Here is a 120,310-nt window from a genome sequence, read left to right as displayed (position 1 = left end):
CTCTGACCAGGATAGTGTCAGCATTCAGTATGTTAAAAACACATGCCTATGTCATTGTTAAATTGTTTGCTTATGTACCATACAAAAGTCTACAGAATTAATTAACAATGCTCTGACAGTATTGAGACATTTACAATAGGTATATAAAAATAAATATTTAACTTTGAGGGAAAAATTTTAAAATATTCCCATGTGAATGGCACAATGTGACTTTTAAGCAGTATAAAGTAAACTGAAAGTGACATTGTTTTGGTTATTTTCAACTGGAGATTTTATTATCCACTATTTCTTTTTAAAGCAGCACACATTAATGTTTCCATTAACAATGGATGAAAATGGATCAAATGGCTATGTGTAATGTTAATGATGGATTAGAACCTCACTTTTCAACTCGTATTTTAATACAGGAACTAACACTAACTAAAATAGAGTAGTTGTAAGTAACTTTTTGGAGGTAATTAACTTGAGTATTTCCATTTTCTGCTACTTTATACTTCTACTAATATTTTACTTCACTATGTTTATTTGATAACTTTGGTTACTGTTCACTTTACAAATTCAAATTAATAATACAAAATATAATCAACTAGTAAACTATATCATGTTTAAGATAAGGGGGGAAATTCAATAGCAGTATAAAGTAGGTAATGTTAGCCCCGCCTTTACCAACTGCATAATTTTAGTGATATTCATGCATCAATAATCACAATTCAGTGATATGGTATACATTATTTCGAAATGGGCCAGTCTGCATTTTGACTACTTTTACTTTTGGTACTTTAAGTACATGCGATGCTGACACTTCTGTGCTTTTACTTAAGTAGAATATGGAATGCTATGCTTTTTCTTCCATCACTTCTAAAAACATTTTAAAGCTGCATCAATTTCAAGTTAAAATTTTTTGGCTACTTATTGTTCACTATGGCAAACAGAAAATCCTAGGTTTCGAAGTTTGGTTGGAGGACTTAAATAACATAAACAATTATTATAAGGTCTTAATTCAGAAAGATTTGGATTGGAAGTTTTTGAGTCATTTTATAGCTGCAGTAATTGAGCTGAACAAGCTGTAAAAGCTGGACAATTTGCATTCATCCAGAGTCATGTTTGTCTACCTGCCTATTTTCACTTCTCACTTTCTTTGGTCTCCACCAACTCCAGAGAACGGCAGACAAAATATCTGGCTCTTCTATGTTGCAGGTAGTGAACTGTGGGTTTATCAGAACTTTTTCACTGAAAACAGCTGCCTGCTGCTGCTGGAAACCAGACTTAAACCAGAGTGACATTAAACCAAAATGTAAAGAACTAAAATACAATATGCTAACAAGCTCAAAAGCGTGGAAGTGTGGAAGATGGCACGAGCTATCAAACCACATTATCCACATTTGATAGGTGAAATAGTTCTAATAGTTATTTGAACCTAAATGTTAAAGCCTTACTGCAGGCTCAGTTACATCTTTATGTTCAGGACACCAGAAGCAGGGCCTATGTAAAAGACCATCCATAAACAAATATCACCGCTCTCTGTCAGAAAGGGTGATATTGATGGCACTGGTTGGAGTTGGCACTGCTGGCATGGGAGAAAGGGGGGTGGTGGGGGGCACTGTCCCGTCGGGAGGCGATCGATGCTCACATCCTGTGAACCCTGCATGTAACACGGGAGAGCACTACCAACACACAGGCAGCCACAGCACACAGACACAGAGAGACAAAGACAGAGGAGAGCAGAGGGATGTGGACTGGGGTTTGGGACCAGCACAAGAAGATCACCAAACACCTCCATGGGGTAGCTATACAGACACAGTCAATTCCTAGGATGCATTTATAAACATGAAGTACATCAAGACGCAAAGAGGGAAGCCATACCAGTGATATGTAAGTGCTGCTGAAATTGTTGATACATTGAGTCATTTGGTGTAACATCATGCTTCCAAAAGTGTGCAACACATCGTTCCAGGAATGACTAATGGAAAATAGTTTTCTCAGATGGCCTAAATATAAACTGTAAATGTCATACTTATATATTATATATTTTGTATTGTAAAAAGAAAGTAATGGTTACGACTGAATTTTTGACCTCCAACAGAAAACCATACTCAATTGGTGTATTTCATTGGATCTTTATAAAAGGGAAAATACACCTTAAAATAGAATTTGCTTGTTATTTCTATGGTATCCCGCAGGTCAAATTTATTTTGTGTTTGAATGCCTCTGTATCATAGGTTGTCTGGTGAATGACAATGAGGTGGTCAGGGTAATATTTGGAAAGAGGATCACTCTAATGACTCCAATGACATGATTTTATTACCAATGTTTCAATCCCATGTTGAAAGATTCATGTCTCTGAACCCCAAACTGTTGTGATTATGTCATACAGAGATGACTTCTGAAGCTGCACCATGGACTGACTAATGTAAGAATTGCTAGAGCTCTATGAGAGCAGCTTTTGTGATTTAGTGTTGTACAGTAGAAGTCATACATTCAATGTAACTCATTTGATTGAATATATAAAACAAAAGTCCAAAAACTTAACCAGTGTTTCACTTTCTGTCTTCAATCTTCATTTCATTGGGCAATATTTGTTTTTTAATTGCATTTTATTTCAAAACACTGTACATCTAAATTCTGTTTTAGGGTGGGATTCCCCATTTATAGGCAATTCATATGTAATTGTACTTACAGTTTTTTGTAAATAAGTGGCATCCCAAAACCAAACCACAGTATGGCTTCTCTCTTCTTCACTTTGGTATGTTCTGGCAGTTGCTTGGGAGAGGGATAGGTTTTTACAGTTATCTCCTTCAGTAAGTCAGTATGACTACACCTGACAACACATGCTGACGTCACACCCGAGTTGACAGTGTTCCAGTTAACAAGTCAGAAAACCTCGCTCAGCCATTGCTTACAACTAGCCAGGTTAGCTATTGATACCCTGGCTGATAAAAAAAAAACGCATTGTGCGGTATTTACTCATACTAAACACTGTAGCAACAGATGTTGGACAACACTTTGTGCACGAACATTTCTATGAGTCATAGCATCCTGCTGCCAAAAATACACAAGAGCATCAAATGTGGATTAATCCATAGTCCCCAGCAAATGCACCATTTCCTCATTTCAGTTATATTTGCTAAATTATAGAGGATAGCTGTCTAAAGACATCTCCATTTAACATTTAAAGATTTACGTCTTCAGTAGCAGCCAATGGGCTTGAGTTTGAGAGCCACAGACATGGTAGGGAGGTCAGAAAGTATTGAGAGATGGACTAACACATTGTTGGTTTGGGTCATTTCATAAAAATATACTATAACACCAGCTTTATTTCTAAAGGGATAACTGGATTTTATTTGCATAAAGTTGGCCACCGATTCTATCAGTTATGATAACACCAGTTACTGAGATCCTGAGATTTTGGAACACCCGCAGCATTGCCAAAAATAGGTGAAACAAACACAAAGTGTGACATACAGAGAGGTTGTAAACAAACCTCCATGTAACCTGCATGTAGTAAAATTACTACTCAAACTATCTGTTGTAAACATCCACAACAGCTTTCAACCAAACTTTCTGGCACTTATGCGTAGTCCTGTGAAATTAGGTATTAAGTTAAATTTAAGTGACACTACTGCTGCACCCACTTTTGGTTTTACCTCCAAAGGACGCGGTAGCCAATCTGAACTAAATCTAAATCTAAACTGTCACCTTGTTTGCAACCTGTGTGATCATCTGACTGCTTGGGTTTCTTGGCTCATTGGATGTTTTTTTTAGTATTATTGCTGTGTCATCTCAGAAATCACTTTAGTGAGTACAGTTATAAGCCATTGAGCTAATGGCCAAGGCTCTTACAATAAAGTTGGATAAAGTAAGAAATAAAGTTGTAATAAACTGTAGCTGTCCTTTACAGTGTCATAGCGAAAAAACCTACCTAATATGTAGTCCAGCTTCATGAGAATAATGTGTTGTGTTTGCATGCTGTGTCTGCACAGTTTGAGGACATGAGGCACTGAAGTGGTGAGAAGCTGAACATGGGTGACTGGAACCTACTTGGCAGCATCCTAGAAGAGGTCCATATTCATTCCACTATCGTGGGCAAGATCTGGCTTACCATACTCTTCATCTTCCGCATGCTGATCCTGGGTGCGGCTGCTGAGGATGTATGGGACGACGAACAGTCCGAGTTTGTCTGCAACACTGACCAGCCTGGCTGCAAGGCGGTTTGTTACGATCGTGCCTTCCCCATCTCACTCATTCGCTTCTGGGTCCTGCAGGTCATCTTTGTCTCTGCCCCCTCACTGGTCTACATGGGCCATGCCCTCTACTGCATCAGAACACTGGAGAAGGAGCGCCACCGCAGACGGGCCCAGCTGAAGGAGGAGCTGGATGAAGCTGAGTTGGCCTTGGACGAACATAAGCGCATGGAGAGAGAGCTGAGGAGGCTGGACGAGCAGAGGAAGGTGAAGAAAGCTCCTCTCAGAGGCTCTCTGTTGAGAACCTACATCATCCATATCCTTACACGCTCTGTGGTGGAGGTCTGCTTCATCCTGGGCCAGTATATACTCTATGGTGTCCAACTGGAGCCACTATATAAGTGTGAGAGACTGCCTTGCCCCAACAGTGTAGACTGTTACATCTCAAGGCCCACAGAGAAGACCATCTTCATGGTCTTCATGATCGCTATTGCTGGTGTGTCACTTTTCCTCAACATTTTGGAAATATCCCACCTGGGCATCAGGAAGATCAAACAGACACTGTATGGAGAGAGGTACACGGAAGACGACAGTTTGATTTACAAGTCCAAGAAGAAGGCGTCCATACCACACCTCTGTGTAATGAGCAATGTATCGCCTCACAATGGGCCTTTGAGTCAGACCTTTAAAGTGATTCCAGAGGCGGACATGAAGCCTCCTCATTACAACACTGGCCTCAAAGCCAACCAGGACGTGCCAAGACACTACAGCTTGGCTGATCTGGGACATAGTCAGACCAGCTATATCTGCCCCCAACCTAGGATGCCACCAAGGTCTGGCCAGAACTGTGCAATCCAAGCCCCCCAAACCCATGAAGGTCTAGAGGTCCACACAGCCACGATGGACCACAATCCAACCTGGGTTTCTGCTGCGTCCAATGTGGAGGGAAGTACAACAAGCCATCATGAGGATCACCATGATGGAGAACACCCTCGCCCAAGCCATTTGGAAGCTCTACTGTCCACTAGCACCTTAAGGCCCAGCACTATCAGAGACCTGGATGAGGATGAGCGAAGGGAGTCAATGGGAAGTGAGGTCCTGATCCCTAATCCCAGAAAGACCAGCTTTATGACCAGGCTACCGTCTGAGAGCTTGTCCTCCATCAGTGGCTCCACAAGCCCGTCCTTACATACCTCAGAGGAGTCGGATGAACTGGGATCCCTGCAAGGAGACATGCCCATGATGCCGCCTGCAGGAGGCCGAAGAATGTCAATGGCAAGTAAAGAGCAGAGATTGTCTGATATGTCCACATCACATTTCACACCAGTCCAGAACATAGAAAGCAAAGTTATTAAGGACATGAGTATACCTGACAATCTGGATGCAGCTTATCCCCCACCTGGGTTTCATCTGCCATTTTGTCTAGAGCATAATAGTCTTTATCTAACTAAAATCATTGGTATCATTCGTAGTGTTATGGAGTATTTCCACTACTGAATTTGGTAAGTGACAGCAGAAGAGATGAAGTGGTGACTGAAGAGAGAAAGAGAGAGAGATGCCTCATTTCTGTTGATCTGGATTAAGCCCAGTAGTGACAAATTGGCAGCCTCTATCCATTCAATGTTCTCAGTGGAAGTGCTAAGAAGAAATCAAACAGTTCTGAAGTTATTTCAGATAATGGCCATCAGTTCAGACTGGGTCAAACAAATGAGAGGCCATTTGAAAAGCTAAACAACAACAACAAAAGAGAGGCAATATGCAAATGCTCCGTACTTGTATAGCGCCTTTCTAGTCTTTTTGACCACTCAAAGCGCTTTTACACTACATCTGCATTCACCAGTCACACACATTCATACACTGAGCCTAAGTGCTCAAACAGAAACTAACATTCACACTCACTCATACACTGGCGGAATAGCCGCCAGGGGCAAATCGGAGACACTTCGACATGCAACCAGGGGGAGCCAGGGATTGAACCGCCGACCTTCCGATTAACGGCCAACCCGCTCTACCTCCTGAGCCACAGCCACAGCCGCCCCTGGTGCTGGTATTACAGCAGTGCACACAATTGACAACTTGAATTTTACAAAGTAGTGTTTCTCATATGGAATCAGATAGATAAATAAAAAATGTTTGAACACATATAACTATAGTATGCAATCTAAACTAAATACATCTAAATATAAAATATATTTTATATTTAAGGCTGGGGTAAATCAAATACTCTGACACACACAAAAAATAGATGTGGTTTCTGTGGCTGTCGCAGGACTAAGAACAGCCAGTCATTTCATTCGGTCCCAGTGAAATGACTGGCTGGCCTGCCAGTCTACCAAACCTACCTGCGTGCACACTGCCCGTGCACTCACTGCACATGAACATGTGTTTGGGAGAGTGGCTTTGGAGGGGAACCTGATGGGAGGGGTGGGATTTGTTCGGTTGGATACTTTAAAAAATGTAGCTGTGCTGGGTTTTTCCAAGGTTAGCTTTATGTTTTCAAATGTAGGTTGTCCGTGGTTGTCAACAGGTAGTTGCATTATTCGTTATTCATGTCATTAAGTCAGCTGTTTGTTGCTGTTGTTCGGCTGGTTCATCATTCTATTTTGCTCTTCCCTGATATAAAATATTCCTTTAGACTGTCCAGCTACAGTCGAAGTCAAAGCTGTCTTTTTCTCTTTCTCAGAGCATGTTTCTGGATATCTCCTCTATCATGAAGAAGTGAAGTGACAAGGCTAACATCATGTCCATAGGAGCTGTGTTCCACAGCCCAGATGGGTCACAAACAGGGGAGAAATTGTATCAATGATCCAGCCATCAACATTGATCCACTGCTACAGTCACATGGGGCCAAAACCAGTCAAACATTCAGCCATGATGAAGCAGCAGACTCAGAGCTGAAGCCCAGTATGTTTTGGATTTGAAGCACCTTAGAACGCCTACAAATGGGTACTAACAGGAAAGGATTGAATCTTTTTGAAAATGTGGACATCTTTCCATGCGTTGGCTCAGTTTTTAAGATTGTGCAGAAACAACACAATGAATTATGGAGCACACTCCACCTTTCTGCTTCTGTAACATAGACTTTATAATCTTAAAATACTTTTTCTAAGTCAAAGACTTGAGTATACTCTGTGTGTATGTGTGTATAGTAATTTATATACAGTAATTTCATGGGAAATTATGATACTTTATATTATATTCAGATTAAATGCTTCTTAACAAAACAGCAATAATTTTGTCAACAGATATTTAATCAAAATCCACACACCAACACCACGCCGTAGAATTCTCATGCTCTTTATTTGTCAACAAAATTTGCCTAGACAAAATGTTGTTTTTTTCTTTAAAACGTTTTTCATATCAAATAAACAAAACATGACATGTTGTACAATATTTACAAAAAATATAAACAAAACACAGGTCATTTGAACATTCAAAGATAAAAAAGGAAATCAAAAATTCTGATTCTGCATTTAACAGTCATGTTGCAGATCAAAAAAAGGACATGTAAAAAATAGCTCACCAAAATTACAAATACAATGAAGATTCCACTGTAAAAAGTTAGAAACAACGCCACAAACTGTCTACATGTCTATCATACAGTCCTTACCCATAAGAAGAGGTATGCTGAATCATCCAGGTAGATAAGTGCTTAGAGTCTGTCAACTTAGATTTAAAAAACCTAAACAAATCACAATCTGAGATTCAAGTGGCCCCAATTAACGCATCCTGTAAACACATGGGATTAAATAAGTACTTCCTTTAGTCTCCCACCAGTAATTGCATCTTGAGGCAGCTGATTCCAAAATACTAACTTCCCTAAGGAAGAACTCTTCCCTGATAACCACTGCTCAAGGTTTAAACAATAACTATTGTGCCTAGATTAGCATTGTTTTCAGAGGTGTTGGAAATCTATTTTGAAAAATGCAATGTTACAGCTATTCAATTGACTGTTCAGAGTAGCTGTTCAGTCCCAAGTTTGTTGTCATGAGTAATCTGATGTTATGTTAATATGACAGCATACTGTGTAAATCTGTGGTTTTCAATCAGGTACAAGAGGCTCTTGGTGCTCGATGCTACTGCACATTGCTAAGAACAACTGTTAGAAACACAATATTACAATAACCATACACATCATTTTCAAAATGCAATTAAAGGACAGTTTTTTGCAGTTACTACATCACTGCTGCTAAACATTTTCAAATTGTATTTTATGAATGTCATCCAGCTATTGCTTTTTATTTCATTCAGTACAGTTTGATAATTAACTTGCAGACACTTGAATGCTTGTGCAAGCTAATCTGTCACAAGGGACATCATCAGGTTTTTTTTCGTGGCATGGTGATGTAAAATTCTGCAATGCATTGCTATACAACAAAAATGTAACTCTGACATCAAAAGCATGTGATGGATTACTTAACTCTAAGTTTCAAGTCTCCATGAGTTACTGAAATCAAGTGAAACAACAACAACTGATCATAATTCTGAAATCTAGAATGTGCTTTAAAGAACGGTTGGCAGAAAAAAAAATGTATATGGAACTTGCAGTCAGTGGGCTAATACAAAAAAGATACCATTGCTATGTTATTCTATTATCACCATTTTAAAATTTCAAAATTGTATTGGTGTTACAGATGAGGCAGAACCAGTCAACTAATACTGCTAGACACTGATACATTTGCTGTCGTATGTATACGGAAGAGGATCAGGGTCGCCGAGTTCAGAGTTTAATATCAGAATGTCACAATTTCAATTAATTAATAACTCATGTTTTTTTAAATGTTAATAAGTGACTGTTCTTCAAAAATCTACATATTTTGCTCTAATCATGTTTCTTACTTATAAGAAATCAAATATTGTGCAGTGTCCATCTTATACCTGGACTCCTCAGAGTTGGACTTAAAATATTAGATATTTCACATGTCTGAAGTTCAGCTTTCAATGAAACAACATCTTGGGTGCAGCTTATCCCCCACCTGTCTTTGTTTAGCACAAGGATTCTCTTGGTAAACTGAAAAAGTCAAAATGAACCACAGAGTCATTTCATGGCATCTGTTTTATGTTCGGCAAAAAGCACATAAGGTGCAAAAAAAGGATAATTAAATACTACAAAATGATATGATGCCTCATTTTGATGTTAACTCAATATTAAATAAATAAAAAATATGTTATGTAACAAATAATTAAGTGGATAAATAGACACAAAATATATAATGTAGCCATGAAATTGTAAAATAATCCCAAAATATTTAAAAAAGCTGATTAGTGTTAAATGTTATTTATTTTCACGATAACAATTTATTATAAGTCATTTTTTTATTCCAGCTGTATGTTTTTATTTCAAGTAGTGTTTTCAAACTGTGTAAGTATTTCACACTTTCATGGTTATATTACATATTTTGTCTGTATTTATTCATACGTTTTTTCATTTAATACTGAATACTTTAGGTCTCCATATTATTTTTTTGGGGGGGGGGTTCTTGAATGGACTTTTAGTCACAAAAGGGACCTTTATGAATAATGAAAAAAAGTCTTAATAAAGTTATAGTGTTTGTCTTTCTCTTTCGAGGCTTCATCTCAGACAAAAACAGCAGGGTCAGAAGGGGGCAACATCCACATTTTATGACACTTTTGCAAAGCAGTTTGTCAAAGCTGCAGTGTAGTTTCCACTGAATAAAACCCTTTGTTCCCTTATTGGATAGTTTGGCCTCTGTAACCTCTAAGGCAAGAAAATGTAGCTGCATTTGTCAGATACTTATTTTTCTCACAAAATAATCAACCCTTTTAACTTATGTAAATAAAAAAGAGCTTTATCAGCTTTTCTTTTAAATTAATTCTCAGGTCAATTATATCTTCACAAAACAAAAAGAAAAGGTCGTTCACAACATTGTAAACATACACCCCTTTATGTTAAAATTTTACAACTTACATGTGTGACTTGTGAATGAGGACTTATTTTTCAGAAAAATTGTCAACAATAAAAAAATACAACCATTAACAAATCAATTCTAAGAAAGAGTAGCTACCTACATTTTACATCTATGCAATTTCCTCAACACCCGACCCCAACCACCACCACCAAGTCCAAATAAATAAATTAACAAGTTCACATTAAGGAATTAAAGTATATGAATACCAGCTGAGCAGTGTCCTTCAGTGTACTCTGAGCATATAGTACATTCGAATGAGATTACGATTGGCTAACAGTGTCCTGTGGTGATGTCATGGGCTGCTTTCCCTTCTGAGCAGGTTTGTTTTTATTTTTTAACTTTAGTTCATTCTAGTCTGTCAAAGCTAGTATGGTCAAGCTGTCATTGTTTTAATTTTATAACTCAAATAGCCCGCTTCTTTTCAAAGCTAGTAGTTTTACATTCACAAACTCAGCCATTTATTTGAAGTGCAACGAAATGTTTGCAATTGCAGTTTCAAATTCTAGTCTGATGTTCCTGTGCTAAAAGTGACTTCACCCTGACCCGGGACAAAAGACGCCCAAACACATCCGGTATTCAGATGCCATCGACATGCTCCACCATGAAGCTGACAGCGCAGCAGCAGAGTGCTGGGCAGCAACAAAGCAGATGGCAGCAGCACTCACCCTGCCACGTGCCTCACCATTGACTTTTCAACAGCAGATGAATTTGGCATCTCCCTAAATCAATAACGTGCCAGTGTGTTTGTTTGGAGCTTTGAACTTCATACCATGCACCATCAGGGATACTCATTTGTAAGTAGAAATTGATCATTTTGCTCAGTATTTGAACAAATTCACATATGATATGTGAATTTGAAAATGTAGGTGCCTAACACCAACATACTGTACCAAATCATTTTAGAAGGTATGTACAATACTAGAACAGTGCAGCAAAATACATGATTACTATAAGTATAAACACAATTCTTACTACTTATAAGACAATAAATAAATGGGTCCAAAAGAGCACTTTGTTTAAGCTGTTGTTTAAATGACCATACCAGTGTGTTCTGGCCCATTTAACATGGACCATGCATACGTCACATTACTACCATCCATTTTCCAAAGAAAACTGATAAGAAAAGTTATAGATTATTTTCTACCTTTCAGGTAGCTTCTGGTTCCCTTTATTTGACTCTATAGTAATATATACTATATAAATCAACTGGGAGAATTGCTTGAAATGATAAATCCATCACACTGAACATTACTGTTTGTATTTTTGATAATATTTTTTGATAGACTTTTCAAGTCAACCTTCTATAATAATTTAATTTAATAATATTAATTCATTTAAGTGCACAGTAAATCCCCACTCATTTATTTGCATTTTTAGAAAGAACTAGGAATTGATATAATAGTAACATAGTTGGATTTTCAGAGGAATTCAAATGTAATCATGTAAATCAATGTGTTGAAAACTTAAGTCTTTATAGTCAAGCGACTATAATTTTCACACTGAGCAGAAATTAATGAAATGAACTGAGACATGAGAAAATGGTCAGTAGAAATATGGTATAAACATTGGTATGGTCCTTTAATCTATTTGGACACCCAGTGATCGGCATGGGACATGTTTTACTGTAAATGCCAACGTCACAATGCGTTTGCTCATATTCAGTGCCAAATGTCACTTCCTGGAGGTGCTGGGCAGTGCTTCAACTTTGTAATGTAGTCTTGTCTCTTAGCGCAGATATGAAAAAAGGGAGAAGAGAAACATGTAGAAATGTCCATCTGAGTACAATAAAAAGTAAAAGTGAAGTTTGACTAAAGCAAATTTGCATAAGGAGTTCATTTGACCATTTCACCTAATGTAAAATTATACAAATACACACCTTTGGTAACATTTTACTTTAAAGTCCTGTGTCACTCAGCCATTACTGAATCATTAAAAATGTTAAGCCACATGACAAAATCTAAGCTGTTTCAAGTTGTACCATATATTGAATAACTTAAAGGACATCTGTCTGTTTGTTAACACGGAGCTGGAGTCAGGACATGGTTAGCCTCGCTTGGCATAAAGAGTGGAATAAGCCTGACTCTCACACCAAAAGTAAAAAAAAAAACTACCAACATCGCTAAAGCTGTACATTAACAGAAATGCAAAAACTACAATTTGTGATTTTAGTTAGAGTTACAGCAGTGCAGTGACAGCCTTCTGAAGTCTTGTGCCATGTTCACATCATACGGTTCGGACTATAATTATAAGCTGCAGACCAAAGCCTCTTAGCTGTAATTTATTGTCAGAGATATTGGGAAATTCTGTCGGCTACAACGTTTCCCTCTTGGTGAAAAGCACTACAGTAGTGTCAACTTCACACAGTAGTCGAAGTGGCTGCAAAACCACCATAGCTGGAATTTACATCTACTGTAAATAAAATTCAATATTAACACTAATACAATCAACATATCTAACTTAAACAGTTCGGATCTGGTTTGACTTGGTAACAAACCACTACAAGCATAAAACACTACAAAAGTAGCTCATTTAAGCTAGTTAAAATGTGTGACACTTTGTCCTTAGCTGAGGAACGTACTTAAAGGTGAATCACAAATTGTTACATTTCTACTCACGTATGGGTAAAACAAACAAGATACATAGTGTATGCTGAAAATTAAAACATGACTTAGAGGTCAAATATGAATTATGTACAACAAATCGTATGTACCAAAGTAATTATCAAGATTTGACAGGACTTTAAAGTAAAGCGCATGTACATGTTAACAGGGACATTTCTGAACATTCTGAGGAATTCCTGAGTATAACCTCCCATGATGCACGAGAGAGGGCTGGAAGCTGACAGGAAGAAAAGGTCAGGATTTGGCAGAAAGAAGAAGCGAGAAAGAGAGAGAAAGCTGCCAGTGCTTTTTGTTGTATTGCTGATAAGACAACGCTTGTGTCATCATTACAAAAAAGAAATATAAATACTTCGAATATCAAGGTTTAGACATGTATGAGTGTGTCATAGACCAAACCACCAGACTCTAAGTACAGTCCTGTCTCTTCTGTTCCTCAGTTGTGCATTTCTCAGTCATTTCCTGGCAGAAATCCACTGTTACAGTGGGGCTACATACTTTCTCAGTGGATCTAAGCACCAGTGGACGATCTGGATTCTTCTTCGCCAGACCTGACACCTCCAGGCCAGGCTGCCTGTCCTCCAGCCCCCCCTGACTGGGACCCACATCAGACAGACATGCAACGTCGCTTTGTTGTGACACAGGCGACCTTGGCTGGAACGAGCCCTCCTCAGAAGAAGGCGATGGTGGGTTGGATGTGAGGTCAATGCTGGCAGAGATCGGAGGCTGGTTGCCCTGCACCTCCATACACACTTGCTGGGACAGGAAGGAGAGGTTCTGCCACAGCTCAGACATACAAACCTTCAGCTGGTTGCGCTCAGTCAGCAGCTTCTCCTTCTCACACACCTGAATTCATAAGACACACAACATCAGGTCAGCATAACAAACAAATACTACACTTTATCAGGCATGCCAAGACGAACACATCAGGCCCAAGGCAATCTTTGTTAACCCAGAACCCTGTTTTAACAATCTATCTTAGTTTGTGTTCAGATCAACATCAGCACTGCATTAACAAAGCCATGTTGAATGTTGTTGAATGTATGTAAGCGTGCATTCCTGGTAGATTACTTGTATAATGTATTTCTGCTGTTTACCACACAATCGTTGCAACAACAGATAAAATAATTGTCTGTGACTATTTTGCAAACTGGTCTTCCTGGATTGCGTTTCATGTCACCTTAAACTACACGCACCCACACAAACACAGCCCCGTGTGTGTTTTGATGCAGAGTTGTTTTCAGTTTGAAAGCCTGCTTAATATTTAGGGAGTAAGTGACCTCTAGTGGCTGTGTAAATCATGACTAATGTCTGTGACAAGCAAAGGCAGAACTAGTGTGATGTTGATTTAAAGTCTCAAAACTACATAGGGAGGAGGTCAGGCTGATTGGATAGGTCCACAAAGCATGTGACTTTGACACAGGAGACTGCTGTTTCCTCTTACCTGACAACAGTCCTGCTGGTTTCTTTTAACCATGATCACAACCCTTAATCTTAAGTTAGTAGTAGTTCTTCTTTTAGCCGTAGTGATAAATCAATACATAATTAAATAAATAATAAAACAGACAAATAAGTATATTAAAACTCTTGATAAAGTAAAATCTGTCTGGCACAACGTGGTAACCAACTCCTCATGCTGTATACCAGGCTGTGGGGCAGGACCCCCGCCCCCCGCCCCCCAAAGGAAAACATCAAATGATCTATAATGCTGTAGTTATTTTCATCCAAACTGTAACCTTTACTTGCCTAAACCCAAACAAACCTTAACCATAACGATGGCAGATAACAACAGAATAGTTTTTTTTTGTGGTCCCTGCTGATTAGGCCATCAGACTCAAACACTAATATGGGTTGTTTTTAAAGACAATGTTTGTTGTTCTGTTTGGAGGACTTGCTGGGGATACGTCCCCTTTAAAGAATGGTTCCAGTTGATGAAAAAGTAGGTCTTATTTTCAAACTTTTCACTTCTATTGAGTATGAGAACATTGTACTCTCCAAGCAAATTGCTGTGATCAGAGAACATGACATTGTGACAAAGCCCAATGAGGTAAGAAACTTAAGCCAATGACTACAACAGTTTAGCTCTCTTTGTCTTATCCTAACCGACAGAAGTGATCATCAAAATTAAAATATGAAAATAAGACCAAAGATATAATAACCTGGAGTGATCCTTTAACCCTTCCTCTCTAGACAAAAGCTGCACCCCAGACAATCAAGTTGCACTTCCTGATGGTTGTCAACAGCTGACAAAGATGTAAGTGGGAAACCCCAGAAAACCTGATTTGTGACGTTCCACTTCAACACAATGATAGGGAAAGGTTAAATAAAATGTAATATTGTTAACGTATTGATTATGGTTAGAAGCAATCAGTTGATGCTAAACAATGGGATTGAGGACCTAACGTTCCACAAGTACTCTACAACACACTGAAAGCATAAGACCTGTTACATTATTTTGAAATTGTCTGTTTCTGTCATGTACCTTTGAGACTTGAGAAAATTGTGTGTGTGTGTGTGTGTGTGCTAATCAATGCTGTGCATTTGTTGTATGATCGTACCAGTTTGCGGATCTCACTTTCCAGGTTCTGGATGCAATCCAGCTTCCTCTTGCGACAGCGCTGGGCGGCGATACGGTTTTTGCTGCGACGGCGGATGTCGTGGATGAACTCAAGCTGCTCTGAGGTCAGCTTGTGCATCTTGATAAGGATCTGGAAGTCATTGCGTGGCAGGTTGGTGATGTGGTCCACAGGGAAGGGCAGCTTTACCTAAAAGACCACAGGGTTTTATTTCATTGCATAGGATTGCATCTGTTAATTAAAATAAATCACTTTCAATTAAATTCAATTCAATTTTATTTATATAATGCCAAATCAGAAGTGACTAGTTTTTCTGCATCATTTTTAGACAGGATGATCCTGATTTTTGCAATATTAGGTAGGTGAAAAAAGGCGGTCCTTGAAATTTGCTTTTTGTGAGAGTTAAAGGACATGTCCTGATCAAAAATAACTCCAAGATTCCTCACAGTCATCCAGGTTTTAACATCCTGAAGGCATTTGAAGTTTAGCTAACTGATGAGTTTCATCTGGTTTGATCGATAGATATACTGTAGGTCTATAGTTGGCTAAAACATCAGGATCAAATTTGGGCTTTTTCAGAAGAGGTTTAATTACAGCTACTTTAAAGTACTGTGGTACATAGCCTGTTGATAAAGATAGATTGATTATATCTAGCATAGAAGTGCTTACTAAGGGTAAAACATCTTTAACTGCTTCTAAGGTTCCTGAGTTTAGAGATAAGTTGATGCCAGTTGAGGGCAGGTCTTGGTGAATTTTGTCTCTAATAGCTAGAATTTTATCATTAAAGAAGCTCATGAAATCGTAACTACTGAGAGCTATGGGAATACTTGGCTCAATAGAGCTGTGACTCTCTGTCAGCCTGGCTACAGTGCTGAAAAGAAACCTGGGGTTGTTCCTATTTTCCTCTAATAATGACGAGTAGTACGCTGCTCTCACATTACAGAGGGCCTTCCTATAAGTTTTAAGACTATCTTGCCAAATTAAACGAGAATTTTCCACTTTGGTAGAACGCCAATTCCTCTCAAGTTTCCGCGATATTTGCTTTAATTTGCGAGTTTCAGTATTATACCATGGAGCTAACCGTCTTTGTTTTAGTATTTTCTTTTTTAGAGGGGCTACAGAGTCGAGTGTCATTCGCAGCGAGACTGCAGCACTATCAACAAGATGATCGATTTGGGAGGGACTGAAATTAGCATAGGAGTCCTCCGTTACTTTGTGACTTGATAATGAATTTAGAGCTGATGGAATCACATCCTTAAATTTAGCTACAGCACTATCAGACAGACATCTTGTATAGAAGCTTTTGCCCAATGGCGTGTAGTTCAGCAATACAAACTCAAAAGTTATCAAACAGTGGTCGGACAAAGAGGGATTCTGTGGAAACACCACTTAATGTTCAATTTCAATACCATACACCAAAACAAGGTCGAGGGTGTGGTTAAAACAGTGAGTCGGTTCATGAACACTCTGAGAGAAGCCAATGGAATCTAAGAGAGAGATAAACGCAGTACTGAAGCTGTCATTCTCAACGTCCACATGAATATTAAAATCCCCTACAACAATAACTTTGTCCGTTTTAAGGACTAAAGTTGACAAAATCAGAGTACAGACCAGGTGCTCGGTACACTATAATGAAGAGAATTGGTTGCAGTGATTTCCAACTTGGGTGTGAAAGACCAAGAACAAGGCTTTCAAATGAGTTATAGTTTAGTTTAGGTTTAGAGCTGATTAGTAGGCTAGAGTCGAAGATAGCTGCAACTCCACCTCCTCGGCCTGTGCCTCGAGGAATGTGAGTATTAATATGACTGGGAGGGGTGGATTCATTTAGGCTAACATATTCTCCACTTTGATCATTTCACCAACGTTCCATACTTTGGTCATGTAATGACAACTGAACAACCCCATTTACTGACAAAGACAATGACAATGAAAAAGATGAACCTTTAATTAGAATTATTTTGTCAAACTACTGTTTCGTGGTTAAAATGTATAGTTCATGCTTGTTTTGGTCACTAAAATCTATCTAATCCTCTGAATGTTCAGCTTCCAAAGTCCAGATGAGAGAAACTCTGAGTAAGTCAAAAGCCTAAATCCACAGACATAAAGAAGTCTATTGAATACTAGACACCGCTGTGTTTGCAGCAGAGGTGCAGGTGTGTGTGTGTGAGCAAGGGGAAAAGAGAACTAAAGGGAAATGTAGCTAGATAACTTAGCGAATAAACAGTAGAATAAGGTGGATAATAAAGTAATATTAAAATGGTGCACTTCCTGCATTGAAGTGCATTTTTCTGCACAAATTTATGGTGGTAGTGTCTTTATTTATATAAAGTGAAACCCAAAGCGGAAGGTGACAATTGAAAATATAAAACTATAATGGAATATAATTCAGTAAGGTTGCATTATATGCTGTATTGCTTTTAAAGAGGTGGTATTCTGCTTTTTGGCTTTCCCCCTCTCCTTTATTGAGTTATATATCTTTTTTGTGCATGTAATAGGTTTGCAAAGTGAAGAAGCCCAAAGTCCAGCCCGTTTGTAGTCCAACTGCTTCCCTTTCATCCATGTGATGTCAATGAAAGCTAAATGCGCCTCAGATAACACTCACCAAGCAGTTGCTAAGCTGGTCGGCAACATGTACAGCTGAACCGGAACCCTGTTTACCAGCTTCTCACTGACCCGCCCTTCTCTGCTTCTGATTGGCTAGTAGTCCTTCACTATGAACTGCGCATGTGCAACTCCCAACAAAGATAATTTAGAGACAAGATGTATCACTCCATAGCTAAAACGAAGCCTTCAACACAGGGTGAAAAGAGGAGCTGCAGCAATGTGCAGTATGACAAAAATATGGTGTTTTTTGAAAAATAAAACATGTAAAGCTGTTCTGGGACAACCCCTAAATAGGATTTTGAACCTGAAAATTTTTTTCTCATTTAATAAAATCTCTGCGGTGTAAACACATGATTTAGGGGGGCAAGTAACCTCTAACTGTGCATGTGGCACCTTTTCACGTCAATAATACATTTATTTATTTTAATACGGTTATAAACACCTGGATTTAATAGTTCCTGTGTTTCAGAAGGTTGCTGCTCATGTTCAAAACTGACACACAGTTATCAGTGGCTGCCGCAGGACTGTTAGAAGCATGGCCAATTATTTCCTGACTGAATAAAATTATTGGATGGTCTACCTGCCTACCTGCACACACTCTGCCGTGCACTCATTGCACATGACCGGAGATTTCCACAAGGCTAGGCAGACGTATTGCTAAAGCTAGCGAGCTAGTCACACAAGAATGGGAGAGAAAGTGCAGTCAAAGGGCCTTTCTCATTTCCCAAATTTCTGCCTCCTCGATCCTGTGTCCTTCAAGATGGAGCGCTGAGATCGATTTTCCGGTCACAGGCTGAAGATCGAGGAGTCGATTAACAATCTAATCATGTAATGTATAGCAATACAACAAAGCAAGAGTCATTTTGCTGACAGTACATCTTTACTTTTATGTAAGTAGGATTTTGAATGCAGGACTGTTATTTGTAATGGAGATACTTGTAATTGCTTTCTTTCTTAATTAAAGGATCTAAATACTTTGTACACAACTCAGTAATATGAGCAGCTTTCACATTAATTCCAAGAGGGCCTTGTGGTGTATTGTCCACTAGGTGTCAGTATTCAGCTGCTCATTGATCCCAGCAGCTCTGACACAAAGAGAACACAGAATCAGTCTTTGTTTAACAGTTTGCTGCTACTATTGGTCCTAATTGTCTTACTATTTTTTTCTTTACTTATATAAATCCAATTAATGTAATTTATTGTTTGTTTATTTACTTATGTATTGTTTGCATTTATGTGCATTTAAAATAATTTTGTTATCTCTCATACGTGTCATTTGTTTACGCCTTCTTTTCTTTTTTTTTGTTTACGCCTTCTTTTTTTTCTTTCATTCACTAGGTATTCCATGTTACACTGCAAGAGAATACATCACTCTACGACAGCAGCCCATTCCTTCATACCAGCAATGTTCAGGACAGTGCTGCCAGTTTACAACAATGACATCATTCACTGCTCTGATAACAGAGGAAAAGAGAGGCAATGTGTGTGTGTGTGGTGGTTTTTAGGTGCAGCCCATCCTTTACTCTATAGACATCTATATATAGCTCCATGACTCTCAGCAGTCACATAATAAGGTTGGAATGACAAAGTGAGCCTTGGATGGTCATAAATCCCCTCAGCAAGCTCTCTCTCTGGTGTTCTGGTTTCCATTTTTATCGTTGTATGTATCCTTTGAGACACTCATTGCTCTGGTGTTTAAAAAATAACATGTTCACATCAACATTTGTAATTTCATAAAACCAAAAGAATAAATGTGCTTAATTAATAATTAACTGTTAAACTGTTAAATATCCAGTTCAGTCTGATTCTACAGTGCATCCAAACCTACAGAAGAGAATTAGGGCCACATGATGTAACTGCATTTCAGTTCTGACATCAATATATGAGTACATGGACCATAATCACAGAGTGCGTTTACTTGTCTGGTTCGTATCCCAGTTATCTGAATCTATATCTTGTTTCAGATAAACTCGACATGATGCCTTGAGTCCTCCAATAGAAACCAGGATACTGTGGCATTATCTTGGTTTCTGGACATTCTTTTTTGATGATGACAAACCTGGATACTGTTGTGATTATATATACAAAGGTATGAATAACCAGGACCCTGTTTCAAAAAGCAGGCTTAACAAACTCTGAGCTTTTCGCTGAGCTCTTAGTTGACTGAGCCTGCGATGGGAAACTCAGAGTTTTCGGTTCCAGAACAGCTGATCAGAACAAGTTCAGTCAACTCTGAGTATGTTGAACCTGATGGAAGCGTGGGGATGAAAAAGCCATCATCAATGGAGCATTGATACTACGATTCACCATGGCAACTGGTAAATAAAGGCTGGATCGAACAGATAAGACAGTTTACTCATTGTATGCGGCATGTGAGCTTATTATTTTTCTCATAGTTTTTTGTTTTACTATGTGAGATGTATATTTTGAGTTAGAACTATATTAAAATAGAGTAATTTATTTTAAGTAATTTAAAAGTTAATTAATCATAATGGATAAATGTGTTTTGCATTGCACATGACTTAGTTAAGTTTACTGTATTGATGTAGAGCAGGCTGTTATATTGCTGCTTGTTCTTGTAACTGAGTATCGTTGCATTAAGGGAGGTATTAGATATTATCCAGCAAAGAAACATTGTGGACATCTATAGAATAAAGTCTGTGTATTTAACCAACTCACATCTGACGTCAAGTGGATGATTCCAGAAATGCATCGGTTGGGACACGTGTATGCCAGGACGATTAGTTTGCATTTTGCAGTAACACTCATGGACCTGTGATTGTAAAGCCACAGTCTGAGCCAGTGATAATTTTTCTGCGTTGGTAAATGGGTCTTGGCTCAAACTGACTTTTAGATATCTATTTTGCATTTAAAAAAGTGGTCATTTCGTAGGCCTGATATAGCCTATTATATAATGGAATGCTGTGAAAACACATTAAGTCTATAAGCAGCTAATATTAAGAAACTCACTTTTAAAATAGGCTACATTTATTAGTTTTAGCTGCATAATAATCATCCTCACTCAGAAATACTCATATCATCTCCAGCATGATTAATAAGTAAAAAATGTTCCAATCAGTGCGACTAATCACACCATGACAGATGTTCATTGATTAGTTACAGCTTCATACAGATTAGTTTGATTTTAACAGTGATTACTTCAGTCTTTTTCTTCTCCAAATGGTACGCGACCCTTACGTGCTATGATATTGACAATATGAATGAGGAAATCTGAGGAAACCGCTTTAGGCTCCGCAGGAGGAGAGGAGGTTAGGTTCACAGCATAAGTTACAGATCTAGGGTTTAAGGTAGTTTATCTGATCTCAGTCTCTGAAACAGAAAACCCAGAGTTTCCCTCATCTCAGGCTCAACATACCCAGAGTTTTCACAAATACCGCTTTCTGAAACGGGGCCCAGGTTTTTCACGTTCCACGTAAATGTGGTTAGCCTAGCTTAGCAAAAAGACACTAGCCTGTCTCTGTCCAAAGTTCAAAACTACTCCTACCAACACCTCTAAAGGTCATTAATGAACATTTTGTATTTTCTTTCTGCTTAGCTGCTTCCAGTCTTTATGCTAAACTAGACTAACCACATCCTGACGATCAATCTGAACATGTAACTCATATTTCCTAAAATGTTAAACTATGTCCAGCACAAATTATTATATGTATTAATAAATACAAATAAAACATGAATTTTCACATTATTAACAGTACTGTATTGTGTTGTACAAGTGAACTAGGTGCCTGTTAATGAAGAAGGATTATTTAGCAGGATAACTGTGGGTCTAACCCTGAAACATTGAAAAACCACCTCCTCATCAATCAACTGGAAGGACAAATTGGGCCACCTTTTCTACAGAATCCTAGTATGGAAGAAACACTACAGCCACATTATACTGACAAAAGAAAACAGCACAGAGTGGGATCCTTACAAACTCAGACTTTGCATTAAGTGTCAATCTGTTTTGCCAGGGTTAATAGAGGTTTAGTAAGATCAGTTAGCCTGCCAGTGTTGTTAAATAATCAGTACAAGGCTTGATTAAGAAAATGTTTAAGACCTGCATCCCTAAAATACTAATCTTGTAAGTACTTTCTAGTACTTAAATAATATTTGAATAACGAGAAAAACAAAACAAAATGGAAGAATGCAAAGTGGGGGGGTGGGGGGGGTCTGGGTGAGCTGGTCTAATTGAAGAGGGAAGATCTCGGGTCAGGAGTAGCAGATGGTGGAGGGAACATGGACAGGACACCTTCCACCTGCCTACAGGGCACCCTAGGGTGAGTTAGTGTCTGCTCTATGGGTGAGACAACTGGGTCAGGACAAAGAAGTGGGACAGACCACACACACACGCCACGCACAGACACACATATTACATTTAATTCAAATATAAATAAAACTAAACACTATTAAAATTAAATTCCACTCTACAAAACTACACATTTCCCCCAGTGTGCTCAGGTGAGTTACATTTCCAAAGGTAAAATGTTTTCTGCTTTTGTTCAAGTGTTTAGATGATAGTGGCACCACTGCTGCTTTTAAATACATCTAGCTAAAACCAAAGCAGTATAATACAACAGTATACCCACCTTCATAACGTTATAATTTTCAGTGTTCAGTGAAGGTAGGATTTACTGAAGGACTGCTATGTTACACTGCATTACCTTTAGCTGATGTACCTAATAAACTGCAAACTGAGTGTATTTAGAATGTTTACAAAATGCAGAGATTTAAGCCTTTATCTGACACTGACGTGTATGTACCAGCTTTGCAAGTCCTGCATTCTGCTTCATACGGATCTTGGCCGAGATGAAAACACAGGTATTTTTTATGTGATCCGTCTGTTTGTGTTGCTGGCATTTTTTACTCAGTTCAGGCGCCATGTGCCACTGTTGACAAGCAAGCTGTTGCTGTGATGCTGAGGGTAATGATTGAGATGCAGTTTGACCAATGTTTGCATGAAGAGTGTGTACATGACTGAGCAATGGTGGTGTGCGAGAAGGTGGGACCTAAAGCAATGCAAAAACACACATAATAAATGGCGACTGTAGAAAGCAAAAGCCAAGTCCTAGATATTTTGGCAATTCAAAAATCCCAGCCGGACGCATGTTTTAGGTCCCAAAAAGAGGACATGGAGAATGTATGGTCACCCTAATTCAACACATTAAAATTACAAGAAAGAAAGTCAGGGAAAGTCATCAGAATTGATCATCTGGAGAATACAAATGTAGGTCTAAAATTTCATGGAGATAAATCTATTAATTATTGAAATATTTCAGTCTGTACCAAAGGGGTGGACCAATCGAGTGCCACGCTGCTGTGACTCACATTCGCCAGACACTAAAATAATTTTTTGTTTAGTTGCCTGATGTATGCTCATATTAGAAACAAATATGTTTAAATTTAATTTAATAAAATGAATGCCTCTTCTATGGCACTAGTACAATTTCTGAATAGCATTAGCCTAAAATTAGTGTCTTTTCCAGTATGTCTTTTCAGAATAACTGCAACACATCATCACTGTTTCATCCACAGGCCAAAGGACACAACCACTCCAATCTAAAAAAAACTAATCTCCTCTATGTGTGTGTTTGTGTGTGTGTGTGTGTGTGAGTGAGAGAGAAAGAAAGAGTGCTCCAGTATGAAAGTCATTCCACATCTCATCAGATATTGCGTGTTCTTAGGCATTACCATGGCAACCATACAGCTCTTTTAACACCATGTATGTGTTGGAGGTGTTTGCGTCATTTCTCCTGAGAGAAAAACTGTCTAAGAATAGTCACAGATAGTCTCAGCTATAAATCACACAAAGAATGTGCTTGAAAAAGTCCTAAATAGATGCTACTAACACACAAATATCTACTTTTAAGTTTAGGTTAATAAGAGAACAGCTATTGCATAGAGTAGGCTGATACTTTGTTAACACAATATACTGGTGAATTGAAACAATGCCGTTTATAAGCAGAGCAGAGAAAGAAATGTGAATGTGAGAATGGAAAAATTCATTCTAAACCAACAGGCATAGTAAATGTGTAATTAATTACACATAATCACTAATAAGATCTTATATGTTAAAATCATGAATGTTTTTTTAATCCTATACTGTTGCTCAGTTTTCACTGTGTTTATTGACAGGCTCATTTCAACGTCAGTACATGTCTTAGCTAGGCATGCCATATATGAAATATCCCTTAGTTATGCTGCTACAGAGGGTATGCGCATGACGTCACAGAACGCAGTTACGCTCACTGAGTGGCAGAAAGACAAGCTCAGTGTTAGTTTGAATCAGCTAAAACACAAACAGCACATCTAAAATGGGAAAGAGCTGGACCGCTGGTTCTCTGGTAAGCAGTAAGGATCACTGTTGAGTCTGACTGCCTTTAATTTGAGCAAATAATCACTTGTTTTACTCCCGGTTTGCTAAACGCAGCCATGGTAACAGATGTTTTGCCACTCAGTCCATCGTGTTCCGGAAGGGCAAGTGAATTCAACACCTACCCTCTATTCATAGTTTTCAAGTGACGTCACATTTCATGAAAAACGACAACACTTTGTGTTTGCAGTTTGTTTTCATATCTTTCTTTTTCTTAAGTTGAGAGGTGATCCAAATAAATCTAACTACTTTTGCGGCGTCTCTACGGGGGAGTCGCTTGGTCTGTTGTTTTGCACTCCAGGTACCGCAAATGTCACGTGACTGAAACCTATGAGGCCTAGACTGCCGGGAGATTCCCATGATGCACTGAGCTCCTCTCTCCTCTACTTTCTCTCCCTCTGTATGCAACCTCATCCCATTATTGCATGTTACTAACAACTTCTCCCCTTTCTGGTAGTCTTGTGCTTTCTCGTCCCTCTCCTCTCTCCTCCTATCACTTCCTGCAGGTGTTTCTGGCTCTGGAGCTGCGGAGTCTGGATCTGTGGTTGCGGGTCACCTGCTGCTACCATGTTCCTGCTTGACAACCACTTCTACAATTATTGTCATTATTCCAACTATTATTATCACTAATATTGCTCTGATGATTATTATAATTATTTGTGTTGATATTTTTATTATTATCATTACCAGTGCTACCCCCAACCCAACTGAAAATATTGTTATGCTAAGAATAAATTGGGCTGCTTGGAAATGTCATCAAATTGTACCACATAGTGTGGTACTTTACACATATAGTTATTTGTAAGTGCAGAATTTTTGCTAAGTCAAATTTACATGTATGTATACAGGCTTTTAACACACCACAAATATGTCTATATGAATAGAAAGAGGAGAACCATGTTGATGGCACATTTTGAGCCTTACTCTCAAACAAGATGAAGAGTCTACAGTAACCCCAGCTACTCTGTGGCTGTAGAGAGCTCCTAATGACAATGCTAACATGCTGATGTTTAGCAGTGTTTATCATGTTCACCATCTTAGTTTAGCATTTAAGCATGTGTTTTGCTAGCAGGGTTCCCATCATGGCTTTGGGCACACAGCTTATAATGTTGCCATGAAGACAGTAAGTTAACTGTGGGTTACACTGAACCCTGTTTTTTGCCCATAATGTTTACATTTTGACAAATCTGCATCGTGAAAATTCATACTAAATACCTACTAGTAGTTTCTGTTTTTAATTTTATGTTAGCTTAATTTAGATAAATGCTGATTAGTTTGCTATGGCAACCAGCAGCACTTGTAGAAGCAGCAGCCAGTAGCTCCTTCAAACACTGCTACACTTTTATTTGATACTTGTTTTTTCCAGCTTTATTGCTGAAACATGTGTTACCTAGGACAGAAATACAGTCATTGGAAAAGGAAGACAGGGTTTTTGGATTAAAGAGCAGCATAATTTTAGGCGATCCACCAGCCAGATCAACTGGATCAGGCACCATGCTGGGTGCAGTGATCGCTCAGAGGAGAGTTACGACAGCCTTGATAGAAGCCATGTTTTTTGCACATATAGGTGCTTTTTTGCGCTCTTCCAACAACTGAATCAATCTTGGGAAAAGAAGGGAAATTCACTTGTCCCATTGTGACTTCTGATCAGTGGAGGCTGTTACAAAAATACATAATCTCACTTTATCACAGCTCTGAAACCAATGTCAGGGTCCAGACTAGGTTAGTCTTAGTAACTGAATTTACCATCATACTAACACAGAGAAGAATCCTGGACAAGACAGTGTAATGACTTACCATACTAACCTCAGGGCCAGAGACTCTGGAGATGCCACTTTCACTGTCTCCCTCTGAGAAAGAGCCTGATTCGTCGCTGGAGTTGCCACCACTGGCACCAAATGCCCTTTCACTTTTGATCTTGGTGCAACCCTGAGAGAAGACTACGTCTCCACTGTGGGGATTCCTCTGCTCCACAACCCCAGCCAGGCAGTGAGACAGTCCAGAGGTGGAACCTGAGTGCGGGGATGAGGATAAGTCAAACTGGGGAAAGCTGGAAGGTGAGCTACCACTGCCTGTGTCCTCTGGGTAAGAGAATGAGGAACGGGAGCTAGAAGTCTGGGTTGGGGGCTCAGAAGGAGGAGGGGAGTGTGCTGATGCCTTGATGGGAACAGGGCAGCTGGTGGTGAGGTATGACTGACCAGAAAAAGGAGCTTCTCCCTGCATCAGGGTTGAAACTTTATCTGTGACCTTCTCATCCACGTAAGAATGGGCAAACATTTGTTGCTCGCCAGCTGCTGAAGAGAAAATGACACTGCGTCTGTCTAACTCCCCCTCATGTTTAGAGGAGGAGGCTTTGGACACTGGTCTTTCCATGTTCTTGCCAATGCCAGTCAGGGCTGCTGGTATTACATCTGCAATGCCGGTCTTGGGGTTCACTTGACCCAGAGGTTCCCTCTTATAACTCTGCCTGTCTTTGATCAGTTCCCTGTAGTGGTTGAGGGACAGTCTGTTGGTGAGTAGCTGCTGGATGGTGGTGCTGGGCACGCTACTGAGATCTAGGCCACCTCTCTGAAGGTAGGAGCGCAGGCAGGAAGAGGGTGAACCTTGGCTCGGAGAGTGCTCAGTTGCTACTGGAACCCCTTCTAACTCTAGCTCCATCTCCAGTACTTCCTCAGTACACAATTCTGGGTTGCAACCACTTCTTTCATCTTCTTCCTCAAAAATAAATGGTTCCTGTTTGATCCTGGAGGGTATAAGAAGAGTTTGTGGAGCAGTACTACTGTCTGCAAGCTGTGAGCTCATTGGACTGACTGTATGGTTGGCCAAAATGACATCATCACTGCCATGATGGTTTTCTCCATTGTGCTTGTTGTCAAAGATCTGGTACTGATGTTTCCTGTATCTAGGACATTGAGAAAGGTCAGCGTTAAGTGATACAGTGCTTTGCTGCCTGGTCTCTGCTGAATCATCCGAGGATATTTCCTCAGAAAAGACTGTATCCTCGGCTGTGATGTCATCATCATATTCCTTGCCATTACTGGCATTTTGGCTGTCATTCTGTAGCTGAGCTTGAAGAAATCTAAAGCAAGAGTCTTCCAAATTGTGAACACCCAGGAAGTCAGCACACAGGATGACCTCATGGATGTTTTCCTGACTTAAAACCAGCTTGGCTGTGTAGGCAAACTGGAGCAGTGGAGCAAAACCCTTAGCTGTCACCTGTAGATGAGAGTGGAGAAGAAATTTCAATAAGTCTGAGATGAAAGAATGGTTTAACTATAAGTGCCTTGAAGAGGCCACTTAAAAGAAAGTAAATATTACATGAAAAAGATTCCTATTTTGTCGAGTAGTACCTCAACAGGAATTGCCTTTAGCCTATACAACAATTCACATGTTAAGTTTAGTATAATGTACATTTCCACAACACTTGTTCTACCAGCTCGTGTGATACTCACCACTCTGCTGCTCTGGTGTCTCTTTTTTAAAAGAAATAATGTTTTCATACTCCATTTAATCCCATTAGTTTTCATCTTTGCTTTGGTGTACTGATGGAATTAGTGCTGAGAAAATTGACAATGAATTTATCGACACCAAAACATGGAGGAAGTTTTGAGTTTGCATTAACTCAATAACAGGGGAAAACTGGAAATGGAGGGCAGGAGGGCAATGAAGTGGGTCAACAGCAGGAAAGCGGCTGGTCTAGATGGCATCTCTGGATGGGTTCTCATGTCCTATGCTGACATCCTGGCTCCAGTGTTCACAACCATCTTTAACCTCTCTCTGGCCCGGTCCGTGGTCCCCACATGCTTCAAACAGCCCATTATCATCTGTGTGCCAAAGATAACTTGCCCTGCCTGCCTGAATGAATACCTTGCAGTAGCCCTTACCTCAGTAGCCATGAAGCGCTGTGAGAGGTTAGTATAGACTACATCTGCTCCTCTCTAACAAACAGAAACTTAGACCCCCTGCAATTTGCTTACCGCCCAAAAGCAATCTACAGATAATGCAATCTCCCATGTACTGCACACCACACTCTCCCATCTTGGCAACAGGGAAGTGGACTATGTCAGATTGCTGATCTAAAGTGTAATTTATACTTCTACGTCGAATCGACAGTGTAGCCTCTGCGTAGCCCCGTAGCCTATGCCATAGCCTGACGTGCACCTCCTGAAAAATTTAACTACACGTCGAGGCGACGTGGACTGTAAGAACTGTGATTGGTCAGCTGGGTAGCCTGTGTCTCTGAGCCGACAGGAAGTGCCCTGTGCTTTGAAGTAAATTTCACTAGCGGCCAAACCAGTGAGCAAAATGACTCGTATCACTATCAGAATTTGATCCATTCGGTCGATAACATTTGAAAAGTCTATACCAGCCGCACATATACAGTTTTACACCCATTCACGTTAGCGGAGGGCTAAACTGGAAGTTAGGCTGCTCGGCCGACAAAAGTCAACACAGTCGACGCTGTAGCGCTACTGCCGACTAGTGTTTGGCGGTGTAATTCCAGAACTAGGGAGATACAAACGCACAAGTATTGTGTAGTTACGCCGTAGGCTACGCACATAGTCCCGACACGGGAGTATAAATTATGCTTTAGACTTTAGCTCTATTGCCCCACCCAGGCTGGCCAGTAAACTGACAAACCTGGGTCTGAATAACCCTGTGTGCAACTGGATTCTGGATTTTCTTACCACTAGACATCACATGGTCAGGGTGGGCGGAAACACCTCGAACCCCCTCACCCTCAGCACTGGGGTCCCCCAAGGTTATCTGCTGAGCCCTCTGTTGTACTCCTTATTCACAAAGGACTGCGTGGCCGTACACATCTCCAACATGTATGTATGTAAGTATGAATCAAATATGTTGGGTAGCAAATCTAATACCAAGGGTTTTGTCTGTTATGCTTATTCTACCTTCTGCCAAATCTTGGGCTGTGAGGTGTTGGGGGTAAAAAAGAAAGGGGAAGAAGATCTAGGTCATGCCTCTAAGGAAGGGGATTGGTCAGATATATGTTTGAATGGTCAATATTTCTCCTTCAACATTAGACATAAAAAATTGCCCTTGTTACAGCAAATAAATGTATGGCGCTACATTGGAGGGATGTAGTAGACTGACTTGTTACTATTTGTATTAGGCCCTGTGTAAAGTTACAGGGACAATACAGGTGGGGAGGGATGACAGATGTTTATTATGTGAACTGTTAACACAATTGCTGTAGAAAATCAATAGATATAGTCAAGGGCAACTGGACTTGGTTGAAGATACTAGAAGATGTTTTGTCCCTCATGTAAGAGACTTCTTCAATTCTGAAATGTCAGTCGTTATGGTCGTTAGAGCCACCCGTGGCCAAGTCTGAACGATAAGTGGTGGCATCAGTGGCGGTTCTACACCAATTTTATTCAGGGGGCCAGGCTGGGGCCAGTTGTTTTGTCAGAGGGGCCCATTCAATCTGGGACAAAAGAGACGAAGGCAATGTTCAAATTTTCAAAATGTCTTGTTTGGTATATAAGGTAATGTTTCAGTAACTTAGTTATTTGTTTCAGTAACAGGATCTTTTCAGTAACTTAGTTATAGTTTTATTAAATTACATTTTACAAAAAAAACTTTCCTGTTAAATTTAGCTCAAGTTACAGTACATTCTTTGATGCAACACTTATTTGTAAGGCTTAATGAACAGTAGAAGCTCTAGTGTACTAGACATTCTCTGGATCCCAGTTTGTATTTTGTATCCCACTATAACTTTTGCTAGGAAACAACAAACTTCTCCATATTCACTCCTGTTATTAGTCCTGATGTGAAGTATACACAAAATTACATACTTGATAGTAGGCCATCACCTGTGCTTTATAAAGGGGGGATACGCTTTATGGCAGGTTGAAAAACAGTCTGAAATAAAATGTATGCCACTATAACTTTTGCTAGGAAACAACAAACTTCTCCATATTCACTCCTGTTATTAGTCCTGATGTGAAGTATACACAAAATTACATACTTGATCATCTGTGCTTTATAAAGGGGAATACATATTTTGGTAGACTGCATGTCCAGCCTGGTAGGACCAGTAGGCTACTGTTATCTTTTTGTGTATGAAAAGTGCTGTTTAAATGCAATGCATTAATAAATTGTTATGATAATAATTTACCCTTTAAGGAGGGGGACTCAGAACAATTTCCAGCAATCTCCAAAGGAAACATGGAGTAGAAGGAGAAATATTGTCTACAATTCTGCCTACAGTTTAATGTACATTTCGTTGCAAGGAAGATATGTTACTATGATCACTGCAGACCAGGGCTGTTCAATTACAGATTCGATTAGGCTGGATTTTAAATCCAGGACACAGAGATGGGCCGGACATTTTCTCATGAGTTGGGATCATTAGGAATAAGTGACACACTTGTATTGGTAATCCTTATTGGTTCAGTTCTTTATCAATGCTCTTATCAGTCCTATTTATTACTAAATAATAGCATATATTATTAAAAAAAATGATTTAACATTTTTTATTAACTAAATGTTTCTAGAACAGCAACAGGCTTTACAACAGCAAAGTCACTAATAGCTCACTGGAAACAATTCTAACATGTCAGTAAAATAAATCCTAAGATTGGCGGTGATCGGTACAGCACATGTGAAACTCAACCATGATGATAAGGAAACGATAAGCTCACTCTTTAGCGACTTCCATTCACTATACATGTAGTTTACTTTTGTTGTCATACATATTAGATTATGTGCTGGGCCACATGGAGGTTGCCAGTTCAGTGGGGGGGCAGAGGTGGAAAGTAACGAATTACCAGTGTTGGGCAAGTTACTCAGAAATTGTAATATATTACAATTACGTATTACTCCTTAAAAAAGTAATATTATTACTATTATTATTATTTACTTGTAACTGGGTGATAAAAGTACGCCACTCTCTCCCGACGAGTCCAAGCATGAGTGACAGAAGCTGCTGGGCTTTCTTTCTGTAAGTTTCACGTCGCTGTGCTGCTTCAGCAGACGCTTCAATAAATCAGATGCAGAAATGTTCGTGGTTCAAAGCTTTTTGCTGGTCGCACAGAGTTTACAACAGACGACAATGTTCTTTGCATCTTAGACTGTGACACAATAATGGCAGCAGCTACTTCCAGCTGTGGAAAGAACGCCTCTCTCCCTCGCTCTCCTTTCTTCCTTTAGTGTTTGGCTATCAGCGGACATGAACAACAAAGTCTGGTCCCTCTGAGCTGCCGCACAGTCGTGGATTTACATCAAGGATTCAGTTCAGTAACGAGTAACGCAGCGTTACTTGCCTTAGTAACTAGTAATAATAATACAGTTTTAGAAAAGTAATTAGTTACACTACTTAGTTAGTGGGAAAAGTAATATTATTACAGTAACATACAACAGTACATTATTACTGCCCAACACTGCGAATTACAATTACTCACGTTACTGAGTAGCTTTTTTGTATACTTGTACTTTTTGAAGTAGTTTTTTAAATCAGTAATTTTACTTTTACTTAAGCATCTTTTGTTTAAAGTATTGTACGTCGCTACATTTTCAATCACATCCGTTACTGAGTAAAAAGAAGTTGAAGGAAAAACTTGCAACCACTTTGGCTTCAAGTGCAAGAGAACAACAGCTTTATCATGTAGTGTAAGCTGTGAAAAAATGCTTACACTACATTAACAATGCTTACTGCTAATGCAAACGGAACATTTCCTGCTGCTGCAGCTTCACATAAAAGCATTTAAATTGTGAAAAACAAGATGACAAGTAGACCGCTACAATGCGGCTACACAACAAGACAACCATCATTTTCATCAGTTTACTGACAGCGGACCAGTTGAAATGTTGCAGTAAGTAATGCAACAGTCAGCAGCAGACACAGAGAGCTGTTAGATACAGAGCTGCACACCTCCACCTTCTCAGCCAGGTAACCAGCTCCTTTCCCTTTCGCTGTTCGCAGACTCATGTTGTGTGCAGCATAAAGTCAGATCATGACTGCTCACATAATTATGGAAAATACCAATAACTGCCCGACAATAGTTTGTTTTGCTGCCCCAGACTTCTGTGCCCGGTGGTATTAAAAGGCATCTGTTAGCACCAGTAACTGCGGGTGTCTCACGCACAATAACGGCACAGCTGCATAATAGTGTCAACAGCGGTTAATTAATGCCAATCAGAGTTACATTTACAATTAGGCTACAGATTTGAACCATCACTCCTCAGTGAACTCCTTGGCTGCAGTCTGAGAGCACTTTCTAGTTAAGTAGGCCTATGAGGATTTAGCATTATGGATTTAGGTCTACCATGTTTTTAGGAGTCTGTTCACCCTGTTATAAGCTAATAAAAACATTACTGTAGCGAAAGTTGAAAATATTAAACAGTAATATGGCAAGTACAAATGTTTTTGAAAGTATGGCCCCCACAGTGTCTGCTTAGAACAAATGTAGTTGAGGACCCCTGGTGTAGAGGTCAGTTAAATAAAAGCCTACTTCCATTGGAGGTTAATAATTTTTTAATTTTTCATAGTTTATTTTGCTGTAAAAAGGACAGTCCATGCGAAAGCTAGTGCAGTGAAAAACATCCAAGATCAAATGTGGACACTCATGTGCATCAGTCTCCACAATGGACTGTGAAGGGGCTGTAAAGCCAAGATGCTTTGCTTCTAACAGCCAAAAAGACATCGGTGCATGACAATGGCATTGGCTACTTGCTGGTAACTAGTTATTTATTATACTAAGGCTCATGATATCCCAATAAAATGACCACCTGTTTGAATGTAAATAGGGATATAACTTCAGATACTGTCCAGTGTTTCCTGTTTTCCCAGTCCAGTGCGGCCCGCCAGAGTCTAATCCGTCCACAGTTTGCTAATGAGGCAAAAACATTCTCAAACTTCTCATTATAACATAAACTGTCTCTGTCTAACGTTGTTTTTTGCCATTGATTTGGCATAGTATCTGTCTAACTAAAATTGAAAGCACTATATGGCTTTGTTCCCTTATCAAATCGCAAAACACTGCAATTTAATTAAATAAAGAATTTAAATACTATAAATAAAATAAGATATTAAATCAATATAAATAAGTTATTTAAGGAAGTTAAAAAAGTAATTAAGTAACTTTTACTTTAAATTTTAAATGAGCTACTTTTACTTTTACTTGAGTAGATTTTTAACAGTAATTTTACTTGTACTTAAGTAAAAGTTCATCAAAGTAATCATACTTTTACTTATATTTTTGTACTCTTTCCACCTCTGCCCCTAGCTCATGTTCCAGTGGGTGGTGGGAATGGAAAAGTAAGTCCAGTTGGCCGTGACTTTAACCTTCTTTGGATGGCAGGTCTGATGCAGTGGTACCAGGACAACCAACTCTCCCTGAATGTCATTAAAACCAAGGAGCTGATTGTGGACTGTGCCAGGAAGCATCAGGGTTCTGGAAATTGGTGGGACTCCAATGGAGAGGATGAGCAGCATTAAGTACCTCAGTGTGCACGTTACAGAGGACTTGAAATCGACTACACATTTTGACACTGTGATAGCAAAGGCAAGACAGTGCCTGCATCACCTGAGACAGCTGAAGAAATTCAAGGTTTCACAGAAAGTCCTTCTTAACTGAACTTTTATCATGTCAGTCACTGAACTCAGTTTCCCAGGAATCCTTCAAAAATCTTTCTTTTTTCATTATTGCTGAAGTAGTTGCCTTTGCATCTAAAGGTGAATGTTCATTCATTATAGACATTGACAATGAACTTCAGGATGTAGCTGTTCACAAATACTGTACAGTATGTAGCCTATGCAAAAACAGGGGTAGGGTGGATGAGGAGAGGGAGATTGGTGTCACTGGAGTTACAGACCAGCGTTTCCTCTGGAGGCAAAAATTCCCAACCTGGCTTTCACTATCTGGCCATCTAATCATCCCCCATTGTAACTGGCTCAATGTTTCCATCCCTCTCTGCCTCAAGCTGATGTGTGGTGAGCTGCCGTGCATCACCCAGGTGGGTGCTACACATTGGTGGTGGTTGAGGTGAGTTCCCCCTACTTCACTGTGAAGTGCTTTGAGTTTCCACAATAATTAGCCACTCTGTTGTCATGTGACTCGTTAGTGTTACAAAGTGGGAATGGGGAGCAGTTGTGTTAAATTTGGTGTTATCACTCTCACACTCCCTCATACTGGCATGCATGGCACCTCATGGCAAAGAACTCTGAGGATCTGAAAAAAGAATGGTTGCTCTACATAATGGTGGACTAGGCTTAACAAAATTGCCAAGTGTCATTTCTTCAGTGTTATAATATAATCAAATATTTACACAAATGTGAGGGGTGTCCTCACTTTGGCTAATACTCTGCCGACAGCTAACAGTACTTCTACACATAGATAAACAAAGGTGCTCTGTTCACTTCGTGCTGTTTGAGGGAGAAAAGTTTCATGGGCGTCGAGAGTTCAGGGGTCTCATTTATAAACGGTGCGTACGTATAAAACAGGGATGGAAACGTGCGTACACCACTTCCCAAGCAAAGGTTGTGATCTATAAAAACAAACTTGACGGGAGCCTAAAGCGGCACATAAAGAGGAGAAATTAGAAACGGCGACTCGCATGGCAGAAGGATGAAACTGTTTGAAGTGAATAGTCCTACAACTGTGTAAAATATATCAAAATATTACCTCAGAGTAGTATAGCCTTTCTAAATAATCAGACACTCGTTTGATTGATTTTCCCTGCAGTGCGCAATAAAAAAACATAATTTAAGATAATTTGCGGTGCACAAAAAAGAACCATGACTGAGAATAATAAACACAAGCGGAGATTCTGTTTCTGCAAAAGAACACCTCAAATGTGTTGGACCGTTTAATCAAGAATCATATTAATTAATAGGCCTACATGCATGCATTGAAATTTATTCTCATAAATACACGAGGACAAATTATATTTACATTGATGCCGTTTTCAATGCGTCAGTCGAGCAAATATGAGAGCAGAGTTTCATGTATTGTTATCACATGTTTGTTACCTTATTGAGCCAAACGCTGTACGCAGCGTGTGGATGTGATGCTCTGCTTGTTATGGAAAATAACACTATTTTATTGTCATTTACAACAAGTCACAGGCTATTTCTTTTAATTCAACGCCAGCCTCGTTAACTGAGTCGAGTGTTTGTGTAGCCTAAATACATGTTTAAACACAGGTGGAATGCATTTGGTTTAATCTCTTTTCAAACGAGGAAATGCAAATTAGTACCGGGGTCATCCTGTCTTGTGTGTGTGTGTCCCCCTCCGGTCAGTACTACTCAAGAGGAATGCTCCTTTGCCCCCTTTCCTCCAGTGCACAACCGTTGCATGAAAGTGCGTTTTTTACCCACCAAACAACTTCAGCTTCACCTAAAGGAATGTCAGTGTCACACTGAGTTAAATCTCGTTTTGTAGCTTTTCTGTCAGAATTGCCTCCTTTTCTTCCTGCAGTCAGGACGTATTAATATTAATGAGGGGCGTTTCACTGACCATTTATAGGCAACTATGGGCGTTTGAAGGGTCGGACATGGAGCTCCCTCACATGCGCCACATTTCAAGTTGATTGTGATTTATAAAGGGAACTTGCTTACAAGTGTGCAATATTTTTTGGCGTACGCCATTTTTGGCTTTTGGCCGCACGTACACTTTTAGTGAGGTTTCTACACACAGTTTTATAAATGAGACCCCTGATCTTTGTTATGTAATTTAATAACAAATAATAATAATAAACCCACAACTGCATCCCCCAACATGGAGAGAACTCGTTGTGAAGTTTGCGGATGACACCACCATCGTCAGCCGGATTTCAAACAACGATGAGACTTCATATCGGGAGGAAATTGAAATTGATCAATCTTGCAGAGTGGTGCTCAGAGAACAACCTACTGCTCAACGTCAGCAAAATCAAAGAGCTGATCATTGATTTCAGGAAACAGGAGATAAAGACACACACTCCTGTCTACATCAGTGGTGCTGAGGTAGAGCAGGTGAACAGTTTCAGGTTCCTGGGAATCAGCATCACAGAGAAGCTGAAATGGTCACCTCACATCTCCACGCATCTCCACGCTGGTGAAGAAAGCTCAGAATGGACTGTATTTCTTGAGGAAGCTTAAGGCCAAGTTTTTGTCAGCTTTTACAGAGGAGCAATAGAAAGCATCCTGACTGGAAACATCACTAACTGGCATGGGATGTGCCCGGCCCAGGACCGGTGGGGCTCTGCAGCTGCTCAGAAGATCATTGGTACCCATCTCCCGAGCATCAGTGATATCGGTGAGGTGAGGTGCCTACACAGAGCCCAAAGGATACTAAAGGACAGTACCCACCCAGCCACAGCCTGTTCACCCTGCTGCCTTCTGGGAAGAGATATAGAAGTTTTTGTAACAGATCCTGATTTACACACTATTACATATAACAGTCTAGGGCTGACCCCGAATAGTCGAAGATTCGAAGCTTTGCAGAGCCGTTGTGAAACGAGGATCATATAATTTTGGCTGTATGGGGTTGCTTAACATCTGATTTAACGTAGAACTACCGGTTTTCTCCCAAGAGGTTAATATACAACCATTTGATATTTATATTATGATATTAATATCAACATATAATGCTGTAAATAAATTTAAATAATTTAAATAAATCTTTTTAAACTGCGAATAAATCCAAAATTGTAACCCTAACCCTAAGGTAGGGGCGTCCTTTCTGGTGTGGTGGAAGAGGGAGTGAAACAGAGTAGCACTGGTGTTGTGCAGAGTTGTGCGTAAACGTTACGGGACATTTGAATCACCATTGATGAACCTCACAAAGATTTTTTTCATTTTATATTGTTTTTAAATAATAAGCTACTTGGAATAGACCAGCAAGAAACCGCAGAGTGCATGCAATTGTCAACGAATCAGCGGACATACACAACTCTGTGCAAGACCGGTGAATGGCAGGCGAGCAGAGCGGACAGAAAGGGGTAACCATTAAGCCTCAGTTTAGCTGGAAATGTACAGTGTAAGCTCCAGTGACTAGTGAACAGAGACTGCAGCTCTGCAGCATCTCAAGGTTAAAGCACACAACACAAGAGGTCTTTAAACAGTAGTACAGCATAAATGGGTCTGAGTAGGGTCCACTTGTGTTGGGTCTGTGTCAATTCGGACCAATCCTCTTCACTTTATATATGCTTCCTCTAGGCAATATTATCAGGAAATATTCCATAAACTTTCATTGTTATGCAGATGATACTCAGTTATATCTATCGATGAAACTCATCAGTTAGCTAAACTTCAAATGTGTCTTCAGGATGTTAAAATCTGGATGACGTGTAATTTTCTAATGTTAAACTCAGATAAAACTGAAGTTATTGTTCTGGGGCCTAAGCACCTCCATCACGCATTATCTAAAGATATAGTTTCCCTTGATGGCATCGCCCTGGCCTCCAGCACCACTGTGAGGATTCTTGGAGTTATCTTTGATCAGGACATGTCGTTTAAGTTTCACATTAAGCAAATTTCAAGGACCGCCTTTTTTCACCTACGTAATATTGCGAAAATCCGGAACATCCTGTCTAAAAATGATGCAGAAAAACTAGTCCATGCATTTGTTACTTCTAGGCTGGATTACTGCAATTCTTTATTATCAGGCTGCTCAAAAAAGTCCATTAAGACTCTTCAGCTGATCCAGAATGCTGCAGCACGCGTTCTGACAGGAACCAGGAAAAGAGATCACATTTCTCCTGTCTTAGCTTCTTTGCATTGGCTTCCAGTAAAATCCAGAATAGAATTTAAAATCATTCTTCTTACCTACAAAGCTCTTAATGGTCAGGCACCATCTTATCTAAAAGAGCTCATAGTACCTTACTACCCCACCAGAGCACTGCACTCCCAGAATGCAGGGTTACTTGGTGGTTCCTAGAGTCTCCAAAAGTAGACTAGGAGTCAGAGCGTTCAGCTATCAAGCTCCTCTACTGTGGAACCAGGTTCCAGTTTGGGTTCAGGAGGCAGACACCATCCCCACATTTAAGAGTAGGCTTAAGACTTTCCTCTTTGATAAAGCTTATAGTTAGGGCTGGCTCAGGTGAGTCCTGAACCATCCCTTAGTTATGCTGCTATAGGCCTAGACTGCCGGGGGATTTCCTATGATGCACTGAGCTCCTCTCTCCTCTACTTTCTCTCCCTCTGTATGCAACCTCATCCCATTATTGCATGTTACTAACACAACTTCTCCCCTTTTCGGTAGTCTTGTGCTTTCTCGTCCCTCTCCTCTCTCCTCCTATCACTTCCTGCAGATTTTCTGGCTCTGGAGCTGTGGAGTCTGGATCTGTGGTTGCGGGTCACCTGCTGCCCCCGTGTTCCTGCTCGGCACCCTCTGCTGCAACGACTATTGTTACTAGTCCTATTATTATTATTGTTATTATAATCATTAACATTACGATGGTTATCATTAACACTACTATAAATATCTGTACCATTTTTCATTTAGTCTATAGCAACATCACCTTTACTGTCTGTACCTCTGTGTGTGTATATTGTGTAGGCTGCCTCCCTCCCCTCTCTCTCTCTCTCCTTCCATCCCTCTCTTTTTCTCTCTGGTCCTCTCCTTCCATCTCTCTCTCTCTCTCTCTCTCTCCCCTTCACCCCAACCAGTTGAGGCGGATGGCCGCCCACCCTGAGCCATGGTTCTGCTCGAGGTTTCTGCCTCTTAAAAGGAAGTTTTTCCTTGCCTCTGTCGCCTAGTGCTGCTCTTGGTGGGAACTGTTGGGCTTCTGTAAATATCATCACAGAGTACGGTCTAGACCTGCTCTTTTATGAAAAGCGCTGTGAGATAACTGCTGTTGTGATTTGGCGCTATATAAATAAAATTGAATTGAATACTGTATGTCACTCCATTTTTTTAATTTGTAATTTTTAATTGGCTTCCTGTTGCTGCTTGCGTGCACTGCTCGCCTAATGGCTAGTACCACAGCTCCGTAGCAGGTGGTGTAGTAGGTCACTTGACCATTATGTTGAACCAGGCATCACTGAGAAACAAACAGGCAGGTAAGTAAGAAAAAAACTATTGTAGTGTTTGTGAGAGTGACAGTAGAAATAGCTGAGGGTGGTGGGTTAGTGGATACATAGTGAAATCTTGTTTATTCATACATTAGGGGTGGTGGGGTGCGTCCTCCTGTACTGTAGTACTGAAGTGATGTTTATGTTTCTGTTTGGCAGATTACTATGTGGATTATTGCCTTACATGACCTCTTGTTATGAAGTTATTATAACTAAAGTTCAGGAACAAGACCACGCCTCTCTCTCTCACTAATCGTACCAACTGTGCTTTACTCATTTTATCCACCTGTGCCTCTCAAATCCAATCACCTGCACATATGTATATAAGGCCGTCTAACCCCTTTCTCTCCCATTTGTCTCAGTTTTCACATCCCTCTCCCCCAACCTCGTTTCTCTCCTCTTTCAATGGAGCCAGTGGAGAGCAATGTGGCCTCACAGCAAGAAGGTCCAGGGTTCAAACCTTGTCATTCCAGGCCTTCCTGTGTGGAGTTCTCCCCGTGGTTGTGTGGGTTTCCTTCCACCATCAAAAACATGCATGCTAAAATTCATAATTCCACCAAAGTATTTGTCTGGAGAGATTTTGGACAGGACACACAGACTGACAGTCACAATCATATGAGAAATAGATCATAAACACAAAACTACAGAAGAGCCTATGTTATCCGGGATAATGTTGAATAACATGAATAATTTACAGTAGAGTATTTTCAGCTCATTGAAAGTTACTAAACTGTATCCCATGTTATAAATCCAGAGCTAGCAAGTGTTGTCATAATACCAAAATTATGACTTCGTTACAATACCTGCCTAAAGGATACCACAGCAAAATTATTAATAAAACAGCAAATATCATATCTACTGTAGATTGTTAACAACTTTCGAAATAGCCTGTTTTCATTAATTGTTATTTTAAAATCTGATTTGACTGAATAGAAAACTACAAAAAGCACTCAGCAGTTAGCGCACTGACCCCCGGCAACGAGGTGAATGGAGTCATGTATGTTCAGTCTACTTTAGTGCACCACTGTAGTGTGCAGGCTAATAATCCTCACTTTGAGCTTTATTACCATGGCCACCAAGTCCCAGACTTATAGTTAAAGTCATTTATGTTTATTTTTATCATGCTAAATAAAACTGTAGTTTATGACGTATGACTGATGACGTGTTTTGTCCCCTATATTTGATTTTATGTGATTTCTTTGATAGTTAGGGATCCAAGCAGTGAAGCTGCTGGAGCCCTACTGTTTTTGTTCTCATTATTCTTTCTTTCTTTTTTTTGTTGTTGCATGAAAACTCACCAAAATTGACAGGTGGGTTGCAAATTCTACCCACTACTCAGGCAAAAAAAAATACCATTCATAGACCTCATGGTGGCGCTATAACAATCAACTTGACTTTTTTGGAATTATCTCAAAAACAGCTTTGATTAGAGTCAAACTTCCTTCATCAGGTGAATCTCTGGATTTATCTGCATCTTTGCTCCGATGGTCTTCGGCTCTAAAAATGTCAAATTATACAAATTTTTATCTCTTTACTCTAAAACCTATTTTTGCTAACTCGTCCCAGACGGTTTCGCCAGTCGACCTAAAACTTTGGCAGGATCATCTATGGACGTCGCTGATCAAAAGTTAACAAAAGTATTTTTATACGTCAATCTGTTCGGGTTTTTTTCATAAATATTTACTTTTTTGTCTTTATGTACAATTTATTTTTACAAGAAATGTAAATTTCTAGACATTTCTCATTCCAAACTTCTACAAATCTGAGAAAAATCACCCGTACGTCCTAGAGAGCTGAAATGTTTTCAGCACATCCACTGATATGTGACTAACGTTTTCCTCACTGCAACCTATGGTCAATTCAGAAGTCAGTCACTCTATATTTTTCAGAATATGCTAAATCAATTAACATCTATCTCCACAAGTCTTCGTTCAAACACTACCAAAATCAACACAGACATTCTCTAGATGGCTGATATCAAGTGTTTTAAAGGGTTTTCAGAAAATGTTAAAGGGGATACTCCATGTATTAGGTATTTCTCTTTCATAAAGGGGGCCTTGCAAGAGATAGATTTGAAAAAGTATGGTCAAAATCAAAGAAGCTGAGACTGAAATGTTCTGACTTAGTCCCTCGAATGGGTCAAGCTCCAAAAACACTAGATCCTATTTGTTGCATTTACCATAAAAACATTAACCCCAACGCATTTTTGTTAGAGGGCAAGGAGGGAAAGATGTGGGTGCCCCCTGAGGAATACTTGCATCTTTCAAAGGTTTGTAACAGGCTTTCTGTTTAAATGTGTTTCCCAGCTCAAACTGAGATAAGATTTAATTTAATCAGGATTATTTTCTCATGTTTTAGAATTTTTGTCTGAAACATTTCTTTTGTTCTTTTCTTTTTTCTTGGTGTGTCCTTTTACCTTGTTTGGCAGGTTAATGATGGGCTCCACTTCGCCCGGTGACCTGTTGTGCCCCAGCAGAGCCTGCAGGAAGTAGCGGCTACTTGCAGCGAGAATGGCCCTGTGTGCGCGCACCTCCCTACCCTCCACCAGCACGGTCACGTCGCACAGGATGCCCTGACGCCGCTGCTCCTCCAAGCTCAACAGCACATTGGCACAGTGGACCTTGGATTCATACACGTACATGGGCGCTGCCGCCTCACCATCCCGCTCCTCACCTGCCGACATCACTCCCTCTAGCACCCTGCATAGAAGAGAGAAAACACCATGTCAGCTAGCTACACGGAATGCAAAGGCTACCTAACATTGTGTCCAATTCCTGAAGACGCTATGACACTGTAGGAATTTTATTAAGTCCTTAGATGGACTGCCATGTCTAAAGACAAGCCAAAATCTGGTGGTCTTTCAGTGTTTTTTCTTTACAGACAAATGGCACTGATATCTGAATAGAATTGGGGGCAACATGGTAACAAAGTAGTATTTTTGCAGTAATTTAAATCTCAGTTTGAGAGGGGGAAAAATAGGACAAATGCAAACACAATGCAATTGTCGCTATTCAGAAGCATTGTGAATTTGTATGAAAATAAAGAGCCTGCAAATATCCATCAGTGAGGAAGATTGCGGTATGTGTCCATCTAACTCAGAATTAACCACAATCACCTGCTAGCCACTGTGGCATCATTTGCAGAGCTATTAAGGTTTTAAGTTTATGTAGCATCAGCAAAAAACATTCAGTACCGTGCAGTCCCACAACATGTCTTTTTGAATGAGTCAGTAATGCCATGCACTGCAGTAAACTACAGGTGTAAAGGTAACAAAAACTGAATCATGTCCAACTCTACCACTGAGTGAATACTAAATAGGGGTGAACAACTAATCCAAATCAATACTGCAACTTTCAAATAGCAGGAGGTGCAATATTTATTAAAGGGAACATGTGTGTCAAAATCTATTTTCGTGCTGTAAAGATGTCTTGGACTATACATCATATTCTACTGACTTAAGAAAATGTCTTTGTTTGGTATAGAGCCTTTCAAAAATCACACAATAATAATTTGAATATGTTTTACATAGAACATGAGAATAATGATCTTCAAATAGATTCAAAATAATCACAATTAGATATTTTTCAAAATCGTTCAACCCTAACATTGAATAAATTGTACTATACTAGGAGACAATCAATTAGTTGTGCAACAGAAAACGAATAGGCAATGATCATGAAAGATATAAGTAAATTGAAAACCTTGTCTGGTTCCAGTTTGTCAGTGTCAGGACTTGCTGTCTGTCTGTGTCGTGTGTGACACTATGATATCTCATAATCGTCAAACTCTAATGAAATTCACTGAGCACCGTCATGCTCCCAAGATTTAAAAGACTCCACAATGATAAGCTTCACACACACACCACCTCTCTGACAGAGTCTCAGACATTTCAACAGTAGAATACAAGAGGGTATTTATTTATGGTATATTTGATAGGGACAGATAGACATAGACAAACTGAAATCAGCTATCCCACGCAACTATCACAGTGTTTGTAGTGAATGCTAATTTACAACACAAAAATTACAGCTTAAAAAAGTGCACACATTTCAGAACTAGACATGAGTACAGGTTTGTTGCTAAATTTCACAGGATTTGGTAGCTTCATTAAAAGTTTTGGAGATAGCAGCAAATTTCAAGTGATTAGGTAGTGAGTACTTAGCTCCTGTCACAGAAAAAGCTGAGCTAAAGATGTTCTGCATGATGGAACTTTACAATTGCCACTTGAAGCCGCTGTGGTGGATCTGCTGCAGCTCTGAAATATCATGATATATCTGCAGAAAGACTGAGGACCAAGTCAATTTAAACATTCAAAGCTTTACAAAATGAAAATCAATGAAGTTTGCAAAGCTTAAAATCTTGTAAATGGCAAGAGACACTATGGTGTAGTTAGACTGGTTGCCTGGTAGTAAAACATAGAATATAGCACAGATGTGAGAAAATCATTGAATTTAGAAGCCGCAAGGCACAGGCAAATGCCAAGCACTTTCTTATCATCTTAAAACAGCTAAGGTTAGCCCTAATTGTTTTTAGCTTTTCACTGCAGCGTTACTGTACCTTGTATCTATATGTATATAGTACACATATATCCAGATATAGATATTAAAGAAGTAGATATACATAGATATAAAGCAGTCTCCCACAATGAGAGGCAGGCAGTCTATCCATTGTTTTGTTTCACTGCTGTAGTACATAAAGCCCCAACAGACAGCTGAGCATGCAGTCTGTCTGTCTCATCAGCCCTGGGCTCTGTGTGTGTGTGTGTGTGTGTGTGTGTGTGTGTGTGTGTGTGTGTGTGTGTGTGTGTGTGTGTGTGTGTGTGTGTGTGTGTGTGTCAGCAGACAGAGAGGGGGCTGCTTTCTGCTGATTCATGGCTTTTGAATAGGCAGAGCGCAGCACTGAGGGCTTGCTGAGGTAGTGTTCTGGCTTTTCTCCCTGTGTCCCAGGCCAATCATCTCAGCATTGTAGATCATCCCCTGCCTCCCCTCAGGAACACTTCAGGCTCAGACCTTACTCTATTGCTTTCCATGATGCTTGCATATTGTTCACCAACACTATTTACCCACTGCACTACTCTGTTCATATTTTTAAGCCACTAAAAGGTGGAAATGCATTTACTAACACTGCTCTTTGTCTACTCATCTGATGTATTCCTCAGACTGTGTCTTCTTATTACTGAACTCTACTGCACCCCATACTGTACTCTGCTACTGACTACTAACTGTGCTGCTAGCTGTGTATAGCCATAGGCCTGAGGAGCATTTCCTCACATTACAGTACAATCTGATGTTATTGTACTCTTCTCTGAATATCAGTCACTTTAACAAAAGCACTAGAAAGGTCATCCAAACCTTAATGAAAAAAAATACCCTATGCTGTCTAAATGTATGATTCAAGCAAATAGTAATTACAAACTCAAAAAACTTGGTTTGACAAAACATTCTAGCACAAGGTCCACTTACAGGAAATGACTAGTTTTAGCCACATCGAAGGCCCAGTAGGTGGACCTTGTGCTAAGATTGTTTTCTCAGATCACTTTTCCCAATGTCAACAATCAACCTCCAAATTTAAGAAAATGCTCTTGTTTAAAAAAACATGTAAGACACTAGAAAGAATGTACTAATACATGGCAAACAACAAGTTCACTATGTTGAGAGAGTACCTTTGAAGTTTCAGTGTGTAATTTTTCTGAGGATTTATTGACAGAAATGCAATATAATATCCAAAACTAGTGGTGTATAAAGACCTTACATAATGAACCGTTATGTTTTTATAACTTAGAATGAGCCATTTCTATCTACATAACCAAGGGTCCCCCCTTCCATGGACGTCACCATGTTGCTACAGTAGCCGACAACGGAGAAAGAGCACTACAGACTCTACAGACGCCCGTCACTACATTGAATATGTACAAAGAAGAAGAGGAAATAATAATAATAAAGAGTCTCTGAGTAGTCTTCTGGTTTGTTAGAAGTAAGAAGAGAAGTGACATTTGGACAAATTAAGGAGCACACGTGTTATTTAGCTGATGTTTTCATGTAGTTCTTCTAGCGCTCTGTTATGGCTTTGCTACGTGGCCAGAAATGTGCCGTTACCTTCCTGAGACAAACCGCTGATGAATATTATTGACAATAAAACAGTGACAGCAGGGAAGCTCGGATCAGCAGCTAAACTTCACATTTTACTGCCCTGGTGGAAAACATTTATTTTTTACTGCTAATGGAGATTTATAACAAGACCGTGTGCCTATCAAGTGACCAATAGTGAATAATTTTCTTGAATATTGCTTCCCTAATGTGCACACAAACTAATTTGTACTTTCACATGCTAAATGCCCATTAAAAACGTTTTTTAACAAAATTATGGCTGTCAGTACTACTTTGTGTTTCTGTTGTATTTCAAAAAATTCAAAAGACATTTTGGTGATATTTGCATGCTTATCTAAACGTCATCTATTATGTGGTTTACAATGGACTGTGGTGCAGAAACAGTGAGGCTTACATTGTCCTGTTATCTGTCAGTGGTCATACTGGATGCACTAGATAGTGTTTGAGATGTTCATTCTTCATTAGGGCCCAAGCACGAAATGTGCAAGGTCCCTATTGAAACTGCAAAATAACCAACACCCAACAGGAAGCCGGCCATTTTGAATTTTATGGTAATTTTTGGATGATTTGCACACTCCGTACGTTAACAAACTCCTCCTAGAGAATTAGTCTGACCAACTTCAGATTGTCTACTCTAATCCCACTGGCGATTAAAAGTTGAACAAATAGTGAGTTTTTGTGAAACAGCGTGAACATGGCGTCCAAAATCAATGATTTGCCATGAAAGAGGAAGTTGTTGTAACTTCAGTGTACATGCTCACATCTGCACCAAACTTTACGCGCTTGATAAAAGTCACGCCCTGAACATATCTACATGCTAATAGTCAGTTATACTTGTAGCGCCAAGTGCTATGTAGCGCCACAATGGGGACACAGGAAGTTATGATTAACACCGTTGTGCAGCGTTTGAAGCACGTGGCAAATTCACAGCCGCACCGGCAGAGCTCCAGAATCTGCAATGCAGCCGCCTCACAACTCAATGTGCTACACGTGCGAGGGCCCGCCCAACGCTGCTTGCAGCTTTAATTTACTTTGGGATGTTAGTCCAGGTGAGCCAACCCTCCCAAGATGTAAAATAACATATTACAGGAGTATGAGACATCATGCAGCACTTCATTTCTGATGTGGCTGTTGTTTATTAATGAACAAGTAACAATTAAAAAAATGGTTTTATTGAATAAAATGCTATCTTATAGACGACATCTTTCCTCAGGCACCGTAGCTATACAACTTGCTTGGATAGGGGAGGGGGTGTTGAAATTCGTTGTAATTTACAACCCTCACCAGTAGATGTCACTAAAAATAAGAAATAAGAAATATTATGGATATTGTACTTTAATGCACACTGTCTTTGGGGCCTGAGCAAATACACCTGTGTTACTCTCTCACCAATCTGATAACAGGGGTCGACAGTGTTTCTGCTAGTAACGTATGCCACACAGCAACAATAATCGCTAAAAAACATCTGGAGCCAGTTGCACCAGCAGGGCTTTATTAAGCCGGGTCCTAACTGCTAAGTAGGTCTTAGTTAATCCCTTGGTGCCTGAATTTATTTACAATAAAAAATAAAATAAAAAATAGGTATGATGCAAATTAGCGACAATTGGCATAAACGAGAAACCAGTGCTGCAGTCTGAAACGAAAAGGTGTGATGCAAATTTGCGACAATTGGCGTTAAGGGGTTAAGACCGATCTACCAACCAAACTTAAGCCTAAGCTTAACTACGCCTGGTCTTAGCAATGTGCGTTCATGTGAATGGCCACGGAACTATAGCTGTTGCCTAGCAGCGTGCATTGCTAGGTTATGCTGTAAACTATCTTCCGCTGTTTTGTTAACTTGTAGCCGTATTAATAGAGGATCAAAGAATAAGGAAATTTCACCAATATTGAGATACAAAAGTTAATAGAGCTGTACAGTCAGCACAGACACACACTGACTGCCAAGCAATCAAACTCAACAACTAAGAAGAAGAAACAAACAACATGGAGACAGATAACGGAGGCCATTAACGATTGCTCAGACTCAAGCTGCCTTTGGACAGAGAGTGAAGTGAGGAAAAAGTGGAAAGACCTCCTGAGTAAAGCAAAAAAAGATTTGTCTTCAAGGCGATCTGCGGATTGCCCGATATGCGTTGGATTTGTGGACATTAATCATGTCTCCAACAGTGTTTTGAAACGCACCATTTGCATAAAACCATAGCACTATTAACAGCTGTAATGCGGTGTCAATGCTGCCAATCTCGGGTGAACAGAATCGAAACATCTCATCAGCTCCTCAGCATTGTAAATGTCCAATGGATTGCTTCTGTCCCTAATAACTCTCCTGTGTAAAAGCCAGCTCATTGTAAGTCTGTGCCGTGTCTTTACTGCTGAGTTATCAAGTTGTTACAATAGAAACTTGCCTAGATTTTGACTTTACACCTGCTACTGACTAGGCGTAAGATTTACGTCTGGTCTTAGAAAGAAGAGGACTTAAGCCTGGATGGTGCAACTGGCGTAACTATTAGGTTGGACTTAGAATGCTGAGTTAAGACCTACATACCTTAAGATCAGGCGTAAGCCCTGTTGGTGCAACCAACTCCTGTAGAACATGACATTAGTTGATTACAGTACCTACACCTGAGAACATGACAGCCACTGATAAAGGCAAATCATGTTCTCAGGTCATGTTCTCAGTCTCAAACAGAGCTTAAAACCATGTCATGTGACATGTTTCTATAACAACAAATATCACTGGGACACTACAGAAAGCTGCAGATCAATATTTAACATGTCCCTCCAGGATTTCGCGATCACAACTATTAACTCAAAAGTCCCTGTGAATTCAGCGTGACTTGCAATTTTGACTGCAACCTTTCTGCAAGTTTGACCTATCATCACCGTTTCTAGCAAAATGTTGTCATACGTCAGCTGATCACTTCCTTAACCAGCATCTCACATTTGCCGACAAAAAAAAAAAAGATTGTGATCTTCTTTCAAAGCGGGGGTACCCTGTTTTGCAAAACGTGCGGTACTGTGGTCGAACATAAAGGGAAATCGTCTACTGACACACAGAGTGGCAGAAATACATGGAGGACATCAGGCGAGACAAATTACTGTCACACAGGCTGTTGCATCCCTGTCTAAGTGCTTAGAGAGTCAAGATAAGCCGGCTTAAATATGCAGGGTTGTGGTTAAGGTAAGGCCAGGGAAATCCTGGAGGGACTGTTTAATGATTCAACTATTATTCTACTGTTAAAAATATCTACCTTTGCAGTTTTCACTTATTCCCACAATTTCATCGCAAAAAATGCCCCAAAACATCGCAACTTTCATCACAATTTTTTTGAAAAGCTGCCACAAAATCAGACATTTTAGACCGCAACAATCACTAAAAGGCCCGCCAAATCCTGGAGGGACAAGAGTTGATGTTTGATCTGATTTTAAAGAACCTGTTGTTTGTGGAAATGAACACAATGGCTTTTATGTTGTATTTGATTTAATGTTGAATAGGCCACCTTTATTTCTTTTAAATAAAAATATGCTTCAACGTGATAATTGTCATTTTCTTCAATTATATAATTATTAGAATATGTTGCTTGTTTGCATGAACCAGTTGAAGGCACAGAGATCAGGACTGTAACACCCCCGCCTCATTCTGAGCCTCATTCATTTCTGAAGATTAAGATAAGTGCTGCAGTTTGTTCCATTTCCAATTGGACTTAAACAGCCCTGTGAGTATGATTACTTGAGATGTGAGAGCCAGAGGTAGCTCTGCAGTTAGTATTGACAACACCATCCCAACAAAATACAGAAATTATTTTGAGAAATTGCATAAACATTTCCCACTTTCCACATTTCTCACTTTGAATTAGCCCAGTCTTTGATGTTCTCCGTGTTCTCGGTCTTTTTCCCAGCTCGACCACACTGGGTGAAATGTTGAGAGGCAGTTGAGGGGCTTTGGTAAACAAGACATTGCCCGTGGTTTCATCATCTTGTCTGGGTCGTGCTTCAATACGTGTGACGAGAGAATGGGATGTTTCAGCAGGAACTGACAGGCAGCTAGCTGATATCCATAATCCCCAAACAGTACAACTGAAGATGAGGAGGGAGAAGATGAGACACAGCTACCTGGGCTGAGGAGTGAAGAACTGTAGCTGCTGAAATACAGTGTGTTAAACCATACACTGCACTGTATGGTCAGTGTAGTAAGTAGAGTGCAAAGGATGCAGGAGTATGTACATGTTGGAGGTGGATGTGATATACATGTACACAGTGCGATGGAGCATAGTGCAAAGGATGCTTGAATAAATAAGTATAAGTATTATTGTGCAGGTGTTATGTACTTGAGGTAGGTGGATTTGGTACAGTTTCTACAATATGACAATATAACAGTATGAACAGCTCTGAAATAGAGAATGGTGAATAAATAATAAGTGTTAGCCAGTAAATAGTTTGCTGGTTACAGGCAGTTACTGGGTTATTGCACAGGAATTGTTCCTGACACCGTGAGTCAGAAATCAGCTGTTCATCAGAGTGATGGCTTGTGGGAAGAAACTGCTTCTGTGTCTGTTGGTTTTGGCGTACAGTGCTCTGTAGCGCCTACCAGAGGGGAGGAGCTGGAACAGGTTGTGTCCGGGGTGAGATGGATCTGCAGTGATGTTTCCTGTCGGTTACCTGACTCTGGAAATGTAGAAGTGGCACCCATGATCTACATTAAAAACTAGACTAGAATAGCGACTAGAAAGGCGCTATACAAATACGGAGCATTTACATTTAACACAAAAACCAATACCAATAGGAGCTTCCAGTAGGCTGGTTATTTGTTATGAATTTATCAAAACAATTGTACAAGGGATAAGAGTTTTTTAAAAGGTTTTTTTGTTGCCCTGGGTACTCTATAACACCTTCCTGAGGGGAGCTTGTCAAATTCAGCAAAAAGGGGGTGAAGAATCCCCCACAATTTGCTGTGCTTTCTGTCTGCAGTGGAGCGTATATATCTCACTCAGCTGTCTCTGTGGTTTCCGTATGATTTCCCCAGCCATCTTCACAATCTTAGTCAATTTGGACCTATTCTTAGCCCCAAGATTACCATAACATGTTAATATGTTGTACGTGAGAACACTCTCCACTAGACTTTTATAGACTAGAATGTTTTTGCTTACAGAGAAGCTGTTCAACTTCCTTAACAAATACATACGTTGCATAGCCTTCTTATAGATATAGTCAGAGTTTGCTGTAAAACTCAATCTACTATCAAGTAGAAAACAGTATGGGTGATAAGACACAGCCCTGCACCTGCATTTACAACAAGTTGCTCTGACCTAATGCCATTCATAGACACTCTATGGGGCTGTTGGGAAAGAAAGTCCTTAATCCATAAGCCAGCCCTTAACACCACGGTCAGATAGCCTCTGCAATAGAATGTGTATCTGAGTTAAAGGCAGAGCTAAAATCCAAAAACAAAACTCTGGGATAACTTTTAGACACCTGTCTTTTTAGGCACAGGAATAATTGTAGATAATTTCCATGACTGTGGCACTGAATGTTTACTTTTTTTTTTTTTTTTAGCAAAAACAGATTTAAGTTGTGGAACGCAGCTTTTAATTACCTGCCCCCTCAGACCATCAGAGCCTCGGGCTTTTTAGGATTAACCCTTGCTAGGCTAGCTGCTACCTCAATCTCACTAAATATAATTGGTGGGTGGTCGGCGACATCAATGAACAAGTTATCACAGATAGTATGATTATGCCCAGAATCAAATCAGCAATAAAACTGGTTTAAATCATAAAAGAAGAAATATTAGAGGGAAAGATGTCCCTCTTCCTTACAACCCTACCCATCATATTATTGAGACCATTCCAGGCATCCCTCGCATTACCATTATGTCTATCTTATTCTTGTAATCTTCTTTACTTTTCCTAGTGATGCTTCTGAGTTCCCCCCTCGTCTCTCTTACTAAACTCATGTCCCCTTTGATAAATGCAATTCTCCTCTCATTAAGACACCACTTCATTTCCTTAGAAACCCATTCTTTGTTGTTAGGATAAATCTTGATAGTTTTAAGAGAAGTAACATTGATTTCACATAATTTCAAATAGTCCATATTCTAATCTCTTTGGTGACTGGCCTCTCTTGTTTTAACTTGGCTTTATATTTTGGAAGCAAATGAACAACATTGTGGTCCGATTTTCCAAGATATGGACGACAAATTGCTATGTATATTTCCACAACCCTGATCAAGGATTCGCGACTGGCGCGTTAGACAGTCAACATATTGCTCCAGGTTCGGAAGAAGTTCGGAAGTTTACAGGTTTTAAAATCACCCATAATAAAGACCGGCTGGTCTGGTGTGTGTGAGAGCACATTGTTAAAACTCTGCGTTAACCTGTCAGCCGCCTCACTGTTGTTAGGTCCAGGAACGTATGTTAAAATAACTGTAATCTTTCCAAACTCCCTCGGCAAACAGAACGGCCGAAATGATACTGCCACAATTCCATAATCGGGAGTGCACATTTGTTCATGAATAGTCCATTGTGATGCCCATCGTTTGTCAACAAATAAGCACAATCCTCCGCCAACCGATTTCTGAGACTTGATTCTGTCTCTGTCCACTCTAATAATTGTGTAGCCATTTAGGGAAATATTAGTGTCCTCTTTTAGCCAGGTTTCAACGAGACAGATAAGATTACTACGCTTAAAGTTTCCTTCATGTCATTTGAGAGTGTAATTTGAGATAGTGGAAACCGTGAGCCACGTTTCCTCAGCCTCTACCGTATTCCTCCTTTCGAACCCTGTGTCTTTACCTTATTCTTTGCTCTCTGCCGTGTGTTCCTCAATAAATCCAAACAATCACTTGGCAGTTGGGAATCAAAGACTCCTACCCGAGTCTGCAGTGTCAGCAGGTGTTCCCTTGTGTACACAAGCCGACTTCGACCTTCACTAATTAGTCCAAGGCTTCCAGGGATCACCAGAAGTACAAAGTATAGTGCAATCCAAATCGCTAAAAGTTCCATATTTATTTTAACTAGCAACTAAAAGCTCCAGGTAAAGACAAAACTGCGGAAAAAGACTGCGGAAAATGTTAAAAAACACTAATTGACATGAATCCTGATTTGAAGCTCTGGGTCAGCGTCCGTAGCTGTGCCCCTCTGTGGCTCCAGTCTGTCCTTGTCCTTTTTGGTGGCAGATCCAAGCCAGACAGTGATGGAGGTGCAGATGACAGACTGGATGATGGCTGTGTAGAAGTGGATCAGCAGCTCCTTAGGCAGGTTGAGCTTCCTGAGCTGTCGCAGGAAGTACATCCTCTGCTGGGCCTTCTTGATGATGGTGTCAGTGTTGGGCTCCCACTTCAGGTCCTGGGATATAGTGGATCCCAGAAACCTGAAGGATTCCAAAGCAGACACAGGGCTGTTGAGTATGGTGATGGGGGGCAGAGTGGGGGCGCTATTAGTCCAGGTGCTGGATGTGATGTTCCCCAGCCTCACCTGCTGACTCCTGACAGTCAGGAAGTCTGTGATCCACTGACAGGTGGAGGCTGGCACAGTGAGCTGGGTGAGTTTGGTGCTGAGGATGTCCGGGATGATGGTGTTAACGCTGAAGCGTAAGTCCACGAACAGGATCCTTGCATAGGTTCCTGAAGAGTCGAGGTGTTGCAGGATGTAATGCAGTCCCAAGTTGACTGCATCATCCACTGACCTGTTAGCCCTGTAGGCAAACTGCAGGGGGTCCAGCAAGGGGCCTGTAATGTCCTTCAGGTGGCCCAACACCAGTCTTTCAAAGGACTTCATGACTACAGATGTCAGGGCGACAGGCCTGTAGTCATTTAGTCCAGAGATGGAGAAGTTTTTGGGGACCGGGATGATTGTGGAGTGTTTGAAGCAGGAGGGAACTTCACACAGCTCCAGTGATCTGTTGAAGATCTGTGTGAAGATGGGGGCCAGCTGGTCAGCGCAGATTTCAGGCAGGATGTAGACATACCGTCGGGGCCAGGAGCCTTCCTGATCTTCTGCCTTTGGAAGAGCTGGCTCATGTCCTCTTCACAGATCTTGAGTGCAGGTGAGAGGTCAGAGAGGGGGGATGGCACTGTGTCATAGGGTGAAGATGACTGAAGATGGTGTTGGAGCAGGGTAGAGGTGTGACTATGGGCTTCTCAAACCTACAATAGAACCCATTCAGCTCGTCAGCCAGTCGTTGAGTACCAGCAGTGTTGGGGGATGGTCTGCTGTAGTTAGTAAGTGTCCACAGGCTTCTCCACACTGACGCAGGATTGTTGGCTGCAAAGCTGTTTTCTAGCTTTTCAGTGTAGCTCCTCTTTGTTGCTTTGACCTCTTTAGTCAGAGTGTTCCTGGCCTGGTTGTTCAGGACTCTGTTCCCACTTCTGGAGACCTCCCCTTTGGTCTGACAAAGCTGCCTGAGTTTCGCTGTGAACCAGGGTTTTTGGTTGTTGAATGTCTGGAAGGTTTTAGTCTGCACACACGTCCCCACAGAAGCTGATGTAAGATGTCACAGTGTCGGTTAGTTCGTCCAGGTCAGTGGCTGCAGCCTCAAAAACACTCCAGTCAGTGCAGTCAAAGCAGGCCTGTAACTCCAGCTTTGACTCATTGGTCCATCTTTTCACAGTCTTTAAAACAGGTTTAGCAGATTTCAGTCGCTGCCTGTAAGTCGAGATAAGATAAACCAGACAGTGATCAGAGAGTCCCAAGGCTGCACATGGGGACAGAGCGACAGGCGTCCTTTAAATTTGTGCAGTGTGTAGCAGTGGTCCAGTGTGTTAGTGTCCCTGGAGGGACACTTATTATGCTGTCTGTACTTTGGTAGTTCATGGCTGAGGGTTGCTTTGTTGAAGTCCCAGAGAACAATGAGCAGGAAGTCTGGATGTTTTTTCTCCACGTTAGTTATCTGGTTGGCCAGGTGTAGCAACGCCTCACTAACACAGGCCATGAGGTGGAATGTAAACAGCGACCAGAACAAACGAGGAAAACTCCCGCGGTGAATAAAAAGGTTTACAGTTTATGAATAATGTCTCTAATTGATGGCTGCATGATTTCTTCAACACTGTGACATCTGTACACCAACCTTCGTTTATATAGAAACGGAGTCCGCCTCCCCTTTGTTTTTTATCCTGTTAGCTCCCTTTCGCGATCCGCGCGGATGAGATTAAATCCCGGTAGGTGAAGTGCGCTGTCCGGGATGTGCATGGTGAGCCGGAATTTGGTGAAACAGAGGGTGGCAGATGTGCAGGAGTCCAAGCTAGTACTGTTGAGGAGAAGCAGTCTTTTGTTGAGGAGAAGCAGTCGAAGCAGTGTGAAATCCCCGCTGTCTCAGTTTAACCAGCGCGCCTGCTCGTTTTCCCCTACGCCGTTTCCGAAGGGTCCCAAACAGAGCTGCTGCTCCTCCAACTAATAACTCCAGGAAAGTTCCAGGGTCGTTAAGGAGCGGTGGAATAGTGTGAGCAGTTGAAAGTCCAATATTTAAGAGCTCTTCTCTGGTGAATGTTACCAGAGAGGGACGGCAGAAAACACAGTTAATAAGCAAAAACACAAAAAGCACTAGGGAGCGTAATCCAGAGGTGGCCATCTGCGGCGCCATCTTGTCATTAATCTGCATTCTATCTAACAGCCAGCAGGGGGCGACTCCTCTGGATGCAAAAAGAAGTCCGGTTCCAAATGACCCTACTTCTCAGCTGATTTATTCCCTCAGTAAACACTTTCATAATGACTTTATGGTCTCAGTTGCTAGTTTCAAGTCTTCTTTAATACAGCATGATGTTCATTTAGTAAATTATGGTCCTATTTAGAGGAAAATAGACCATAAAGCATGAGTATGCTTCATGGCGGGACAAACTTGTGACTGACACGTTGTTACCATGGCGACCTGTCAATCAGGCCAGAGTGACTCGTACCCACGGCACTGTGTAAATTTAACCAGCGCAATTGAAAAACTTTCTCTTCATTTTCTCTAGTGAGCCTGTTTTTTGCTAGCCAAAATCATCATCCCAGTTAAAATGATAGTTAACGTCAATTACAGATGCATCTAGCTAAGCAAGCTAGCTATCTCCACACAGAGCCGTTGGCTTCACAGTCTCACGTCCTGTGCCGCTGGTTACAAAAAATCAGCACCCTATCGGCCAAACTCGAGGCTTCAAAACGGCAGTCCACAAACCAACAGGTGACGTCACGATGACTACGTCCACTTCTTTTATACAGTCTATGGCCATCCATCCATCCATCCATCCAGCAGTCTATGGCCTGGATATGCAAATGGTTTAGATGATCTGTATTTGCAAATTAGAAGACATTATTCTCACTCCCATTGACTGTTTATAGTCTGTACTCATTCTGGTAGATATTAGGGGTGTAATGATTCACCAAGGAGGACATTATGTTTTTATTATTGTCATTATTATTATTATTATCATCATCCATCTTGGGTTAATTAAAGTAGTCTACACTTGCAGGCATAATCACTCAATCGTGACTTGACCAAAATAGTCATGTGACACAGGCAGTTAGAAGAAAATAACTTTAAATACAGTGTTTCCTACATATACTTTACGTAGGCGGGCCGCCTGGGAATATTAACAGCTGCCTAAGTATATTTGGCGACACAGCATTTTGCAGAGAAACAGAGAGAGATGTTATATGGTATTACATTAGAAGACGCGGACACTGTGGACTTTTACATTAGTGAATACAGTGAACACACCACTGCAGATGTCACTCAGTACCACATTGGTATCGATCCACATGCAGTGCACTTGAAATGGAATCGCGGGTGAGTTTATTAAACGCAGTGCTTTCAACTTTAAATAGTTATCTCTAGTTGTTATTGTGGTTTTAATGCTGACCTTGTTTTGTCTTTTTTACCTTGTAAAGTGTCTTTAAGTACCATCAAATCTATTATTATTGTTATGATTATTATTATTATTACTGTCAGAATGGGGAGACAAAAGTTCCACTGCGGGTTTAAGCACAGGCACAGCTTGTCAAAGGCACAGGCAAAGTTTTGAGTTTGGTTTTAAAAGATAACATTGCATAGCACTGGTGCACACCTAACACATGAGGTTCCAGCAGCTTGGGGAAGGCACTTTCACTAGTTTCCGTGGAGACCCGTAGAATAACTAGTCACCTGTAAACTAGTGTTCCAGATGACCTGAGGGTCTCTGTGACCGCATATCGTGGAGATTTTGATGTGCCAGACCATGTAGGGCCTTAAGAAGCCAGTGTAACGACCTCAGCACAGGCTGTATTTCATTTTTCTTGTTAAAACTTTTGCATTCTGGAGCAGCTGCAGTCAATCCAGATGTTTGTAGGTATTTCTGTGAGCAGTGTGTGACAGTAGTCGAATCGACTGGAAATAAAAGCATGAACATTTGTTTCAGCGTTCCCCTGGGATAAAAAGCTTCTTACCGTCCCAACATTTCTTAAATGATAAAATCCAGTTTTAACCACGTGGCTCTGGAAACTGAGGTTAGCATCTACGATGACAGCAAGGTGTCTGACCTGTGTGTCTAAATACAGCTCTCAAATCAAGTACCATCAAATAGTCAAAACCCACTGAAGCAGAGCAGCGAGTTTCCTCCGAACCAAGTGGCACTGCCAGTATTCCCCATAATGCAGCTCTCTATGACTGCTCAGGTCTTTCCCCTCATCAGCCTGCTCTGTTAGCCTACATTCAGCCTGGCAGAACCATCAATCAAACACACACATCTAAGGCGATTCAAACCCCTGAGACAGCCAGAAACGAGCAAAGGTGGCCACAGGCACACACACACACACGCATGCACGCACGCACGCATGCACACACACACACACACACACATGCACACCCACACACACGCACGCACGCACACACACACACAGACGCACGCACACAGTGCAGCCCAGTAGGCAGAGCAGAAACATCCAGAAGTGAATTATTCATCACAGGAGCAGCAGAGCCTAAGTCCAGGCAGGGATATCCCCCAGAGATGCAGCTACACCCAAATCTGAATGAACAAACACTAATAATTCACACAGTGTGAAGTAGTATGTGTGTGTAGGTACAGTCCAACGTACTGCTACGCCCTACTTTCCTGCCTTCTCCCCTGCCCTGATTATGTCTTATTATTTTCATCTGTGTCTGTAGAGTAGGCTGTGTGCTTATACAGTACGTGTGTGTGTGTGTACATTTATGAGATAAATAAAGATTGAGGACTTCTGACAAAACCTCTGATGACATTTATTTCAGAATCAGAATAAGAAGTTTTATTGTCAAGCAGTCTTTTATACGTACGAGGAATTTGCTTTGGATATAAGGTACTGCACGTAGACAAACATACAGTTGACATAAATAAATGTAGAAATATATAAATACGGAATAAACAAAGGCAAGTTATAAAAAAAATATAAAAGAATAAAATAATAGAGAATGCCCATCTTAAATTATTTATGAAAATACATTTTATATAAATGTTTGCAAATATTCCTAATCCAGCATTCAGAGAAAAGGGGCTACAAAACACAGTTAAATGAAAGCTACAGGTGGCGTAACCGATTTTATCCAATTTTTGTCAACTTCAGCGAACATCCTCTCTGGATGTTAGCTTCATGTTAGCTTCCCAGTAGCAGCTGTAGCCACAGTTTTCTAACCCACAATTTAGCTAGCTTACACAGCTTACATTATTTGCAGTGTCATTGTTCATGGTAATTGTCACGGTGTCTCCAGAATCCCTTTTACTGGGGCTGAATACAACAAGCTGGAAGAACGTTTGTTTGTTGTCATCTCTCACTACTCGGATTCCTCCCTGCTGGACCTTCTGTCACAGTTACATACATAGTTACATAGATGCACTAAAACTGCAACTGTAGCTGTGGAAGTGTTGCTTTACATGTGCAATGAACATTAGTCGAACAACTGCAACAGGAGGCAGATCACTGCAAAATTAAATCACAGTAGAGATTAAGGTACAGGGCTCTATGCTAACCTTTTTCCCAAGGAGTGCATGTGCTCCTAAATGAGAACATTTAAGAGTACAGTGAAAAATGCTAAAGTAACACAGAGTTTATTAACAATTTATTACATTCATATTTATACTGCGTGTGTGTGTATGCTCCTTCTCCTTGTGTACCATTAAGATGTGAAACCAGTGGAGGACTATGGAAGTGAAGACCCTGGTATCTGGACACTCAGCATGGGCCTTAAAAACAGATTTTTCTGAAACTTTATAACTCTGATCACTCATCACAGTGCTGAGTAAAACGCTCGTCACAGAAAACTCCACTTTGATTGGCGCATTATGGCTTGTGGAATGTGGGACTTGTAGTTTTTGAACTAGGGACAGATACACAATACACCAGCACCACCCACGCCACACTTTATGTAAACTACTGAACAATATTTAGAACAATAACTTTAGTAAAACAGATGTAAAACAGAACAAGGGGAGTGTGTTGTTTTCAGGAGGAGGCAGCTAGAAGCAGCACATATCTACATCTACATCATCCACTGCAGAGCCTCTATCCCATACCTGCAGGAGGGACTAGTAGAAATCAGTGTATTAGTATGATATTATAACATTAAATAACAAGTAAAATGTTCAGTTAGTACTGTTAGTTTACTAATGTTACTAGTATAATATTAATTCCAGTTCCAGCAGTTTCATGTTGTGCGTTGTTTTCTTTCCTTACAGGAAAATGCTCCAGATGGTGGTTTGTCTCTGATGATGAACAATCAGACGCATTCATGCAGAACGAGTTCAACATTTCCAAAGTTTGTCGCAGCATGTCAAACTGTTTTTAATGTCCCGCCCCCTCCAGGCTGTGATTGGTCGGTTTACAAAAAGTGACACTGATGAGCCCATGGGCTTTATGAAAATTTGAACATGTTACCAGAAACGGTACCTGATATAGCTCAATATCCATCTAGCCAAACCCAGACCTTGCTTATCTTCTGTGTTCTGTCTCACCGCTTCAGCTGCAGACGACGCATCTCTCTCGCTGTTTTTCTTTATCGAGCTGCTTAAGCGGCCCACAGAGCAACGGACGGCCAGTCCCACAATGTTCTGAACCATTAGCAGCGAGGGGTGGAAGGTTATGGTAGGTTGTAGTCTTTCACATTTTTCCAGTTCGCACATATTTATTTTTAGGAGCAGTTTTTTTTGTGAAATGAGACAGCAATTCTCAAATAAAAGCCATTGTTCAAAAAGTGTCTTAAAGCTGGAGTAGGCAATACTATTTGTTGAAATTATCTTTATATCCCAACATCAATCAATGAATCAAATGCTCTGACACAAAAATCCAGTAACTGTGGCTATGGCAGGACTGTAATAAGCACAGCCAATCATTTCATTCAGACCGAAGAACTTAAGAAACTTAAGAAAGCGATTTTTTTTATCTCTGCCTAATCAAACCTAACACATACATCTTTCTGTATTAATCTATATAAAAATAAGGTTTTTGATTCTATATGAAAAGCATCTCCTTCAGTTTATTAAATCCCTGCAGGCATCTGATGACAGCAGGACTGCTGTGTGGATGAATATATCCATATAGCAGTCCTCTGATTGGAGATGTGTCACATCAGATTGGTTAAGCACAGCTGTCCAATGGGGTTATCTTCATTAAATCATGTCCAAAGAGACACTAGGCTGCTACACAGTAACCCCTCTACCTCACCTCTACACACATCAGACGGGCCATGTGCCTGCCTATGCAGAGATGAATTACCAGAGCTCATTAATCCAGTGTGTCAGCCTCCTTTCCCTTCGAAAAAAGAATAATCTGTTATTCAGGTTTTAGTCTTGAAATACATTAGGAAGCAAGCCCTGCTATGTCAGATTTTCAGTTAAAAATGTTTTGTTACTGTAACAAAGTTGTTTTTGTGTACTTTGTGTAGTTGTTTTTAATCTGTAATTTGAATTTAAGTACTTTTATTTCTATTTCAATTCAATACAAAAAATTTTTTAACAGCACCAGTTCATAACAAAGTTTTCTCATTGCACTTTTCATGTAGAGCAATTCCCACCATGAACAAGACCCGTGACACAGGGTGGGCGGCCGTCTGTCTCACCCAGGTGGAGTGGGTTCAAGTGTTGTACTTCACTACATTCAAATCCCATTTGATACAGAGTAAGAACAAAAGGCACATGACAAAAACTATGTAGGAAAGGAGTAACTGAAAGATGCTAAACTAGCAGCAAATCAGCAGAAGACACAGCAGGTGTGTCTGCAGAGCTCCGCGTCCAGTGAGGGGACAGTCTGCTCTCAGTGTCAGGGGGTACGAATGGAGCAGTCGCAGCTGGACGGGCCTCACAGTTCACGAACATTTTACCCAGTTAAGGCACTGGTGAAGCTGGAGGTCAAGCATCAAGCAAATCATATTGGGTCTATGTCTGCTTGCTTGTCTCTAATTTCTCACATAAACAGATTAAAGTCATGCAAATAGAAGTGAAACTTTCTTCAGAGCAGTTCCCAGCTAAAGATAGTGCTCCGTAATGGCAAGCTCTGGTAATGTACCCAGGTACATTACCAGAGCCCTCCCTTGCGAGTTCCTGAACTCTGGAAATATACCGCCTAGACATCAGCATCTCCCATTCAACAATGAGCCTTTGTTGACAAAGCAGCTCTGGGGAGGCTTTCACTTGCACTGCGGTCTTTGAGATCCTGATAAATTACCTCTGAGGTCACTGCCAACACTGTTTGCTCAGCCCTCAGCCTCCTTCAATCCTGTGTAACTCATCTTGCTATTGTCAAGTGGAATTGGATTTAGTGCAAATGAAACCCCTTTGTCCCTCAGGTGTGTAGCCAACTCTCCTGACAGCATACTCGTGTCAGAGCAATACTGTAGAGGTTGTGAAGGGCACGTGTAAAGTAGAGTAGTAAATGGACTATGGGGCTTGGAAGATGATGCGTGGGACATCTATGAAGGAGACACATGTTGGTATTTAACATGGAGGGCAATGTCTGCGTCTGTGTGTGTGTCTGTGTGTGTTTAACCAGGGATTAAGTTTCAATCTAGAGATGCTGAATAGCTGACCTGTGTATTTTGACTCTCATGCCTTCTCAGTCCTCATCAATACCTTCACAATGTGCGCGCGCATACACACACACACACACACACACACACACACACACACACACACACACAGAGTGTCAAGTGTCACAGACTGCACATGGGTCAAGCAGCACTAATGCAGAACACTGCTCTAATCTGCTTCTATCAGAAGACCATTTGTAACCATGAGAAGAGCAATTTCACTACTTGGGATTTCAGGAAAAGCACACTGATGTTTAACTGCTTTCAAATCTTTTTAATCATCTCTGTCCTCAGTATCTCATCCTGTATGTTTTATACAAGCACAGCTAACGCTAGCTTGGCATTAGCCAAATGTTAAAAACAAGCTAAATAGAGAGCTGTCTGTCTCCTACTCGGTAACGTCAATATCAATAAAAATGAATGATCCCCATCCCTAATCAGGTGGTTTTCTGGATGTTTGCACTAGTGTCACTATTGTTTGTTTATAGCAGGCGATTTTCCCCCCTCATTCTTACTGGATATTGTTACACAAGGCCACACCATATTTTGTATTGTTTTTTGTACTTAAGATCAGATCACACTACCTCATTTTATGCTTTCTGCATCTATTTGTAGCCTACCGGACTGGGGGCCTACTGTTATTTGTTCATTTGTATTTTCACATGCCTTTCTGTATTCATCTGATCTATATGTGTAAATTTGATTTGTGTTATTAGGGTGATCATTGTTGTAACATTCACACTTTGATGAAACAATATGTTATAATGTGGTTGCCATTGAGCGCTTACTGTTAACCAATGTCGATTTTTCTCTCTTTCTCTTCTGTTCTGCATAGTCTCCGGGTTGTTCAACGCTATAGTTGAAAACTTTTGGTTATTGTGGGAAACACTGCTGTCTCCTTTGTTCTGTGGTTATATGGGGACCTTGGTGTGTATTTGTATTTAGAGCTATGTTGGGGTGAGGGAATTCACCTCGGCTCTCAATGACCATTTTCGTAGTTATTTTTATTTGAATGGTTAATGGCAATATAGATCTCAGCATTGCTGGGTCAGGCACATCTCTCAGATTTATCAGTTGGAATATCAGAGGTATGAGTAATCCTGTTAAGATATCTAAGGTTTTTGCACACTTGAAACGTTTAAACTCTGATTTAGTATTTTACAGGAGACTCACCTTCGTATTAAAGATCACCATAGGTTACATTGCCCTTAATTCAAAAGCTACAGGAGTCGCCATTTTAATTAACAAAAACGTTCAATTCTCTCATCCACTGATGTTATCGCTGATATAAATGGCAGATACCTCATGGTTGCTGGTACTCTAATGCAAAGAAAGGTTTTGTTGATAAATGTATATGCCCCAAACTTCAAAGATGTTGAATTCGCAAACAGATTGCTGAGTAACATCCCCTTCCTGAATACACACCTGTTGATTTTTGGAGGGGATCTAAATTTAGGTCTAATCCTTGTAATCTGACTCAATCTGCTATGTCTAAAGCATTCTCTGATTTTATGAAGCAGAATGGTCTTATTGATCCATGCAGATCTCATAACCCCTCTATTAAAAACTTCTCTTTCTTCTCCCAGGTGCACCAATCATATTCCAGGATTGATTCATTTTTTATTAACAGTACGCTTAATTCATGTGTAAATTCTTCTGACTATTTAGGTATTGTAATATCAGACCATTCACCTTTACTATTAGACATTCAACTTTCTACCTATAAAGGTAGCCCACCGCTTTGGAGATTTGACTCTCTTCTTTTGGCAGACAATGAATTTTGCGAACTCATTTCAAATTCTATTGATGAGTTCCTGTCTTTCGATCAAGATGAGTCCTCTTCATATTCATTGTTATGGGAGACACTTAAATGTTACGTGAGAAGTCAAATTATTTCTTACACTGCTCTTTCTAATAAAAAGATTAATGCTAGGCTTAATGTACTTACATCTGTGATTAGTAACCTTGATCAAAGATATGCATTGAACCCCTCTCCAGAATTACTTAAGCAGCGCGTTGATTTGCAAGCAGAATTCAATCTCATCTCAACTAAGGAGGCAGAGCGCTTGTTACTACGCAGTCGTGGCTCATATTATGAACATGGTGAAAAGGTAAGTCTTTTACTGGCACATGAGTTATGTCAACAGGCCACTTCCCGTTTTATACCCAGTATTATAAACATTTATGATACTATTACTACAGATCCCTTGGAAATTAATGCTGCTTTTAAATCATTTTACTTTTCATTATATAAATCTGAATTTCCACAGATAACACTGAAATGAACAAATTTCTTCACAACCTTTCGAATCCTGTTATTGATACTAATACTGCCAGACAACTGGACTCCCCACTACACACCACACAGCTATGCAATCTAAAAAAGCCCCAGGCCCTGACGGGTTTCCGATTGAATTTTTCAAAACATTTATTGGTAAATTAGCACCGCTACTTTTATCTGTATTCAATGAATCCGTGGAAAGTGGTTCATTACCACCAACCTTGACACAATCCACTATTGCTCTCCTTCTCAAAAGGGACAAAGATCCAACCTCCTGTGGTTCCTACAGACCATTATCTCTGCTTAATGCTGATGTAAAAGTGTTAGCTAAAGTAATTGCATCCCACCTAGAGAATGTGCTTCTTCATATTATATCCGAAGAGCAAAACGGTTTTATAAAAGGGACGTCAATTCTTTTTTAAATCGGATTTGGTGATAAATTTATTTCATGTAATTCGCCTCCTTTATTTGTCCCCTAAGACCAGTGTCCATACCAATGATGTTTATTGTGATTATTTTGCTCTTTACCATCGCTATCGAGCCTCTGTCTATTACATTAAGATCTTCCCCCTTACTCAAAGGAATCACCCGTAATGGAATTTAATGTAAATTATTGCTGTATGTGGATGATTTGTTATTGTATATAACGGATCCTACACTTTCTATCCCTGTTGTTTAAAGTATTCTGGAGAATTTTAGCACCTTTTCAGGCTATAAATTAAATTTGGGGAAAAGTGAGTGTTTTCCCATTAACGCTGCAGCATGTGATATTCAACAGTCACATTTACCTTTTCAATTTAGTCCGTCGGGGTTTAAATACCTGGGTATTATGTGACTCGTTCTTTATCTAGCCTTGCATCTGCTAATTTCACTCCCCTTATCTCAAAGATTACATCTGATATGGTAACCTCCCCCTTTCATTAATTGGCAAGATCAATGTTGTTAAAATGAATAATTTACCAAAATTTTAAAATTCAATTCCTCTTTTTCTGCCAAAAATTTTTTTTGACTCACTGGATAAGATAATTTGTTCTTTTATTTGAAATCGTAAAACCTTACTGCAGAGATGCAAACTTAGTGGAGGACTTGCAAACTTTGCTACTGGTTAAAATCTCCTGGATCCTCTTGGGGTAAATTGGAACTATCATCCTGTAAGGGATCTTCTATACCTGCTCTACTTTATTCCTCTTTAGTTAGCTAACAGGTAAATCTCCAACCTTGCCACCTGATTGCCATATTTGGGATCTCTGACCCCTCACTTGTACTTAACCCTACACAGAAGGACATTATAGCTTTCACATCCTTGCTAGCAAGACGGTCCTTATTGCAACATTGGAAGTCGGCCACATATCCCTCCATCTCCCGGTGGCTCAAAGACAACATGTTTTTCCTGAAACTTGAGAAAATTTAATACACGTTGAGAGGATGCAGTCAAATTTTTCCACAAATGGCAACCCTTTATTTCCTATTTCACTAACTTAGAGGTACTACCCAATTGAATGTGTGCCTGTTATTGTTGTACCTTTTTATATTGCGTAAGTAACCATATGTGTGTTGGTCATCATGAGCTGGGTGTGGGTGGGGGGTTGTTTATTGTTTATTACACGGTACTCTGTAATTCAATTCATTATTCAGTCAAACCATATGTTATTGTGAATATTATTGTTACTTGTTCATGAAACAACAGCCACATCAAGAAATGTTACATGATGTCTCATACTCCTGTAATACATTTTACTGCACTGTATTCATACTTTTTGTTACATCTTGGCTGGCTCATCTAGACTAACCAAAGTAAATGAAGAACATCTCAAAAACGATCACATCTAGTGCATCAAGTATGACCAAACCAAAGCACAGCGCTGGAGAATAACTACATGAAATTAATCCAACTACATGTTCTTTCTACCAGAGCAGTAAAAGTTTAGCTGGCGGATTGTCTAAGTCAGCCAGCTGATCAGTGGACATTGACGACAACTACGCTGGTTAGTGTATGTACGTGGTGCAATAAAGACTTAGCCAGTAAAAAGCCAATACTTTACCAACACTCCTGTTTAATAAACATAAACACGATGTTTTAATCTGCTCAGTCTCTCATCCACCACAGCTGTGTTTTGGTTTTACACAAGCACAGCGCTAGTTCAGATAAGAGCTTATTGTTACAAACAAGCTAAAGTGAAAGCTGTCTGTCTTTAGTAACTGTTCAGCTTAGTTTGCCACTTACATTGAAATATGGCACATTATAAACTCAGCTGATGTTTGAGAGATGAGAGAAGCATGTCCTGCCCCTGCCCAACAGAGAGGCGTCTGACCCTGCCCGGGGAACCCCGACCGACAGAGAGAGGGGGTTCTGCCAGTAGGCCAGATCCGAACCCACAGACAGAGGAACAGCGATCAGGCGCTGTCTCTGTTTCACCAGGTCGACACACAGACAGATGAACCACCGCTGCAACCTCCTCATGTGCAGGAGGCCCAGGAGGACCACCACCTGAGCAGCTGACATGAGGCCCAGAGCCTCCACCCTTCCCTGAGAGAGCCGCGATCTCCAGAGAGAGGAGTCAAGTACCACACCCAGGTAGGTGAGCCTCTGGGAGGGGAGAGGAGCGCTCATCTTCCAGTTCACCGTGAAACCCAGGTGAGACAGGTGCACGACAAGCTCTGCCGTCTCTGCACCACCGCCTCGTCCTGGGACCGCGCCAGCAGCAGCAGATTGTCCAGATAAAACAGGACCCTGATGCCCAACCGCTGCAGCGGCTCCAGAGCCGAAAGTGCGCGGGGCCAGGGAGTAACCCGAAGGGCAGGCGGTTGTACTGGTACTGGACACCCCGGAATTAGAACCACGGGAACTTCCTTTGTTCGGGGATGACTGGAACGTGAAAGTATGCGTCATTCAGGTCAATGGAAGTGAGCCAGTCTCCCTGACACACACACTCCAGCACCTGCTTTACTGTCAACATGCGAAAGGGGTGGGGGACGAACTGCAGCCTGTGACCCCAGCAGATCAGGCTGTCCATCTGTGTATCGAGCAGGAAGCGAGCAACTCCATGTAGTGCTTTGAAAGCGGTCGGACCTGCTAATGAGCGGGAGCTGAACATCACCTCCCTCACCAAGAAGGCCCAGCAGAGGATGTTCTTCCTGCGGCAGCTGAAGAAGTTCAGCCTGCCAAAGACAATGATGGTGCACTTCTACACCGCCATCACCGCCGTCTCTGCACGTGTAAATATTATTTCATTTAATTATATATCATGCACAACCCTGGCACAGTGTACATATTTGTTGTCAACTGTTATTCACTGCTGTTCTATCTTTTTATAGTGTCAAAATGTATTTATGTACACAATATTCTCTTCTATTGCAACACGTCTGCACAAGACAAAACGGAGTAATGCACATGTAAATATCTGCCACATTTTTTTTTCTCTGCAAATAGTTGTATTATTTTTCTTTATTGTTTTATTATTATTATATAACTTGCATTTGTTTATTACATATTAATATATTTCTGCATTTACTTATGTCAGCTGTCTGTTTGTGTACGTGTAGCACCTTATCACCACAGCAAATTCCTCGTATATGTAAAACAGAAGAAGATGTTTTAACAGTAGCCTACTATTCTGTTTGAAAAATCCCTGTTTGCCCAAAGAGTTTGTATGCTAAAGATGCGGGTGAATGTATAGTGTGAGAGCTGTAGCTCTAGTTGTCTTCACTCTTCATTATTTATTTATATATAACCCCATTTTCAGTGTCTATCTTCTCCTGCAGCGTTTGTCCTTCAAAATGTTCATCCTGTTCAGGAGATATATGCTATTACTTTTATTGCTGATATTTGTAATTGGCTGATTTTATATTAATATTTTTATGTGAAAAAAATGAATGGGGTTTCATTGGGAGCAGAGGCTCAACTTTCTTCCAACCTACTCAACTTTAAGAGCAAAATGCGCCAGCATATGCACAGATACAGGGATGAAACGATTACCAGTTTGACGGTATACCGTGGTAAAAATCCCACGGTTAACCCTACCCGGTTATCATGGTAATTAAAATGTATATGGTAAGAATAACCGTGGGATTTTTACCACGGTTTACCGTTAAACTGGTAATCGTTTCATCCCTAATACAGGATCATTTATGTGCCCATATCTGTGCAAGGCCAAATGTGTCAAAACTGTACAATAAATTATCAATTCTGAGAGGGTGCAGCTCTCCGTTGCCAAATGAGTCATAAAGGCAGGGATCTTGAGTAGAGGATTATTTCACCTCCTTCACAAGGCAACACAGTGTAGATGTGAAAATTAAAGCACACGTGGGCTGCTAGACGCCCACATGTGCTGTTCCCATAGAGGAAAACTGATATGACTAACCTAACCTTTATGAAATACAGTGAATTTCTTCTGTATTTCAAATGTTTTGCATGGAAAGCATTATGCTATTGGAATTATACCTCAGTGTATCAACATGGGGTCACACAGCAGCAACAGAAGCTTCAGTGACTCAGATGTTGATCTCACCCATAGACTCAGGGCCGCCCTAGATCCTTTTTTCCTATGTTCCTCTGCAGTGTGTTGTGTTGGCATATAATCACTCTCCTCACATCTCCTCCTCTTGTCACACTGAACATTATGGTGACGCCACTGCACTTATTAACCCAAAACCATTGAGTCAGTCCTGCTGCAATGGATTCAATTTCACCTGTTTGACGGTTACAGATGTAGCAGTGGAGGACTTTCCCCCCCCACGGCGCTTCTCCATGGTCAGTGTGTTTCCTTACACTTTCATTCCCTCCTTTCAGCTGGGAGGCTGAGCTGACATCACTTTGCCTTGGCGGCTATGGAAGCGTAAATTGGATCAGGCTTGTCAGGTTTCAGGGAAAGTGCAGCTAGGTTTTGCTGTGTGAGTCATGCTCAGGATAGGAATGCTGCAGAAATTCAAATCCGCTACTCTGGGAAAGCTGCCAAATCATACAGAAATGAAGAGATAGGATCAAAACAAAAAAGGAAAACACTTTTGGCTACAGATATAACACCTCAGTCTTTACTACTGGGTTTATACATGACACAGCTTACAGTCATATAGTAATAACAAACAAGCCTTTTCATCCAAACTAAAGACAAGCTTTTTTCTTAAACTAACGCTGCTCCACAGCTGTCTCTGTTGTAACTTTCCCAAAACTTTCTGCTAAAACCCAAAACTATATAACTATAATACTATAAGCTCCACTTTCAAGGGGGCCAATTTGTAGTTGTTGCATACGCACAAAACAGGGTTTCAACAATGCATATGCCACTTCTCATAGGCTGGGATTTATAACAATGAATTGTGTGCACCTGTATGGAAACTGCAGAATTACCAATGCAGATGGCAACAATGAAATACAGAAGAGGAAAAATATTTGGGAAATGAGTAAAAAGATGTTACACTCAAATTTAAAGCCTGCCCCTAGGCAATAATAAACTCTACATAGTAGTATAGTAACTATTCTATAGTACATTTACGCTTTTATCCAAAGCAACTTACAATTGCTATACATGTCAGAGGTCGCACGCCTCTGGAGCAACTAGGGGTTAAGGGTCTTGCTCAGGTACACAATGGTGGATGGGTCACAGTGGGGATTGAACCCAGGTCGCTCACACCAAAGGCAGGCGTCTTATCCACTGCCCAATCACCCCCCTAGTTGAATAGTTAAGTGTAAGAAATGGTAAATACACAACTCTGCTGTAAGCATGCTCCCTGGCCACTTTAGTAGGTACGCCTCAACACTCTATTGCAATTCAAGCTACACCATAAATTCTACCTTTACGAAGTTTCTAATGTTGACACTGCTGGAAACATTATACTGGGAGGTGGTTCTGACGTTTGTTTGTTAATGAAATCCAGTACTACACTATGACCTCAATACAAAACTTAGGATTGAATTAACACCTATGAGATTGTTAACTAAATCGGGACATTATAGGCATTGTAAAAGTAGACTTTAGGGTCAGTCTTAGGTGACCTCATTTAGGATCTCAGCGGCTTGAGGACAGAAGCTCTTCCTGAGCCTCTCACTGCTGGCTGGGTGTGTCTGGTACCTGACTTGACGGCGCTGTTTTTATTCCCCTAGGTTATCTATCAAGTCGGAGAAAGTAAGCCAGTTATCTCGAACGCACCTTTTGACTACCAGTTATACAGCGTGGTAACTTCGACAGCTGGTTTCCAAAGTTAACATAGCTCTCCTTATTAGCTGGGCTCCTTACATGCTTGCTAATAACTGTTTTGAAGATGGGTCACCGACATTGACAGTGTTGGACAGATTTGTGCAGCGGTGTTTATGATACCAACCAGTTAAATTCACAGACAGGTCTGTTGTCCGTGTTTGCGAGAGAGAGAGAGAAAGACAGAGAGAGAGTGACCAAGTGAGACGATGTACGGAGCGAATATGCGCTGCGCAGGGCTGCAATCAAGAACAATTTTAAAATGGGCCGCCAAATTTACTTGGGCGGCTGTTAATGTACTTAAGTAAAGCCTATGCATGGGAAACACTGTATTACACACTGATTGTTATTTATTACACACATTGTTATTTATTCATGTAAATCATATATTATTTATTTTATTGTAATGTTAGTCACTACACCTTTTATTGTATTATTATTATTCATTTATTGTAATGCATTATATTCATTCTGTGTCAGCTGTGTACCTCAGACACTCTTGTGAGACACAATATAAACTAAGCAACAGATTTAGCTTTAGCTTAGCAACCCCTACATAGAGTATGTGGATTAAAGCAGTGCCCAAAAACAGCTGACCATCATCTCACCATCTGCCTCCGTCTGCACCAATCACAGCCAGCCTTGCCAGATGGGCTGCCGTATCTGTGGCGTGGTTATGCACCAGTTAAACCAGAAATGCCAACAATGCCCTCGGCAGTGAGAGCTGAGTGTGGTGGAGAGACATGTCTAGTTTTGTTGTTTGTAATTTGGTTTGGATTTTGGAACAACGCACTTAATTAAATAAAGGCCTGAAACGATTCATCGATTAAATTGATAAAATCGATTTATAAAATGCTTTGACACAAATTCTTCGCATCGATGCTTCGTTTAATCCATGTAATTTTACAGCACAGTGTTTCGCACGGACATTTATTACTGTTGCACATCGCGCTTAAGCTGTGAACGCGACGTGATTCTAATGGCGCTGTTTGCAAAGTGGAGGAAGAGAGAGAAAACAGCGAGGGACAAAGAAGAAAGTATCCAAAGTATGGGATTATTTCAAGATAAAGAAAACAACAACTCTGTAATGTTAGCGTCCGTCCACCGTAAAACGAAACTTATGTCGCCTCGGCAACAGCACGACGGCACCTGAACAGAAAGCACCGGTGTTCTGCCAGCGGACCGCAGACAAGGTAACTAATAGGCGGTGGGCCGAGGCCGCGTATCTGCTTTAGGAAGCAGCGACGCTTGGCCGTAGACAGTATGCAGTGAAAGCTGCGAGGGTAAGTATTAATGTTGTTGGAAAATGCTCGTAAAGCAACTTGTTTTAAGACATAACTGTGGTGTTCGAACTGACAGCGGCCTTACCGCTCTAACGTTAAAGGTAGCGTTAGATAACGCTGCGCTTGCTAGCTAGCATCATGCACCCATCGGTTGAATGTGACCTGCATCTATTTCTCATTAGCTAGTTTTGTCTAATAACGTTAATCGCCTTACATCGGGTAGTTTTTCTTTTATTATTTATATATTATTAAGTGATGCTCGTTTCAATGTGTAAAAGAAGTCTGGTGTGTGACCGTAACGTTACAGCCCGTGTCTTTGCTGGAGTTTCTCACCATCTTGTGTCTGTTTTTACCTCTAGCACTAAATAACAAGCAGAAGACAAATTCAGGCTTCAGCTTGTATCCTCACGATCCCCGGCCAACATCATCAACAAGTGGTCAGGTTAGTGACACCACAGTTATTAACTTATATGTCAAAGACACTTACCCATGCTCTATAACATTAGGTTTGGAGGGACAGTGCTTTCTTTAGGGATGGGGATCGAGACCCGGTTCTAAAAGGACCCGGTTCCAAATTTTCTCAAAACCTGAAAATCAATTAGGTCCGGGTCGGAGCTTATCGATACTGGTATCGAGACTAGCGGGTCCTATAATGTAACGTTACGCCTCAAGAGTCAAATCTGATTTTTTTTTTTTTCAGATTTATCTTGAAACGCGATGAATAAGAAAGCTAATGTTTTTCATTGAGGGCACCGAAACGCGGTATCAAACCGACCCGGTGTAGGTTTATGATCGGGCTGCAGCTTCGGCTCCTACATGAACACACACACACACAGTGCCCTGCAGTGAGAGACGCAGACGCTGCTCCATCTACTCGAGTTGCCGACAGCTACGTAAGTACGTGAAATAAAACCTTTGTGAGTAAAAAGACAACACACCTGTCTGTATGGTAAACATGTAGAAAGGGTTCACTTAATCATCTCGGTCCGCAGTCTCTCATCCTGTATGTTTTATACAAGCACAGCAAACCTTAGCTTGGCGTTAGCCGGATGTTCAGGTGAAGCTAAATAGAAAGCTGTCTGTCTGGAGCACAGACTGGTCTGTAATTTTAAAATCTGCCACATTGTTGTAAACTCTGGCTGAGACAAACCAGCCGCTCCTCCTTCTACCAGGTAAAGTTACCTGGAGGCAGTTACCAGCAGAGAGGAGGAAGATGCTGACTTAGTTTTTCATTCTTTCTAAACATCAATGAGTATTGTGATGTCAGATATTAACTTTAAATTGTGACTTTGCTGCTGTAAAAATTAATGTTGCTGCTCTAGAAACAACATTTAGTTGTTAATGTTACTGTGCACTTCATTGGTCTTAAGTATAATGTCATTGAGTGAGGGGATTAATTATGTTGTGCTTCTCCGTCTCAACAGTGTCCACTGCAGCAAGGTGTGCACAACCTCACTCCTGTTACAGGAACAGGTGGGTCGGAACACAGTGATGTGATTTATCAAATAGATCAATCAATAGTGATGGGTATAGCTACTCAATACCTTTTTATGGTAGCGACCAAAACAGTCCAGTATCAAAACGTCACACTGTAACACTGAGAGAAAGAGTGCCTACAACCGCTTGTCCAAGTCCATGCGTGATTCACAGCCGTCACCTCACCTTCGGCTGCAGTCTCAGGCATGTTTGTCACTGTTGCAATTTTATCACCACAAGCTAGGCTTTCTGTTGGTTTCATCACATTCACCATTCATCATTCCATCACATCAATTAAAGCTTTTGTGGCGCAGCAGCGATCAGCTGATTTTACTCTCGGAGCCTCCGGCTGCAGCTTCTTCAGGTGTAGTCGGTGTGATCAGCTGGATGTGCAGCCTCTCTTTGCTGTTTGCTTCTTTACACTCTTTAGTGTAGTTTAGTGACTTGTTTAGCAGACTCCTTACTTTTTTTTTAGATCTTTCAATTCAGTTTAATAATCAAAAGTTAACAAAATAATTGTTTACTTTCAACAAACGTAAGAAAAATTTGTTTTCCACAGCTCATGTGGTCACTAAACTGTTTCACTCCTCTCTCCTTTAAATACAAAAAAACTTCCAAGCTGTCATCCTTCCTCTGAGGAAGACCGAAGTAGGATGAGAAGCAATCTGATACAATTTCCCAATGTGTCTATAAAGCAGTTATTTGAAAAAAGAAATAGATCTCCTTTCTTGTCCATAACAACCGTAAAATTATTTTAGGCTACCAATCAACTACTACGGCTTCAACAGTTGGTATTTTATGCAAGGTATCTAATGAAGTACTCTGTTGGTATCAGTATCACTTTAGGGTACCGGTGTCATACATTTTAAACGATACCCTACCAATCAGTGCAATTTAAATTCTCTTTCACTGCACAAAGGTGCAAGAGTACAGCTGGTGTTTTATATTGCCAATATCTTGTGTCGTAACAGTTTGTTTACACACAAACTTTGGTTCTCAAAATGTAATGTGTGAAATATTGTAACTTGCTCCTAATTTCCATTCTTTGTTTCCTCAACAGATTCAAAGTTCAAGATCCACCTTTACACTTTAAACTTTACACCAACCTTCTTTTACATCTCTTTTTGATTTAAACTGCCTTCTCTCTTCGTTCCTGGGCTCGTTTTGTCTTTGTGATGTTAGTGAAATGGCTCTAGCTGTCTCTGGGGTACCAGTGTGAACTGTGAGTTTTTAGGTTTTCTAATTGTACCTTCACACTGCCTCTTCAGCTGCAAGACCTTCTAGTCCCAAGGTATTTCTGTAAAAACACTGAATGAAAACACTTTCCCATCCTGTGTCTGTAAAAGGAATGATGGGTACAATTTTCTCTACATGCACACAACACCCTCTTTCTTTTATACATGTGGTGTTAGCAAACCTGGATGAGTACAGGAGGAATCTGGTGGTTGGCGTGATTATGTGACGTTGCTCATCATATTAAGATTGACAGGTGAAGTTTTCTAACAATACAATGGAACGGAAATTTGTGATAACCGATATATTATGTAAAAGATCACCAAAAACTTATATGGGACAAAGTTATGTTATAAATTATCATATAAAAAACTACTCTCTAAAGTACTCACATGTTTGTTTTATTAATCAGAATCAGCTAACATTATACTGCCATGTAGAGCTGTATGTGTAAGTAAAGCTTATACATACAATTATACACCAATATTTGGTGCATAATAAGATATATAAAAGTAATAAAGACTATGTTTATAAGTGCAAACATTTACAGTTTAAGGTGAATAACAAAGCAGGGTGACAGTGAACTTGTGGTAAATGTTTTTGCAGTTTGAAGGGACAACTGATCAACTGACAACTGATTGAATCACCAGATTCAAGATGTGACAGGCAAGATGCAATGAAGCTAAACCACAAAAGGCTGAAGACCAAATGTTTACATTCCATGATTACAACGTAAATCTATTTTTATTTTAGCTTTATTGAAAGTAAAACGCGAAAAAGCGTGGATTTACTTATTGATTTAATAATAACTTAAATCAACGTATTAAACTTGCTGTCTCACTCGCTTCGGCGTGTTATTTATTTCCGGGTTTTCTGCAGTCCGGCACTTTTCCAAGCACGCCATTGGATAACAACTACATATACGTCACGTAAATCAGACCCCAGACATAGCGGTCCGCTCTTATTGCCGGAAAAAGTAAGTTATGCTAGAATATGCCAGAAGCATAAGTGGCAACAAATTTAGTTTCATTTGTTGAAAACTGTAGAAGTTGTAAGCAAAAAACCGGGTCCTCCCTCGATGGGGATCATCAAAATAGTGAAAACTGCCGTTGGCCCACCGCCTATAACAGCTACTTTAGCATTTAACTGCTGCAGCCAAGCAAAAGTACTTCTTAAACGGCGCCTCGATGAATCGTTGCAATAATCTATCGAAGCTTTGTCATCATTAGCTGCAGCCCTTATTAAATACTGGTCTTGTATACTGTTAAAATTCAACACATCATCATATCACACCAGTAACATCCTCAGCACTGTGAACAGATCGACTCCTCATCAGGAATTCTCAGAGGTCCAAACAATAACTGTTCAAATCTGTTCCAAGACACAAATATGCGGCAGCATGTTCTTTCAAGCTTGGAGCTTGAAAGAATGTCAGGAACATCATCTCTCCCAGTGGGATCAGAAGATGGTTTCCTGCAGTGACAAATTTGCTGCTGGTGACACCTTTCATTGTTGCAAGGCGTTGACAGATGGATCCATAAAATATTGAATGTGCAACAGTACAAATAAGGCTGTATTCCTTTCAACATGTAGGCCAAGTCCATTTCAAACCAGCAGTGTACTGCAAACTAGTTCAGGCAAAATCTGTAAAATTTTTGCAAAAGCAGCAAAATTGGTCTTTGTTCATGTACAAGACAGGTCCTTGCTGCAGCGGCCCGGGTTCGAATCCAGCCTGTGGCCCTTTGCTGTCTGTCGCCCCCTCTCTTTCCCTCTTTCCTCTCACTATACACTGTCCTGTTGAAATAAAGGCCCAAAATAAATATTGATCTTTATTTATGGATAGATACATTGAACATTTGAATATTTGAATACACTGCAAAAACACTAGATAGAATGTTAGCTGCAGAACTCATTTTCCAGCAGTTTTGACAAATTCTGCTACTAACTGAGGTAAAGTTCAAATATGTCTTTGTGTCTGGAAGAGTCTGCATTGACAGCATTCGATTATAGATCTTGTTCACAGCACTATAGCTGGGCTCTAAAGTGCAAGTATTTCACTTGCATCCACCACTAAAAATACACTGCTTAGAAGGATGACTCATTCATTAGTGCCATTGAAAGAAGTAGGGCTGAACGCTTTGGGGGAAAAATCTAATTGCGATTTTTCTGCCAGATATTGTGATTACGTTTCGAAGCTTATCTAAAGGTCAATATTCACTACCAGTCTATTTTTGACGGAAACCGCATCAAGCAGCACAGAGCAGAAGAACCAGGCTGGAAGTCGGACACAGAACGGCATAGAGAATCCAAACGATTTTCAAAATAAAACACCCTTTACGTCTGCTGATCGTATATCAACAATAAACTCAGTTAAAACAGACAAAAAAGAAACTATAGCCTACTTAACCATAGTAGAAGCACAAAAATCAAGGACAACTGAACCAATAGAGGGTATGCGTTGATGTCACTTCCCCTTCTGGAACACACTGTACTGAGTGGCAAAACATCTGTTACCATGGCTGCGTTTAGCAAACTGGGAGTAAAACAGGTGATTATTTGTTCAAATTAAAGGCAGTCAGACTCAACAGTGATCCTAACTGCTTACCAAAGTACCAGCGGTCCAGCTCTTTCCCTATTTTTGAGGTGTTGTTTGTGTTTTAGCTGATTCAAGCTAACACTGCTGCTTGTCTTTCTGCCACTCAGTGAATGTTACTGCGTTCTCTGACGTCATGCGCATACCCTCTATAAGCAAAATCCGAACAAGTTAGCAAAATCAGAAAGGCAAAATGCTCTTATTCTGAAATGCTCCATGTGGATATGTAACGTCAGCCTGCAGAGAGTGGAACGGGTTCACAGAGAGCGGTTATCCGTACTTGAAACACACAAAATGACAAATTAACAACACATTAACAATGTGTAGGCTAAACGCTCCACTGCTGAAACACTTCAGTCTGAGTTGACCTGTGTCAGTTTGGCTGGCGCCATTAACCCGTGTTTTAAAATGTACATGCCCTGTGCCCGCTCTGATTGGTAAGTACGACCATAACAGGAGGCACATGGCGCTTATGATTGGCCAACAGATCTGTTACACAAGGATGACAATGGAATGAATTTGTAACTGCATGACTGTTTAAAACGGGTCAGATGTATAATTAACCTACATTTCAATTGCCGTCTTCATGATCAGCTAATCGCGTTCTTTCAAATTGCAGTGCTGCCTGCAACAGCATCCAGCATCACCTGTTTGGGTCAGCGATGGTCTGGGGAGGCATATCCTTGGAGGGCTTCAGAGACCTCCATGTGCTAGCCAACGGTACCCTGGCTGCTGTTAGGTACCAGGATGAAATCCTCAGAGCCATTGTCAGACCTTTCACGGGTGCAGTGGTCCTGTGTTCCTCCTGGTGTAGGACAATGCCCGGCCACACTACTGAGTCACATTATGAGTTGCCGTGAAGAAAGTCATGCAGTTGAGTCAGCCTATGATTAAACTTTTTGATTGAACTGAATTGTACAATGTACTGTAGAGATTTTGACATTTGTACGGATTGGTTCATCGAAATCCAACGTGATTCTCCGCGCAGCCCCTGTAGCTCACACACTTCAACAACATGGAGGGAGACACAGTGCCGGTCGACACTGCTGAAGACCTTGTAAAAAGAAAAACAACGGTTCACTCACGCTTCCCACACTTACTGTACACTTTATTTCAGCAGGCCGCCCAGGTGTATTTGGCGACAAATTGTAGCATTTTTCAGAGAAACAGAGTTATTGCGTTACAAGTCGTGACACAGTGGATATTTTACAAGCATGGACCACGTAAAGCGACAGTGAACACACCATTGCAGATTTCATTGGTTTTGTTTTGAAAGGCTACGTCGTCAACACGCCTCCTCAACATGCAGCGCACCTGCTGCTGTGAACAGAATCGCGGGCAACGTAGCCTACTACTGATGGACAAAGTCACCGGAGCAGATATACAGGGAGAGACACGGAAAGAAGCGGGGCATGCTGATGTGTTTGCAGAGTGTGAAGAGAACTGAAGGAGTGATTGATACAGATTGATTAGTTACATCTAAGCTACTTTTAATTTTTATATTTTATAGTGAGGCACACACACTCACAGTATAGGCCTAGTTTACATTGAACTAACTTCGTCCCACAGTAGCATAGAAGAAGGACTAAAAATCTGCTCCAAACAGTGTGTGTGTGCTAGAGAGCTACATCAGACACACAGAAACTCTACTTCCTGCCATATAATTGCAGCTAAATGCATTTCCTCATGCATTTATATAAAGTAACTTAATTATCACATTATTAGTTACTTATATATTTTTTTATCGTTTATGTCAATTTGAGGCTCTGGCAACATTGCAACCTAAACAACCTAAACATTCATGGCAAAGGGCGAGAGAGAGAGACAGAGAGAGAGACAGAGATTGATAAATAAGACTGATAAATAATTGTACAGATTTTCAAATTATTATTTTGATCGTTTGATGTTTTAGTAATTGTTTGGTTTTTACATATTATACTGATTTTTTTTAATCAATTATTTTTTTTACTGTTTATTTATTTATTTTATATATTTTTATTTTTAACACACACACAAACGCATACTGTTATTTATTTTATTTTTAATATATTTTTTATTAACACACACACACACACACACACACACGTTTTATTTATTTATTTATTTTTAAACACATGCTTACTGTTTTATTTATTTTATTTTATATAATATTTCTTCTTTTTTTTTTTTTACAAACACACACGCTTCGATTACTTTACGCTTTAATTACTTGTTTAATGAAATGTATGGGGTTGATTGTTCTTACGTTGTATGTATGATGCTTTGGCAATATTGTTGTTACACATTCATGCCAATAAAGCTAATTTGAATAGGAGAGAGAGAGCGAGAGCTCTCTCATCTCATGGAAACAAGTTTCTGCCACTACATATCAAACTTTCCTCCTGCTGTCACTTACTGATCCTTCAGAAATGCTTGGGGAAATGTAGCGTGTGTGGGCGCTACTCAGTCAATAAAAGAGTTTTGTGACTGAAAAGCTATTTGATTTAGAAAATAGTGATGCTACCACCAAGCTACTGAGAAATGTCGTTACTAGTAACGTGTTGAGAAAAAGGGGTGACAGAACTTGTTTTACAATTTTCAAATTCTGTTTCATCACTAAATCCACTTCTAACAAGTTTGGAGGCGAGAAATCAACTGTGATTGAGGTATAGATTTGAAATATCGGCAGTATTAGGCAAATGCAGAGGGGGAAGCTAACAAGCCGGCCACCACCTGCTCACGGAGCCCCTGGTCCTCACGCCAGCTCAGGGAGCCCACAGCCACACAGACCTCTGCAGCCAACACAGCAACAACGTAAGAGGAAAAGACCCGCAGCTGCGAGACAAATTTTCATACCGTTATTTATTTTATATAATAAATAATAATAATCCTCTGCTACAGATCAGCTGCAGCCCTGTTCTCATACATACATTTTTTTTAAAGAATATGTTTCAAGAGGTCGGCCTTCTTACATTTATATTCCTCTTATTGTTCCGATTTTGAAAACCGGAAACTAGCATGCTGCAAAATAAGTCTATTTATCAGTTTCATATTACATACTATACCTCAAACAGTATGCAGTTCGGCAGTTCCGAATACAGTTTTGCGTTTGTTTGTTTTTTACATTGTGCAAATATCTGAAGATAATCCGGTGTTGGTGAGGGATGATCAGGTCCTGGTATGCCCCCTAGTGGTTTCAGATTTAATCCTCCAAGTACATGCAAAGTACGCAAGCAAGTATGTAAAAAATGCCGTTTGCGCCTGTCTACACCTACGCATTGTTAAAAAGCAAATATCCAGGGCTTTATGTGCAGGTGTTATGTTACTATATACAGTATACAAAGTGACAATATCAACCGTATGAACAGCTCTGAAATAGAGAATGATGAATAAATAATAATAAATGGTAACCAGTAAACAGGTGGCTGATTAGAGGCAGAGTTACTGGGTTATTGCACAAGAGTTGTTCCTGACACTGTGAGTCAGAAATCAGCTGTTCATCAGAGTGATGGCTTGTGGGAAGAATCTGTCTGTTGGTTTTGGCGTACAGTGCTCTGTAGCGCCTACCAGAGGGGAGAAGCTGGAATAAATTGTGTCCGGGGTGAGATGGATCTGCAGTGATGTTTCCTGTCGGTTACCTGACTCTGGAAATGTAGAAGTCCTGAATGGAGGACAGGTTGGCACCCATGATCTTTTCTGCAGTCCTGACTGTCTATGAAGTAACATTTACTAGCGGCCAAAACGGCAATTCTAACACAGTGAATCGATATATTTGACCGTCGCAACAGTAGCGCTACTATCAGAATGTGATCCATTCGGTCGGTAACATTTGAAAAGGCTACACCAGCTGCACGTTTACAATTTTACCCCCATTTACGTTAGCAGAGCGCTAAACTGGAAGTTAGCCTGCTCGGCCGGCAAAAGTCAACACAGTGGACGCTGTAGCGCTACTGCCGACTAGCGTTTGGGGTGTAATTGCAGAATGACAGACACACCTACGCACAAGTATAAATGCATGGCTACGTGTTTAGCCTATGGAGTAGGTACACACGTAGACTCTACGCAGGAGTATAAATGGGCCTTTAGCCCAGTAGGCAAACTGCAGGGGGTCCAGCAAGGCGCCTGTAATGTCCTTCAGGTGGGCCAACACCAGTCTTTCAAAGGACTTCATGACCACAGATGTCAGGGTGACGGGTCTGTCGTCGTTTTCCCATGGTCCTTGGTTTCTTGGGGACAGGGATGGTGGTGGAGGCTTTGAAGCAGGCTGGCACATGGCATTTCTCCAGTGAGGTGTTAAAAATGTCTGTGAACACTGGAGACAGCTGATCAGCAAAGTGCTTCAGGGTGGATGGCGAGACAGAGTTCGGCCCAGCTGCTTTGCAAGGTTTCTGCCTCCTTCACTCATCAAAGGACATCTACATGACAGGTGTTGTTATAAGAGCAGCAGAGGTCTTTTAACTGCAGTGCAATGGGTTTGCGTAGCGAGTGAGAAAATGAGCGAATGAGAGAGAGAGCGGCAGAAAGTGACTCTGAAAGCGAGTGAGTAATAAGTCAGTGTGTCTGTTGTTTTAACAACTGCTAGAAAGCAAAGGCGGTTAGTGCTAGCTAACATCTCCCAGTGCATCAGACTCCAGTCTGTAAGCTGAGCAGGACTGGATGGGGCAGAGTCATGTGATACAAGCGGTAGGATGTTTCAAGAAAAAAGTACATGAACACACACACATTAAATAAACAAAATAACCGACATGGTGAAATTACGTCAGTCAGAGGCTCCGAATTTTGGGTTCAATTACTTTTAAATTAATTATCCAGCCCTACTGTAACGGTTCTGAAACCCAGACCAAAATTGCGACACAAAAGTCTACGGTCTCGTGTCGCGGATCCAAGACACAGAATCGTGACACACCCAGACTGTTCTCTCATTAAGACAGTATAACAGTGGCAATGGCGGCGGTTAGTGGGCTCGGTAGCAGTGTATATTGTGCTTATTGACAGCAAGTTATTGTTGGTCATTTTCCACCTTAGTTTAGTGTTTAATTACTACCTGAATCTGCTCCTCTTCTCTTCTCCCCACAGTAACACACACACACCTCTGGTCTCTCACTGCAAACACCAGGGCTCTACGCTAACCTTTTTCCCAAAGAGCACATATTTAAATTTCTTTGTGTGCTCCTAAATTTTTTCATTTAGGAGCACACAAAGAAATTTAGGAGCACAGCGAAAAATGTAAGAGAAAACTATTTATTATACATATATTTATACTTCGTGCTTGCTCCTTCTCCTTGTGTTCAAATATGGTATGAAATCATTGGAGGACTGGAAGAGAAGACCCTAGTCTCTGTAAACTCGCCATCGGCATCAATATTTTTTTAAAGTTATAAAATATTGAAACAGATGTTTTGAAAATTTGAAACATTGAAAACATGGTGCTTGTGTAGTTTTTGAACCAGGGACCGATTGACACCAGCAGCACTAAATCACTTAAGTAAATCAGAACAAGGGGAACGTGTTAAGTGCAATTTATACTTCTGCGTCAAATCGACTATGCATTACCCCGGACCCTACGCCATCACCTATGCCGTAGCCTGACGTGCACCTCCTACTCTCAGGAGGAGGCTAGAAGGAGCACATACTGGCACACTAGCATCATCTCCAGTGGAAATTTGCATCTTTCCACTGCAGAGGCTCTTTCTACAACATGGAGGAGAAACTAGTTTTAATGAGTGTATTAGTTAAATATTATAACGTTAGTTAAAAAGTTTAATTTTAATCTAATAGTATACTGCTAATATATAAATTGTATAATTTTACTATATGTAGGCTATTGTCATTTTATGTAATAGTATACTATACAGCCCACCACTAGTATAATATGAATTCCAGTTGGACAAAACCGCAGTCTCATGTTTTCAGTCATTAAATACTTGAGAAATGGCCTACTTAATTAGTTAATGCTACTGTCTCATCAATAATCAGAACCATTCATGCAGGAGTTCAACATTTGAAAGTTTACTGTAGCAGACAGGGCTCCAGACTAACTTTTTTGACCTCCGTCCCGGAACCGTCCTGAAAAACTATTTGAACCGTCCTGAAGTTAACGTACAGCATCCCAAAATCAAAATGTTGTTTCTTTACTTTATTATCCTCTATAGTTGTTAGTGACATAATAAATGATTTTAAATTGATAAAATAAACTATATTTATTTTGCTTAATTCAAACAAAAAGATCTAGAAACAAAACTGAAAAGTTATCTGTTGGGGCACCTTTTTACCTCGATGATAAATTATTTAATTTCAATTCTGTTATAAACTCCTGGACTTAGTTTCAGCAGCTTTTCTGCTCATGTTGCACATTCAGAATGTCACATATCCGTGTTCTCTGACATGTCCAGAAGAAAATCGTAATATTATGAGACTAACATCATTATATAATGAGAATTCATAATCTTTATTAAAAGTCTACCTGACCTATACTCTGCCGCTATCTTCAGACTGTACTGAATGAGACCAGTGCGCTGCACTTCATCACAGGTAGAAACTGAAACCATCACTGCCAATCAGGCAGACATCTCAGCGCAAATCCTCATGTTAACTTCTGCAGCTCACAGTCCCAAACAGGGCCGGATTGTGCTTCAGGTTTTAGATGTTTATAATGCAGAACTCTACCAGCGAGTCTGCTGGCAGCGTCTCAGGGCGCGCGGGTTACTTTACGATCACGCCGTATGCCGAGTTTCATCAACCGGGTGGAGATGATTGTCGACGTTATGAGAATATTGATTTGTTTTTCACTGCGTGACAAGATTGATGTGTGGCGCTTAACGCTAGCCTACACAGCGCGATTGAGAGCTCAGCAAGCCGTTTGTGACTGAGAGGACAGATGGACCTGTACCGCGGGAACAGGTGAGCGGCCGGCTTCCTGTGTGAGTCCGGCGTGACTAGTAACAGTGTGAGAAGACGGCCTCCGTTGTAGTCAGCGCTCGGTCGGTTCAGTTTGTCATTTGCTAAGCGTAATAAATAAACACATAGGTCTACACAATCCCTTTCGTCCTAGAGGCGTCCTACAGAATATTTCTCTTCGTCCCAAACACATTTTCTATCGTCCCCAGGACGAGCCCTGGTAGCAGGTCAAACCATTTTTATGTCCCGCCCCATCCACGCTGTGATTGGTCAGTTGACAAAAAGGGAAATTGCACATCGATTTTATCAAAAGTTGAAAAGTAAAAGGCACCTGATATAGCTTATCACCAGCTAGCGAAACTCACAACCTCCTTATCTTCTCTCTAATGTCTTCTGACTCACCGCTCCAGCTGCTGACATCTCTGTCTTTGTTTTGTAACAAGCTGCTCAAGCAGCCACCGGGATCTTTGTCGGTGCTCCTGTGGCTAGCTGGCTTTTTCCCACCAGTTTCAACAACTCTCTTTTGACTGACACCAGCTTTGCATCGCGTCCTGCCCGCTACTAGGGGTGGGATGTTTTGAGCGATTAGCTGCGCAGCGCAGCGCGGCAGGCAGGGTGGGGGGGATTATTGTAGGTTGTAGTTACAGTAGTTACTCGTACATTGTGCTCGTAAATAATTTTTCCCATTCGCACGTAACGATTTTTAGGGGCATATGCAAGAAAACTGGTCGCACTGTAGAGCCCTGATACACGCAGACTGGCTCCGCCTCTTTCTGTCTCTTGCTCCCTGTATGTGCCTCTGCTGACTATCTCTATCAGCAGTACGTTTCATAAAGTTGCCGAGTTTAATAAACTCACACGTGATTCACTTTTCAAGTGGCGGTGGCCACCACCATTCAGCGGTTCAACAGGACAGATTCCATTCAGAACAGACCTCGCCATGGTCGACCAAAGAAGCTGAGTGCACGTACTCAGCGTCATATCCAGAGGTTGTCTTTGGGAAATAGACATATGAGTGCTGCCAGCATTGCTGCAGAGGTTAAAGGGGTGGGGGGTCAGCCTGTCAGTGCTCAGACCATACACCGCACACTGCATCAAATTGGTCTGCATGGCTGTCGTCCCAGACGAAGGACATGGATTACTGGAAACATGTCCTGTGGTCTGCATGGCTGTCGTCACAGAAGGAAGCGTCTTCTATAGATGATGCACATGAAAGCCCGCAAACAGTTTGCTGAAGACAAGCAGACTGAGGACATGGATTACTGGAACCAGGTCCCGTGGTATGATGAGACCAAGATGTTTACTTTGCTTAATTAAGTGTGAAATAAAAAAATGTATGCCCTCTCTCTCTGTTCCTCTCCTGCTCTCTTACTCTCTCTCTCTCTCCTTCACCCCAACCGGTCGAGGCAGATGGCCGCCCACCCTGAGCCATGGTTCTGCTCGAGGTTTCTGCCTCTTAAAAGGAAGTTTTTCCTTGCCTCTGTCGCCTAGTGCTTGCTCTTGGTGGGAACTGTTGGGCTTCTGTAAATAACATCATAGAGTACGGTCTAGACCTGCTCTTTTATGAAAAGCGCTGTGAGATAACTGTTGTTGTGATCTGGCGCTATATAAATAAAGTTTTATTGAATGTAAGCAGGAGAATTGTAATTTTGCTGTAAGAAATAAACAAAGCATTTTAGTCAAAATATAAATGCAAATAAAAACTATATATTGCAATATTTTTCCTCTCTCTGTCTACAGAGAAAATTAATCAAGACAAGTGGGTGGACAGAGCAATTAGGGTCTCTAAAAAGTTGGTGGCTTCTCCTACTCCTACTAGGATTTTCACTTGCCAAAGCACAAGCTCATCAGTGAAACACCAGCAAGATGGGGCTCCCATCAACAAATGATGAAACGAGTTCTGGGGCAGAAAAAGGCCATCACAGATGTCCTCTCAGGGCATCAAGGACATGAAGACCAAGTCGCTGGTTCCAAAGATGTGGATGTTTTAGAGTCTATTGATGCAGCTCTCAGCCCACTCCTGGAATTCACTGAAGCCTTGTCCGGTGAGTTCTATGTCAGGGTGTCATTCTTAAACCTAAAGCATATAAGCAGAGGATGACACAGAGCTCGCCAGGACCATAAAGACAACAGTGCTGGGATACTATAACAAAAAGTATGATGACCCAGCCATGAATTATCTAATTGAATTGGCATACCTCATTGATCCAAGATTCAAGCATCAGTACACTCGGAAGAGAGAACCCATCAAAGAGAGAGCTATTGATCAGCTGGCTCTCTGGTGCAGTAAGAACAACCTGGCGCTTAACACGCTCAAAACTGTGGAGATGATCATGGACTTCCCACTCTGCCCCCCATCACCATACTAAAAAGTGTGTGCTGTGGAACCCTTCAGGTTTCTGGTTTTCACTATATCCCAGGACCTGAAGAGGGGGCCCAACACTGACACCATCGTCAAGAAGGCCCAGCAGAGGATGTACTTCCTGCGCCAGCTCAGAAAGCTCAACCTGCCTAAAGTGCCATGTATACTTCTGCGTCAAATCAACGGCATAGGTGACGGCGTAGGCTACGGGGCTACACAGAGGCTACGCCGTTGCCTGACGTACACCTCCTCCAAAATGTAACTACACCAACGGCGAAAACGGCAGCTGTAACACAGTGAATCAATATATTTGACCGTCGCAACCCGAGCGAAATGACAGAATGTGATCCATTCGGTCGGTAACATTTGAGAAGGCTACACCAGCTGCATGTTTACAATTTTACCCCCATTTACGTTAGTGGAGCGCTAAACCGGAAGTTAGCCTGCTCGGCCGGCAGAAGTCAAAACAGTGGACGCTGTAGCTCTACTGCCGACTAGCGTTTGGAGGTGTAATTGCAGAATGACGGACACACCAACGCGTAAGTATAAATGCATGGCCATAAGGAGCTGCTGATCCACTATATACTATACAGACGTCATCCAATCTGTCCTCTGCACCTCCATCACTGTCTGGTTTGGATCTGCCACCAAAAAGGACAGGAGCAGACTACAACGGATAGTCAGGACTGCAGAAAAGATCATGGGTGCCAACCTGCCCTCCATTCAGGACTTCTACATTTCCAGAGTCAGGTATTCCAGCTTCTCCCCTCTGGTAGGCGCTACAGAGCACTGTACGCCAAAACCAACAGACAGATTCTTCCCACAAGCCATCACTCTGATGAACAGCTGATTTCTGACTCACAGTGTCAGGAACAACTCTTGTGCAATAACCCAGTAACTCTGCCTCTAATCAGCCACCTGTTTACTGGTTACCATTTATTATTATTTATTCATCATTCTCTATTTCAGAGCTGTTCATACTGTTGATATTGTCACTTTGTATACTGTATATAGTAACATAACACCTGCACATAAAGCCCTGGATATTTGCTTTTTAACAATGCGTAGGTGTAGACAGGCGCAAACGGCATTTTTTACATACTTGCTTGCGTACTTTGCATGTACTTGGAGGCATACCAGGACCTGATCATCCCTCACCAACACCGGATTATCTTCCTTGACAACCTCCGAATTTGCACAATGTAAAAAATAAAAAACGACACTTGAGCAGGTTGTGATTTTAATGAGACGTCATAACAATCTCGGTAATTACGGACTAGCTCCAGGAGTTTTACTGTAAACATCCCGCCATAAATCTCCTTTTTTAAAGTCTTCTGCTGACCTTCTTCTGCGTTTAATGACGGTTGGCAAACCAACTGCATACCGACACCACCTGGGCTGGTGTGGAACAGTAGAGTGCTGTTGACCTGCCTGTCAGGTCGACATACTGCCCCCACTTTCATGTGCAGAAATTCATCTTGCGGATGTGTACCGTTAATTTCTGGAGATGTGCACAACCTGTGAACACATAGTTAAAAGCAAGTATATTCAGGGCTTAATACCTATTTATTCCAGCATCCTTTGCACTACGTGTACGTACACATATGCATGTATGTGTACCTGTACCTGTTTATCACATCTACCTCCGACATGTATATAATATTAATAATTATAATTTTACTCCTGCATCCTTTGCACTCACTTTGTGCTCACTGCACTTTGTCAATCTGTCTATATTGTTTTTGTTTATAGTGTGGATATATGTGTTCTCTATACTTTAACCTGTGTCTGACTTTATTATTGTGTTATTGTATTATTATATGAGTAAACACATCGTGAGCAATGTACAACCCTGAGTGAAATTCCTCGGATGTGTACACATACCTGACAAATAAAGCTGATTCTGATTCTGTTGTGGTAAGAGAAGAGGCCATGGGAGACGCTTCTGCAACAGCGCCACCAGCCAAGAAGAGCTCGGCACCTACCTTCTGTCTCCAATTGCTGACAATGACTCAAATCCTCTGAATCGGTGGTAAGTCTATCAAAATAACTTACCCAGGGTAAGTACTGGTAAAATTCAGGCCAAGTCTCTGAGAGTGTTTTAAATACAGGTGGCAACATTGTCACATGTAAAAAGGCATCTTTGAAGCAAGATAATGTAGACCAGCTTGTATTTCTTGCTAGAAAGCTCTAGAGCCTGTCATAGGGAGTCATCAACCCTGCCCCAGCAACATTTTTGTTGTTGCTCAATCTTTTTTCGGTTTTATACAGCAACTCTGACCACTTTCCATATTTTATATCCTGGCTGAAGCGCTTTGGTTTCAATCTATAAGAATACGATAATCAGCCTATGTTGTAGTTTAAAGTTACAGCTATTAATTTTGACAAAGGTTAGAGTTTTATGTTTATTTGACCATTTCTTGTTTGTGTGAAGGCTAAATACAAACAAAAGGTGAACATTAATTTATTTGAACCGTTTTTATTTCTAAAATCTTGGAAAATTAATTTTATAGAAGTTTGTAGGTACAGACATGCTGTGGGCATTCTTGGCAGTTTTTCTGAGGCTTTCATATTGTTTATATTAATATTGGTATATATCATAATCCCATTGACTGAAATTAAGAAATATATTGTGATATAAATTTTGGCCATATTGTCCAGCCCTACCTGAGTCATAGGCTTTAATACACATTGATACAGTGTTCATATATTTCCATAAGGTGTAGGCTGTTATTATTTGAATGTTTATGCAAACACAAAGTGCTGCTAATAAATACAAAACTATTTCACCATATTTTAACGATACTGTGTAAACTGATAACCGTGAAAACTTTGGTCACTATAACCGTGATGTGAAATTTTCATACCGTTTCAGCTCTATACAATCAATGTGTAGGGCTGTCGCAATAACTGCACTACTGCAATACAGCACTGTAGACAAGGCAACTGCAGGGGATGGCAAGCAACCACACAACCGCAGGCATGCTCCCATGCCCACTTCTCGCTCCTCCCATTCAGCTCTCGCAAAAGCAGGCTTAGTTGCTTCCCGAGTTTCCCGTGTCTTCCCCGGCTCCAACACTCCCCCGGTAGAGGCCCATGCAGGTGGGCGGCCTACCTCTCACCACCAGAACTTCCGGAGGATGAAAGCAGGGGTGCATTTACTGCAGCCAAACGGCCATGTCCTCGCCACCTGTTCCCTCCGACCAAAGTAAGAGGCTTGCCATTAGCAGCGGGGGTTCTGGTGCTCTGAGCTTCCTCTTCATTAATCCCCTGACCTAGAATGAAATAGAGCCCCCCCTGTGCTGGAACCAACAGACCCTGCCCCTGCTCACCTTAGTGGACTCCAGAGCAGACAAACATACTTGGATGCCAAACTTGCCGCATGTTAGTGGTAACACCGGCATCACCAGTGAACCAGTAGCTGCTCCCCTAAATGCAAATCATGATCCTTGCCCATGTCACTCACTGAAATTCTTGTTAGCACGGAGGTGGAAAGTTTATCACCACCAGTCACGTGACCAGGGGCCTGTACTACGGAGCAGGATGTAATCCTTGGGTTTTCAGCACTACAATGGTGGATCATTTCTTGTCGCCGTTGTTTTTAGATTTATTTTTTATTTGCTGCTAAGTCTGTTTCTCACAGCCTGTCACAGCCGGTAAAAGAAATGTTTTCATTGTTTTTATAATAGTTGGGTACTCAAGTTCAGTTTAATATGAATTAGTTTCTTATAACTTTAGGTTGCATTAGAGTATTTGAGCACTTTTTATGGCATGAGTGGATTTTTTTTTCATTTTCTCACTTTATAAAGTTAATTTAGAACAATGTTGTGCAAGTCTGATAAAATCAATCTGATTTTTGAAGTGAGGAGAAGTTCTGAAAATGAGTTGAACAACCACAGTTTTTAATGTTGAAACGCTGACACACAGCTGCTGCAGCTGAAAGAATAAGGCTAACAGGGTCATACACACCATGAGGACACCTCTAAGCAACACAATCGTTTCAAAGAATACACAAAGGGAATTACAGTCAGATCTACTCACATGATCTAATGATGAGCAGTGATATATAACTTCCTCTCTCTTCCTGCATGTGGCCGCTGTGCTGCTATTAGCCTGGATTATGTTAAACTTCTTCATATCTGTCTAATATTATAGTTTGCGCTTGGTTTGCAAAATACACCACTCTGCAGTAGGGGTGGAATAAATAATTGATTCTTAGATGCATCACAATGCGGACGTGGAAGATTCTGAGTCGATTAACAAATGTCAAAAATTGATTATTTAAATGTTAATTGATAACATAATGTTGACGGAACGCAAAATGCGGAACTCGAGGAAGTGCAGCACCCGGACCGTCTGTGGCGTGCACATAACAGAGACCAGCGTTCCCCCTGTATTTGGCACACCATGGCTGCAGAATGCACAAGTAATTGATTTTAACTCGCACACTGTGCGAGCATGGTGACGCTCAACGCTTGGCAGTTCCCAACAGCTGGAAAGTGCAGGCGGTTAGCGAAGCTAACATCTCCCTTGTACAGCATGTGTTTTGGCTGCTAATTTATGTAGTGCCAGCTAAATCAGTAAAAAAGTAAACGTTAATGTTAATGCCTACTTACTTGTCAGGGTTGAGAACATCAGGTAGTGAAAGTGGTGGACAGCTCTGTCCTGTTCACATAACACACACACTAGTCAAATTATATCTCAGTTTTCAGAAGAGTCTGAAAACTGAATATTAAAGAGGAGAAGGTGGTGACCAGGAGGATCTGTGGTTAGTAAAGTAAATTAACTACCAGCACTACCAGCTCACCTCGCCTCAACTCTACTTGTCTTTTTTTGGTTTTCTGCTGTGGAAAAGTTGTACCTGTACCTGCTACCACATACTTTTTTTTGTATCACGTCCATTGAGGTTCCAAGCGAGCTGAGGCGTCAATAAAATGTGACGTGAAACAGTGTTTCCCACTGTGTAACTGTGGCGGCGGCCGGTGGTGGGGGGATGCAGTCGATATTGACTACCAGCTATATACAGCGTGCTAGTGTCGAAAACCCAGGTGTTTTCTAACATTAACTTAGCTCTCCTTATTAGATAGGCTCCGTACATGCTTGCTAATAACTTCTTTAAGCTGGGTCTCGACATTGACAGCTTTGTGTTGGACAGATTTGTGCAGCTGTGAGGGAGAGAGAGAGAGAGAGAGAGAGAGAGAGAGAGAGAGAGAGAGGTGAGAGGATGTGCTGCGTGAACATGCTACAGCGCTCTGCAGATTTTAAATAGGCCTAGTAAAAAAAAATCGAAAATCAATGTGTGGCGGTCAGTGTTGATATTGTGGCGGCCGCCACAAATAAATGAACGTATGGGAAACACTGTGAAAACACAGCAGACTGCTGATTGGTCAGAGAGAATATTCACTATTCACTGCATCATCATTGCGTGCGCCTGACAGAGGCCAGCAACAGGAAGTTTTATATTTTACAATTTTCATACGTCATTTCATCACTAAATCCACTTCTGAGAAGTTTTGAGGTGAGAAATCAGCTGTGTAGATTTTAAATAATGACAGTTTTACTGGCGGAACAAAAATCTGCTTGAAAGTTGAGGAGCTCCGCAAGTGGCGGCGGGGGAAGCCTGCGCCAACCCGCGGGAGGAGCATGTGAGGCCGGCCAGCCGCCCGCTCACACAGACCGCTGCAGCAACAGCAGCAGAGGAAAACACAGCTGGAAGGTTTTCATACCGCTTATCTGTCTTTACATTCTGAGGAAGGTTGAAACGTTTTAACTTAAATCAAGAGACAGCTGTTTGTTGGTGGCTGGCGTGTGTGTCGCATTGAATATTACGTCGCAGCAGTTGTGTGTGCAGGGTTTTTCCTGCATAGAGAAATTTTTGGCGTCCTCAAAGAGGTTTTAGCAAGCGCCAAAGGAAAATCACCAGCCCCAAAATGATCTGAATTGAAAAAATAAAAGCGTTTCAAATATTCTCCGAATGTGATTTAATAGGCATTTATCAAACAACTGTTGAGCAAGCGGAAGATAAACTTAAACACGACGTCTTGACTTCCAGTAGTCACCTCTCCTCTCATCCACAGCGCTGTTTGCGTTGGTTTGACTGCACCTGAACGCTCCGCTACGAAGCTGAGCTCGCGCTACTGGGAGAGATGACTTCCTGTTATTTCTCACAATATAAAAGCCGTTTGTGCTTAAAGTGTGCCGGTGTTCACCGGTACTATCACTTTTACATTTTACTCTTTGGCGTACCGGTGTTGTAGCCCTACTGGTTTTCAAACTAACTGGTCGCCGTACGCGTGCGCGTGTTGTGCGCAGCAGCTGCGGACTGACTCCATCCCCAGATTCGTCACACATTCACAAACATGTTCCCGGCGAGTTTCAAGTCGCATCTTAAATCTACTGCGGCGATCATGATTGAATAAGTGAGCACTACATTATCTAGCCACACACGAAAAAAAGAAATGGAAGAAAATAGACTTTTTACAAAATCGCGTCAAGCTGGATTCGAAGTCACCTGAGCAAAAAGTAACATCTGGTCCCAGATCTTCACGTTACCTGCGAGCTGATCCAGCAATCACAGATGACTGTCTTCCAGTCACGTATTGATTAAGCACGTCATCATCCAGGTAACACTTTGTTTGGGCTGCTCTACAACAGCTGGTTACTTTGAGCGATCTTAAAAATACCACAACATGTTTATCAAGGTGTTTTTCTCGTGGCAATATTGACCCCCTACACGCTATGGAATGCTTTTAAACAGTGACTTTCTTACTCCGACAATACTGTGAAAACATGAATTTATTAAAACACCGAGCCACATGAGGAGCAGAAGTGGAAATATTAGTAGTCCTAAGGCATAGACTTCATTCACATCCATCCTTCCTATATTGTAGGCTGTAGTAAAATACGAGGCACCCACTCAGACCTCTTTATCAGTAAATGCTCCTCAATTCCGCGTTTTAATGCCGAGCTTTAGCTGCTCCAAATTATGAGCCCAGCGTGGTGTGCCATTGAAATAGGATATAATAAATGACCCAAACATTTCAATCCCTGAATCATTTGTTCATATACTGTTCGCCGAATTAACCGAGGACAGTTCATTTGTGCTGTGTACCATTGGATGTACTGACCACTGTGAGTGAATTACTTTGGTACAGAAAAAATCTTATAAACCGGAGGATTCTCAGGCAAGTTCTGAGGCGCTCCCATTCCTGTCCCCACACACGCATTCAGTGAGTTACACTGTGTAGCCTACTGCAAGTTGAGCCTCGTTTTTTATTTCCCAAAACACGAACTTAAAACCCATTTAACTTGTTAGTTGTTGTTCAAGCTCATCTTCATAAGGCTACATTAGCCTAAATCAGGTCGCCGGAGTGTATTTGCTGCTTGTTCATCAAGTGTAAAACACAAAGTAACTTCCTTACAAATTCCAGTTTTTCGTTTCCTTATTTCTGACTTGATGCTTTTTGTGTTGATGATGACTGTAAATCATTAAGTCCATGAGGCCTACTACAGCCAGGAGGAGGCAGACATAAAAAAATGGATGAGGCACTACAGCAAACTTTAGAAATGCTGAACTCGTTGTTCTGTATTCACGGTTTTTATTATTGACGAGTTAGTAGGACTTTGCATAAACAAACGAGACAATAATTGAATGACTGAAAACTAAAAATAAATACAAAAATAAAACTACTGTTTTGTCCAGCTGGAATTAATATTAGGCTACTAATGGTAGTAGTAGTATGCCTACTATGATCTGAAATTATAATGAATACACAAACAGCACTAATCAAACCTTAACCACAGTGGTGTAGGTTAATATCAGAGAAAGGTTTTATTTGTGAAACAGCTGAATCTTAACAAATAAACTATGTAAGCTAATTATCAAAATCAAGTGTAACCTGTAAATATTATTATACTAACATTTTACTTTACTCCTCCAGATTGTGGATATATTTATATTTATATATTTAGATATATTTTGTTTATCAAATGGTCAGAAATTACAAGAAAATACATACAGGAATACTATCTCTGGGTACTATCTGCAATGGAAAACAGTGCACGGCCAAATCGAGTTGAGTTGAGGAGAGGAGAGTTGAGCTGGTACTGGTGATAGAAAAATGGCATAAGGGAAGCAATCTAGTCCTTTTAAGCGAGGGAGATTCTTTTAGATTTCAATGTGCAAATTAAATGCATAGTAATTATCCAGAAATCACATTTTAAAAAAGGTGCATAAAGATAGTTTTATAATCGCATCGCAGCCCTCTGAATCGTAATCAAATCAAATCGCAAGGTGCCCAAGATTCCCACCCCTTCTCTGCTGCAAGTAGACTGGTTCATGTTTGCAATTGGTCCTCTTCTGCAAACACCGGCCCTTTTATGTGAACGTGCTCATGGCTGAATTGGGAAACCCTGGGTTGACTAGCTGAGTTGATAACCAGCATCATGTGACTGCTTATCCTGATTGCAATTGTAAGGGATAGTAGTTAGACAGTTATCCGGAAAGATATCCTGTTTATGTTGAACTTTGTAGTACAGGCCAAGATGACCCTTTTGGACACACTGTCTGGACATATCTGCAGAAGATCGCCAGGGAAAGCATCTTTTAGCATGCCTGATCCATATCAGGCATGCTAAAAGATGCTTTCTCAGGTGTACTGCAAGAGAGGGCAGATGGTGTGATGTGGATGAGAACTTGTTGCCAAATGCAGAAGGCACAGTTGACTAGCACTATTGTATTACTATATCTGCAGCTATCATATACACGTACAATATGGATGTATGAATATATAGTTTTATATGTATTGCATAACTGGAAGTACTTTAATTTCAGTTAGTGCACTTGGAATTACTGTCTGCGAGCCCATTGAAGTATATTGCAACATTTCTGATAAATTTCTATGACATACACTGCAAGGTAGGCAGCACAATCCATGCCATGAAATGTTCTTATTTTTGTTCTAATGTTTTTTAGGTTTATGCATAACTAAATAAAGATAATTTTACAAAGACACTAGTGCCCCTGTTGTTAGTGATTTTTTTTATCATTATATGAGGGACAGTGTTACTATTGGCAGACAAATGTTGCCAGTGTTCAGGTACAAGAGTTGATTCTGAGATGTGTATCAAGTGGGTTGGGGTGGGTTGTTAACCCTAGGAGTTGGTGTTAAACCCACACCAGGAGTGAGTTATCTTAAAATGCAATATCTTCTGTCATCTTAAGTCTGTTTGAATCAGTTACTACTTAATTTCACCCAGATATAATATATAATATACAATCTCACCCAGACTTCATAAGTAATTACTCCAAAAGAGTATACACTTGACTTCAACATGGCAGAAAGCTGCAGCACGTGTTCTGACAGGAACCAGGAAAAGAGAACATATTTCTCCTGTTTTAGCTTCTCTGCATTGGCTTCCAGTAAAATCCAGAATAGAATTTCAAATCATTCTTCTTACCTACAAAGCTCTTAATGGTCAGGCACCATCTTATCTTAAAGAGCTCATAGTACCTTACTACCCCACCAGAGCACTGCGCTCCCAGAATGCAGGGTTACTTGTGGTCTCCAAAAGTAGACTAGGAGCGGTTTTGTACAAGTAAAATTAAAATGAATAGACAAAACACTGCTTAATTGACCTTTTACTAAGCCACGCCCCCCTTAGTTACTGTTGCTAAGTCCGACAATCTGTTAGACCTGTCGGATTTATCACAGCGCTGCCACTGTCTATAATTGCACAAAATATTGTCTAATTTTGGGAAAACTGAAAAAAGTGATCTCAGAAAGGAGACAGAAAGGTCTGCATTACACATTTGAAGGTTGTATTCAGGATGTCAAACTGACATGAAACAAATAAAGACAGAAGCTAAAGCCTACCGATCACAGAGTAAAAGTGAACCACTGCATTACCTGACAATTGAGACAAAGGACAACAATATTAAGGATCAACACTGTTCCTGGAAAGCTGGGTAGGTCTCTATTTACTATTACAGTAATTCAAAAGCAAAAACAGCAGGGTTTTATAACGTTACATTCAGTAGCAAGTTAGGTAACATTAGCTAAAATTACATTAGGAACAATCCACGGCCTACATTTTCTGGATTTGTTTTAGGTTTTGGAAAGTGAATAAATTATTATAATTCTCCTTTCTCCTTTTACAGATACTCAGTCCCCAGAGGAGGATTCCTAATGTCCCCGTGGTATTTAGCTTCAACCGTCTGGCCACAAATTAGTCTTCAACAATAGGAATACGAAAAGGTATATATAAAAATACAGGCTACTTTTCTTCAGTATGATTCCTAATGATTCTGGTGACTCTCTGACCATTCCTGAATCAAACAGGCCAAACAGAAACAAAAAATGAAACAAAAAATAAAATGAGCTTCATTCAGCTTGCCTCTAAAGCCACCTTCAGGCCAAACAGTCAACTAAGCACTAACGACATCTTGTAATTATTAATAATCAATCTTAATTAAAGCCACTAAATGCTGTTTTATTTATTTTTAATTTGGTGCCATCCAGTGGCAGTATCAAGAATGACAGTGAAGGTGCGCGCTTTTATTTTCTATCCAGCATTGGTTAACCTTATGTAAATGTAAATGCTCCGTATTTGTACAGCGCCTTTCTAGTCTTTTCGACCACTCAAAGCACTTTTACACTACAGTGCCTAAGTGCTCAAACGGAAACTAACATTCACACTCATTCATGCACTGGCAGAACAGCCGCCAGGGGCAATTCGGGATTCAGTATCTTGAGCACCAGGGGGACACGCAACCAGGGGGAGCCAGGGATTGACCAACCCGCTCTACCTCCTGAGCCACAGCCACCCCTCTTATACTGCTTAAGAGAAACTTGATGGGGCTTTCCAACAGTTTAGTGCTGCACTAGGGATGAACAGAAATTAAATTTTTAATGAAAATTTTTGCCAAATACCGAACAAGAACTTTTTTTTTTTTTTACCATTGCATAAATTAAGTAGTCAAAATGTGCTTCAAGACTTCCCAGCCTCTCTTCAGGTAGGACTCTCATACTGCAACACTTGTCTTTGTAAAGAGATAGGGTAAAGTCTCTAACCTGCCTGTCAGCTCGCTCTGGGCCGCTTCAGGTACCATAAATGCTTCAATACGTGTGCACTCCAAATGTAGGTGCGTCTAGCTTAATCATCTTCTCAGAAACGAGTGACAGAAACACTCAAAGCGGGTCAGACCATTTGTTGCCTTTTCTAAGAAGTCAGCCACAGATGGAGTGGATGCGCTTGGGGACAATTCAGCAGAACAGTGTCTACAAACAGCGATTTTTGCATCTTTCTCTGACTCTTTAAAATGTTTCCACACTGCCGACATGTCAATGTAATTGTTTGGTAAAATTGAATCAGTGTTTTGACTTATTAGGCCGAACACTGGAAGTGCTTTTTTTTTACTATTTTCGGCCAATTAATTTTGGTTCCATCTAATTAGTGGACTTTAGATTTTGAGATCTGTGCAGAAGAGGCCAAGGCTTTCTGACTTTTAGTCCCTAGTATAGGTCCAAAACGCTGTATCATACACTTCCCATAATACTCATTAACATCTTTTGTCTGACCCTTCCAGTCAGGTGAATGTCTGTCCAAAGCCTAGTTTGTAACACTGTAACACTGATAGTCTCCAAACCACCACCCACCCCACCCCTAATATCAATCAAGTGGTGCAAATAGTCTGGTGTTACTGGTTTCCCATTAGGAGAGAGTTAGAAGATGGAAGAGGAGGGAGAGTGTCTTTGTAGGAAGGATAACAAAGAGCTAATCTGTTCACAACAAGGCATGTTCACCATGGCTTAAAGAAGTCATACAGACACTAACTCCACTCATAATATATTGTGTTAAATGGTGGTAATTGAAGGCTTGAGTGTTAATTCAATATGAAAATATTTCTAGCTACTACATGTATTAGGGTATAATTAAAATAAGAAATCAGTAATTCGTTAGGCTAGTCCTTTGAGGTTGAGAATTGCCGTTGAGTTGAAGGGCAGTGGGCTCATTTTGACATACATTCTCACAGTCATAGCTGAATGTTGCAGCGAACTATTATAAAATGTACCAAAATAAAGCTTGCTTTATTCCGACGTGGGTGTTTACTGAACCGACTGAAACGGCTGAGGGCGGGAAGAAGGGGGTGGGGGGCTGGGTCCTTTGTCCCTCTGCAGCCCCTTCCTCCCCCAATGTGACAGGAGCGCGAGCTCCTGTTGTGGCAGCATTTGTCTCTCGTGCAAAACATGTGCCAACCCCGTTTAGTCTTCCACAAATATGTGTTGTGGCAGTTATAATAGAAGTGGCTAGTTAATAAATTACAAGCGGACTAAAATAAAGACCTACAACTTCCTTGTAGAATTAACGGACGCGTGTAGTCTGTCATAATGACTCCACAGACTGGGCTAGTCGTTCACTGTCACAAGGCACCATAACCAGAGGTTACTTTCAAACGGTTAACGCTGTCAGTATTCATTCTTTCAGACGCTGGCATTTGTGTTGTGTAGGTTTGTGTGTAACGTTAACTAAAGTTAGCATTGGCTAAACAAACAGCATAATTAAACGGTCCAAAAACACAAACCCACGTTGTTAGGGCTGTAACGTTAACGTTACTTTCCCGGCGTGAAGGCTAAGACAAACACGCTTTTGAGTTAAACAATTTAGGTTCAACCTAGCTAAAACATGCCGAAGACAGCATCCCAGCTAACCTGCGCGAACACCACCACGGTGTCAAAACCACAGCAGGCAACAGTTAAGCACGTAGCTCAGGAATAACAAGTAACAGACACCGTGGTTAAAGCAACTCCACAGAACACAACACGAGTATGCCTACAACACAATCATGCAAGGAACGCCAGTGCCAGCAGACAGATCAGTTAAAGTAAATCCAAGGCTGACAAGGGGCTCCCGTTGTCTGGTTTATTCAAGCGTCAAGTTAGTAGCGTTAAAGCCCAATGGTTGCTTATTATCCTTGTAACGGAGGGACCGACTTACCCGTTTTTTCCAGCTCGTCTGCGTTCAGTCCCTTACAAATAAGAGTGTGTCCGCATTGTGTTATATCTCCTCCGCCATCCGACAGCCAGAACCGCTGCTTCTAATGGACCGTAGGCATCGTTTAGTGTGTGTGTGGTAGACGGGTCTCCTGTGTGTGTGTGTGTGTTTGGATGAAACGCCTTTTCTCCTCTAGCAGCTGCATTGTTGACATTGGCTTCCTGACGTCATGCTGGCCCTCATTCACAACAACCGCCAGCCCCCCTGCTCTTACGATGATGGAGCCCCCTTCTTTGCCTTGTTGACGATGTGAGATGAACTACGCTTTCACCAGGGCCGGAGCCAGGATTTTAGAAATACTGAGGTCATGAGTCCTGAAGAGGGTGGTGGGGAGGTGTAGCCTACAACTTTTAAATTAGCCTTTACATTAAATATATACCAATATATAATATGTCCTTTAAAATATTACATTATACAAAAATTAAACATTTCCAGTCCACAAAGATTCTTCGGAATTGTTAAAACTAAGTATACTGCTAGCAAGACTTTTTTTCCTGACAACGGGAATCCACTGACTTTTTGTGCTTCTACTAGGCTACCTTCTTCCCAGCTCTATGTGACCCCGTTTCGTTCTGTCAACTTCAGGCTGCATTTCCCACAAGGAGCATTTCAGAATCGGAGCATTTTGCCTGCCTGATTTTGCATTTTTAGATTTTGTTGATTTAGTAATCAGTTTTTTTAATTTTGTGCTTCTCCTGTGATGTAGGCTACGTAGTTAAATTATTTCCTTTTGTGTCTGTTTTGACCATGTTTATTGTTGAAATAACAAATATTAATTGATAAAAAGGAGGTGATGAAAATGGATTTGAATGGAAAAATAGAGCTTCGTCCCAAGCTGTGCTTACGATGCAAACTGATCGGGAGGGTATGCTGACCAGTTTTTAAAGAGTCCTGCACAGAAGTCAAAACCTATTAGCGATGTTAATTTTGGGGTGACAATCCTTTTCGTTTGAACCACAAAACGAACAAATGTGAAACCACCTTTTTTTCGTTTGTCATTTTAAACCAAAAACGAAGAAACGGGGAAAAAGAGCCGTTTTCCTTTTTTGGTTTCTGAATCCAAAAACGAATAAACGACTAAACCAAATTCAAATAATGGTCCGATTTTGGTTTTTTGAAATTCCTATTTTTATTTCTCCGTTTGAAGATAGACGTTGAGAAAATAAAGACAGGTGGGCCAGGTGACCCGGAAGTAATGGAAAACATATTAAAATAAAAGCCAGGCTTGTAGAACCAGCTTGTAAAAGGAAGTTTTTCCTTGCCTCTGTCTCCTAGTGCTGCTCTTGGTGGGAACTGTTGGGCTTCTGTAAATAACATCATAGAGTACGGTCTAGAACTGCTCTTTTATGAAAAGCGCTGTGAGATAACTGTTCTTGTGATTTGGCGCTATATAAATAGATGTCAGTCACTTTGGTGCATTTGTCAGATCAGAATTGAAATTCTCAAAACTAATTGTTCAACCTCCACACCATCTCGTCACTTGTGCACATCATAAAAGCACTATCTCATTGTTTTGAACAAATTGCGAATGACTTGACACACTGATGCAAATGATTATGTACAATTGTCTGCTGTTTCCTACATTATCAATTGCTTATGTCCTGCTGATCACAATGAATTATACCAGTCTCTGCTGAATAATCTTACCCCCCAAAACATCTAGGCAGTCGTGGTTGTACACGTTCAAAAAATATCCTTTGTCTACAAGTATACACTCTAGCTAAACGAAATGTTGTTTCTTAAGGACCATAAACAAAGTAAGGATAGACCACAACAACATCACAATAGCAACACTTATACCAATACTCAATACCAGTAACAATACACAGTGAGAAGTTTTTAAATTATATATATATATATATATATATATATATATATATATATATATATATATATATATATATATATATATATATATATATATATATATATATATATATATATATATATATATATGGGAGTAGTTGAATGAAAGATTCATGGACACAAACTTTCCTCAGATCATGTGTGTAATGACTGTTTAAGAAATCATTGCAGTAAATGTAAATGCTCCGTACTTGTATAGCACCTTTCTAGTCTTTTCGACCACTCAAAGCGCTTTTACACTACATCTGCATTCACACACATTCATACACTGAGCCTAAGTGCTCAAACGGAAACTAACATTCACACTCATTCATACACTGGCGGAATAGCCGCCAGGGGCAATTCGGACTGGTATAATTCATTGTGATCAGCAGGACATAAGCAATTGATAATGTAGGAAACAGCAGACAATTGTACATAATCATTTGCATCAGTGTGTCAAGTCATTCGCAATTTGTTCAAAACAATGAGATAGTGCTTTTATGATGTGCACAAGTGACGAGATGGTGTGGAGGTTGAACAATTAGTTTTGAGAATTTCAATTCTGATCTGAGAAATTCACCAATGCGACTGAGAAAAACTGTAATGGACTTTGAGCAGCCTGATAATAAGGAATTGCAGTAATCCAGCCTAGAAGTAACAAATGCATGGACTAGTTTTTCTGCATCATTTTTAGACAGGATGTTCCTGACAGGTCATCCAGTTTTTAACATCCTGAAGACACATTTGAAGTTTAGCTAACAGATGAGTTTCATCTGGCTTGATCAATAGATATAACTGAGTATCATCTGCATAACAATGAAAGGTTATGGAGTGTTTCCTGATAATATTGCCTAAAGGAAGCATATATAAAGTGAAGAGGATTGGTCCGAGCACAGATCCTTGTGGAAGTCCATGACTAACTTTGGCATGCATGGAGGACTCATCGTTAACATGTACAAACTGAAATCGATCTGATAAATAGGACTTAAACCAGCTTAGAGCGGTTCCTTTAATGCCAATGAAATGTTCCAGTCTCTGCAATAGGATCTGATGGTCAATGGTATCAAATGCAGCACTAAGATCTAATAAAACCAATACAGAGACAAGTCCTATTATTATTTGTGTCTGACAATGAAGGTAAACACAGGAACTATCCACCATCAAACTCATCATTTGGGAGTCACTACCTGTACTTCAGTGGTTGTCCTTTGATTGTCACATGTCATGGATGTTTACTTCCGCTGTCTGACCTACATGACTCAAACAGTCAGTGTGAGTGACTGATGTGCCATGTAATTAATGCAGAAAAAGTGTCAGGATTTGTGGTGTGGAGAGGCAGGTTGGAGGACCCAAACGCAGGACACGTAGGCTAGTAGGTATAGTTCTGATGGTTTACTGATAAAGGCAACAAAAGGCGAGCGCACTTACAGGAAGAGTGGCTGATCAAACAGAGTCCAAAATAAAGTAATCCAAAAGAGAAATCCAGAATCCCAAATCCAAAATAAGCAGGGAAACAGGGAGACTCAACGAGTAAGCTGGCAACAAGACCACACACTGCAACACTGGATACACAACGTGACAGGAGGTAATTACCCGACAAAGACAAGACAGAAACATCAGGTATATATACACACACAGACAACAAGCAGGGCGGGCAACACAGGTGAGGAGCATGAGGCTAACGAGGCAGACAGAGAGACAGCAGGGAAAACAGAGAGAGACACAGGCAGACAAAGTGACAACTGGGGGAACAGACGGAACACAGGTTACTGAACACATAACAGACCAGAGGAAGAAATATAAACTAATAAAGACAAGCAGACAGATCACCACAAAACTAACACCAACAGGGAAAACAGACAGAAGCTAAGGTAAAACAGAACTCAGATAGACATGGGCAAAACACAGGAGTACACAGACCAGGAGTGAACACTAAGACATGAACTAGGGTACAAGACAAAGAACTAAGTTACGAGACAAGACAGATACTAAGTAAGATGTGGATGAATAATAATAAAGGCTACACAGAGACTGGAGCAGAATGAACAAAATCAGATTAATTAATGAAACTGGCAGAGGACATAAATAGACAAGCAGACAGAACTCAAGCATGAAGGTACAGAACTAATACATGAGACTGGAACAGAACTGAAATCAGGAAAATACCAAACCACTACTAAACACCAGTGGACAGATAGTAACCCCCACAACCAGACACACAGACAGTAACAGACCAACCAGCACAAGCGCACACAGTAACTGGACACAAGAAATAACTGAAACTCTAAACACAGACTATATAACAGATACTGGACACCGGGCACTAGACAGGACAGAACCCAAAACTCAACATACTATAAGACAGATAATAAACTAAACTTAAAAGTGCAAAACAAGGTATGGCTGACAGGCAGAGTGTGACAGAAAGACTGAAAGAAAAAAATACATTGAGTGAAAAACAACATAAGTATCCATCCATCCATCCATCGTCAACCGCTTATCCTGCGTACAGGGTCGCGTGGCAACATAAGTATAGAAAAACGAAATTAGTCGTACCATTTCTGGTGCGAAAATGTTCCTGGTTATGCAAACCCTTTTCTGTACTCAATTCTCTGTGATCATCCTCAGCTGTGGCAGAAATTGCTGGTTCTTCTTGGAACAGCACGCAGCACATTATGAAGCTTGGTCAACATAAAGAGGCTGCTGGGGTTTCGGCTTGGCCACAGGCTCTTGAAGTTTGCAATGTTGTTGCTATGGCATAAATTGTACTGTATACTTGCAGTGAAATATTTAGTATTCAGTAATAATGTTAAGTGGACTTTTGGGCTTTCGCTAACTCTTTACAAGCTAGAGATATTTCAAAATATACAGATTCTTCATCTCAACCAGAACTCGCACAGCCATAACAGGAAGACGGTACCTCATCCAGCACTTCCACCTCAGGGGTTGTCATCGTAGGCAGATGACCCCTGGGTTGTAGAAGTGATTGAGCAGGTAACGGGGCCACAGGGGATTGTTGGAGTAGAAACACTTAGCCATCTTGTACACTAACTTGATTACCTGTAAGATAAAGCAGACATGTTTACAGAGGATCAAGAATGAGAAAATAATTTCATCTTTTACACACATCTGGGTTACAGCCAACATCCAGTGTCAACAGGCAGCATGTACCAGTAATGGGGTATCACTGCTTCTTGAATGGGACAGTGTATGTACACACCTGCTTTTTCCTTTTAGCCAGTATATGTACATACCTGCTTTTTCCTTTTAGCCAGTATGTCAGAGTTGATGGACAGACTGGCCCCTGCTGCTCTGTTGGAAATTGCTGGCCCTTAACTTCCTGGGATGGTCAAGGAGCTACATCTGAAGTCACAGGAAACCTTGTAGGATGCGACATGTGAGGGGACAGACTTATTAATAAAAATCTTAAACTTATTATTTGTTGGAAACTCTATACAAATTTCATCATACTGTATTGCACAGTAATCAGCTGTACTTGAGGTAAGATGACTTTCAGTTTCTGAATTACATAATGGATGCCCATTCAGTCCCTTTGTATGTCTAACTCATCATCTGAATACAGTACCAACTTAGTTCTAAATGTTCAGTATTACTCAATGACCAACTGCACTTAATCTTAAGATGTCACGTTATGTGTGTGCAGGCCTATGTATGTATGCATTTACCTGAACAACGTGTTGGTGGAAGAACTCTAAAACATTTTGTCAGAATCGCCACACGGAGGTTATGCTACCACTGTGAAACCAGTGCCCAAAAAGCTCAATTTATGTTTTGTTGAGTCTATGCAAGGTCAGTTCAACATAACACCACAAACACGCCGAGAAATAAGTGTGGTGGAGAGCGACCCTTAGCCACAATAACCAAACAAGCAGCCAAAGCAGTACACCGTAACGTTACACATAGTTTCAAACTATTTTTCACCCAGGTCAGTGATCCGAAAATTTAAATTTAGATTGAAATGGGACCTAATTACTTGGATTGCTTTGATGTATCTAACATCATTATTATTATTATTATTATATCCAATGAGACTCCTGAACGTTAACCATACCCTGAAACTGAAAATGTAACATTAATAAGCTAATGTAAGTTAACAATACTGCAATGATCAGGAGATCAAAGAAGAAAAAACACCTAACTTACGTTAGAATAAAGTTAACCTACTAACGCACAAATTGCAGCATTTGACACAAACGTTTGCAGCTAATGTTAGCTTTCACCTTACTTGCCACAAGTTGCGGATTAAAAGAGAGTTGTGGGTAACGTTTGTTGCGGGTTCTCAATAAACACAGACTTGCTGATGAATTATCAATGCTAACGTTAGCATTCACGTTAGTTAACTATCCATTGTTAGCGGCTAACAAGCTAGCAGCAGACATTCATTTGCTGACGCAAACAATCCTAAAATTAGGAAGTGAGAACCTTCTGAATAATGTTAATATGACACTTTTGGGCCACAACACTGTCCGCCTTACCTTTAAAGAATATTTCCAAGGGTTGGATGAAAAGCTTCCGTCTAACATGTTGCTTCTCCCCTGGTCATGATCCGACTGTAAGGTTATATAAAAAGGTCCGACCCCCAGAAAACAAAGCAGACAAACAAGACTTGCACGCAACCAGGGTCATTGCGACCTATTGCGACATAAGTTACATATTTTTCTATAATAGCATATCAGTTTGTAAAAAACATACACTATATAAAAAGGTAAAAACCCAACCCCAACACAATTCCCCGGCCCCCGTAGTTGTTTGGACAGCGAATGAATGAATACTTGTCAACGTGAATTCCCACGTGACGTCATGCGTAGGCCTTATAAGGTTACGTTACTAATGAGAGAGATGGGGATTCCGCTGTGCCGCTGTGACACCAAAATATGTGACCTATAAGATTCTGTGACTCAAATGGGAAGTTAAGCGCCAGAGGCTTTGTTGACGATGTGAAGCGGTTGCAGTTTGGTTGGGTTTAGGCACCAAAAGTACTTGGTAATGGTTAGGAAAACATCGTTGTTTAGGTGTAGTCACAGAATCACGGTCACGGATTTTGGTGTTACACCGCCATCAAAACATCAGTCCCTATTTCGTCTTTGCCATTTGATTGACACCCTCATAAAACGTATGTTGGTACTTCAATATAATTTTATTAAAGTCAAGTTATCGTAACGTCACTGTCATATGGAGATAATATAGAAATTAAGTTTTATGTTTTTCACTTTCCATTATTTTAATTATAACTGTGCTTTCACAAATCACATTTCTAGCCCTGCTGCTTATGGCATTTGCCTACTCACCAAAATGAGCTTTCTTTCTCCTCAGAATGTTCGTAATGTAGGCTATTTTGTCTGATTGACCTGTGTGCTATCATACTGCGTGAACACTGTTTTAGGAGTTAACTGGAACACTCACAAACTTAAGGACATGTCTCACATATAGGCCTACACTTCAGTGGGGTGTGTGGCTCTAATGTGTCTAATAGACAACAAGCAGTGTCATACAAGTGAACATCATCTATAAATTTTAATAAAATAAATTCATTCATTCATTATTTACATAAAACAACATAACAGATTACAACTAAAGGAGGCATTGCAGTGTCTGTTTATAATGTTGAACCCTTTAATGTGACAGGCCACTTTAAAGAGGGTAATGCAACAATTTGATTTTACTACAGAATATGACTTGTTTGTAGATAATTAATTTACAACTGACCTCTGCATATAAGGCACTGAAAAGTTGACCTCACTGTCGCCACCTGGTAATCAGTCAGGGCCACCGTGCTGACCCTGTTTGCCTGAGCATATTGCCCCAGGTCCCGCAGGGCTTCCATAATAGCTGGCAGCTATTCGGCTGCCAGCACCAGCTCTTCCACCCTTCCTACAGTTTGGTCATCAATGCCACTGTGGGGTACAAAAAAGTTAGTTTACACAAGACACTCTTGGCCACACTTGACACAATTCAAGCAAGTCATGCTGAACAGCCACGCTGATTATTTGCTGATGTGTTTGTTATCTAGATATTTGGTTTTCGTGACCTAACCCAACTTTACATAAGGACTCCACCTTAGATATTTAAACAACCCAACACACTTTGGTTTCACACTCATTCCTTTTCCGCAGAAATGGTTATAACCTTTTAACATTGAGTTTCCCCTCGGGGATTAATAAAGTATATCTTAATCTTAATCTTTACCAGTTTATGTGTATTAAGCATAATTTGAATTAACTAAATGTGATAATGACTGATCAACTTAAAGTCATCTCCATTGCTGGAAGTTTTTTGACGGAATAATTGGTCTCTGTGAATTTGCTTGTGTTGAAAAGGGCTCATTGACTTGAAATTCAACATTTAAATGTACATGTGGAGACTCTGGAGTATTTTCTCTGCAGTGCCTTTTGTGTCGAAAGAAGTTAGTCTTGCAGTCTGTAATGGGTGAAGGCTTCAATAAACAGTATACCTTGTCCTCCTCCTCTTCTTCCTCATCAGCTCCTGGTAGGCACTGTCACAGAGGGCAACAATGTTGCGAGCATTTTGCTTCCAGAACGACATTCCTAACAGAGATGATAGGGATAAAATTAAATTTTCAATTTCAATTCCAGTGCTTTTTTCATTTTGAACAGACTCCTTGGCAAGTTTAATGTGGTTCAGATGAAAGGCACAACTAACTCTCTATTGACCTTGCCTAATGAAGGAAGTAAGAAATCTTGGTAAAGAACACAGAGAGGGAGCCCATTGCTGCCAAACAGGAGTGGAACAGGTTGCAAGTGGGACAATTATCAGCTTATATCAAACACATTACAAAGGCTACTAAATTAAAAGTCAAATACATTCAATAAATAAGCTAATCACACATCGAAAAAAGAAGTGATATCCAAGATATGTGATGTCAATTAATAATAATGAACTACTATTAAGTAGGAATTAATTTTTTAACATTTACATACCCATTGTGCCAATGCCTTCGATGAGGCGGTTTCCCTGACCATCACAGAAAACACTCTCCTCCTCTGAGCCCAGGTCATGTTTCACCTTTTCTGCAATTGTGGACACATTTGCCTCACGCTCCATAAATGTCACATACAGGGTTCCTCCGTCCACCCGGAGGACTCCACTCTCCACACTGTAAACCCGAATAAGTTCACAGAATTAAAAAATTATTTTGTAACAGATTACACAAAAATATTTAAGTGATATTTTTAAAAGTTTTCAGTTTACTTAAATTAGAAATTATATTTACTGTTGCCTTAAATTATCTCAATGTTATCTTATAAATATTGATATTCCTCAACTTAAAATTAGTGAGTAATTCACTCAAAAATTTCAATAATCTTCAAATCATAAAATGTTGGAAATACACTCAAAATTTTCACTTTTCTTAAACTCATAAAATGTTGGAAATACACTCAAAATTTTCACTTTTCTTAAACTCATAAAATGTGGGAAATAGACTCAAAAAATTTCATATTCTTAAACTCATAATGTAAGAAATGCACTAAATTAATTTCTACTTAAAGTGGGATATGCACTCAATTTATTCTAAACTAAAATACTGATGTCGGCCAACTACACAATTATAATCAGCTAATAATGTCAGAAAAGATGAAAGTGACACCACAGTGACAATTTAGCAACTTTTTTTATTCAACAATGTGCTTTTTAAAAGGCACGAGAATCAAAGGAGATCAGTCACAAAGTGCTTGTCATGAATTAAAATAAAAGGAAATAAAAAGTGTTTTAAAGTACATTAAGTGTTAATAGTTCTATATTCTGATAGTGGTCATTGCTACAGAGGGTAGATTCAGTATTTTGGGTCTCCATCTCACATTTTTTCAGTAAACATTATGATAAAAACTCACAAGGGATTCATGATAAAATGATATAAGATTCTAAGTATTATCCATCCTCAACAGCAATAAACTACTAGAATGTGGAGCCATTTAAAGGAATAACGGTGAATAAGCTTAAGTCCCAAAAAGTCAGCATGATCTTTCAATACTGTTTAACAACGTTTTGGCACTTACTGTACCTTGAAGGATGCAACTCACTTTGTTTTATTTTAAAACTCAAATAAAGTTCAACTGTTGCCATTAAACTGACAACATCAAGGTAGTCATTATGTAACAGAACATTAAACATGTATAGTGCATGGATTGAACAGTCGTTTCCAACAAGTAATTGTGCAAAAACATGGGCTGTGCAATACGTCAATGTTTTGATATTTATCCATTAACAATCAATGAATCAAGTCTGAGGTAGAAGAGGCAAACAGTCTCATCTTAAATCTTAAACAACAAACGTCCTCAATAGCTCAACAAATAGTCCGTTCTGAGTGATTCACTCATTGAACAAATCATTCTTCAGCGTCAGTAGATGCCCTTTTAGTGGTTTGTTGTCCTCAAGACACATTATAACTTTTGCTCTCGGGGCTGAAGAGGGCCGCATCAGTAGTGTTATCTGTTACGACTGTCAGGAGAGCCACTGGAGTGTCAGTGAGGTCTGGACCATCTCCTGACTATAAAGCACAAGTAATACAAGAATGAGTTCAGCCCCTGAATACAAATTATGCTGATTATCTCTAAACATTACTGGCACTTAGACTGCAACTAAGCTACATGTTTAAACTATTTTCTTTACATATGTTTATATCTTATGTTAGTTTTACACCTTAGCATACTTTTGTGGAATGCTTTATACTTACCTTTTCATTTATAATAACTTGAGAATAACAGTTTACTTGAGAATAACAACTCAAGTAAACTTCGTAAACAGGTCCTGGGGGCTATTCCAGAAAGGAGGTTCAACAAACTCTAAGCCTAACCCTGAACTCTGAGTTGACTTACCCTGAGTTTTCAGTTCCAGAACAGCTGATCTGAGTTAGGTAATTCAACTCTAAATATTATAGTATTATTAATTATTTATCTTTTTCTGGCTGCTGGAAGGTGATTGATTAAACCTGCAAAGTGATAAAAAAAAAGCTAAAACAAAGACGATTGTTCTGACCTGAGAGCACGTCAGCAATGACGTGTAGTCTGATATTCACTGTGCGGCCGAAGTAAGAGCTCATCTAAATGAATCAAAATTCTCTTTTGGATAACTCAAGAGTTTCCCTCATCTCAGGGTTCGCTCTGAGTTTTCACATAACCTGCTTTCTGAAATACCCGCCTGGTTCTCCTATAGTTTTTGGAGTGATGTCATATGTTTAAGCTGACTGAATAGCTAGGCAAAGGGACTGATAGTGAGGCCAGTACACTTACATTACAGGTCCTGAAGAACTTGGAGGCATCTTCACGCAGGTACACAGGAAGTGCACGAAGGACAAGGTCCCGTCTCATATTTACATCACGTTGTTCCTAGATGGACAAAAAATAGACATTACAATAGTAATTACACAAATGCAGCGCAGACACTTATAAAAAGAAAAGAAAAAAAAGTGTTAAATGGCTCCATATTCTGATGGTGGTCATTGCTATAGATGGTAGATTCAGTATTTTTGGTTCACCATTTCTTTAGTAAAATATTTTTCAAATGAATTACTTTCTATTGTAAATACTTTAATAACACACAAAGGAAAAAAATTAATAAAATTTCACGAAAACAATAGTTATTTGGACATCTTCAAATTGAAGCTGAAAGTATCTTTTAAAGGTACCTCTTTCTGATAGAATACATCTTGTCAAGATGTCAATCTCTGATGAGATGACAATGTTGTTCATGGAATAATCACTTAACCTCAGGGCATAGTCCAGGCAATTCACACTATGGTTTCTTATAGTTGTCTGAATATAATCTATAAATAATCTGTTTCTGAATCATGTAAAGTTTAAAATTCACCTGAAGGTCATAAATCCTCATGAGCTTGGCTAGCTCCTCCGCTGTCTTGCCAGTCTTGGTGGCCTTGTCCCTGAACAAGGTGATGAGTTTAGGCGTGTGTCTGTCCAGCTCCTTGTAGAATTAATTGAGCGTTGTTGATTCGGTGAAACTCTGCAAACACCTGTACATGGAGAGAATTACACAGAATTGCGAACGTATTTTAAGACGTTTTCAGTTGCCAGGTAGGAAAAACAAGGGCAAAAATAAAATTAGTAAAACAATAAAAGAAATGTTATTTTTTTACCTGTGACTCCATAAGTAGGGCTGGCCATCTGTCCACGACGTCTCTCACCCGTGGAGCTACAAGAGCTCCAACGATTTCTTGGCGACGAAGGGCATAGGTTGTGTTCATGAGCTTGCCTATGACTAATTGGTTTCTCTCAGTCTTTTCGACTTCATGTATGATTTCTTCTCTCATTGTTTCCAGAGTGGCTGGGGTTTGATCCTTGGGTAGGTTGATGATGTAGTTGACCTCAGCTTTTCGAGTTTTCCTTATGTTTCGATGGGGATGATCATTGTCGGGGTTGTTTCGGCTCCGCCTACCCGTGTTGATGGCTACTTCTGCAAACCCTGCTTTGGCCAGATTGTTACGGTAAGACGCAACCTTGTATCCTATGTGACGTTTCCATCCCAACTCCCCGTCTTCACCAGCTGTCATTCTGAGACATGGATGAGCAGTAATCAAAGCTTGAGCAGCCATTGCCAATTCCTTGTCATGTGGGTATGGTTTAAAACTGAAGATCGTTTCTGCCATTTTTTTAAGGATTTCACTCTTCTGTGACCTCTTTAACTTCAGCAATTTTGCTGATTCTTCATAAACACGATTTCCTTCTTCTAGTATAAGATCCATTTCATAACCAAAACCAGGAACAACAAAGTGGAAGGTGAAAGAAGGAGGTGCTGGTTGGTATTGCTGACGTATTGCGGTAAGCGTGTCGACTCATTTCCGTTTCCGGTGCTTGTGTGTTGGTACCGTGTTGTGCTGCTCTCGCTAAATAACAGTTACATTTGTTTGATTACAGCGGCCAACTGTTCGCTAAACACTTATTCTTTACAGTAATTTTGCCTAAGCACTCACAGTTCTTTCCATCTTTTAGTGACTGCTGTTCAATCTCATACTTGTTCTAAAGTTTTGGTAGCTGACGCTACAGTACTTTAGCTTAGCCGTTAGCGACTTTAGCTTAGCAGCTAGCGATGGCTTCTCCTTCTCCCTCTCTCTCTCCCACTTTCTCCTGCTCGGTGTGTCAGATGTTCAGTTACTCCTCTGCCTCCTTTAGTGGTAATGGTACATGTAATAAGTGTAGTTTATTTATAGACATGGAGGCGAGGCTCAGTGATTTAGAAGTCCGGCTCCGCACCTTGGTAGATCAGTCTTTAGCTACTGTAGCTAGCCAGTCCCCGGTAGTCGGTGCGGAACGGCCTGAGTTAGCCTCTGGTAGCCGTCCTCCGGCATCCCCTGTGCAGCCAGGAAAGGGGGGCTGGGTGACTGTCCGAAGGAGGAATAGTCGTAAGCTTTCAAAGTCCACGGGGCATCATCAACCTGTTCACGTTTCTAACAGATTTTCCCCACTCAGCGACACACCCGCTGAGAAACCAACTCTGATCATTGGCAGCTCCATTTTGAGAAACGTGAAGTTAGCGAAGCCAGCGGCCATAGTTAAGTGCATCCCTGGGGCCAGAGCGGGCGACATTGAGTCTTATTTGAAACTGCTGGCTAAGGATAAACGTAAATACAGTAAGATTGTTATTCACGTCGGCGGTAATGACTCCCGGTTACGCCAATCGGAGGTCACTAAGATTAATGTTGAGTCGGTGTGTACATATGCAAAAACAATGTCGGACACCGTAGTTTTCTCTGGACCCCTGCCAAATCTGACCAGTGATGACATGTATAGCCGCATGTCGTCATTCCGCCGCTGGTTGTCGAGGTGGTGTCCAGCAAACGATGTGGGCTTTGTTGATCATTGGCAGACTTTCTGGGGAAGACCTGGTCTGATCCGGAGAGACGGCATCCATCCCACTTGGGAAGGAGCAGCTCTCATTTCTAGAAATCTGGCCAAGTTTATTAGTGGACCAAATCCATGACAACCCAGAGTTGAGACCAGGAGGCAGAGTCGCAGTTTAACACACTTCTCTGCCCTTCTTTTTCAGCAGTTACCCACCCAAAACCCTACGCAGAGTCGCAGTCTAACACACTTCTCTGCTCCTCCATTTCAGGAGTTACTTAGTGAAAATCCTATAGTGACGGTGTCTGCCCCCCGACCATCGAAATTATTTAAAAAGGTAAACAGAAGAGGAGCTGTGCATAAAAACCTTATAAAAATTAAAACCACAAGAGCAATAGTGCAAACGAATAGGAGAGTTAAATGTGGACTCTTAAACATCAGATCTCTCTCTTCTAAAGGTGTGCTAGTAAATGAACTAATATCAGATTATGATATTGATTTATTTGGTCTTACTGAAACCTGGCTGGGTGATGGAGAATATGTTAGCCTAAATGAATCCACCCCTCCCAGTCATATTAATACTCACATTCCTCGAGGCACAGGCCGAGGAGGTGGAGTTGCAGCTATCTTCGACTCTAGCCTATTAATCAGCTCTAAACCTAAACTAAACTATAACTCATTTGAAAGTCTTGTTCTTAGTCTTTCGCACCCAAGTTGGAAATCACTGCAACCAATTCTTTTTGTTATAGTGTACCGAACACCTGGCCCGTATTCTGAATTCTTATCTGAATTTGCAGAGTTTTTGTCAACTTTAGTCCTTAAAACGGACAAAGTTATTATTGTAGGGGATTTTAATATTCATGTGGATGTTGAGAATGACAGCTTCAGTACTGCGTTTATCTCTTGTTAGATTCCATTGGCTTCTCTCAGAGTGTTCATGAACCGACTCACTGTTTTAACCACACCCTCGACCTTGTTTTGGTGTATGGTATTGAAATTGAACATTTAGTGGTGTTCCCACAGAATCCCTCTTTATCCGACCACTGTTTGATAACTTTTGAGTTTGTATTGCTGAACTACTCGCCATTGGGCAAAAATTTCTATACAAGATGTCTGTCTGATAGTGCTATAGCTAAATTTAAGGATGCGATTCCATCAGCTCTAAATACATTATCTAGTCACAAAGTAACGGAGGACTCCTATGCTAATTTCAGTCCCTCCCAAATCGATCATCTTGTTGATAGTGCTGCAGGCTCGCTGCGAATGACACTCGACTCTGTTGCCCCTCTAAAAAAGAAAATACTAAAACAAAGACGGTTAGCTCCATGGTATAATACTGAAACTCGCAAATTAAAGCAAATATCACGGAAACTTGAGAGGAATTGGCGTTCCACCAAAGTGGAAAATTCTCGTTTAATTTGGCAAGATAGTCTTAAAACTTATAGGAAGGCCCTCCGTAATGCCAGAGCAGCGTACTACTCGTCATTAATAGAGGAAAATAGGAACAACCCCAGGTTTCTTTTCAGCACTGTAGCCAGGCTGACAGAGAGTCACAGCTCTATTGAGCCAAGTATTCCCATAGCTCTCAGTAGTTACGATTTCATGAGCTTCTTTAATGATAAAATTCTAGCTATTAGAGACAAAATTCACCAAGACCTGCCCTCAATTGGCACCGACTTATCTCTTAACTCAGGAACCTTGAAACAGCTGTAGAACCAGATACATGTTTAGACTGTTTTGCTTCCCTCAATCTTTACCAACTAACTTCAATAATTTCTTCATCTAAACCATCAACCTGCCTCTTAGACCCCATCCCGACTAGGCTGCTTAAAGATGTTTTACCCTTAGTCAGCACCTCTATACTAGATATGATCAATCTATCTTTATCAACAGGCTATGTACCACAGTACTTTAAAGTAGCTGTAATTAAACCTCTTCTGAAAAAGTCCAAACTTGATCCGGATGTTTTATCAAACTATAGACCTATATCTAACCTTCCATTTCTCTCTAAGGTTCTGGAGAAAGCAGTTGCTAAACAGCTGTGTGACTTTCTACAGAGCAATAGTTTATTTGAGGATTTTCAGTCAGGATTTAGAGCTCATCATAGCACAGAGACAGCACTGGTGAAAATTACTAATGACCTCTTATTGCATCAGACAAAGGACTTGTCTCTGTACTGGTTTTATTAGATCTTAGTGCTGCATTTGATACCATTGACCATCAGATCCTATTGCAGAGACTGGAATATTTCATTGGCATTAAAGGAACCGCTCTAAGCTGGTTTAAGTCCTATTTATCAGATCGATTTCAGTTTGTACATGTTAACGATGAGTCCTCCATGCACGCCAAAGTTACTCATGGAGTTCCTCAAGGATCTGTCCTTGGACCAATCCTCTTCACTTTATATATGCTTCCTTTAGGCAATATTATCAGGAAACATTCCATAAGCTTTCATTGTTATGCAGATGATACTCAGTTATATCTATCGATCAAGCCAGATGAAACTCATCAGTTAGCTAAACTTCAAATGTGCCTTCAGGATGTTAAAACCTGGATGAGCTGTAATTTTCTTATGTTAAACTCAGATAAAACTGAAGTTATTGCTCTGGGGCCTAAGCACCTCCGTGACGCATTATCTAAAGATATAGTTTCCCTGGATGGCATCGCCTGGCCTCCAGCACCACTGTGAGGAATCTTGGAGTTATCTTTGATCAGGACATGTCGTTTAAGTCCCACATTAAGCAAATTTCAAGGACCGCCTTTTTTCACCTACGTAATATTGCGAAAATCAGGAACATCCTGTCTAAAAATGATGCAGAAAAACTAGTCCATGCATTTGTTACTTCTAGGCTGGATTACTGCAATTCCTTATTATCAGGCTGCTTGAAAAAGTCCATTAAGACTCTTCAGCTGATCCAGAATGCTGCAGCACGTGTTCTGACAGGAACCAGGAAAAGAGATCACATTTCTCCTGTTTTAGCTTCTTTGCATTGGCTTCCAGTAAAATCCAGAATAGAATTTAAAATCATTCTTCTTACCTACAAAGCTCTTAATGGTCAGGCACCATCTTATCTTAAAGAGCTCATAGTACCTTACTACCCCACCAGAGCACTGCGCTCCCAGAATGCAGGGTTACTTGTGGTTCCTAGAGTCTCCAAAAGTAGACTAGGAGCCAGAGCGTTCAGCTATCAAGCTCCTCTCCTGTGGAACCAGGTTCCAGTTTGGGTTCAGGAGGCAGACACCATCTCCACATTTAAGAGTAGGCTTAAGACTTTCCTCTTTGATAAAGCTTATAGTTAGATGGCCAGGTAGTCCTGAACCATCCCTTAGTTATGCTGCTATAGGCCTAGACTGCCGGGGGATTTCCCATGATGCACTGAGCTCCTCTCTCCTCTACTTTCTCTCCCTCTGTATGCAACCTTATCCCATTATTGCATGTTACTAACACAACTTCTCCCCTTTCTGGTAGTCTTGTGCTTTCTCGTCCCTCTCCTCTCTCCTCCTATCACTTCCTGCAGGTTTTCTGGCTCTGGAGCTGTGGAGTCTGGATCTGTGGCTGCTGCCCCCGTGTTCCTGCTCGACACCCTCTACTGCAACGACTATTGTTGCTAGTCTTATTGTTATTATTGTTATTATAATCATTAACATTATGATGGTTACCATTAACACTATTATAAATATCTGTACCATTTTTCATTTAGTTTATAGCAACATTACCTTCGCTGTCTGTACCTCTGTGTGTATATTGTGTAGGCTGCCTCCCTCCCCTCTCTCTCTCCTTACATCCCTCTCTCTCTCTCTCTCTCTTTCTCTCTCTTTCTCTCTCTCTCTCTCTTTCACTCTCTTTCTCTCTCTCTTTCTCTCTCTCTCTCTCTCTCACCCCAACCGGTCGAGGCAGATGGCCGCCCACCCTGAGCCATGGTTCTGCTCGAGGTTTCTGCCTCTTAAAAGGAAGTTTTTCCTTGCCTCTGTCGCCTAGTGCTTGCTCTTGGTGGGAACTGTTGGGCTTCTGTAAATATCATCACAGAGTACGGTCTAGACCTGCTCTTTTATGAAAAGCGCTGTGAGATAACTGTTGTTGTGATTTGGCGCTATATAAATAAAATTGAATTGAATTGAATTGAATTGAATTGAAAAAGTGATCAGGCCAACTCTTCTGGGGCTGTAACGCAGGTTCATGTGGGAGTATGTCTGTGCCAGGAGATGTAGTAGATGAGGTGTCACCTTCAGGTCTGACAACTCTCAATGTACCCTTCTCTGGTAACTCCTGGATGTCCACAAGAAGACAAAGATCACCATCAAAGTCCGGATCCTCATAGTGCAGGCTAAAGTCCCTATCCAGTTTCGGCTTGAACCTCTCTTGCATTGTTTCTTTCAGCTCCTCCACTGACTTTGGTCGCTCAAGTAGAGTAAGTTTCAGGGCGGTGTCTCGTGCAACATACACACGCAGCACATGCTTCTGGGCAGCAGTCATTTTTTGGTTCTGAAAAGACAAAAACAAGGCTCATGGCACAGCTACAAAAAAATGTTCCAGTCATCTGTTTACCTGCTTCAACAAATCCTCAGTGTAATAATATGAAACGTTTGGGTGTCACAAACAATCTTCCATCTATGTTGTAAGCGCAGAGAGGTGTTTTGTCATTTAGCTCTAATGGGGTGTGAACAGCCAGATTGTTTGGAAAAAGTTCGTAAGATCTCAGGTGTTCGATGTAGTGTGATGTGTGCTCTTGGCAAAGAAAGACAACACTACTGTTAACCAGGAGAACCTGTTCAATTCTACAGAAATTAGGCAGTCCTCCCTCTTGTCCCACAGACAAAAACATTCCTACATCATAATCAGTTCCATCAATGCAGACCTTTGATGTGCTGTAAATAACATTGCTTGCTGTTATTTGTTCAGTGTAGGTCTTGGCAACATTTGGAAGCATTGATACCAGCACAGAAGAGACATTTGATGTCTGCTGGTGAGGTTTGAAGAATCCTGAGGAACTGAGATGGTATGCTACCATGTATTGATGCCTGTCTGCAAGCGTTTTAAACACATTTTTAAAGTTTTGTGTGTCGTGTACAACTCTCTTGAAAAAACGGTGTTTACCCTCAAACCTCAATGTGGAATTTTCATGGCTGTTACCACCAATGCTTTTTTTTACAGCGAAGGTCGGTGGTATTTTATGAGGTTTGTCAAGCTTGTCTGTGTGCTGGTATGGAAAAGATAGAATTCTCTCGTTCAAATATTCAAGGGTGAAGTATTTGCGACGGATCATCTCTCCGATACAAAGGGCGAGCTCTACGGGCACAATGCCTTCAAAAAGGTCATGGAGGGCATCAGGTGGAAAGCCAGTGACGGTATGAAAATGCTCTAGATGCTGGCTCAGGACACAATCTGCCTGAACACCATTCTGACTCGGACTATCCCCATGCATTACAGCATGCACATCACTATTATGGCTGTCTTTTGTCCTAAGACTGAACTCGCCACTTGCAACTTCATGAGTCTGAAGTTTATCTTGTGTCGCTGTGCAGAACCTGCAAAAATATTCTGCTCTAAAAGACTTTGAAAAGCCTGCCAAATCATGGGCTGCAAGATTGTCAGACACCACACACATGACTGTTCCTTGAACTACCTTTCCAATTGACTCAATGAATACCCCATCTCGTTCAAGGGTACGGAGGTCTCTCAACAAAGGACCAAGTGCTTTTTCATAGCCAAATGTCTGTATGTAAGCCACTTTACATAAAGCTGCAAGCTGAATCACATGAAGGGCTGATCGGTATTTACTGGGAAGATCAGCAAGCATCCAGTATACTGAACAGATTTTGTGTATTTTGCGTGATGTGCCCAGTGGATTGGCTATTTCCAAATCATCAATGTACAAAATGAGTTTTATCTTTAACTCATTTGAAGACAAGAATGTGTTCTCTTTGAAGTACAAACCATCTTGGTGGCTTATATAATTACTGTTTTGTGCCACTTTTGTTTCTTTAATTTTGTCCAGAACATCTGTATGATTGAAGATTTTTTGTATCATCTCAAGAATAGGAACATGCACTGCTGTGTGTCCTGGCTGTAGCAGATACTGTACAGGCTTTACCACAGGGTAATTCTTTTCGATGAAGGTTTTCCTTCTCTTGGTTGAGGATAACTGCTTCCCCTTAGCTGTGGCACTGACAATAACATTACTGTCCATAACAGTACTGACAACCTCATTTAGAAGTGTTTCACTGACAGTGATGTCATGACTCTGTAAGACCTCTCTAATGTCACGTTTGAGTATCGGTTGGGACAAGGAAAATATCTGAGTCAACTGTTCCACTATTTCCTGAGATGCCATGTCAGATACATGAAGAATAGATTGCATCTTTAGGAATAACGATGCCAAGTTATGGTTCAACTGGGCTCTTAAAGTGTCTGTGTCACACTGACTGTTTACCGCATCAAGATCAAATGTGTCCGCAGACCCTGCACTTTCAGCAGGTTCCCCCCCAACACTTTCTGCTGCAACTACAACTGGGGCACTAACATTGTCTGCCAATACAACACATGCACCAAAGTCTGAATCACCACCATGTTTTCTACTTTTGTGTGCATTAAACGCTGAGTAGCTATTTGTTCTGTAATTACAGTTCTTAAATGGGCATGCTACCATCTCATGATTTCGTAAATGACTTCTCAAATGACCAAATAGAATTTCCTCAGGAAATGGCTGCTTGAAGTTACATAGAGGACATGTAAAACAACCACATGCTCCTTCAGTTGCATCTACTCCAAAAGAATCATTATGAGATCTTGACAGATGAGCTTTCATCGCTTCGAATGATGGAAAAGTACAAATGCAACTGTCATAGAGACATGGCAGGGGGGACACTCTTGAATATTGGCTATGCAGTACAGTATAGTGCCAAAATAATTGTCCCCGGGTATTTGAAGTTGCAGAACACAACTTGCTCCACTCCATTGTGCCAACTTCAGCCCACAATTTAAATATTTTCCATTTTAGCACTTTCGGCTATTCAAAAATTGTTTATATTTTGAAAAATTAAAATGTGTGTAAAATTTTGAACCAGTTGACAACACATCAGTAATTTGATTAAGTCTGTTTTGCTGAAAAATAAAAAAAACACTTTGAATAATTCAGGGCGAAAATCTTACGTGTTTTTTTTTTAAATTCATATTAGTAAACAATTTACAAAACTCACCTATTGGCAACTGTCTGATGGTGAAACGCTGACTCTCTGTAGCACTATTTGAAGTCCAATATCTATACACAACATGCACACAAAGATGATTAGTTAATGTTCAAACAAACATTTTTAAAATAATACATAATGATAAATTAAATTTTAAAAAGTGAATTTACAGATAAAAAAAAGTTTCCAAATCTATGAAAAACATTAATTGTAGGCTACAGTAATTATAGTAAAATGAAAAGGTTAAAAGATGAGCAAGTTAGTTATTAACAAGCACAACATCAAAGTTGTGTGCTTATGCTATTTCTGTTGTTGATGTTTTTTAAGTATTAATAAAGGGTTCTAGTGATCAACTGTGGACCCCACAGATGAGATAAAAACATTTAAAGAAATGACAAAATAATGACTGTGGAAACACATAAAAATAAAACCAATTGTTAATAACACTATTTCATAATACATCCTACCTGAACTTTTAAAAAGGATTTCTAGATGATGATCTCACAACCACACACTTGAGCCTACAAAAAAATACACACACAGACCTTGTTAGCATCATGATAACACACTCACATTATGTTGTTTAGCATTGTTAGATTCACGCTGCACACAAACACACAGCTCGACAACTTTATAACAAATATTGACTATGTAACGCGGACACTTATTGAAATAAGTATAACGTTACTCA

General features: G+C 40.5%; 2 protein-coding genes across 3 annotated transcripts; one reads left to right on the top strand and one right to left on the bottom strand.

The window, feature by feature from the left end:
- Window positions 1-4,019: 4,019 nt before the first annotated feature.
- Window positions 4,020-6,971, top strand: gja10a (gap junction protein alpha 10 a). The gene is made up of 3 exons (XM_038729340.1): window positions 4,020-5,028; window positions 5,077-5,456; window positions 6,865-6,971. The coding sequence occupies exons 1-3, from the start codon at window positions 4,020-4,022 to the stop codon at window positions 6,901-6,903; spliced, it is 1,428 nt and encodes a 475-aa protein (XP_038585268.1). The 3' UTR covers window positions 6,904-6,971.
- A 491-nt stretch (window positions 6,972-7,462) lies between these two features.
- LOC119910643 (transcription regulator protein BACH2-like) lies at window positions 7,463-99,009 on the bottom strand. 2 transcript variants are annotated; one of them, XM_038729352.1, is made up of 5 exons: window positions 98,696-99,009; window positions 41,718-42,000; window positions 26,080-27,498; window positions 15,288-15,494; window positions 7,463-13,575 (listed from the first exon to the last, which is right to left on the bottom strand). In XM_038729352.1, the coding sequence occupies exons 2-5, from the start codon at window positions 41,982-41,984 to the stop codon at window positions 13,138-13,140; spliced, it is 2,331 nt and encodes a 776-aa protein (XP_038585280.1). In that variant the 5' UTR covers window positions 41,985-42,000; window positions 98,696-99,009; the 3' UTR covers window positions 7,463-13,137. The 2 variants fall into 2 exon arrangements, with proteins under 2 accessions (XP_038585280.1, XP_038585281.1); XM_038729353.1 differs by having other exon boundaries at window positions 26,089-27,498.
- Between the last annotated feature and the right edge of the window lie 21,301 nt (window positions 99,010-120,310).

This window comes from Micropterus salmoides, unplaced genomic scaffold, assembly GCF_014851395.1.
Source record: "Micropterus salmoides isolate LMB-PRFRI ecotype aquatic unplaced genomic scaffold, ASM1485139v1 Ms_hic_scaffold_19, whole genome shotgun sequence".
In the NCBI taxonomy this organism is placed as follows: Eukaryota; Metazoa; Chordata; class Actinopteri; order Centrarchiformes; family Centrarchidae; genus Micropterus; species Micropterus salmoides.
Note: the sequence above shows the minus strand (reverse complement) of the source record. Positions and strands in the feature narration are given on the sequence as shown.

Coding starts and splice junctions, on each gene's coding strand:
- LOC119910643 (XM_038729352.1), bottom strand. CDS start 41,984: ATGTCGGCAGGTGAGGAGCGGGATGGTGAGGCGGCAGCGCCCATGTAC. Junction 27,499..41,717: donor TCATTAACCTGCCAAACAAG/GTAAAAGGACAC, acceptor TCTCATCTACAG/GTGACAGCTAAGGGTTTTGC. Junction 15,495..26,079: donor CTGGCCCTGAGGTTAGTATG/GTAAGTCATTAC, acceptor GTGGTCTTTTAG/GTAAAGCTGCCCTTCCCTGT.
- gja10a (XM_038729340.1), top strand. CDS start 4,020: ATGGGTGACTGGAACCTACTTGGCAGCATCCTAGAAGAGGTCCATATT. Junction 5,029..5,076: donor ACCAAGGTCTGGCCAGAACT/GTGCAATCCAAG, acceptor AGGTCCACACAG/CCACGATGGACCACAATCCA. Junction 5,457..6,864: donor GAGGCCGAAGAATGTCAATG/GCAAGTAAAGAG, acceptor TCTCTTTCTCAG/AGCATGTTTCTGGATATCTC.